A 144,179-nucleotide genomic window follows, 5' to 3' on the forward strand; every position below is an offset into this window, starting at 1 on the left:
AGCTATAGAGCAAAGTGAACAATTATGTAAGTAGACAGCCTGGTGGAAAGACCAGCCAATCAGCAGATGTTTGGAATCTATGCAAGATAGGAAGAGTTTGAAGGAAGAAATACTTAAACAAAAACAGGATTCAAATTATTAACATTTAAAAAACTTCAGAAGACATTCTTGCTTTAAAACGGCTGAATTAAAGATAAAAACCAATGTGAGCAAACAGGCTGTAGGAAGGGAACGAATACCAGGTTAAGAGGAAAGTATACTTAGAAAATAAAAGTCCATAATTATAGCCCGTGTCACTTGGATCTATTATCTATTGAAACTGTCTCATGTTGAATTTAAAAATCAAGATTCTACTTGGACATTCTATTAGATGTGCCTGAAAGAGATGCTGTGTAAGAAGTAGGGACAGGAAAACTATACCCAGCAAATAGCATTAAAAATAAATAAAATAACATAGTACAAATAATATTTTACAAGAGATAATCTAAGCAAATTTGTTTTATAATGAAAGTTGCTGAATTACAATGGAAGCATAGGCCGCCCCAACAAAACCACATTTTTGGTCAGTAACAGAAATTAAACTTTGACCTTAATAAGATTCTAAGTGTTAAGATACAAAGAGAGGTGCTTCAGGGCCATTGGAAGGGTCTTAGGATGAATTTAGGATGCCCATAAAGATGCAGTGTGTGGGGGTTGGCTTGATAAAACATTCACCAACTTCAGAGAGCACATGTTCTTCTTCACTTCCCAGCTTCCTTGTGGAGGTTGGTTTGCTACCTATAAACCATTTAAACAATGACTCCCAACGGCCGTCTGTTCCACTAGTCTTATGTGTAATGGCTGTTATTGGCACTGCTATTTGACTGATATCCTCAAAATGTCTATAAGAATATTGTTAGCACAATATAATAGCACAATAATGTCTATAAGAAAATTGTTCTAGTTCCCATGTCTACCTTATTGTACTGTACTGTACTTTTGGATTTTTAAAATACATTAGTGAGGTTATTTTAATTAGGCATTTCCATATGTTCTAAAATTTGATGAGCCAAGAATAACAGTCCAAGAATGGAATCATGCAAGAGGAATTCTGAGTGCTCATGAGGAAACCAAGATGGTCTCGTGACCTCAGTTTCTTTGAACACATGGAACTGTTCTTGGAGTGGGCTTTCGTGCCCCTACCAAGGTGTAGTGGATGGGAGCGAGTTTACTTCAGGTCCTTCATCACAACTGGCTAGTGTTAGTTGTTTATGTGCCTCTATGGAAAAGCATGCTTTTGCCAGGTGTGGCTTGTTCTTGTCATTGTATACAGCTTGAATTCACAAGACCTTTACTTGTGTGATTTTTGCTAACTCTCGGAGTATACATTGATTCTCTGAATAAAGCTGGCTATGGCGTAAAACTTCAGTCCTCCCCATATTTAGGCTCCATTCTCCCAGGCTCCACCACCAATGAGAGTGGCGAACAAATGGCACCCGAACAGGGACCCAAAGTCAGCTATGGGATACGAGGGTAGGGACTCTCACAGAAAGACGTGAGTAGAATAATATGGGGCAGAAACGAAGGAAGGCTTTGCCTTACATTAACCGTGTGCATCATTTAATTTTTTTGCAATAACAAAAACACTTTATTAATTCCCACACTGGGGTGGCCCTTGGTGACCCCAAATAACGTCACAAGCTCCTTTTAAGCGGAGTTAGGGAAATTCCAGAGAGGAAGGATTAATCTGGGGCTGATTGGTGGAGGAAAGATTAGTCTGGGAGGTCCTAGTGGTTAGGAACCTTCCAGCAGCAGGTAGGGAGAGCTGTCTTCAGTTATCAGGAGACGGGATGGTGTCTGCTGAGCCAGCAGAAGGGGCCGTGGGGGGGCCTGCTGAGCTAGAAGAAGGCTGTGGTTTTTCTGAGAACTGTTTAGCCCTGTCCCATTTTAGTGAACCGAAACTAAGGCTTAGGTTTCTGCCAGGCTACTAGGAGAGCCTGGTCTTGCCCCACCCCGTCTCCCAGCTACTTCACTTTCCCCCTTGAGTAGTGGGTCATCTCACATTCTTAGTCTTTCTGCTTTATTAGTAAATGAGAAGAAGACCTGATGTGAACAATAACATGGATTTGATTCTTGTGTTATATTACCCTTAACTAACACTCAGTTTAAGAGTGTTACAGAACTCTACAGAGTTTCAAATTTCATTTGCAGATAACTACGGAAGCTATGGGATTTTTCTCATAAAAATTGAATTTGCGGTTACAAAAATTGTCCAACTTTCTCCCGCTCCACAGAGCAGATACCTACTTTATTGATGGCCATCGAATGGTGTAGAAAGATTCATGGCCCAAATAGTCATCATTCCATTGATACTTATTTCTCTTCAGCCCAACAGGTGGGAATAGCTGCTTTGATTCATTTGTTAAGCTAATTCCTAAACTCTGAAATATCACTTCAGATTCTGCTTATATTGTAGAATTATTTCCAGCGACAGACTCCTATTTGTGTACACTCTAACCTCCCCGACTTTACTGCAGAAGGAAAGAAGCCAACTGATGCACGAACCTACCTTATTTTTACTTCTCCAGACAAGAATCGGGAAGAGGTATGCATCTGTTATTACAGATGGATCCGCTGAAACCTTATGGATTCCTCTTCAGACCCTCTAGTCCCAGGCCATCCAGGACAATGGTAGAGGGCGAGGAGGTAGTGGAAATCACCAGAGAGATAACAAACCTCCAGCTGAAAGGAACAATGAGAAATTGACCATAAGATATTGACAATCAAGAGTCAAGTCTGCCCACTTGAGGGCAATTAAGGAATTAGGCACCAAGTGAGAAGATAGTTTACAAAGCACACAGAGTCCTATGTTACCTGGGAATCTTTTTCTGGCAGTGCTAGCTGTGCATCTACAGTGAGTGTCTGTGAATACATATTATGTTCCTCCTCCTCCTTTGCTTGAATTTATAGATTGGATGGGTCCAGCTCCTGCTATCTTTACTCAAGACTGTGTGTTTATACCTGGACCTTGGGACTGTATCAGATGTATTTATTCATCTGAAGAATGGAAAGCATTGAGTTTTTCTCCGGGATTTAAATCACTTCCAGTTTATATCACTTATTTATGCCCCGGCAATGCTCAAGTATGCACGAATATCCTATTTATGGCGGTTCTTCAGTTGTTCCTATCCTGGATGCTCGTGTTTTTGTCATTTCCAAGGTTCCACAGTCTTCCTTTATGCTGTCTAGCTAGTGGTTTTCGGGCCTTTCTCTTTGCCTTATCCCATGCATTCCTCCAAGCAGTGCTATCTTTAAGTATCTGCCATCATTCATTCCCATAACATGATCGAAGTATCTCAAGTGCCGTTGCCGAATCCTGTAGTTTACTTCCTTCTGCAGATGGAGATGTTTCTTAATGCCATTGTTACACAGTCTATCTCTTTGTATGATGCCTAGAATGCTCCTGAGACATGCCATCTCAAACAATTTACACAGAACATCATAGTATCTATACTCCTGTCGAAGGCAAATGTGTGCTTATGTTTCACCTGATACCAGAATGACTACTCATATGGGTTTTTTTTAAAGCAATTCTTTGTATTTTTCTGATCCATACAATAATGCAACCAGTAGCGATAGACATAGTTTGGATACCCGTGCAGAGTGTTATACACAATGCTTTCACTCTTGTAATATTATTCATTATGTTTATAATTTGTTTGTTTATAAGATACTCACGCATCAAATGGCAATTAGATTTATCTACAATGTCTCAAATTAAAACCAGTCCAGATAGCCTGCTATAAAAAATGAAAAGGGGGCAATGTCAGATCATGGTCCAAGAATAGAATTCTGCGAGGGGATTTCTGAGTGCTTGTGAGGAAACTTCAAAGATGTTCTCTGACTCTTGGAGGGAGTATTATCAGCCCAGACGAGAGAATTTCACTTAAATTATCTGTGTTTATTTACACACAGACTTGGGTTTTACAGTTTTTTTAGATAGTTAGCATTATTCCTTATGACTTTTCAAGATATCCCTGGTACTGTTTTCATCTCCTCTCCCCTTTCTCTATATTTATATCCTTCCCCTTTCTTAATTAGGGTCTCCCTCCCATCTTTCCCATTTCCTCAATCAGATCACCTGTATCCTGCTAGCCTTCCCTGATGGAGGAAGGTCATTGGTTAAATTAAAAGGAACTGCTTTGGCCCATTCCTATCTAGCCTCTTCTAGGCTATCTCTCGCACCTGGACTAGCTCATTTCTTCATAGCTTCATAGCATGCGTCTTCCCTGGAGCAGGTAGCATGGCGTCTCTCTCTGAGGTGTCTGCTCCGGGAGAGGAGAGCTGTGGAGCTCCGACCCAGGATGGACTTAGGCTAGAATCTTCCCGGTAAGACCGGTGCTACACAGATGATAAGAAATGAGCTAGTCCAGGTGCGAGAGATAGCCTAGAAGAGGCTAGATAGGAATGGGCCAAAGCAGTTCCTTTTAATTTAACCAATGACCTTCCTCCATCATTTCCCCATTTCTAACATCCCAGCAATGATCCCTTTTTATCTTCCTGTAGTTACTTGAGGATAAGTACTCACTCACATCTGAAGATTTGGAGCTTGGAGCATTAGGCGAGGAAGAACACGGCATTTGTCTTTCTGGGTGTGTGCCACCTAACTCAACATGATGTTTTCTAATTCTAGGATGGATAATATTCTAAAAAGATGCTTGTTTTGGCTAAAAGTTTGAATCAAAGGGCAAGTAGCCAAATTTGTTAACCTCTTTCTTGCCACCAGAGTCTGCAGGCAGCTCATGGTCTTATCACATGGCAAGAAATAGGAAATAGATATGAATGTCCCCTCTGACCACTCCCTCTGGGTCTCAAGAAAAAGATCAGATGACTCAGTAGGTAAAGCACTGGCCCCAATCCTGAGATTGAGTTTCATCCCCAGAAGCCACACAGTGGAAGAAGAGACCTGACTTTCTCATGTTGCCCTCTGAGTTCCACAGTCACACTGTGGTGTGTGAAGATGCACATTGTCTTAGTAGGGCTTCTATGGCTGTGGCGAAACACCATGACGAAAATGCAGGTTGGGGATGAAGGGTTTATTTGGCTTACACTTCAGCATTGCTGTTCATCACTGAGGGAAGTTAGGACAGGAACTCAGACAGGACAGGAACCCAGAAGCAGGAGCTGATGCAAAGACCATGGAGGGAGAGCTGCTTGCAGGCTTGTTTATTATGGTTTGCTCAGACTGCTTTCTTATAGAACCCATGACCACCAGCTCAGGGATGGCCCCACCATGGGCTGGGTCCTCCCCCACTGATGGTTAAATGAGAAAATGCCTTACAGCTGGATCTCATGGAGATGTTTCCTTAGCTGAGGTTACTTCCTCTGACAACTCTAGCTTGGGTCAAGTTGACACACAAAACCACCCAGCACACACATGCACACAAAATGAATGAAGATGGACAGTATAAAGTAATCCCACACTATCTTAGAATTGAGCATAATAAAAAAGTGTTTTATTTAGGAGTAGACTCACAGATCACAGTCCTACAGGGAACAGGGCAACATTATAACAATCATTAATTCAATTGAGAAGGAGCAAACTTGCTAAAACAAGTCTGTGAAGCATTGATGCGGAATTGACAATGCATATGTGTTCCCAAGTATCTTCCCCTTGAAATAGTTCTAGATCACACAGAGAGAATAAAGAGAAGGTCTGGCAAACCTTTGTGCTAGGAGATGCTTAGCATCTCAAACCCAAATGTTGAAAGCCTATCCCCCAATGTGATGGTGGAGAAAGTAGGCTTCCAAGAGGCTCTCCTGTCATGAGGATACAGTGTTTGGGACATAGCTGACCCCTTTAGAAGAAGCCAGAGTCCTGGCATCACTGCTCTCCCCGTTGTGAAGTCACAACCAGAAGAAGGTCACATGCAAACTAGGAACTGTATCCTTGCCAGATGCTAATCTGCCAGCAATTTTGTCTTGGACTTCCCAGCCTCCAGAAGTAAAAGGAAATAAGATGTAAATGCAACATTTTCAGTTGTGTTCACCAGCTCACTCTGAAATAGTTGAATTTTGGTTATCCAGGAAATTTTTTTTTAGTAGGAATCGGTTGCCATATATTCTCTTATATTTTTGGTTGTGAGCCTAGCCTTTAACGGCTGAGCCATCTCTCCAGCCCTACCATACATTCTCAATGAGAGTCAATCTTGTTGGCAACCTACAAATAGGCAGAAAAAGAGGGTTGGCTTTAATTCTACTCCTTTTCTGTAAGTTTGAAATTGGTCTTTCAAATAAGCAGATAATATAAATTCAGAATTCTTGTAAGTCAAATGGAAATCTTGAAAATATATTTCAAATATATATTGCTGAGTTGTCAAAATATCACACAAGAAATTTATTCCTAGTGACACAGCATTTTGCTATTAAGAGGATTAGGGGCTTATGTTAGGTGCTACTGTGCTCGGAGCTAATCTCTAGCAGCAGTGGGATAGTAGGGGAGGTTGTGGTGGGAGAAGGTGGAGATTGGCTCTATTCAGTACACTCACTATACAAATCTTAAGAACATTTTTCACAGAAGGAAAAATTAGATGAAATTCATGTGGAATTACAAGGTGCCTCAAACAGACAAAACATTCTGGGAAAAATAAAGTCAGAGGTATCATAGCCCTCTGCTTCATTGCTTAAAAGAAAGCATTGTTCATTCTGGTAAGTGTTATCATTTTCTTCCTATGGATATGGCAAACACCATTACCAAAAAGCAATTAACAGGAGCAAAGGATTTATTTGGCTCAGACTTCCAGGTGACAGCTGATCACCAAGGGCAGCAATGGCAGGTACTTTCACATGGGGGCAGAGACTACTTGCTGGCAGGATTGCGCTCAGCTAGCTCTCTTATATAGCCTTATAACCACCTGCCCTGGGAAGGCGGTATTTACAGTGGGCTAGCACGACAACCCCCACGGACATGCCTGCGGGCCAATCCTATCTACACAGCTTCTAAATCAGAGGTTTTCCTCTCAGGTGACTTTAAGTTGTGTCCTGTTAACAATGGAGTAAGTTGACAGCTATGCTGTAAGGATAAACATGTATAGAAATAACACAGAGAGCCCAGTAATAAACGCCGTCCTTCCTACTCACACATGCACACACAGACACACACACACGTGCGCGCACACACACATACACACATGCACACACACGTGCACACACATGATCAAATGCACACATGCTCACACACAACACACACAACACACACATACACACATGCACACACACAACACACATGCACACACATACACGCACACACACACGCACATGCATGTACACACACACGTGCACATTCCCCATGTGCTGTTCCGTCATACCCCGAGACACCTTAGGATTCTGCCTGCAGGACGTCATGCCCACGAGCCCTTTAGAGCATGTTGTGAGCTAAAACAAGCTTACTTTAGTTTGGAAGTTGTAAACAATGATGATAATAATCAAAGGGGGTTACCCATCACTTCTGAAAGAGCCCACACAGGGTGGTGAGAACAGCCCCATCTGTTTTAATACAAAAGTTGAAAGGCTTTTTATGCAATCAATGTGGTAAAGAGATAACCTCCAATAACCACGGCAAGGAATTCTCACACACGTGCTAAATACATTACTCTGTAATAAACTATTTAAAATTTCATCCCTAAGGAGAAATCTAACTATTATGAAGGCCGTGAGGTATTCTCAGGAAGAATGTGAAATCTGTTGTGTAGTTAAGGCAGATTGAAAAAAATAATTAATTGTGCTAATGATTTTTTTCTCTTCATCATCTCCCCTGAATACTTACTTTCTGATAAGAAAGTTCAAATATATACCGTGCATGAGTGTGTGTGTGTGTACGAAAATTACAGTAACTATTTGGAGTCATTAGCATGAGAATTTCTCCATATCTAAAATACATAAAAACGCGGTTTAGAGAAAGATACCCCACTGTTGGAAAGCTGAAATAATGGAGTGTTCTTTCCTTTGGCATCCCAAGGAGCAGAGTGTCCTTTACACTTCTCCAAGAATGAGGTTTCTATGATCATTGTTCAAGGTCTGAGAGACAGTAATACATAAATTTTCTCCCTGCTTCTCTACAGCGGTACTCAGCAGCCAGGACCAATAGCCAGAAAGTCACCGGCTTTATTCACAAAGTTTCCTAACAGAAATGTGCTTTGTCTGGCCCTAAACAACAGTTATAACTCCCAGTCAGAAACTCCCAGCACTTGGAAATGAAGATTGTTTCCAGGAAGCCACGATGAAGCTGGATTTGTAATGGTGCTACAAAGCAATAAAACATTAACAGGGGTTGGTCAGCCACGTTTTGATGCAGCTGTGGGAACACAGGAAATGAGGCTGGGTAGGTATATCCTGATGCATAATTAAGGAGGAAAAGCTCTGAGCACTCCATTCAAAAGGGCAGACAGACGGGGTGGTGCTTTAGAGATAGGCGGGGCTCTGGAAACTTGGGGTGGCGCTGTGCTTATGGAATAGTGGTGGTGGTCACAGAGCAATGACAGAGAAAGGCAAGGCGGAGAGGCAGCAGCAGTCCAACCAAGCTGTTCCTTTGCTTCGGTTTGCCTAGAAGCAATCCTGTACAACGTGAGGATCTCCAAAGTCCACTTCCGTCATGAGAGGAGAGATGTCCTATCCAAACTGTCCACACCTAGGAGGGATTTCCTCTGTGGGTTCCATGAAGCTCTCTATGTCAAGGCCAGGAAATTAGAAGAATAAAACTTGGAACAAGAACAGATAAACCCCAGAGAGCTTATTTGTCGTGAGAAACACTCACTGTGAACATATTGAAATAAAAAGTTGGTGTAGCATATTTTGTACTGAGCTGTAATTAGATACTATGAACGAGGAAGCATACAGCCCCTGCCGTGCAGACTTCACTGCTCTGGCTATCTTCTGAATACTGCATGGCCTGGATGTAAAGCATCCCTTGTGTCGAACACGTGATCTCTGTTGCTGTGACAACAAGTAAACACTGCGCTCTTGGTCTCTCAGTGGGGGGGAACAAGACCCCTACTGGAACTGAACTGGAGGCCATGAGTGCTGTATGCCGCTAAAGAGCCCATCTTTGAGCAAACAACCTGCGATCCTCCTGCACTTGGAAGCTCAGAAAGTCAGAGCCAGGTTAGTAATGGGATGGGAGATGGCTTCAGAGTTTGGCTGCAGTGTTAGTTAGGTAATGTTTGTCCCTGCCCTGGGGCTGTAATAAAATCAGACAAGTATCCTTGTGAGAAGAACTAGCAAGTGTCCCAGTTACTCTTCCACTTGCTGTGTTAAAATGGGCTGACAAGGGCAGAAGGGGAAAGTACCGGATCCGCTCACAGTTTGACACAGGCGAAAGTAATTTGTAGAAAAGGGAACCACAATTAAGAAAATTCCTCCTTAAGAGCGGACTGTAGGCAAACCTGCAGGGCATTTTCTTGAAAGTGATTGACAGGGGAGGGCCCAGACCATTGTGGGTGGTGACCTCCCTGGGTTGGTGGACCTGGGTTCTATAAGAAAGCTGGGTAAGCAAGCCATAAAGTACAAACCTGTAAGCCGCACTCTTCTGTGACCTCTGCGTCCGTTCCTGCCTCCAGGTTCCTGCCCTGTTTGGGTTCTGGTTCTGACTTCCTCCATTGATGAACCGTGCTGGGAAAGTGTAAGAAGAATACATTCTTTCCTCCCCAAGCTGCTTTGGTCACGGTGTTTCTTCACGGCAACAGTGACATTAACGAGGACAAGGGAAAAGGTCTATTGTGGCTTATGGTTTTAGGGAGATGCAGTTTATCATGGCAGGAAGGTACGATGGAGGGACAAAAACCGGATGGTCATATGGTTCTTTACTCAAGCATAGAATTAATAGGAACCCAGGTCAGGCTATAAATCCTCAGGGCCCAACCCCCGTGAACCATTTTCTCCTGCGAGGCTCCACCTAATAAAGATTCCACAATGTTCCCAAACAGTGCTGCCAGCAAGAGGCCAAGAGTTCAAGAGAATTCACCTATGATGGACATTCATATTCAAAACGCAGCACCAAGTATACTGCTGATATATGTGCAAGGAGAAAAGGCCATGTAAGGACATGGAAGATACAAACAACTGTAAGCCAGCAGGATAGGTCTCAGAGGAAAACAAGCCACGACTCTCACAACCAATAAGTTTGAAAAATGCAAAGCAACTTGGATGTTTGAAGATACAGAGAAATGATGTTACACTTCTTAAACATCTGGAAGTGGAAATTTTTTTCTGTGAAGGACCTCAGTGGGTTTTCGCACTGATGTCCTGTTAACTGCTAGGATGAGGGGGGCGACCTAGGTTATAGAAGACTCTGTGCTATCCTCAAAATCTTCACTGAATACGAAGGAACACAGAACAGAAATAGAAAAACTTTAGAGAACAGAGTGTTCAAGCACTCTGACAATATCAAATGAAAAAACATGTAGCACCCCAGGAAGAAAAAATACAAAACAGAACAAAACTTTGAAAATGCAGTGGCTGAAGATATCCCCAAATTAGTGGAAAACAATATATCACAGATCAGAGAGATACACAATTTCAATCAAAAGCTTGATAGGTTTGAAAAGATTTCAATAGCATAAAAACTAGAAATAAAATATCAAATTACAATCCAAGCAAGTTGAGGAGGTAAAATTGTTAAACATGAGAGTTGTGAGAGAAAGACCTGTTCCACAGTTTTTGAATCAAATTGGAATTAAAACATAAGTGTCATGTGGTGACTGCTTCCGTGTTGGGAGCGAAGCATCGTGCATAAGTACGAATGAGAAGCATCTCGCCGAGATTTCTATGCTCAGCATATCATCGGAAATAACTCTCTTTCAAGATGGGATACTTAACAGAAGGAAAGAAATACCCTAGCTCAGGAACAGAAAGTACAAAAATGCCGTAAGGAGATGAAAACACGGGGAGTTCTAGAAACGGAGGGACAAGAGCATACAGGAAGCTTAGGAGAAAGAGGGGCACAGCGCAGGATGACGGACCTGGGATGCAGCAAGATGTAGCCTTAACGTAAGAGAAAAGTTATCATGAGACAAACGACAGTGGTTCCATCACCATGACCAGAAATGATACATTTTTACAACGGCTGGATGCCTCTGCAGGTGAGCCAGGGTCAGGAAGGAGTGCAGAGAGAAGAACCCAGGATTCTGTCAAAATGGGCCAGGTAGCGTATTACTTTCCAGGATAAAGAAGATAAATTACAATTAAACCACATGCCTTCGGAATGTTAGGCCTTCTAACAAACACACGCAGCATCTATTGATATAAAAACTGTGTTTTTCCATCTCTGCCGGTCCCCACTGCCTTCTCATGAGTGCGACGGTAGCGTTCACCTCCCACTTTCTGCTCTGGTGGGGACTGGGGCTGAAAGGATGTGTCTCCTGGGTTTCTTCATTACTACTAGGGATTGGCCTCTAGCATCATGCTCAGCACCGGGAATACAACGCTGTCAAACGAAGTGAGTAGAAACTATTGAAATGATATCAATAAGGCACATATTAAATGCTTTGCATAAAATTTTATAATTTACTACTTCATTCGAGTTTTAAAAAATACCAATCCAAGTTCCCACTGCCTCTCCTCTTCCCATTCTCTCCACACATCCTCCGACCGCACACCCATCCAGTCCTCAGAGAGGGTAAGGCATATTGCTTTAGGAAAGGGCCAAGGCCCTCCCTTCTATATCTAGGCTGAGCAAGGTATCCATCCAAAGAGAATAGAATTTCAAAAAGCCAGTACATGCAGTAGAGATAAACCCTGCCTAAGTGTATATTTCAACTGTCAGTCACATTCAGAGGGACTAATTTGGTCCTATGTATATTCCTTCCCAGTCCGGCTGGAGTTGGTGAGCTATTAGCTCAGGTAGATTGTTTCAGTGGGTGAACCCATCATGGTCTTGACTTCTTTGCTCATAATCTCATTCCTTCCACTCTTCAACTGGACTTTTGGAGCTCAGTCCAGTGCTCTGATGTGGGTCTCTGCCTCTGCCTCCATCAGTTGCTAGATGAAGGTTCTATGGTAATATTTAAGATATTCATCAGTCTGACTACAGGGTAAGTGAAGATCGGGCCCCCTCTCCTCTATTGCTTAGGGTCTTACCTGGGGTCATCCTTGTGGATTCCTGGACCAGTAGTTAAGAGCACGAGATATTCGAGAACAGCAACACCTGAATGGAGGCTCATACTGCTCATAACCCCAGTTCCAAGGGATCTGAATCCCTCTCCTGACCTCTGAAGGCACCAGGCACACATGTGGTGCACAGATATACATGCAGGCAAAACACACATACATTGAAAAAAACAAAGTAAAATTAAAAGACAATAAACTCAATCCATAAAGACTGTGTATAATTTGATTGTTTCATTCAGTGACTTGTCCTTCCCCTGTCTCTTTCCTTCTTCTTGGGTCTTCCTACACAAAACATATTTAAATTGTGACATTTAATAACACAGTAGTCACCTGTTAGTGTTCTATTGAAAGGGAAAATAGCATCTCTCAAATAAAAAACAAAGTACAAATTATTAAACACAGTATGTGTGGTGTGTCAGAAGTCAAGGTAGGCTGAAAACTAATCTGATTGCACCAAAGACTCAGTCAAGTTGAGAATTCAACCAAAGCTTCCTGGAAGAAATTAAGTCTTTCTTGAAAGTACATGAATGATCATTCCAGTTAGAAAATCCTATCAACTATGACATTCTCTTATGCCAAGTGTGGCCCTGAGCAAGACCCTGTTCTTAATGAGTTCTGTGAATGTTGAGAGAATGGAAGAGGCTGCAGATAAAACTTCTGAAGCCAGCCCAGCTCAGCTGATGAGGTTAAGGCAAGAAACTGCTCCACAGTGTAAAGCTCTGCAGAAGTCGCACCACGTCACCCGGGAGACCTCATCCAAATCACTGAGAACGTGGCTTACAAAAAGACAGGTTTGAAGACGCATAAACTCTTGTCTGAATACAAATCCTGAGGTTTTGGTAGCTACAGTTTAATGTCTGGTTCCAAAGCCTCTAAGAATGGACTTTCTGTCTTAGTGTCTATTGTAGTTTGTGACTTTAAATTGAAGCCAATATTCACCTAGCATTCTGAATATGTAAGATTCCATAAAAATAATGCTAAATATACTTTGCCTGCTTTTTGAAATTCGAACAACAAAGTCTAGATGACAACACATCTATTGATTGTAGTCCACTAAATATTTGTAGATTATTGTTAAAACCTACCAGGGTTACTTTTAAAACACTACTGCTGCTCACTGATACTTCCCATCATTTACAAATTCTCATGGAGATACAGAACGAGATTAATGTTATTTTTATTGTGTTAACACAATATCAATTCTATAGCCCAAGGGTTAACTTCAACTTTTAAGATGTATTACTTAGTTTTATTCTCAATGTGTCCAAATATCATACAGAAAAATTTAAGGAAGGAAAAATTAGTTTGGCAGACAGTTTCAGAGGGTTTGTTCTGTTCTTGATTGGTCTCATATATTTGAGCAGAATGTCATGGTAGCAAGAGCCTGTGACAGAGGGCAGCCACTTACCTTACTGTACATGAGAAGCAGAAAGCACGGTGAGAAGCCTTGGGCTGATATTTTCCAAGGACCTGTTCTACTGAACCTCTTTCTCCAGCTCGATCCTGCATCCCACTGTCTTTAGAACCTCTCAAAATGGCACAACCAACTTTTTTTCTGTGACAGTGAACATACTTTGAATCCAAACCTAAGACAAGACTCATTATTTAGTAAATATACTTTATAAGGCGGAGACTTTTACAGATAGTGATTACTCTCGAGGATCCAGATAAAATGTTTGAAGGTATTCTGGAAAGGAACCACCATTCTCAAGGTCATCAGCACAGCGGTGGCCCAAGAGACAGGAGGTGGATTAAATGTGACTCTTGAAACATCAACAGTTAGCAGGAGTGGGGAAGAAACAATGCCATCCCTCATAGTGACTTTGATGGGTTCAACACTCCAGTGCCAGATACATCTAAAGATAAGGCAGGAACAAGAGAACTATAAGAAATGTCTAAAGATCTGGCTGAATTTCTTCAATCTTGTGATAAAACTAAAGGTGGTGAGCTACTTCTCATGGATGGGCAAAGTGAATTGGAGATAGAACCTAATGTCCAAGCACAAATTTCATATATTTATATACGGTAGCATAAGGGATAGAGATGATTGATTCCAGTTTCAAAAAGAGCAAAACCAAACATAAAAAGGACAGCCTTTTTTCATGCTACTCTGAAAGATGTGGCAGAAGGATATTACAATGTGGGAATTGCATTTTGGTTTTATCTGCTTCTTTTCTGTTTTTTGTTTGTTTGCTATTTAGACAGCGTCCCAGGTAATCCAGTCTGTCCTTGAATATACTATTCAACCAAAGGTGACCTTCAACTCCTAACTTCTTTCCCCTTTCACCTCTCAAATGCTTTGACTATAGTGTGCTAGACACACAGCCTCAGTATTTTTAAAGAACTGGTACAATCGCTTCAACCTTCAGTCCTAACACCTGCCAACATTTTTGGCATGTTTGAATGACTGCAGCATTTTTGTAGTGTTAAAAAGAGAAATTGCTCACTTAAGAATTTTTTTTTTAGTGCACAAAGTCAAAACTGACAGCATGTATAAGTACTTATTCTGTGGTCATATGATATAATAATATTCTATGGGTATATGATTTACCAGCGAGTCATGGTTGCTTATAGTCCCTCATTTATAACACAAGGTCTAGGGCTTTCACTTTAGCATCTGTGATTTTTTTTTTCTGACTGACAATAAAAATTATTATGTGATTAGAACAACTGCATTACATTTTACATTTTCCAAGAATGTCTTCACATATATTCAGAAATTACTAATGGGAGAGTATCTAAAATTCCAAGAAAACCCAAGTAGTTCCAAAAAGTTGGGAAACAACATGGCAAACATTTCTTTAGTCATGTTTCATCATAATATGTGAACATGAATCATACTGGAAGACATTATGAGATTTTATACATCAGAGGCTAAATCATTTTGAATGTGATCCAATACAGATTTGTTTTATGCCAAGTTCTTTCTAGAGAACAGCATGTTGTAGAAGGATCACATATAAACAATTCTAAGAATAAAGTTGTTGGCCCCATTTTAAGCTTGCCATTTATTTGTGTAAGTGGAACTGTCTAGAAAGACTTTTGGTGGGTGTATTTTTAGTTATGAGACATCTATAAAGTCTAAATAATGCACATTTTGTAACTTAAAACTGTTTCAAAAGCTATAGGTCCATTCAGAACTTTACAATAGCTCTACACGGGTGCCCGTCACTGCAGGCCTTTAGGATGTCCTGTCTGCGGCTCCAAATCTGGGAAGTCTTAGACAATATAGAGATCAGTAGAGTGTTGCCGCAGAGCACAACCATCAAATTAACTAAAAATTTAATCTCCGAATGTTTTAGAAACACCACGATCCCTGAAACCATTCTGTACACTCAAGTAAAATTCTTAATTGTTATTTAATACTTCAATCTCATTTACAAGATGACTTTGAAATTCAATGGGGCTATACGTGAAAACAAACAAGAAGCCTTGTTAACTGGCAAATATTTCTGCTATTTACACCATCCTACAGTAACACTGTTCAATGAGGACCTCAAGGCACATGTTGCCAGGTGAATACTAGGCATAGACACCAGCTATGCAGGATCTGAGTGACAACGTTTGTTCTACATCCACCCGCTGATTACAAAGCTATTATCACAGGAATGTCTTTAAAGTAGAGATGATAGACACAGTCATCACATTTTCTCAGAACCCTACTTACACATCATCTAAGCATGTATATGTGGATAACAAGACAATAGCTCCCCCCTCAATGTAGGTGCTTGCACCATTGAATCTCATTTTATCTTCTCAGTATTATTTGTTTTAATTAGGAGTGGTTGAGAGACCACCCCTGCCTGATCTGGGTCTTCTGTGAAGCTGCTGTCTGCAATGTCTTGAGATTCATTATGACATAGCATCTTCTCATCCTCGCTGTCCTTCTGCCTAAACCTCCACACACAGTTCAAGCGACAGAATCCTACTTATTGCTATATTTCCCTTATTTTTCATTTTGATTTTCTATCTAATTTTGTCTATTCTTGTGATTTTTAAAAAATCTTTTGTTGACTGGGTAGTGGTGGAGTATGCCTTTAATCCCAGTGCTCAGGGAAGCAGAGGCAGGCAGATCTCTGTGAGTTTGAGGCCAGAAATATATATATATATATATATATATATATATATATATATATATATATATATATATATATATATAGGTTATGCTAAAATAAACAATATATGTTAGCATAACCCTTATTAAATAATATTATTTATTTCCTTATTTTTTTCTGAATCATTACAATTCTTTCTCCAATCATATAAATTCTAACATTTTAAAAATTAGATAACCTGTTCTTTTATAACTTTATTTATATGTAGTCTTTAAATTCTTTTAAAGCATAAGATCAAATTTTCAGATCTATATTGTGGTTATTTTTCTACTATGCTCATGGTTTATGGAGACCTGATTATGATAAATATTTTTCCTTTTAGAATGTGCATGAGTATTGTGTGCAGACACCATGGAAACAGAAAGGGACCAAGACCATCAGCTTGTCAGGAGAAGAGACTTCAAAGTGCAAGGGATGGAGGACCCTTATGAAAGGAACAGAATCCTCATGATAGGAAAGCAGAAAAATCTGAAAATCTCATCATCAGAAAAAGGGTGAGGGATGGGGACATGAAAGAATAAGTAATAAATAAGAAATAAGTACAATGATATAAAGTATGAAATGCCACAAAATCCATTACTTTGAATGAATTAAAAAAATCTTAAAATATTTTAAGTGGCAAGGTTTAATAATACCACTTATGTATAAAATTTTCTTTCTAGATGATTTGATTTTGCTGATTAAACCCATTTTATTGAAGAACAGAGCATCTACCTTGGTATGGCATGAAAGATGAAATCACATTGTAGTCTTCTGCCTGGAACTGTGGCGAAATTTGGATTTTTGCTTAATCTTGCATTTGGAGTTCGAAAATGGCCATGTAAAGTTGAATACAAGACCTAAATGGATGAAATTCAGACATACTGTAAACATGCCATGTACTTGAGATTTTAATGAAGAACAAAGTCAAACTGAGTCTAAATTATTCAAGAAACACCTCTGTCTGAAGAGAGGACTCCATTTTTTCTGACCATCTCTTTCCATGCTTGACTATAGCCATTGCTTCAACCTCATTGGTACCCACTTAGCAACTTCTAAGCATCCATGAGATGCTAAGAATTTCAAAAATAAAGTAAACGTCTTTGGAGCATCTGGATTTTTTTTTTTTATACAACCAAACATTATTGGATTTTTCTGCTGGTTAAAAAAAAGTGTTAAGAAGCATCAAAATTAGGGCTGGAGATATGGTTTAGTGGATAATAATACTGGCTGCTCTTATAAATGACCTGCATTCAATTCCTAGCACACACACTGGGTAGGTCGCGACTACCTACAGCTACAGGGCATTCAACACTCTCCTCCTCTTTTGCTGTCCACAGACAACTCACACACATGTGACACACATACACATAGACACACACATACATAGATATAATAATAGCACATTTTAAAGAGGAGAAATATTAAATCTATGCTAGGTTCTGTGCTGAAATCTATGTCCTCTGCTTTAACCCTTACCACAGCCTTACAAAGCATAACAGCCCCCTTGAGAGATGAGGACAAACTGCTTCTCAGACACTTGGCTGGAAGCACCAGAGTTGTGGAATTTGTCTCCAAAGGCTGGCACCTTCACACATGAATTTCAGATGGACTTTATAAGTGGGGAGACTGCAAAACCATTAGTCATACTTGTATCAAGGGTATTTACGGTCAGTTCCAAGTGTGGACAATAGTTTTAAGCACTGTGTCTAGAAATCCCTAGAGATATAGTATTAAAATGGGATTTTATCCTTTGCCTTTGTAGTAAAAAATAAGTATTTTTTTAAAGTTTCAAAAATGACCAAATCATAGTGATGTCACTCCACATGGCTTATTCTGAAGAAAGTACTGTCTCTAAATGATACCATAGAGTACTAAATTGGATAGGTTCTATGAGCCTATTCTGAAAAGTACTGTCAATAAACAATACCTTAGAGTATTAAGTTGGATAGGTTCTATGAGCTGGGCCTACTATAGGCAGTATATTATACCTATACTATGTCTTAAAGATTATACATTTTTAAGGGATTAAGAGAATTATCAAAAATTCAAATACCATTTTCTCTAAGAAGAAAAGGAATTCATAATCGATGGTACATATATATATATATATATGTATCCTCACCCTGTTCTTTAGATCATTACGTTTCTGAGAATCTATGAGTCAAATGGTCTTCACCTTGAATATTGGTCATTAAATATCAGTCATCCTGAGTCCACCGAATAAATAAAAGTTTATTCTGAGAGTGCTCATTCTTTAGGAACAGAGCGCGCTGTTCTTAAGAGACTGCCATGGAAGCTGAAGCAGACTAACTAGTTCTGCTCAAGTTCTGCCTGGGTGACAGAGTGAGATCGAATCATAGGACCTGAATTTGGATCCCCAGAACCACGGGAATGGTCAGATCTGGAGGCACACACCTATACTCCAGGCCCTGGAGGGGCAGGCTGGAGCTCTCTGGTCAGCCATCGAGGCCCGATAGGTGAAGTCCAGATGATGAGAGTCTCTGCATCAAAACACAGGATGGAGAGCAAGTGAAGATGCACGACATTGACGCCTGACCGCCATACGTTTGCATACATGTGTACACATCTGCTTGCACATGTGCACACGTATGAGCACACTCATACCACACACACTCACGACAAACACTTGTACATGTGCACACGTATGAGCACACACATACCACACACACTCGCGACAGACACTTGCACATGTGCACACGTATGAGCACACTCATACCACACACACTCATGACAGCCACTTGCACATGTGCACACGTATGAGCACACTCATACCACACACACTCACGACAGACACTTGCACATGTGCACACGTATGAGCACACTCATACCACACACACTCATGACAGACACTTGCACATGTGCACACGTATGAGCACACTCATACCACACACACTCACGACAGACACTTGTACATGTGCACACGTATGAGCACACTCATACCACACACACTCGCGACAGACACTTGCACATGTGCACACGTATGAGCACACTCATACCACACACACTCGCGACAGATACCTGAAAACCTCTGACTTCTCTCTCTGTGACACCTGTGAACCTACCGTAACTATCATGATGACAATCTTACTGCTTCAAGCATTTCCATCCACACTTGAATTTTGTCTTCATTTACTTGACCCCTCACGCTGTTCCGAATAACAGCCACCCAGGAACATCAGGCCCTAATCCTAGATGCCCACAAATGGTACTTTTGGAAAAGAGGGCTGTGAACATGATTAAATTATGATCTTAAAATTGGACAAGGACAGTGTAGCCTTTAATCTCAGCACTTGGGACACAGAGGCAGGTGGATGTCTGTGAGTTTGTGGCCAGCCTGGTCTGTAGAGAGAGTTCCAGGACAGCCAGAGCTATGCATAGAAACCCTGTCTTGAAAAACAAAAAAGGAAAAAAATTAAAATCTTGAGATAGGAAGTTATATTGGTAATCCAGGTAGGTCCTAAATGTAGTCACATAAGTGGACACTAGCCAAGGGATGCTGGCCACCACCCAGAGCTGGAAGACACAAGAGGTGGATTTTCCTAACGGAAAATCCTCCTGAGAGGGTATGGCCTACCGTAACCCCGATCCCAGACTTCTGGCCTCCAAAGCTGTGAGAAAATTAATCTGTCATTTGTAAGCCACCCAGTTTGTAGTAATTTGTTACGCTGGTCATAAGAAACAAACGTGGTCCCCTAAGAGAAAGAGAGAGAAAAACAAAGGCTGTGTTTTTCATCTTGTAAGCTCGCTGTCTAGAATAACGGTGTTAAATATTGAATGCAATTAAAAATAATCCCCAGAACTTGTTTGTAAAAATTAGTGTCCAGGAGAAATTTCCCCCGTATAGACACTGAGTCAACAGTGATGGGTTTAACACTTTGGTAATGCTTATGCCTCCAGATGACACACGTGAGGTGTGACGGAGGTTAAGATGTCCACACCAGGAGTGTCTAATGACCGGAGAGTGGACAGTGGAAGGGGTGATAACGGCCACCAGCCCTGGACCAAAAGGTAGTTCTGTAAGGTTCAGGAGCCTAACCTTCAATTCTTGCACTTTTTAGATGTAATGATGAAATTACCTTCTACACATGATTATATATTTTGAGGCTTAAAGTAGATAATGCTATTTTTTTAAAATTGTGCCAAGGACAAGTTCATTACAAGTTCTCAAAAGGATTATATCACAATTTTGGAAAGTAATTAATTTCAGAATTTGGTGATAACTTATTTTAAATTAATTAAGAAGACTAAAGATTTTAGTTAAAATCACATACCCAATATTTATAGAAAACAAATTTTACCCTTTTTATCCATTCAAATTTACTGAGCTTCTGAGGTTCAAAGGCACAAACCCATACCCAGATATGCAGAGATCTGCCAAGCAGTTCCTCTGATTCATTCAGTTGGGCCCCTCTGTGGATTCAACAAACGGCTCGGCTTTCACTGTCGTCTCATTAAAGTGGCCTTACGTTGTAGTTCTTTGCTCTGGCAGAGGATGAGCTACGCTTTGTATACAGTAGAATCATGCTAATCTTTCCAAAGTAGTTTTTCCCCCTTTCAAAATTCCATCTGTTTTGCTGATGTGCCAATATCTGGGGTCTGTTTCTCATAATGTCATTTTGTTTGTGAGGATGTCTGTTCCTGAGGGTTCATGATTTGGCTGACAACGAAAAGCTGATCACAGGGCAGCCAGGAAATATTCTGAAAAATGAAGCACAAGCCGGGAAAGACACTGCACCCTGCTGGCCAGTGGCACTGAATTCCAGGGAAGTGAAAGGACAGCAGATTAGGACATCACTCTGCAAAATGAAGAGACTTCCAGAAAGGGACCACAGAGGCCCCAAGTGCAGTGCAGCTGCCGGTGCCTCCCCTCCCTTCAGAATGGCCCCAGGAAAGGAGCTCCGAGGGAAAGTGTTTTATTCACAAAGAAAGAAAAGGAACAAATGAAATGGCCTGTGACATCTACTTTCATCTCACTCTCTTCAGAAAAACCCCAAAGGGGAAAGTTCTTAAAAGTCAAAAGTGTAAATACTTTTACAAAGTGTTAAGTTTTGTTTTGACATTTGACTAAGAAATGACAGCTTGTATATCTGATATGCAAGTTATAGCTGATATTTTTGCACTACTGAACACTTTACCAGTTTATCCAGCATTGTGCAGGTGACTACACCAAGAAGGAGAATTCCCCTTGATTCTTCAAAGGAGTCAAAAAGACTTGAAAATTCATGAAATAACATGTTAATATTTTGGCTCTAAGTTTCAGTGTTACCTATTGGAGAAGAGTTGAAAATGCGCCGATAGCTAAACTTTTGCAAGCATGTGGATATTTTTCATGAAAACTTTTTAAAGGGTTTATCCGACATCATGGTCAATGAAAAATGTCTTACATCGTGTTCAGATTTGGAGCTGAAGAAAGCATAGACGTTATTTGTTACCTTGGCATCGGGTCCAGAAATTCTCGACTTGGAGAGATTTTAGCCCAAGGGAGACAAGGATCTTTTTATCTTGGGCAACATGGTAGTTTCCTCAAAGACAATGGTATGCAGGTGCCACAACACTGCCTACACTGCAGACTGATTGAAAGAATTTGTAAACTATGATAGTTTACAAGCAGAAGAAGCTCCATCTTATCACAAACACCGGAGAAGGACCAGGGAGTCCGGAGACTACTGGCAAATCTGTTCTGCACACTGCAGCCCTGATCTGGGTGGCTGTCTAGCTAGACTCTCATTTGGCAATGAGACCCCCAAAAGAATGAAGAACGAGAGCCCTCTGGGTCTCTTTAATTATTTTAATAAAGTAACCTAACCATAATGAATAAGAAAAGTGTTGTGGAGATAATAAATTTATTTTGAGAAGAACACTAAGTTCAGCATTTAGAAAGACCATTTTCTTTTTTTATACATTTTTGTTGATATTTATTGCGCTTTACATTTTTCTCTGCTCCCTTCCCTGCCTCTCCCTTCTCCCTTTTAACCCTCCCCCAAAGTCCCCATGCTCCCAATTTACTCAGGAGGTCTTGTCTTTTTCTACTTTCTACTTCCCATGTAGATTAGATCTATGTAAATCTCTCTTAGTGTCCGCATTGTTGTTTTAAGTTTTCTGGGATTGTGGTTTGTAGGCTGGCTTTCTTTGCTTTATGTTTAAAAGACCATTTTCTAGTCAGTTTCTTTTCTGGGCGATCGAAAGCCTTCCCTCAGGAATTACCTGGAAGCTTCTAAAACTTTTTGTAAAATTCCATTTTTCAGTGGCGATGTCGTGGGGCGCAGTATCCCGTTCCCCTCCCTCTGGCTTTCATTCAGTGGATAGACAGGAAAAAAAAAAGAGTTCCCAACGCCTGCCTTTTCCCAGCCAGGCACAGCTTTTTCAGCTTGAGGTATAACAATTGCAGGAAGCGGTGAATGATCGAGGCCTTTTCCTAGAAGAGGAGGTTGAACCCTAGGAGAACCGCTCCTCTTTGAGCTGTAACTACTTACATAGTATGAATCGGAGGAAGCTTGCCACACTGAGAAGGCCAGAGCCGACCAACGTGACTGTGGACTAGACCGTCCCTTCCTGAATGGGATGGACCAGCACACTCCCGGGATGCAGCTTCCCTTGACATTTCCTGAGCCTTTCCTCATGACCCATCCCCTCCCAGGAGCCAGTGGAAGGGATTACGACTGTATTTTAAAACAGTCTGTCCGGAGAGCAGCTGAGGCAGCTACAGTTCTGAAACCATGTGTGCTTATGCCGCGCTGTGCTTGCATTTCTTACAAGAGGCTGTTGCAAAGGAAGCAACTTGAAGGTGGCCTTGCATTGGAAGGGCTGGAAGGAAATTCAGCTGCAGAGATGCTAGAAGAAACCTACGTTTTCCTGAATGTGAAAACAAGTCATCCCCACGCTCCATACATAACAGTTTCAGTGGCCAGATAAGAGCAAACCACTCAGTAGTTGTCAGGGGTTTTTATTTTCCAAAAATATGAGTTCCCCTGGTTGCCTTTCGTTAGCTCTGTCTCCCAGTTACAGGAAAAGATCCTGTATGAGAAGCAGCCTCAGGACAGAGTGACGATGACAGCCAGAGAGAGGCAAAATTGAAAGTCTTATTTTAAATAACCTAACATACTGACATATTCTACAATTAAGGAATAAGTCAATACACTTATTTTTCAAAGTGATTTGGGATCATTCCCTCTTCCCCATGGATGTGCTGTTTGGGATAGGCAAAGCACACGATCACAGACAGTAGAACTATGCCACTATCTACTGAAGCCACAGATTAATCATTAATGAAAGCTTGAGGAGGCAGTAGATTCAAATAAGGAACTTTCATTAAATGATGAGAACACAAGGCATTTCCTGGGGATTTGTCTTTGATTAGAAGAAGCAGTTCAAAGCTCTGGCCTTTAATTTTAGCCAGTCCCTAATCCTCAGGAAGTCCCTGGTGCTTTTTCTTTATTGCTATTTTAAGACAGACTGCTGGAAGCCCTAGGAGAAAAGGGTTTGTCTTTCAGAACCCTGAGTCTCACAGACACCCGGGACTCCTCAACCACCTCGGAGCATTCACGCCGTTCTCTGTAGCTTGCCGGTAGTACTGCTGCTTACAGTCCAGGTCCAGCATGCGGTGGACAAGAATAATCCTTACAAAACACTGCTAAATCAGGGTTCCAAGAACATCACGTGATTGAACCAGTTGACTTCCCCAGTAACCATGTCTAAACCGCTGCAGGAAGATAATCACTTCCTAATTAATGGTAACTGAATCAAATAGCAAAAATAATATATCTGAAGGGTTTGGTTCCTACCCTGATACAGCCCACAGGCATTGCTAAGAGTCCAGGATAGTTTAAGCTCTATAAAGCAGATTAATGTCCTTATTATTTGTAATTGCTTTCTTCCATGTTTTTTCTTTTACTGCTTTGTGAAATGATGACCTATTTAAGCTACTTTTATTATTAAGAACTTGCAGAAAATCTAATGCAACTAAATATAAATAATCACAGAACATGCATAAAAACAATATATTGCTGTTGGTAAACGTTGCTGTTTTCATCTCCCAATATAAATGTTATTTATTTCGGGTCTGCAACTACACAATCCACAAGCTCGTAAAACCCCAGTCTGCTGATTTTGGCACAGATATCAAGCGGGTGGTATGCAGTTTTCCCGAGCAACATGAAAAGCCCATCGGTATGCTTTCTCCCTTTTCTACACACTTACTCCTGGAACTGGGGAGATGGTTCAGGGGTTAAGAGTTTGTCACACAGTATGAGAACAGGAGTTGGGAACCACGAGCACCCATGTAGAGAATGACCCCATGAAGGGCTGGGAGTCAGATACATGGGGTCCCTAGAGCAAGCCGCTTAGCCAAACTGAGCTAGCTCTGGGTCCAAGGGAAGGACCGTACCTCAATATGTAACGTGCAAAGTAAACACTTGATATCAACCTCTGGTCTCCGTGTGCAAATACACACACACACACACACACACACACACACACACACACACACACACAGAGAGAGAGAGAGAGAGAGAGAGAGAGAGAGAGAGAGAGAGAGAGAGAGAGAGAAGAGAAAGAGAAATACCTTGCTATTTTTAGAAAACTGCCAATTATAAACAATGAGGTAATGAATACTGAGAAACTAAATTATAGCCATTTCTAATTTTTGTGATATGCAGACATTGTGGTGTTAACTTTACTCTATGTTTTTGTTTGTTTGCTTCGTTTGGAGACAGGGTCTCTGTAAGTATTCCTGGCTGTCCTGGAACTCTCTATGACCAGGCTGGCTTCCAACTGAGAGAGATCCACCTGCCTCTGCCCCTCAAGTGTTGGATTAAAGGCATGTGCCACCATGAATGAAACTCATAAACATATTCTATGTTTACTGACAAAGAGGACATTCCTTGCAAAGAAGATAGAAGGCAAAACAAAGAAGCAGAATCCACTATTTAAAAAATATTATAAAGGGAGATAGGATGGATGTGGGTGCCTCCACAGAACAGGAAAACACCATCTTCAGAAAGTCTACCCAGAGGGGTTATTTCTTATTTACATCTAGACAAATGATTGAGTATACTCTGAAAGGCAGAGAGATTGTAAAGAGCCTCCAGAAAGAGGCAAAATATCCATTTTATACACAAATAAGTGAAAAGCATAGTATATAAAGAAAATTGTAGGAAACTCAAAAGAAATGGAATGAAGTTTTTTTTAAGGCTGAGTTTTAGGTAGGGGCCAAAAGATGATGCTGACGCCTGCAGCAAAGTCCATAATTATGCGTCCTGCCAAGAAGACTAGATGTTCTGTGCCTAATGAAACACTACTAGAAAGTGTTAAACAGAGACAGGCTTGTCTGGCTCAAGAACAGAGAGTCAGACTAATTAGGAAATAACTGCTTTTTCCAGAAAGACCTATCTCTAACATTTGTGAGCCAGAGAAAGTATAAATGCTGGCCTGGGGACTTGGCCTTCCCTTTCCTCTTCGAGCTCTTAACCTCTCAGTAAAGGACTTCCTACAGAATGTTGTGCGTTACCACTTCCCATCCCCATAACATCTATAAAACAAAGAACATTTGGTCATAACAGTACTTAAATTTCCACTCCACATCTGTGAGATTTCTGGGTACTTGGAGACTGTCCCGAAGGATGGAGACCCAGGGTTAGATGAACACATTTCTCTTGAGTCCTAGATTTCTCATCCATGTGGATTTGGGACAGAGAGAGCCAGGGTAATTCATGTCTAAAGAGTAAAGCTTAAGGCAGGGATCCTCTTGTATTTGTACTGAATCCGTGTACAAATACCTAGACTCGTACAAAGGGAAGGTTTAGGGTGAGAGAATTCAGTCACGTAAGCCCCATGACCCAATCTTGAGCCCTGAAACCGTGTAAGATATAAGGAGAGCACCCCCAAAATTGTCATCTTGCCTCCATACGTGAACTATGGAAAACGTGCCCCCTGTCACACGCACTGCATACACATACACTAATAACCAATAAATTGACTCCACAAAGGAAAAGATTAGAAATAAGTATAAAGCTAACACTAACGGTGGAATAGTAAAGAAAGAGACCCATCCACAGTGGCATGGCAGCAGATGCTATCTAGCAGGAGCATGGATGTGAAACATACTAAGTCACAATGGAGGCAAAGTGAGCCCAGAATGTCTCTGTTGGGAATATGGGAAGTAGGAATCATAAGAACTGGCACCATGCTGACTGCATGCACACTATTACTATGACTGCGGCTACTGTTACGACCGCAGCCACCTTTCTAGGCACCAGCACCTAACTAGAGTGTCACTAATCCGAGACATAGATAGAAAGAGTGGAACAGAATGCGAGGGAATGAGAAATATCAGAAAGGAAGGTTTCAGGCACAGCTGATACCCTTCGATTCCGGTTGATTTAGTTCTACTCAGCAGACTCAACAAACGATGAGTAAAATAAATGCTTGTGAGTAAGTACTTACAAAAATAATTTCATTTAAACAATGTAACTAAGAATAACTTAAAATGTACTTACTTACTCATAATTGCTTTGTTCTCAAATAAATGACCAGACTTAGGAATATTCCTAAATCAAAGCATGCATAAATTATTCGGGTATATTATGAAATTATCTCACTTGGCCATAACATTTGCCAGCTATGTTTCATAAGTCTTTACTTCTGAGCAGAAAATTTTCATAAAGGCAACTAAGTTCCGTTTTATAAATTTTGCTGTAAAATTACTCGCATCTTAGGATTTTGGACTTAGATCCCTTCATTTAAAAACTTGAATCTCAAGGTCATTTCTTATATTTTCCAAGTTAGTCACCACTGCTGATCAACTTATAACCTGTAGACCATTGATGGCTGCATCAATCGTCACAGATATCACAAATTCAAGAACTTCCACAAACATTGGAGCTCACCGACAGAATGAAATCAGAGCTCATAGCTTCTGCCAGACTTAAACACCTTATAAATTCATTTTCTGTCCAAGATTTTTTCTGTTCAACATATAGTTTCTACATATGTTCTTCATATGTCCTACATATGTAGAAAATAGGAATTTAAAGGAAGAGATGAATCTTGAGTCAGCCAATAAAGATGCACCCTCAGGTCCTCCAGGGTCTCTCCAGCCCCGGCAGCATTGTTCACATGTGATTGCCATGGGGTCTTGTAATTTGGTGGCCATTGAATGATTACTAGTCCCAAACATTACAATCCCCCAAAGGATACCTTATCCTCATACCTCTGGATGGAAAACTTTGACGGTATGAAGGGGTATCATTGGGAGGTGTGGTATGTTCTGTGTCTGGTTATTAGCCTTCCTTGATTTCACTGTTAGAGAATTTGGAAACATTATTCTCAGTCTTCACCCTGCAAAGCTATTGCCTTGTATTAAATAATTTCTGGAACATTTACCTGAGAAAAAATAGCTAGCCTCTCAGTAGTTTATAGCATTAAGCTATTCCCCACTTATAATATAGAGACAACAAAGGTATCTGCCCTATGATGTCATTGTGAGAGCTAACTGTGAGCAGATGGGTATAGCTCTTTCCCCTTTGTTCACCCACATCCAGTGAATGAGGATGTGAGGCCATATATGCACATCTAGATAAGAATTAAATTAAGACTTCTATAAAAAGTTCTCACTACTTGAATAATATGTCAAAATATACCTGTATAGCAAAGACATCCAATGAAAATTTAGCTGCTAGGTATGTGGCAAGATGGGGTAAGATAATAACTGAGAACTGGAGTTTGGAACTCATTACACTAGAGAATCAAGACCAGAAAATAAGAAGCCAATCACCTCCTAAACATTTCATCTCCCCAAATTCCTATGACGTCAATCAAATTTCAGTGTGATTTATACTGGGACAGACAGCAGCATCCGAAATCCAGCATATCATCTATATAATAAAATCCAAACTCATGAATAATTTGATCTGAAGACTTCTGTTGACACACTTTGTTGATCATGTTCCAGAATAAAAACTGAACTTCTTAGTTCCTTGACCACAAGTTCACGAGCCTGTGTTGTGATACTTTTTTGTCCCTTTGCTGGGAAAGTTCCTCCCTAGGGCTCTATAAGACAGGATTATTTCCGTCTGGATCTTATAAAATGCCAGTCATGGAGCACACAGCTCTAGTCCTTGCTTGCTGATAACTGGATGCTACTGATATCCAATCATATTCTTATTTGCTTATTAGTTTCTGGATTATTCACTTTCCAGAATGTAAACACCCTCCCTGGGAGAACTTAGTCTTCATTACCAGTCACCATGGGTGGTAAACTGATTGCCTCATACATATAGAAATCAGGGACAGAGTAAGCAGCCTGTAAACTGTTAGTTGAAACCTGTTCAACAAACAAACCTCTGAAATTAAAAGGAGTTACCTCTTTTATCATTCAGTTGTTGAAGCTGAGATAGAAAGAGATTAAATTTTATTCCTGAAGATTCAATGTGTGTACTTGTGTGTGTAAGGCTCCGGTGTTCATGCATGTGTTCTAGTGTTACAGCATGTTTCTCCTCAGGGTATATCTTAGATATAAGTGATGCAGATAATTATCATGTTTTCCATTTTAAAATTCAGATATAAAATGAACGAATGTTTGTGTATTCTATCCTGAGTTTTAAATGTTCAAAATCTTATAATCAACTTTTTTGCAAGCAGAATGAACAAGTGCCATACTTAAACATACCTACAGGCAACAACTCATCACACTCAGGGTAAAATGAGATGCCGTGTTTCTAGGTAACATATTCCTCTTTCTAAATACATTTTAAACACTGAGTTTCACTGTGAGAATTTTCCGTAAGAAGAGACATAGTGCTTCTCCACGCTCTGGACTATTTTAAGAATATAAAACTTAAACTAGCACATCTGTTAGATGCTAAAATAGCCCAAAGGAATCCCTAAAGACCCCGTTTGCTTTTTCAGGCAGCAACTTTTCCTATTTGCCAGAAGTTTCTAATCAGAGGAGGGTTACCCTGTCCAGGTGTGGCCTTGAATACCGAAACAGCTGCACGGAGTCTACTCTGCTTTCCCACCCTTTCCTCTCCCTCCCCAAGCAGCGCCTTTTCCTCTCTTGAGGGGAATTCATGGACATACATTTGGAAAGGTTTTCCTTTTCTGTTGCTTAGCAATCATGCTATTGTGGCCAGGTGAAAAAAATATATGCAAAGGGAAGCTAAGACAACTGAAAACATTTGATGTGTTTATTATGTGACAAAGCTTAAAAAAATGTGTAGAATAAAAATTTATTACTATCATTCTGCCATGCATTTTGCAGAGACCACTGCTGTTTAGAGTTATGAATTGTGCATGAGAAAGAGATGCTTAGCATATTTAAAGCATGCTTAAACAAAATGGATTGAAAAAAACATGGATTTCACTGTTCCTAAGCTAAGGCTACTCAGAATTACCAAAATCAAGGTGCCAGCAAACTTGGTTCTGGATCATAGGCAATCTTGTGATGCCCAGAATTATTGGGAAAGGGAAGGATATTTCTAAAATTTCTGTTCTAACAATATTAATCCCAACCTCCTTGCCACCTTCTATGGTCCCCCAGTTCCTGGTACTAACACCCCAACTTTTTCTTCACCATCTTAAGTGAACTCAGCCCAGTATGGGAAACTCCTTTGAGAACAGCCAGGGGTAACTAGGTAAAGGGGTGTTTGTGGCGTGTCTCTACTCAAATGGCATCTTTTAAAAAAATCGCAACCCTGACAGCATCACAAACCAACCGTTCATCCAGTCACTGTAGACAAATGCTGTGGTTTTCTGTCTTTTTAATTTGCCTTATTCCTTAAAAAAACTTTTTATTGATCTTTTTACGAATTTTACATCATGCATACCGATCTCACTCATCTCCCACCCTGCCTGTTTGTGTCCACCTTTTGCCCTTGAAACCTCCACTCAAAATAAAATAAAACCTAAAAGAAAAACCAAAAACCAAACCAAAACAAAGAGAAGCAACACCAAAGCAAAACAAAACAAAATCCCTAAGCGTGAAAGCTGTAGTGTGGACAGCAAGTCACACAGTTTGCCTTTAGTCCAGGCTTCTCTACATGTAAGAGTTCATTGCAATGGGCCATTGGTCAGGTTCAAGGCCTCTGGCTTCAGCTACACCTTCAACACTGCGCCCTCCCTGACACTATTATACTGTTGCTGCCGTGTTTCAAGGAGACCCTGCAGCTCGGATATGTAGGCTCATCCCCTTCCCATACTCTCAGTTCATAGATGAGTGTTGTAGGATATGTTGTTGTTCTAAGAGGTCGCTTGATTTTTCCCCAGCCTCCCAGACTCCTGAAATAATCACAAAGAAACTGTATTAATAGCAACACCATTTGCCCAATAGCATAAGTGTATTGCTACCTAGCTCTTCTATCTAGAATCAACCCATTTCTATTATTTTATATTTTACCACAAGGGGCGTGGCCTATCAGCAAGGTTCCAACTAACAGCTCATGTCTTTCCCCTCTGGTAGCTGCATGGTGCCTACTGACTCCGCCTAGTCTCTCTCTCTCTATATTTCTTCCAGCCTGGCTACACTCTGTTAAGCTGAGAACAGCTTCTTTATTTATTAATCTGCTGTGGGACAATAGTCTGTACCCTGTCACTTGTATTTTAAATGCTGATTGGACAGTAGCCAGGCAGGAAGATTAGGTGGGGCAAGGAGAACAGGAGAATCCTCGGAACAGGAAAGATGCAGTCTGCAGTTGTGAGAGGTTGCTGTGGGAACCAGGCAGAACAGAAACCTCAGTCAACACTAACCAATAAAGCAACACATATACAGAAGGACTTCCCACATCAGATGAGGTTGGGGTGGGCTAACTCATAGCCCTGGTTCTGGACCTGGGTGGTAGCTGGGTTGGTCAGCCAGCCAGCCTTCCCTCATTTTCATCACCTGGGTGAGCTCATCAGCAAAACCCAGCTAGCTCACCCAATGCAGCAGGCAGCAAGGAGCTGGGTCAGTTCTCCTGCCCTTGGGCTATTAGGTCTAGCTCACTTACACCCACATCACCAGGGCCAGCTCTATTGTGCTGCTCAGGTGAGGTGTAGGGGCCTGCTCCCCTGAATACTGCAGCCAGTGAGGGGGAGTGCCAGTTCTCCCTGGTGCTGCAGCCAGTGAGTGGCATGCCCAACTCTGCATAACCCGAGCCTCACTGTTTGGTTCGTAACAAGAGCCACAGACATCAACACAGACGACAGACCCAAACACGGCCCTTGGCAGCAGTCCAGGCCTAGATGACACCACAGCTCTGAGTGGCAGCACAGGCCACTCAGATCTGTATGGTCCTAGTAGTGGACATAACATGGTCCTAGTTGGTGGCTCAGACCCCTGACGTCAGCATGGCCCTTGGTAGCAACATGAGCCACGATTATCAACACAAGCACTGGCTGCAGTTGGGTCATGGACCCAGATAGGATCCTTAGCAGCAGCCTGGGTCTGGGTGTGCCCATGGTCCCAGTTAGTGGTGCTAATTTGCTTTATTCTTCATCATAATGTTTATCAACACTACCACGATAGCACTTAGCACCTTTATTTTTTAGTTTTTGTTCTTGTTGTTGCCTTTCTCCCTAAGACAAAAGCTTCATAAAAGCAGACAATTCAAGTCTATATTCTTATAATATAGGACACAGAGAATAATACTTGGTACATAATCATTGAAAACTATATAAAAATATTTGAATGAATAGATATCAGGAATCTATTTAAAAATCCTATTTTTGTGTCTATGCAAAAAAAGTAACATATTAAATAAATACACCCCTTCCTCTGAAGTTTCAAAGTTTCCATTGTTTGCAATATTTCTTTGGATGTTCACTGGTAAAATTTAATATTACAGTGACTCCAACATCTACAGTTGATTGGACCTCTGAATGTCTGATTAACAAACTGGAATAGGGTTGTGACATGTGCTATGCTATACAAGGAGCGGGAGCAATCAGATTCTGTTTGGAAACTTAAAATGTAAAACCTGAAGGAAGCACGCTAGTTGTCAATGGAGCTAAAACCAGGGAAATGTTAAAGAGACAGCAAGGCCGTAAAAACTGATATGAGTTAGCCACCTTGAAGAAGCCCTTGTTTGATCAGAAATGAGTGAGTGGAGGGGTAGCCAGTGAGACAGCCCAGAGGAGAGGAGGGAAAGGAACGGGTTCCCACAGCTGTCTCCTGGCCTCCACACAGGCACTGTGGCACCATTTGTCCACATGTGCACACAAATAAATAAATAAATATAATTTTAAGAAGCAACAGGAGCCATGGTTACCTTGAGGGAAGAAGATAAAAAATTAAAGATAGAGGCAAACAATTAGGTTCAATCTTTTAGTAATAATGAGAGAATGAAGCACATCCATAGCAAGAATGCTAGAAAGACACAAAAGAGATGACTGTTGCCCATGAGGCAGAGACAGAGTTGCAGGCTCTAGATTGAGCACAGTTTCTGATTACTGTGAGACTCAAACTCTGTATCTCTTAGATTCCCAATACTCTAAAAATGTATTAAAAGACAAGCATGCAGATGTCAATATTCATGTATCTTATGAAGTTCCATAAAAATTTTAATGTTCTAAAAAATAAATAAATAACTCATGCATCTCTATTATGAATTCTCCCTACGCTAGAATAAAGAGAAGAAAGAGCAGCTCAGAAGGTGTCCTGTCCGGGTGTTTTTCTGCTATTAGTTCTTTCTTTCAGCCTTTAGCATGAGTTCTTTTTCTCTCCTTTTGCTTTAACACCGCCTCCCCAATAAATACTGAGGAAAATGGATTTTTGTTATTGTGTAAGCATAATTCAAGAGAGAAATTAGGGTAGAAACTTAGTAAACTAAAACTTGGTTTCTTTGTATTTCGGGGTTGTGGAGGTTTGAATAAAAATGCCCCCATAGGTCCATAGGAAGAGGCACTATTAGGAGGCATGGCCTCATGAGAGGAGGTGTGGCCTTGTTGGAGGAGGCGTGGCCTTGTTGGAAGAGGTGTCTCACTGGGGCAGGCTTTGGGGTTTCAAAGCTCAAGCCAGGTCTCCTGGTTCACAGTCTCCTCCTGCTCCTTGCAGTTCCAGATATAGAACTCTTGGCTCCCTCTGTAGCACCATGTCTGCCTGTGGGCCGCCATGCTTCCTACCCTGATGGACTAAGCTTCTGAACTGTACGCCCGCCCCAACGAAATGTTTTGGTTATAAGAATCGCCATGGTCATGGTGTCTCTTTACAGTGGTAGAACCTCTAAGAGGTTTTTGTGAGAATGCCTCTCCTGAGAAGTGTGCGGTAAGATGCAGATGTCCGAGTGCTCTTTCAGAGGACCCAGGTTTGGATCCAGTGTCCACATGATGGCTAAAGCATTTTGTGACTCTAGTTCAGGGGATCTGATGCCCTCTCTGGCATCTATGAACACTGCAGCCATGTGATACACTCAATCTAGGCACACATAAAATAAAAATAAGTTAATTTTTAAAAAAGATTCTACAGACTTACAAACTCAAAGACTGTTCTAAAATGTGCTCATTTCTGGCTTTCATTAACTATGGAATCTGATGTTCAAGTATAGTATTACCTTAATCTAATTATTAGGAAAAATAGATTTTTTTCCCTAAGATTCTCTATAAAATGATAAATTGCTTCATAGTTGAATCTTTGAATTGCTTCTCTCCCATCTAAGAAATATAATCTTGTCTGATAAATTGTATAGTGACTTGTTCATAGAAACGTCAGACTAAAACCTTTGGCATATATAAGATGATGTTAGGGAGTTAGTTAGTGGATGACTCAGTGGGTAAAGGTCTTTGTGCCAAGCCTGAGGACCTAAGTGATTCCCAGAACCTACGAGGGGGAGAGAGAACTGACTCATGCCAATTGTTCTCTGACCTCCAACATATTCGGTGGCATGCAATCACACACACACACACACACATACAATTTATTAATGTAAGTTTTAAAAAATTATAGAATGACCTTCTATCAAGTGAAGTGATTGTGGACTTGGTCTTCAAATCTATGGAGTCAAGACAAAAAGAAAAAGTGAAAAACATGCCAACCATTGAGAGATTGGGCAAAAGTAGACGTATTTTGAGGTTCTCACTTTTGTGAGGTTGTAATGTCCTGGCTCCTGATGTTGCCTTGTGTGCACGTCCTCATCCTTCCCTACATTTTTGGTCACTGATCCCTGACAACTCCATAGGGAGATGCTTCCCATTCTAAACAGACCTCAGCTTCTAGTTTGTCTATATATGTAGTTGTTTGGGTGTAAGTATGGGTACAGCTAAGGAGACTAGACAGATACCCAAGAGAGGGGAACAGGCTTTAAGCAAGCAGGGGAGGGCAATGAAGCTCCTGTCATGTGAAGTTAGAAAGGGAAATTGTGACAGCAGAATCAGACAAGTGGGAAGGAGCTTTTGGAATTGACAAACCTAGTATGAAAATGCTATATGGGAAGCTGGAGTTCTGTGTTGATTTTAAGGAATTTACCTGGAAAATCTTGCGGTCCCCTGGTGGGGAGCAAGGGAAACTGGAAGGAAGATGAAACAGACAAGACGCACAAGCTAAAATTGCTCACATATGGGTTTTTTTAAACCAAAAAAGTTCTTGTATTCAAATATTAAACTTCACAGATTAAGTATTTCATTCTTGAAAAAGAAGATTCTTCCAATAAAAGTAGAGCTTTTATTGTTTTTCAACTAAAACCGGATATTCTAAATTTAATGCTGGCTTGTGTTTTGAGTAGAATAGTTAGAAGGAAAACCTATGGAATCTTATTAAAGCACTGCTTTAATTAGAACTGCAAATTAAAGTCCAATTGCTCGATAAATAACAGTGAAGACTTCACCACAGAAAACTGTGTCTTTCAGGGTTTAATTAAAGGAAACCTCAACTTTACTGAGGCTAGTCTTAATTCAAGGGCTGGGATACAGACTATGCTAACCAGTCTGAACCCTCGGTCTTGTGTATCTGCTCTGACCCAAAATGCCTACACTAATTTCAGTTCTTTTTTCTTATGGGCTGACCCAGGCATGTCGACATGAACTTGAGTAAACTCACTGATGTCAGACGTGAGCCTGGCTGATATCACTGGGTGTAACGAAAGACTTCTCAATGTGTAAAGCTTTAAATGTCATTCTCTTATGAAAAATGTGTGGACACCAAAAACATTTTCACAGTCCTGTTTTATATTCTAGGAGAAATGTTTGAGAAAAAAAGGTCAAAGATATGCTAATAGAAGTCTGGCAAGGTCAGGAGAGCCGGAGAAGGGAAATGACTGGAGTGAATGAACTTTGGGTTCATTTGATTTTCCCAATAACAACATAACTCATCTGCAGAGAAACATTCTGTGAAAAGTAATTGTGCATTATATGCATGATAGATAAAGGAGCAGAAGGAAAGAGAGCACGAGCAAGGAACTCAGGACCGCGAGGGGTGCACCCACACACTGAGACAATGGGGATGTTCTACTGGGAACTCACCAAGACCAGATGGCCTGGGTCTGGAAAAGCCTGGGATAAAACCGGACTCTCTGAACATAGCGGACAATGAGGACTACTGAGAACTTAAGAACAATGGCAATGGGTTTCTGATCCTACTGCACGCACTGGCTTTGTGGGAGCCTAGGCAGTTTGGATGCTCAACTTACTAGACCTGGATGGAAGTGGGGGTTCCTTGGACTTCCCACAGGACAGGGAACCCTGATTGCTTTTCGGGCTGGGGGGGGACTTAATTGGGGGAGGGGGAGGGAAATGGGAGGCGGTGGCGGGGAAGAGACAGAAATCTTTAATAAATAAATAAATTTAAAAAAAAAGAAGGATAGGCCTATCAAAGTACAAGAAGCACAGAGAACACCAGATAGGTTGAACTAAAAAAGGAATTCCCATCAGCACATTAAAACCAAAACACTAAACATACAGAACAAAGAAAGTGTGTTAAAAACTACAAGAGAAAAAGACCAAGGGACATATAAAAACAGACCTATTAGAATTATGCCTGACTTCTTCATGGAGACTCTAAAAGCCAGAAGAGCTTGGTCAGAAGTGCTGCAGACTCTGAGACAACAGATGCCAGCCCTGACTACTATATCCAGAAAAACTTTTAATTACCACAGATGGGGAATATAAGATATTCAATAATAAAACAAAATTTAAAGAATATGTCTACAAATCCAGCCCTACAGAAAGGCTAGAAGGAAATCTCCAACCTACACCCCTAAAAACACAGAAAATGAGTAATCTCACATCAGCAAAATCAAAAGAAGAGAAACACATACACACATATACACACCACCGCCACCACCAAAATAACAGGAATTAGCAATTGTTGTTCAGTGGGATCTTTCAGTATCAATGGATTCAATTCCCCAATTCAAAGACACAGACTAATTGAACTAATTGATGCTAAAATGGGATCCCTCCTTCTGCTGCATACAAGAAATACACCTCAAAATCATAGGTAGACATCACCTCTAGTTACGGTTTGGAAAAAGATTTCCCAGGAAATTGGGCCTAAGAAACAAGCTAGTGTAGCCATTCTGTCTCTATCAGAATGCACTTCAAACCAAAATCAAGCAAAAGAGACAGGGAAGAACACTTTGTACTCACCAAAGGAGAAATCTACCAAGATGATCTTTGGATTCTTAACATCTATGCCCTAAGTACAACGGCACCCCAGTCTGTAAAAGAAACACAACAGCCTGAATCACTTACTGATCCTCACACACTGATAGTGAAAGACTTCAGTGCCCCACTCCCACTAATGGACAGATCACTTAGACAGAAACTAGGCAGAGAAATGCTGGCACTAACAGACATTATAAGTCAAAAGGATCTAACGGACATCTATAGAACAGTTCACCCAAATGCAAGAGAATATACCTTCTTCTTTACATCTCATGGAACAGTCTCAAAATTTACCTCATACTTGGTGACAAAACAAGTCTCCACAGATACTAGAAAAGTGAAATAACTCCCTGCATCCTGTTAGACCAGCATGGATTAAAGCTGGACATCAACAAAGGAAGCAACAGAAAGTCTACAAATTCATGGAAAGTTAACAACTTTCTACTGAATAAAAACAGGTCAAGACAGAAATAAAAATTGAAGACCTTCTAGAATTCAATGAAAATGAATACACAACATGCCCAAATTTATGGGACACAGTGAAAGCAGTGCTAAGAGGAAAGTGCATAGCGCTAAGTGCCTACATAAAGAAGGAGCCACCGTTGGGAGCCCATGCCTGACACTGCCTGCATGGCCAGGAATGAAGGCTGGATGGCTTAGAACCAAACAAGACTGACCAAAATAAAAAATAAAATAAAATGATTCTTAACAATACATTTTTTGTCTATACTCGTAGATTGGTGTCTATCCCAATAGTAGTTATCAGTGAGGAGCAGATGCAGAGACCCACATCCACAATAGGCAGAGCTCAGGGAATCTTATGGAAGAGGGGGAGGGCGAATAGTAAATGCCAGAGGGGTTGAAGGAGCATTAGCAGGAGCAAGAGGGAACCTGGCATTGGAAACCTAGCCAACGACTCAGGTCTTGTGAAGTCATGGGTCTTAGAGGAGACCTACAACTGTCACTTTACACAGCCAGCATAGTCCCAGACTCTATCCTAAACCTTTGTCCTCAGACCCACAGAAAAAGCAGTCCTTACTCCCATCTAGGAAAATCCTCCTTGCAACAGATAAACAGAGACCATTCCAGAAGACCACAGCCAATCAAAATGCAGAGCTGTGGAGCCCAGTCCCAATGGATGCATCTACAACACACCTCCTGCAGTCAACGAGGAGGCAGACTGCATGAGCGAAAGGATCAGGAAATTTGCTGTGAGGTTGGGTTTCTTAGTAATGTCAGTATCCATAAAATCTCATCAGCGTGACTTTCTAAACATGAGCTGAACAAGAAAAACAGTAGATATGCCAAAGTGGAGGAGGGAAAACCCATGAGGTCTCAACCCTACTCCAAGAAGTCTATAGAAAACCAAGGAAAGCTGGAATCAGAAGTAATCTTACCCAGGAGAGAACATACCACCGATTTGTTGTCAAGTCCCAAACTTTCAGTTCTGGAAAAACATATATACAAGCAACATTATATGGACTGAACAGGTTATATTACACACACACGCGCGCACACACACACACACACACACACACACACACACACACGTAAGACAATCAATGAAAAAAGAGGCCATGAATTTGAAAGACAGCAGTAAGGGGTATATGGGAGGGTTTGAAAGGAAGGGAGAAATGAGTTAATTATAGTATAATTTGAAAAATAAAAGAAATCATTTAAAAAAGACCAATCTGAGCATGGTCTCCAGTTCCTGTTGTTTTTGCCTGTGCTGCCCATGATTGACAAGAGGGGAACTGAAAGGTCTTTGCCTCCATAACGACATTGTGAAAACGTGTTGACCATTAGTTCAGACACAGTTCAGAGATTAGGCAGGAAGTGTTAGGCGCCTAAGGAAACCTGGGTGATTTCCCCTACCACATGTAGAGCGTTTCTTAAGGAAATTCTGAGAAACTTGGAGCTCTCAAACACTTTATGTAATGACAGAGAGCAGCCAATGAATGAACAGCATACTTGTGACAAGGGGGAAAGAGCAGCATGGCAATGCATGTAATTTTTAGAAATTTAGATCAACAATATCCACGAAAGTCAAAAGAAAAGGTAGCCTGAGGTTTTCTGCAGTATTCAGGGCATATCATTTCGGTGATATTTTATTATCAAAACAAGTAATATTTATGTTTTTCTTTACAAAATTTACTTTTACAAATAACATTATGTGAATACATTATATTGCGCACTATGAGATAATTTTCTCTTATAATCCTATTCAAGCATGATGGGATTTACGTTTTGGCTTTGGTTGTTATGAGGTAGCTCAGGATGGTCTCAACCCTTTTCTGTAGTCCAGCATGGCCCATGAGCTCTTACGCTAGACTCATGGTGCTAGGGCAATAGATGTAAACCACCAAGCTGGACTTTAAAGCATTGTTTTAAATTGTATGACCTTTTTTCTTAGTTTTAGAAAAATATAATGTATTATGTACACTTAGTGTTACCTTCTCCATCTAGCATGATGCTATATTCTAGTTCTGCTCCTTAGATTGTGTGCTCCTGACATATTAGAATTAAGTCTCCAAACTGCTTGATAAAAAAATAAACATCTAGCCAAATATTGGCAGTTCTTTTGACCCCAGTGACGCATATGAAGAATCATGCATGTGACTCCAGCACTTGGAATGAACTCTGCAGTTACAAGAGAATTTGAATTTTTTCTCTTTTAGGTACATTATAGTCTACAATATATTGTGTACCCTTATTTTTTTTTAAATACTATATATACTGCTATATGTGGATCTGGTTGATCCAGAAGTAGAAATCAGTGGCGTGTCCTAAAATGCATTCTTTTTTCCCCATCTCAACATCTTGTTCTTTCAGAAGCCTCAGATTAAACAAACATGACCCATAGTTCTTCCCCACAGTGATAATGTGTAATCTCATTCTAACAATTACAAAATAATGGTTTTGAATTTGAAAATATGAGCCAAACATGGGGAAAACATCTGTTTTGGGTATAGTGTGAATACTAATGGTTTTTTTCCCCCTTGGGATTTGAGTTTTAGAATGCCCTACTTTAGAACTATTAGTATATTCTTTGTATAATTAGCAGAGGCCATCTTAAACAGAGGTAAAAAGAAGTCAATAAAGGCCAGGAGCCCTTGAGGAAAGCCACTAAGGCCTTGGTGTACCAGTGAGCAAGAGAACGTGTATAACAAAACTAGGGCAGCCACAGTGATGGTACAAACTCTCTCTACATCCATGGGTCAGAGTCCTAAACTGACTTCTGCCCCTTTCAAGAAAGAAAGCTAAAAATTAACATCAGGATCTGAAAGACTTAAGAATTTACAGATATTTAGGTACCTACAATGGGAACATATGTAATTAAAGATTGATTTGTGAATATATTTTCTTATTGATTTTTCCCTAGAATCCACTCAGTCACTGAATATTACAGTGACCAGGTTTTGTGAAAACTTCCCTTTAGTGCTACATCTCCTCCAAGGTTTACACCAGATATCTTTGGTATTTCTCCAGATTGGAAATTAAATTTCTAGTCTCTGCCATGCTCTTAAATTCTGAAGATCAATTACTATACTGAATCTGGCTTGATAAAGCACAGGAAAATAAGTGGCATAAGGTATGTTCTGTTCAACATTGCCCCTTTGCGGTTTCATGATCTTTTTCTGTATAAGTGAGGAAATACACATAAACACCTACCCCATCTAGAAACTGTAAGCCATCTTTTGTTATTATCTACTGTGTTCCTCGAAAAGAGGAAGGAAGGAAGGAAGGAAGGAGTTTTATATTTAAAAGATCCAGTGGTATAGATGCCAGGTGTTTATGAACAGGGAATAAAGGCAATAGAGAAAGGGGAGTGGTTTTGACCACTGGGTTGAAGAAATGGATGAACTCAAATAGTACTAATGGTAATATTCGGTGAGGAATGAGAAAACAGATGTTGGGAGGCACTTAGCTCCATCTATGGTGTACAGGGATTGTTATAGTTGAGAAAATCAGAGGGATACTTGTAAAGCGTGCTTTAAATGTTCCATAAAACAAACAGTAAAATTGTTAACACATTCAGGAAATAATATCATGATTTATCTTCCTTATTTCCCCCTTTCTTTTCTGTGCCAGAGAACAAGAACATAGAGAGGTACAGAGAGTGGCTTGGTGTGAGGCTCTTCATCCTTTGTTCTTTGCTTTAAAAGTCACAGCACATACTGGAAAGCAGCCCCAGACTTCTATTTTCCCAGCCCTGAGCGAAGACAGTAACTTCGTCTCTCTCTGTCTGAGTGGTCAATAATCTCAAATGGAGTGGGAGCAGAACATAGCGCACAGTGGTTTGTTTCCAACCAACCGAGTTTGCTTTCTTAGGTCTTGGTTTCATGCTTAGAGAGCAGAATTTAATTATGTTTTCACTGCTGGAGACGGCTATTGCTACTACATTTTATGGAACTTAAAGTCTAAATAATTCCAAATGAATGACTGTAACAAACGGGCGATTTTGTATTGTGACAGCTTTGAAAGAAAGATTTTAAATAGAGTGCTGTCCACCCAATAAAGTCAACGCCAACAATATAAACAAGCAGAAATTGATGCGTAAAAAAATGTGTATAAGAATTAAGAAAAATTCGTGATCTAATTGTGAGAGCTTTGAAATAAAACTTTTACTTTGCCTATTATAAAATCTTTTGTATTTTAAATAAAAACAAGTGAGCGTTAAATTTTCTGGTAGCTGTAGGTCTGATCCACTCCCACTCCCCGATTATCAGCAATAGGGGAGAAACCCCCAAGGCTGCAACCTGATGCTAAGTTACTGTAGATAACTGAGGGCAGCTGCGAGGGGAGAGATGGATCTGCCAGGGATGAGCAAACCAATTGGCTGTCTAGTGCCGAGAGGTCGGCACTGAAAACATACCTACAAGTAACAGTATACTAGCTGAAAGGGATATAGTGACGGAAGGGGAGGGGGGAGGGAGACTGACAGGTGATGGAGGAAGGAGAGGGGAGGGAGATGTGTTGTAATGAAATCATCAACTCAGAAATAAAATGAAAACTATTTTGAAAAATATGACTCAAATAATAAAATAATGAGCACCATGTTTCCTTTCTAAAATTTCGTTTCATGACCTTCCTCGTCAACTTTCGCTACAAATGTAAAACCCGTTCATCATATTCCTCAGAATTTCATTGCTGACCCCTAGTGGACTTTCAAGTTAAGGAATTTTGGAAGTTGTTCTGAATAGTATTCAATAATCCAACTCTAAGTGTGCTAGTAAATTCTGGCGTCATTTCAAAGGGATTACTGAGAGATTTTATTCTATTTCCTGGTAGAGTCTACATCTGAAAGTGAACAAAGAGAAAATACTAATTGTTTTGGAAGCAAAGTCAGATGATTTATCATTGATCAGTAAAAATACATTTCTTGGATTATAATGGACAATGAATACACATTATTTATTGAAATTCAGAAACAAACTAAATATATAAAGATTAAAAGAATATACACCTACAATATTTAAGGTCAAAATACATTCTCGTGTATTTATAGTTTAGATGAATCATTTTATATTCTTGAAACATATTTGACCTTTATTTTTTTTTTTAGAATTTAAGTATTAGTCAGGTCAAATCCTGTTTAACATCACAGATGGACCATTTTCTTTCTAATGCAGTGCTTAATTCTTAACATAAGTAGCTTATTTGGAAGCATTGAAGACAGTAGCGCACAGAAGAAAACTTGAACCCGAAATAAAACAAAAGTAATATGAATTGTTTTTCATTTCATTTTTACCTGATTTTGTCTTACTCTCTCCAATAAAAAGTGTGCTGACAGCTTCAATATGTCTTCACACAATAGCTGTATCATGTACAGGTGTTTCTGCTTGCTTTTCATGTGTGTGCTGTCTGAGCACTGAGAGGACTAAAGCCATCACAGAAAATATACATGACCTAAGAAAGCAAAGAAATACAAAATAAGGACACCTATCAAAGTCACGATATTATCCTCAGAAATTTCTATCTTGCTTGGATATATTTCAGATGTAAGGTGCCAGAAAGGTGTATTCACAGTATGTAACAGATCCTAGCTTCTGATGGCATTGGTTGATATTTTAGTTTAAGTGAAAGGTTTAGAAGATTTCTAGAAAAAGCTCCTTGCGTGTCTATTTCAGTACTCGTTTGAAAAAGATATTAGGTGAGAAAGAACCTCCCCCGTCCCCGCCAACAAAGAGCAATCTGTGTACAAGGAACAAAACCACAATGAAATCAACGAGTGTGCTGCCAGCGCTGTCAAATCAAACTCTGTCCACCTACACTCACACTAAGGCTCTTTCTCCTGCTGGAGGAATTTATACACACAGAATTTTGCAGCAGGCTTGTTTCTAATGAGATAGCTAAAGGAACAAAAGGTAAGTTACTTTCAAGAGTACAACTTCTAACTTCTGAGTATGTACTCTTTGCTAATCCTCTTGCTCTCAGGCTCTGTGGTGAGAGATTCGCTGATATAACAAGAGCTTGAGATGTGCGGCAAATTCAGAGTAGGGAGGCTCAGACCTCCTAGCCCGTGTTTATTTTGCTTTTTGTTTCCCCCCCATACACTGTCCAAAGCACTCTTCCAACAGTAATAAGGTTACTGTGTTTTACACATCATGGGTTTATTATTAGGACCATCTAGTGCTGTCCTCAGAATGTTCATAAACCACAACTGTTGCTCAGAGTCAAGAGATCAAATTACATATCTATTGAAGTGAATAAAAAGTAATGCTTTAAGTTCTTCGAAGGTGTGTTCTTAATGAGACTAGAGAATAAATAGAAACGGTCTAAATTTGATTATGAGCAATAGAAAATAGCTGCTTTATCTATGTTACTCAAAGTCTAGATATAAACCAAAATAGAGTTATTAAAATGAGTGGGTTATTTCTCAGGATGCAAAAGAAACTTGAACTGATCCCTAGGAATAGCTGAAAACATTCATGGAAGAATGAGTTTTGGAAGTTCTAGCATGCTCTGAAGTGTCTAATGGAAGGGGCTCAGGCATGATCCTGGAAATGACGTGACAGATCCCAAAGTTCTTTAGTACTCCTTGTTCAGCAACTGTCTTCCTAGAATACCAGCGGGCTTTCTCAAGACAAGGCTCCTTTTAGAGTCACATCATAAAATGGGCACATTAAAATTATTATTAAAAGACAAGGAATGTCAGAAGCAAATGCAAAGAACAATCCCAGCACTGACAGCTGATTGGCTAAACTACATGAGTAGCAGCTTCGTGTAGTTGGGTACCTATCTTATCCAAGCGCCTAAGGATAGGATCTGTTGAGCCTATCTAAGAGGGCATAACCATTGCTTCTTCAGAATCCTTGGAATTAACCAATTTTAAGATCTCCTTCCCAGGAAATGACATGAGATTTTAGTTTAGAAGACCCAGTATGTCCTAGAGTTCAACTTAATGATTTTAAAAGAAATCATGTTCAGGATGGTTGATAAAGAATTCTCCACTGATTGTTCTTTTTTCTTTTTATTATTTATTCTTCTTTCATACAATATATTCTGACCACAGCCTTCACTCCCTCCTCTCCTCCCAGTTCCACACTCAACTTCCCCTCTTCTCCAAATCCACTGGTCCTCCATTTCCTTTCAGATAAGAGTAGGCCTTCCAGTGACATCAGCCAAACATGATATAACAAGATACAGGAAGACTAGGCACAAACATTCCTATCAAGGCTGGACAAGGCAATGCGGTAGGAGAAAAGGACGCCAAGAGCAGGCAGAAGAGTCAAAGACACCCTTAGTTCCACTTGCAAGAACCCCAAGTTAAACAACCTCAGCTTGTATGCAGAGGACTTAGTGCAGACCCTTGTAGACTCCGTGATTGCTGTTTCAGTCTCTGAGCCCTTATGAGCTGTTGGTTACAACCAATGTATCCATGCCATTATTACACCCTTAAAGATATTGTGCCATGCTGGTCATTTTTGTGGTTTATAGACATTTTAGCTTATTAGGACTGTCATTTGTTTTCTTCTTTTGAAAGCTTAAGTGCCACTACCTGCTCCTTAGGGCAAGAGGCATCCCTGTCAGATCCAGTTCAGAGTCCTCTGGGTCCTGTGTCTGAAGTACACGATGACTTCAATAATATGTGCTTACTTTCCACAACCAAGAGCAATACCAAGAGCCGGTAATGTTTTGGGAGTCTCTTGGACATAACTGTCTGAGAGTTCAAAGAGAGCTTCTCATGACAACACTGTCCTTTATGCAAACATTCTGATAGGTTCTGCATTTCAGTATTTCAGCTTTCTTTCCTGTGGGTTCTTTTGGGTACCTTTGATTCTTACCTCATGGGGAGATTTTCCAAGTGAAAATTGCACTCCACAATAGACAAAGAATAATTTCTAACCTGATAATAGAGATAATTTCTCACCTTTTCATCTTCCACCATTTCTTGATGGTCATTAAAAGTCACAGCTAGGAGACAGCAATAAGGGCAGTTTGACTCTTCAGAGAAAGGCTGGCATTGCTGACCACTGAGAAAGAGAATGAGTTTTCCATGAGGGCACAAAATGATTTATGTTGAGAATTTATCAGTATTTCAAATGTCAAGGAGAAAATATGTTTTAAACAGACATTCAAAAACAAGTAGGAGTTTAGTTCTTGATTGATAGCTTGCTTATTTTTGAGATAGTGTCTTAGATGTGCAGCCAAGGATGACATCAAACTCACAATCTGAGTACTAGGATTATAGGCAACCTCCAACAAATAAGAATTTAAGTCCTAAATAATGAGAAAACTTAAGCCTAAGAAGAGTATATTTAAAATTAAAATTACCTGAAGAATTAGTTGTCCAGGGGCAGATTTAGTCAAACTTATTTTCTCTTGGGACATTCACAGAAAAAAATTACATAAAATAGTAAAAGAATGCTTTGGTAAGTAGGATGGTAGTTTGTGATGATCAACTGGAAATGGAAATAATTAGTTGTAAAGAATCAGTTAATTCAGAATTGCTCTGTGCTTGACTTTTGGAGTACATTGTTTCTGAGATTTAACCATGCCACTTCAGAGCCCCAGAACTCAAACTGTGCCAAGCTATCACTTACTGTATCTACATGCCCCAACAACATTGTCCTGTCTTTAAGATCTGATGTTGATCACTCTTACTTCCTATCTTAGCTACAGTTTCTATTATTGTGATGAAACACTATGACCAAAGAAACTCGGGAAGGGAAGGGCTTTATTTCACTTTAAAGCTCTAGTCCATCATCCAGGGAAGTCAGGACAGGAACTCAAGATGAGAACCTGGAGGCAGAAACTGAATCAGAAGCCACGGAGGAATGCTGCTTACTGGCTTGTTCCTCCTTACTTGCTCAGCCTGCTTTCTTATAGCACCCAAGGCCATCAGTTCAGGAATGACACGTCCCATAATGAGCTGGGATTTCCTGCCCCAACACACATACTAATCATCACTGGTTGTATGAGTAGGATCATTTTCTCAGTTGGGGGTCCCTCTTTCTATGTGACTCTAGCTTGTGTTGAGTTGACATAAAACTAGCTAGCACACTTACCCTATAGCTTCTAAGATTGGTAACAGGCCCATGAACCTTTTGGTATCCATTGAAAATATTTGAATTCAATATGGATCATAATTTCCAGAATGATCAATACTACAATATTCAACAGAACATAGGGGTATCTCTTCTGTTGACCCCTTCCCTCCCACTTATCAAGTGCTAGCTACATTATGATTGTCCTATGTTCAGAGTTATCTGTGCTCTCAGGTGACATCAGTAAATTTTATCTGAGCTTATACTTAAATACTCTACTATTTGTCTTAGAACCAATGGAAAAAGTCATAATGTATTTCATCCAGAGACCGAGAATGGGTGAGAGCAGGAGTCTATTACACTTAACTGCAAGAGAATGGCACACAGTTAAATGCGTTCTTATTTCTCTTTCTTAAACAATAAACATACTGTCTGGGCATTTTTATGCTTTCCTGTGTCAATACTTTCTGGAAAAATTCTCTTGTGCATACAAATTTTATCCACCAACCAATATCAGATTTCACTCTCTCCAGTGCTGATTAAATCAAATCCAAATGCTGGTATGTGATTCCAGGATCTCTTCCAACTGACAAGACATGTCTCACAATTTTATGCTCTGTCAGAATTGAGCTTCATGTTCTTTGCCTCCAAAAGTCAGATGATAGTCAGTGAGAAATAACGTTTTTATTAAGTATACACTAGAAGTTTATGTGGTATTATGTCAACTGGCTCGATTTGACTACTTCACAAAATATATATTTCAAACCGTATTGCACATTATATATATATATGTATATATATATTAGTTAAAATAACTTAACTGAAAGAAAATAATTTAACTAGAGAAAGCCAAACCCAAGACCAAGAGAGCAGACTAAAGAGCCAAGGAATAACAGGTGCTACAATGGTTATAAAACTAGGCACTGAAGTGAAAAAAAAAAACTATCCAGAAAAGATACGTAGTATTTATGTTTAATGACTTTATTTTACACATTGGTATCAATTGCGTCTTCAATGGCATATACTTATCTAGATGTTTTAAATAAGTAGATGACAATTAATACAGAGACTTGTAACAATGGGTCAGTGTGTAAAAAAGAAAAGATTAAGTGCTTAGCCTAACATGGGCATCTATATCACGTCCCTTTACCCCCAGGTTCAGGGATCGTCATGGGAGAGAAAGGAAAAAGATGTCTGTGAGTCAGAGGGACCTCAAAGATCTATTACCATGTGAGGGAGCCTCACATCTCTGGAAATTGATGTCCCAAACACAGTTTGAGGTGAGTTACTAATTTCCATTACCTGGCTGAAATAAAATGAAAATAAAACACCTCAAACATTTCCCTTAAATTTTTTAATGTGCAATATATGCTTTCATATATTTTATAAGCTGAATTAATTTTAAAGTCTACATACCTCGTAAGGACCTGAAACAATCAGTCAGCACACCAGAACATGCTCTGGCTGCATCTTGACTATTCACTAGGCTACTGAACTAGCCATAGCAAAACAATCTTTAAAATCTCTACATTATCATGTTCTCATACAAAATCATAAGAATTTTTTTCCCTGACAAGTCATGTCTATGTTTCATAATCAAACATCTTAAAACTTGGGTAAATATTGCAGCTTAAAACATATCAAACCTCATGCCTGACTGAATCCAGCTCATAAGTGTCAAAATACATATTGTTGAAACTCATAAATGTCCAAATTTGGAGGAAATAAGGGTAGAATTAATAGCAAAAAATTCTGGTAGCTGCGAATCAGGTCAAAAAGTGAATATTTTCCAATCACTAATCAAGCAAGTCAGCAGAGCCAAAGAATCTGTTTCCAACCAGACAGTGAGGAGAATCAAGATCAGATCCACACACACAGAGGAGACCCAAGTTTCAAAGTCTTGTAGTTGAAGGTAAGGACTAGTGGGGAAATTATTAGGATTTTCAAGTCAATTTCCAAAGCAATAGAAAACATTTTTTATGTACATGTGTGATTGTCTATGTATGCCACTTTTTGGCATGCACCTGAAGAGGACACAAGACAGCATAAAACTCCATGGACCTGGCCTTGCAGAGGTCGTGAATCAACTCAGTACGGTTGCTAAAGTCTCAACTCTGATGCTCAGAAAGAAGGCAAGTGACGCCAAGCACAGAGCCATCATCTTTCCCCCACCCCCAAATGAATTTGTTCAGCCTAAAGCGATTATCAGCTGCACAGCTCCTCACATATCCTTCCAACAGTGAGAAACGAGAAGGATAGGTAATCCCTAAAAACCATAGCATAACTAACTGGCCCAAAGCAGCAAGTATTGAAGTTAGCACAAAGACTTAAAGAAGCATGCCCCAAATCATCTTGAGTGCTAACTCATGCTCCTCTCTGGTCTCTATAAGGAGTGAGGTCATTTGTGAAAAGCTTGCATGGGGGACTGGAAAATTTACAAATGGTCTCAGGTTGATTCCAATCCTGGCCAAAAAAACCATCCATGCTAAGTGTGAAATATTGGAACGGTATTATTTGATGTGCAAGCATTAATTAGCAAACTGGCTTGGGGACACATGTGGTTTGAACTTGCAGTTGTGAAAGACAGTTTCTAGGAAAGAAAACTACAAAAAAGGAAAGAGATCAGCATATTTGGCAAATACGGGGGGGGGACATTTAAATAAAATTCAGGGATCTGCATAATTAGAAGAAAAAAGGAACAAGAATGCACGCGGAGCTGAAGGGAACTGTGCTCAGCACCAAACGACCGAAGTTGAAGAAACTTGAATTTGCTCCCATGAGAGAAAAGGACATTCATTTCATAGGAATATTATGAAGCCAGCTCAGCCACAACTAGAATCAGACGTAGATGCCTGCTGATTAAAACCTCACCCCAGCTGACTTTGATGAGAACTTAACAACATTCAAATGAAGAAAAAAAAATACAAAGAAGCATGTCTTGGGAAAAAAATTAAACAGAATCTCAATAATTAACACCAAAATGAACAGTTTAGAGGACTAGGCTCAAGAAGAATAGTGATGGAATTCAGAAAGAAACTAAGAGGAGAAAATGCTTCTAGAAATCTAGGCCAAATTACAAAATTCCCGTGGGAAAGGAGGAAGCATTTTAAGCAGGTGGAAGGAAAGCCAGAGTAGTGAAAGCCCAACAAATGGTTCTTCCCAAACTGCTAGAAATAGCAGACAAAAAAGGAACGAAAATCCTGAAAGAAAATACATTCAGTGTTTAAAATAGTAACATTAAAATACATTCAGTGTCAAAATAATAACATTTAAGATGTCCAGAAACTAAGGAAACTTGTAACATTGCCTAAAAAAACTATTTCCCTTAAAGGTTAAAAGCAAATCTCCCTTACCTTCTCAAGACCAAATAAGTTACCAATTTAAAATTAGTTGTAATGTAAAATAAATTTCAAAGGGGCAAAATAACTAGACCAAAGTAAAACTTCAGCTTTCTTGTCAAAATCATGACCCATTTTGCTCTCCTCCTCTGTGAGCTTCCTAACTCTGGGCCAACCCCATGTTTCTTGGTGATATCCTCTGTCCAGCAGTATTATTTTCTTAATGTTTGTTGGATTCTACTTCCTAATGTTTATTTAATCTTCTTGAGTGACATTTGTCTGTAGTTTTCTTCTTGTACTGTTTCTTGGATTTGCATAACAGCAAAATTAATACACACTAAAAATGAAATATCAACACTGGAGAAACAATCGAGGAGCTTACCCTCGTTTGTGGAGCAACTGTCTAGCATTTTTGAACATAGACAAAAAAAGTGGAAACTTCATGTGTTTGAAAGAAATTAACATTTGTCTGTTTTGGTTTGTGTGACTGAAAGTTTAGAAAAATTCCCCAACTATAGTTTCAAATCCTTTGGACAAAATTTCTTGCACTTCAATTGCATTGTGTGAACATTCTAGTTCTGATGTAGTCTTTCTGCTATTTTGTATTTCCTTGAAGGTTTAGTTATTTCATGTAGGCCTCCAGGGATACCTGGAAATGTGACTCAAATTAAAAATACTTCTCTTACAATTTTAGATTTATTCTGTAATTTTATAATTTACATATTTATATCTTCTACTTTTTTTGAGAAAATTAGTGATTAGCTTTTTTTATTTTCGCAACAGAGTTTGGGTTAACTAAGTCTATTATTTTTCTATTCTTTGTCTTATTAATTTCTGTGTGTGATTTATTTCTTTGTTTCCTACAGAATTGTTTAGCAAGTGTCTCTCTCTGTAGCTCAGGATAGCCTTGATCTTTCTGTCCTTGGCCATGTTGTTAGAGTCACAGGCGTGTGCCTTATTGTTTATTTTAGGTTTAGTTTGTTTTGCCTTTAGTCTTTGATATGGAAACTTAATAACCTGTTTAAATTTGCTTACCTTGCTGAAACTATGTATTTAGTACATATTTTGACTACTACATAAATATTCCTTCATGTAGGTGGTGTTTTGTTATTTTCTGATTGTTTAATTTTAGTTTGTATTAAAAGGATTAAAAGGTTTTGAAATTGTGAAAAACAGCTAGAGAAAGTTGTTTAGATGGTCAATATCCTTACCAATGTTTGAGGTAGCTGTTTATTGGTTTGTTTTTATTATAGATAAATGCAATTAATATTTTTGGTTGGGGGTTGTTTTGTTTTTTAATTTTTATAAAATATATTTTTATCATATTTTCCTCCTTCAACTCCTCACAGATCCTGCGGTCCCTATCAACCAAACATCACATTTGTGTTCTTGTTTTGAGAAATTCAGACTAATACTGTTCTTATGGGATGCCTGGGTGTACGAATGAGCAAGTCTCTGTTTTTTTGTGCCTTCTCTTGGGTTCTTTTTCTTCTATTTATTTGTTTTTGTCCAGTTCTAATATATTGGATTTTTTATATTTAATTTTGCTTTATTAATATTCCTTGGAAGTATATTTATTTGTTTTCTAATGAGGGGCAGAAAAGGGGTGGATCTAGATTAGAGGTTAAGGTGGGTAAGAACTGGGAAGAGTAGAAGGAGGGGAAACTTAATCAGGATGAGTTATATGAGAAAAGAATCTATTTCCAACAAAAGGGGGGAAAGAATTTGCTTTTGTACTGCTTCTAAAAACTAAAACAAAAACCAAAACATGACTAGAAAGGGAGCTTAAAAACAAACAACAGCTTTATGTTGAAGTCTTGGATCCATTTGGACTTGAGTTTTGTGCATGGTGATAGATATGGATATATCTTCATTTTTCTACATGTTGATATCCAGTTATGCCAGCACCATTTGTTAAATATGCTTTCTTTTATCCATTTGATATTTTTGCTTCTTTGCTAAAAATCAGGTGTTCGTAGATGTATGGATTAATATCTGGGTATTTGATTCAGTTCTATTGGTCCTCCTGTCTGTTCTTATGCCAATACCAGACTGCTTTCAGTACCATAGCTCTGTAGTAGAGTTTGAAGTCAGGGATGGTGATGCCTCCAGAAGTGCCTTTATTGTACAGGATTGTTTAGGCTATCCATTGTTTTTGCTTTTCCATATGAAGTTGAGTATTGTTTTTTCAAGGTCTGTGAAGAATTGTGCTGGGATTTTGATGGGCATTGCGTTGAATCTGTAGGTTGCTTTTGGTAAGATTGCCATTTTTACTATATTCATTCTACCTACCCAAGAGCGTGGGAGACCTTTTCACTTTCTAATGTCTTCTTCAATTTCTTTCTTCAAAGATTTTCATCTGTATTTTGTTGTTCGATTCTTGTTGTTGTAGGGTCACTACTATCATGTTGCTCTTTGTGGTGTTGCACATGTTCTTACCTTGTCTACCCATCTTTTCCTTTAGTTGGTGTAGTTGGGGCTGTCTGTGACTCTGGTGATTAATCTTCCAGGCTCCAGTGGATCCAAGGCTCAGATGGTTGTTCCTCATGGTGCAGTCAGTGCCACGCTCAAGTTACCCCATTTGTCACTCCGTGTTCCTGGAGGTCTCTCCGTGCTCCGAGGGTTTGCTCGGCTCCCATGAAGTTTGCTGTGCAGGCCTGCTCTGTCCGAAGTGGCCAGCTCAGACCTGTTTCTATAAATGTCCCAGTGATACTTCCTTCTTTATCCACCCCTCCCATCTTCCTACCCATGTATGGCTCCTAACCAAACTTCCCCTTTATCTCTTTATATAACACTATTCTATGTCTCCCTTCCTTGGAATATTTCCCTTTTACCCCCACCCTATTTCCTTACTGGTTCCCTAGCCACTTTGAGTATTCTAAAAGAAGCAGAAAAATGTAAGGCATGAAGGCAGGAAACATGCAATGTTTGTCTTTCTGGGTTACTTCACTCGGGAGAATTGTTCCTATATCCATCCAGTTATTAGCAAACATCATGATTTAATTTTTAAGAGCTGAATAATATTTTTTAATTTATTTATTTATTAAGGATTTCTGCCTCCTCCCCGCAACCGCTTCCCATTTCCCTCCCCCTCCCTCATCTGCTCAAAGAGCAATCAGGGTTCCCTGACCTGTGGGAAGCCCAAGGACCGCCCACCTCTATCCAGGTCTCATAAGGTGAGCATCCAAACTGCCTAGGTTCCCACAAAGCCAGTACGTGCAGTAGGATCAAAAAACCCACTGCGATTGTTCTTGAGATCTCAGTATTCCTCATTGTCCGCTATGTTCAGCTAGTCCGGGTTTATCCCATGTTTTTTCAGACCTAGGCCAGCTGGCCTTGGTGAGTTCCCGATAGAACATCCCCATTGTCTCAGTGTGTGGGTGCACCCCTCGTGGTCCTGAGTTCCTTGCTCGTGCTCCGTCTCCTTCTGCTCCTAATTTGGACCTTGAGATTTCAGTCCGGTGTTCCCATGTGGGTCTCTGTCTCTGTCTCCTTTCATCGCCTGATGAAGGTTAATAGTCATGAGGATGCCTATGTGTTTGTCTTTGGATTCACCTTCTTATTTAGCTTCTCTAGGAACATGAATTATAAGCTCAATGTCCTTTATTTATGGCTAGAAACCAAATATGAGTGAGTACATCCCATGTTCCTCTTTTTGGGTCTGGCTTACCTCACTCAGGATAGTGTTTTCTATTTTCATCCATTTGTATGCAAAATTCAGGAAGTCCTTGTTTTTTACTGCTGAGTAATACTCTAATATGTATATATTCCATACTTTCTTCATCCATTCTTCCGTTGAAGGGCATCTAGGTTGTTACCAGGTTCTGGCTATTACAAACAATGCTGCCATGAACATAGTTGAGCATATATACTTTTGTTGTATGATAGGGCCTCTCTTGGGTATATTCCCAAGAGTGGTATTGCTGGATCCAGGGGTAGGTTGATCCCGAATTTCCTGAGAAACCGAAACACTGCTTTCCAGAGTGGTTGCACAAGTTTGCATTCCCACCAGCAATAATATTATGTTGTATAAATGTCCCACACTTTCTTTACCATCCATCAATTGATAGACATATGCTGTCTCCAATTTCTGACTTTTAGGAATAGAGCAGCAATGGACATGGATGAGCAAGATGAAGCTGAGCAAGAAGGTTATGATGAAGGGTCTTTGGGTATGCACCCACAATTTGTATAGTTGGCTCTTCCAGTAGGTTTTCAGCTTTTTGAGGCTCTTGCACAGTGGTTTCCAAAGTAGCTATGTTAGTTAGCACTCCCACCAGCAATGAATCAGTGATCCCCTTTCCTGACAGACTTGACAGAATCTACTGTTATTTGCTTTATTAGTACTGACTCTTCTGAATAGAGTAAGATGAAATCTCAAAGTAGTTTTTATTTTCATTTCCCTGATAGCTAAAGATGTTGAACAGTTCTTTTTAAATGTTTCTTCTGAGAAGTCTATTTCTAGTGCTATACCCCATTTTTAGTTGGCTTGTTTGTTTGGTTGACATTTTAACTGCTTGATTTCTGATCTGTTTTGTCCTGACCATGTATGTCTCCTCAGAGGAGCACATAACTACTCATGTGTCCTTGTCATACCTCAGTTTTGTTTGGTTTGGTTTGTCTTAAGAAAGGGGCTGAGCCTACATTTGTGATACAATGCTCAATTTCTTTAAATGGATAAGTTAAGCCTATTTGCTTAAATAAAACAGACTAGTGTTGTGATTCTATTTTATAATTACATACTTCCCTTTTGTTCTCTTATTATAAGGTACACTATAATACTTCTATTATACTTTGTTCTTTGGGGTTTTTGAAGTTTTTTTTAATTTCTTGAGAATTTCATACATGTGTATAATGTGTTTTCATCAAATCCATCACCACTTCTTTATTCACGGCTCTTGCCACATCTTCGCAGATCTCCATCTCAACATCATGCATTCTCCTTTAAACCCACTAAGTCCATTTAGCCCTGCCTGGACACAATAGTTTCAGGTAGCTCTACTGCAGCATTGGCAAACTACCAGAAGCTACATCTCTTAAGAAAACAAATTCTCATTTCCCAAGTAGCCAATACTAACTGCCAATAGCTCCTCAGTTATGTTTACTTTTAATTAGCATTCTACTCTTATGCTAATTAAACATACTAGCTACTCTCCATGAGAGGAATGTACTATAAGGGATGAAACAGTCAGTGCCAAGAAGAGAGCCCCCAAATACAGCCGTGTGTGTGTTTTCATTAGCATACAATGATTGTACCAACTACTAGATTTCATTAAGACATATGACATGTATTTATAATAAACCTTGATCACTGAGACATCTCTCTACTGGTCTTTTATATTTTGACATGTTTATGTCAGCTTCAGCTTTAAACAATCTCTTTAAACAATGTTTACTTAACTGTGGAAGACAGTGATGGTATCTTCATCCAAACAGAGCGCAGATTTGTTCCCTTATCAGTATAATAAACACAATGTTCTACAGATTAATAGGTGCATTTAACTACGTTGACTAAAACTTTCACTTCTGGCAAGGTTTCTGTGTAAATTAGGAGAACATATTTCACAAAAACAATGAGCTGTATAATATAGGAAATATTTCATATCTAGTACATCTTGAATATTTATATAGACGATGATTTAAACAAAGGAGTCCATTGTTTAAAGAATGTTGTTTTGATAAAGTTGATTTGAAGCAAGAGCAGTTTGCCTCTGAGGAAGCTAGTGTGGGATCATAAGTACACAAGGAAGAGGATCTTCTGTCAGATTCCTATGTTGGTCTCAGGGATGCACTCTCTGCTGGGACAAAATGATCTTGAAGACCAAGCCTGCAGTCTCAGATGGTCCTAGCATTCCATAGTGGCAGAGAATTTAAGATTTTTTTTCAGTCTCTTTCTCTTATTGTCAACAAGCACTGCAGAAATTTTAATGGCTCCATTTCCACACATAACTAGTAATGGCACAAGTTACTAGAGCTGCTGCAAATATTTCTTACAGTGGACATTAAGAGCTTGAAGTGCTTGATTTATTTTATGATTTATACATTTGTAAAGAAATGATGAGGTCTTCTTAGAAAGAAACGCCTGACTATTGATGTACTCTTGGCAAACCAATGGTCGGGAAATAGTCTCAAGATAACATAATAAGGAAAAACCTCATTTAATTATGAATCTCCTAATGAAATTCTATGGAAATCCCTAACATACAATTTAAAAATGAAAAGTTACGTGGGATATACTTGTGATATATTATTATAGAGATATTGATTACAGCATTTTTTTTTTTTTACCTGGAGTCATGATTTATACACTGTACCTGAAAAACAGCCCCTCTTTCCGAGTAACACCTTTGCAGTGTGGTTTCTCCCTCATTGCGAAAGAAAATATGCTATATGCATATCATAATCATTGAGAGCCCATTGTATAAATAAATTTGTTTCTGCCCATTACATTGCTTAGAACAATCTCTTTAAAGTCAACAATGTTGTTCTGCACACCTAAGACATTTCCTGATTGGTGTGACCCATGCATAGGGTGACGATCTGTCAGATTGCTCTTGGCAGTATTGATGTACACGCCTACTGGTGTCCTAATTTGGATGACAAACTTCTCTAACCTGTACGTGCACTGACACTAGTTACTCTCGAAATCTCAGCTACCACTGCTGTCAATGAGGAGTGATCACTGAGCACAGACCAATGATGGAATCTCTATTTTCACTAACAGTAAAAGTCCTAACCTTTGCCAGAGAGAATTTCAGTCTTCACAACAGTAGACCCTTAGAGTCACTTACATGAAGGGACAGGTACTCTCCTAGAAAGCCTTGGGATTCTGAATGTGAGTAAGGATGTCTTTAAAACCCTCGGTTTGGAAGTAAAAGCATGAAGCAACAGCATCGGTCTGATGGAGACTGAAGAAAGACACCGATCACTCATAAGCCTTTCAATAAGGAGAAACTTAACGTGACTTTTGGAGAACTTCCTATTGAGTGGTGAAGCCTCTCTGTTAGCGCAACAGATTGTGGGATCCATAAGCTGAGCCCTCAGGATAGCTAGAAGTGATGCAGGGTCCAGAAAAGGCATCACAAGGAAGGCGAGTTCCAAGTACGAACAGGGTACACAGAAATCACAGGAAACTTCACCAGAAGAAAGGCTGGCCGCTTCCCAGGGGGCTCACAAAGTAGTATTCTTTACCGCTATGGGTTTACCACAGCCCACAAATTGGCGAGCAGTTTTACATGCTTAATGCCCAATTTTGTCAACATGCCAGTAATAAATCCACTTCATAAGAACAAGTTTACATTACACAAACTCCTGGCGGAGATAAATAAACAAGCCAGAATCTGACTTGAATTAGCATTGGAAATAGTGACTGCAGAGATGAACATACATGCAGCCCATGTGAGCGACATTGTTTTCTTGTAGGCACACACTGAAAGAAATAATAAGCAGAATGTTGTTTAACAAACATGGAACCAAAACAAGTTAGATGACCCTGATGCTTCGTGGCACCGGGCTCAGCCAGCTGATGGATTAAAGTGGTATGGCTTGCCAACAGCCAGTCTACTTAACCCGTTGGCTGCAGGCCTGTTTCTGTGGAGCAGAGCTCAGATGCCAACTGCCAAATTCCCGTAAGACTTCTTTTTAAGAGCTAAACAGGTTGCAGAAACTGAGACATTTTCTTTTCTTTCAACATCCTCATGTTTTATAGCAAATAACTCTCCAGTTACACAGTCAGTGAAGTCTTGCTTCCTGTCTATTTTCTAAATAGAAACGCTATCTTCTTATAGTGAAAAAAAATCTCTTTCAGTTCTTTCAAAAGTCCAATCCCTCTCAGAAATCTACACACTCATAACTGCGGTTGTACACATGGAAACATAGTGGAAATGCCCTCTGTTTTTTTTTTATTTTACTTGAAATTAAATTAAATCTTGCCTGCAGTTATCTGACTTTTTTATTGAAGGATACTGTTCATACAATATGTCTTGTTAATGCTTTCCCTCCCCTGGTTCCTCTTGGGTCCTTCCCACCTCCAGATGCACCAAAGTTTATGAGCTTTTTCTCTTTCCTTATAAAAGAAAAAAGAAAAAACAAGAAACAAAAATTAATGCACAAAAATGAAAATCAAAATAAGCAAACTAAAGACCAATAAGAAAACCTCTAAAGCAACATGAAACAAAAAAGTCCCAAAATACCACGAAGATAATTTTATGTTGGCCAACCACTCCTGGGAATGGAGCCTGCCCTGAAGGGAAGGACCTACACAGTGAGACTCCACTGAAGAAAACTGATTTGCTCTTGGTCAACGAGGATCAGTTGCAGATAGTTTCTTGTTTATGGCTCTGAGTCCATGTCTACTTCTCCTTCTCCTCTCAGAGACCCCTTCTGGCTTGAACCTATGCAGGTAGCAAGAATTCTGACACAGTCTTTGTGAGTTTAAATGTGCATCAGTCATGATGTGTCTAAAAGACATCCTATCCTCAGAGTTATTCGTCACCTCTGGCTCTCAGCATCTTTCCATCTCCTGTTCCATACACTCCCCTGAGCCTTGAGGGAGGGTTTTAATAAATGCACCCTATTTAGAACTGAATGCTTCGAAGTCTTTTGCTCTCTGGACACTGTCTAGTTGTGGGTCTCTGTGTTAATTAGCAGCTACGGCAAGAAGCTTCCCTGATGTGAGGGAGGGAGGCCCTAGCCTATGGGCAGAGCAGTTTGCTATAAGGAGTCCTTTTGTTGCTATGTTGATTTGGCAGAATAATAGTGTAGGGTTCCTCTTAAGCCCATGATCTCTCAAGTCTCAGTTTCTTGGTCATGTTAGAAGTGTCAGGTTCCCTTACATAGGGTGGGCCTTCAATTGTCCTCTTGTCACAATTGTGGCATGATTAAGCCAGAAGACCTTGCAGACATATCACGGTAGTAGGTCACAGGGTTTGTGGCTGGGTGCTAGTGATGGTTGTCCTTCCCCTTCAAGAGCACGCAGAGGACCTTCCAGTACTGTGAATACAATTTAGTAGGGATAGAACTTCAAGTTAGGCCCAAGCTCAACTTCTTGATGAAATACACAGTGTTGTCCTCGGAAATAAGACCTTCCATCAGGTGTACAGAGCCTTGGCAATACCTGTGAGGTCTGGAGGTTTCCATGCGGCCCCTTTGGCTAACGACTCAACGGGAACTTGCCCATTCTTGGCACTAGAGGTCTATACTTGGTGACACAAGATAGACTAGCTGGGGCATTGTCTACCCTGTGATTTGGTGGCTCCACTTGAGTCTTTGATGTATGTGCATATTGTAGGAACTTTCTTCAGCAGTCAGTTACACATGGTTTTCAAATGGCCTTTAGTCTTAGGGCTCCTACCCATATCCCCTCCATTACCCTTCCTTCCCCTTCTGTCATTATTTAGTCCCCCTACCCTAGAATCACCTTTGTCTCCATAGTACTATGTCTGTCTTTGTCTATCCATAATACTATATTCTATTTCCCACTCCTTGGAAGATCCTCTCCTCCCACCTAATCCCGCCCTAGGTAGTTAATTTTGTGGTTATTCAGATAATAGCACACATACCAAGAGAAAACATCTAACACTTGTCTTCTGTAATCTTGGTTTGCTTACTCAGGATGGTTGTTCCCAGTTCCATTCCTTCACTAGCAAATTTTATGATTACTCTTCTCTTAATAGCTGACAAGGGTAAGATGAAATCCCAAGCTAGTTTTTCTGTTCTTTTCACTGGTGGCTAAGGATGTTAAACATGTCTTTAAGTGCTTATTGCCCCTCAGGTTTCATCTTTCGAGAACTCTCTGCTTAGTTCTGTATCCCATTTTTAAGTTGTGTTATTTGTTTTCTTATTTTCAGTATTTTAAGTTCTTTATATATTCTAGATATTAGCACTTTTTATCAGATGCATAACTAGTAAAGATCTTTTACCATTCTGCAGACCACCACCTTCCCCAAGTAATGGTGTCCATTGCCTTGCAGGGGTTCTTCTGCTTCATGTGGGCTCATTGCTAGTCTCAGGGCCTACACCATCAGCATCCTGTGCAGAAAGTCCTCTCCTGTGTCAGTGAATTCAAGTATATTTTCTCTTTCTCTTCTGTCAGGTTCAGGCTCTCTCATCTTATGTTGCAGCCTTTGATCCATTTGATGTTGAGTTTTCTGCAGGGCAACAGGTTTACTGTGTTTGTGTTCCACACACAGCTGTCCAGTCTGATTAGCACCATTTGCTGAAGATGGGGTCTTTCCCATGATGAGTAGTATTTGCTTCTTTGTCAAAAATGAGGTGTCATTAGGTTTGTGGACTCATGTCTGGATCTTCAGTGTGATTCCATTAATCACCATGTCTGCTTTAATGCCATAAAATATTTTTATTATAGCTCTGTGATAAAACTTGAAATCTGGGATGAAAAAACGTCCAGCAATTCTTGTATTGTACAGGATTGTTTTAGCTGTATTTTTTTTTTTTAGTTTTTCTGTTCTGCTTCCATATGAAGTTGAAGCTTTTTTTTCTTTATTCCTGTGAAGAGCAGTATTAAAATTTTGATGGGGATTGCATTGAATCTGTGATCTAACTTTGGGTAAGGTGACCATTTTCACGATATTAATCCTACTGATCCATGAGCATGGGAGATCTTTTCATCTTCTGATTTCTTTTGTCCGTGTCATAAAGTTTTTATATACAAGTCTTTCACCTTCTTGGTTAGAGTTATCCTAAGATATTTTTTGAGGCTACTGTGTAAGATATTATTTTCCTGATTTCTCAGGCTGTCATTTGTATATAAGAAGGCTACCAATTTCTGTGTGCTAATTTTGTAACCTGATACTTTGATGAAAGTGTTTGTCAGTTCCAAAAGTTGCCAGATGGAGTTTTTAGGGTCTTTCTCTATAAAGTCATATAAACTGCAAATAAGGATGATCTGTTTCTTTTCTTATTTGTATTTCCTTGATATCCTTCAGTTGTCTTATTGCTCTAGCTAACACTTCAAGTACTATATTGAATAAGTATGGAGAGAGTGGACATTCTTGTCTTGTTCCTGATTTTAGTGGAATTGCTTTCAGTTTCTCTCCATTTAGGTTGATGCTGACTGTGTACTTGCTGGAAATCACCTTTATGTTGAGGCATGTCCCTTGTGTCTTTAGACTTTGCATGAATTTTATCATTAAAAAATGTTAAATTTTGTCAAGGAGCTTTTCTGCATTTAATGATTTATTGATTTATGTGTGTTAAAAGATTACTGGTCCTTGGGGATTAATTAAATTAATCAAGGTGTATAATTCTTTAATGTATTCTTGGGTTCTTTTTGCAAGCATTTTATTCAGAAGTTTTGTGCCTATGTTCATAAAAGATACGAATATGTAATATTCTTCTATCATTGGGTCTTTTATGATGTGGTATTAGGGTATTTTGGAATTTGGAAATGTTTCTTCAGCTTCTATTTTATGGCATAATTTGAAGAATATTGGCATTAATTCTTCTTTGAGGATCTGGAAGAATCTGCATTAAATCCCTCTTGTTCTGGGATTTTACAGGTGGTGTGACTGACTTTTAATTAATTCTTCTCTTTCATGGGTTACAGGTTATTTAAATTGCTCATTTGATCTTGATTTAATTCTTGTAGGTTATATACATCGTGGAGTCCATCCATGTCTTTCATTTTTCAGTGTGATGGAGCACTGGATTTTAAAGAATATCCCGTGACTCTCTTCACTTTCTTGTTATGTACAGTAACGTCCCCTTTTCATTTCTGATTTTATTAGTTCAAATTTTCTCTCAGTGCCTTTTGGTTAATTTGGCTAAGGGTTTTTTAATCTTTTTGATTTTTCTCAAAGAACCAAGTCTTCATCTCACTGTTCCTTTTTTTTTGTTTCTATTTCACTGATTCCAGCCCTGAGTTTGGTTCTTTTTTACTGTCTACTATATTGGGGTACTGGTTCTTCTTGATGTTCTAGAGCTTTTACCCATGTCAGTAAGTTATTAATATGATATCTCTCCAGTTGTTTCTTCAAGTATTTAGTGCTATGAACTTTCACCTATGAGTTTAAGTATGTTGCACTTATATTTTCATTCTACTCTAGACAGTTTTTAACTTTAGATTTATGTTTTGACCCATTTTTCTTCAGTATTGAGTGAATTTTCTGCTTTCTGTTGCTTCTATTGCTGTTGACCTCCAGCTTTAGTCCACAGTAGCCACACAGGATGCAAAGCGTTATTTCACTTTTCTCACATCTGTTGAGGCTTCTTTCTGTCTCAGTATGTGGTTAATCATGGAGAAAGTTCCATGAGTTACTGAGAAGAAATCATTTTTTTTTTTTTTTAGTGATTAAGTGGAATGTTCTGTTGATGTCTTTTCAATCCGTTTGACTTACGATGTTACTTAATTGCGGCATTTTTCTGGTTTTTGTCTAGTTTATTGGTGAGAGTGGGGTGTTGAAATCTGTGTGGGGATCAGTACATCATTTTATTTATGGTAGTGCTTCTTTTATGAACTCGGGTGTCTTGGTGAACAAATGTTTAGAATTATAACATCTTCTTAGTGGACGTTTCCTTTGATGAGTATAAAATGTGTGATTTTTTTTTCAACTACTATGGCCCATCTTCATTCTGTCCCACCTAAAAAACAAAACAAAACTGTAGTAGTAGGAGCGGCGGGCTGAGTCCCCGCACCCAGCCGCCTGAACGGCTAGCTTTACCCGAAATAATTACACGGAAACTGTATTCTTTTAAACACTGCCTGACCCATTAGTTTCAGTTTCTTATTGGCTAGCTTTTACATATTGATCTAACCCATTTCTATTAATCTGTGTAGCCCACAAGCTGGCTTACCAGGAATGATCTTAACCTGCGTCTGTCTGGAGTGGGAGAACCATGGCGACTCCTTGACTCAGCTTCTTTCTCCCAGCATTCTGTTCTGTTTACTCCGCCTACCTAAGGGTTGGCCTATCAAATGGGTCTAGGCAGTTTCTTTATTAATAAGAAATCACTCCCACATCACAAAACAAACAAGCAAACAAAGACACGAGAAGCTGCCCACTCCACCCTTACATCGTGAAGCTGTGTGACACTGGAGATGCACACAGAAAGCTGGAGTGGCGCAGCCTCCATGTGGACTTTCACCGTTGACCATGGCTGCCCTGAGAAGGCGCTCAGACCGCAGTAACAGATGGCAAAAGCCCGCGTGGAAGGAGAGATCCGTTGAGAACTGAACTGAGCCAGTCAGCAGTCCTACAGCATGTGTCCTACGCCATGTCAGACACGCCGGGGCCATCAGAACTGTGCTGCTCTGTGTAGCTACATGCAGCACCTTCAGATTCCTCCAAATCACACTTAAACAAATAGTCACTACCCACAAGTAACTAAAATAACTCAAAGAGGCTTTGATGGGAAGATTGAAGATTTTTATTCAGTGAGTCTGATAGACATAGAACATGAGTGACAAGAAACCCTTATTCCAGCTGAAATAGCACAAAGGAGTCAACATTGTCGATCTTTTCCACATCTTAGCATTAGGCAGATAAAGAGATTATTTTTAACTGAAAGAAGTCAGCATTCAAAATACAGTGGTGGTAGACCAAATACAAGTGAGAAGACTATATGTCATAGATTTTAAGCTATTTCTTATTGTCTTGAATTGGTTTAAATTTTTCAGTACAACCTTCACAAATAATATACTTTAAAATATCAAAGCCTGTGTGTTCTCAACATTGTGAAAGTGTCAGATTTTGTAATTTTCTTGTCAGAGATAAAGCTAGTGATAACCAATTACTGTCAGTTCTGGACTGAAACTTCACTGTTGCTGATACTTTAACTTAAAAACATCTGAAAATTAGTCCAATAGTCTACTTATTTATCCCATGAAGTCTCTCTTGACTACTTTAGAAGTATAATTACATGATAACATAATAATTTTATAAATACTTCCATTTACAAACATATTCATAAGCTATTTTATGATGAAAACATTGCCTTGAACTTTTTATAAATCATTGTATTTAAGATGGACTTCATCATACCTATTTTTAATAGATTTTTGCTACATGTTGAGCTGTCAGAGTTGTTTTCCTTAGAAACATACTATGTGATGAATTAAGCATAAAATGTTTAAGTCTTACTCTATTTTTTGCTACTATACCAGAAAACCTTAGAGTACGTAATTCATAAAGAAAATTGCATATAGCTCATCAATCTAGAGTCTGAACATCCTGAATAAAGTATGAACAAGAGTTGAGGCTTTTGTGACACATCAAAATATAGAGAATACAAGAAGGGAAGAACATGCATGTGGAAAAGAAGCAGACTTACTTTATAGCAACCATATCATACAAGAGTGAACTCACTTTCTTTTTAATTCATTTTACATTCCAACCACAGTTCTCTCTCCCATTGTTTGCAATTGTGTTGTAGTATACTGCTTTTGTTGTTCTGAAAACCCCTATGCAAAAATTAATCAATAAAGAAAAAAATTCAGATATCAAAAAAATAGTCGAAGAGCAAGGAGATCATTTCTCAAGAAAAAGGAATCACAAGGCAGAGTTTACGGAGGGGGGAGGACCTAGGACTTACCACAGGGCAGGGAACCCTGACTGCTCTTTGGACTGGAGAGGGAGGGGGAAAGGAGTGGGGGTAGGGGGAGAAGGGTGGGAGGAGGGGGAGAAGGGTGGGAGGAGGGTGAGGGAAATGGGAGGCTGGGAGGAGGTGGAAACTTGTTTTTTCTTTCTCATTTTCTCAATAAAAAAAAGATTTTAAAAAAAATTAGAAAAGTATTTTAGAAAGTTGATTTACTCTGGAATTAAGAAAGTACAACACAAGATCTCCCCCATAGGAGTAGCACAAAGCACAGCGGACTGAATCCTCCCACATCAATAATTATTCGAAAAAATGACTCTATTGTCATACCCACAGACTAACTGAATGGATATAGTCCACTATGTTGGGTGCCAATTTGTTGTAAGAGCTTGCTTGTTTGTTTCCAGCTGCTCATCCCTGAAATAATCACACAGAAACCATATTCTTTGCAATATTGTTTGGCCAATTGCTTAAGCATATTTCTAGTTATCTCTTACATCTAAAATAAACCCCTATACACTACTCCAAATTTCACCATGAGGCTTGTGGCCTACTGGCAAGGTTCTGCCTGGTGGCTCATGTCTTCCTCCTCTGGCGGCTTCATGGTGTCTCCTTGACTCAGCCTTCTTTCTCCCAGCACTTAGTATAGTTTTCCCCACCTACCTCTACTCTATCCTATCACAGGCCAAGGCAGATTCTTTATTCATTAACTAATAAAAGCAACACATATACAGAAGGATTTCCCACAGCAGATGGAGGCAATACATCAGATGTTTTCCTCCTCCAGGGTGACTCTGGTTTGTGTTGAGTTGACAAAAGTCAGCACCTTGAACATGGTGTTTCATTTCATCATGATTCTATCAGCAAACTCTTTTGCCACACAGCTGAAGTTTTCTCTTTTTACTTTAACCAATTCATGACTACTTATTCCTTTAAATATCTACCTCATCACCAACTTAACCTTTCCTTATTCCCTCAAACTGTACCTCATTATTAAGTTCTAGCTCCATGTCTGAGTCCTCCCCTAAGGCAAAAGAAGTTGCTTCTTCATCTACATGTCTCATGTTATGTTGACTATGTCTAAAAAGTAATTAAACACTGTTGTATTGCAACTGTTAGGTTTGAATAATTTTCTTTAATTGAATGGGCTGTCATGTGACTAAGAAGTGCATTTAACAGTTGATTTGAGTTTTCATTTCATCATTAAGAATTATAGAATGAATATATTAATCAAGTTCATTTTAGTCAGTTTGTTCCACTAATACATACAGAACCCTAGCTTAATGTGAAGAGAATTAAATGCATATTGCACCATAGTCAACCCAATGCCTACTTTACATTGTAAATTCCAAATTTTATTTGAGCAGAATTTGTATATAAGCAAGAAAGCTGAAAACTCCCTATGGTTCTTTGTAAGCTAAGTATATTCCCTAATAGTAAAGCTAGTGTTTGCTCATGTAACCAGTCCATTATTAAAAATTTCAAGGACAAAAAATTATTATGGCAACTGATTCAAGTAATGATTCTATAATTTAAAGACAATGTCCTGTTAAGAAATATAGGCTGCGAATTTGAAAGAGAGCAAGGGTGTGTGTGTGGGAGGGTTTGGAGGAAGGAAATGGAAGGGGAAATGATGTGATTCGATTATAATCTCAAAAAATGAAGAACTTATTTTTAAAAAAGAAAAATACGTCAGCATATCTTCTACTGTGCTGATGATTAAACATACCATGAAGAGTACATATGACCTTGAAAATATAGAACGTTCCAAAAAACATTATCTAAAGCAAAGACTGCTTCAGTTCATTGTCAAAAATACACACTTGTGTTCGTTTCTTTGTGTAAGAGAGAGAGGTTATAAATATTCCAATGCACTGTTTATTTTGGATAATACATTCATTCTTAGGAACAGACAGTGCCTAAAAAAAACCTCTATGTCAGTATGCTTGCACTATCTGTCACCGAAATGAAAGGGTAACACGGGTGATTATCATCACATGGCTTTTGCAGTAGGAGAGACAGGTGCAACTCTTAAAATTGTGAATAACAAAAAGATTTAAAAAAAATAGAGAAAGAAATGAAAAAAAAAAAGAAAAAAAAGTAACCACCCTGCCACATTCTCATCTAACATCTGAAGCTCTTCTGCTTCAACACACTGGAGGTGGTAATCTGAATAAAATCAAAAGGATGATTGTCATTGTGATCAAAAAAAAATAACACATGGTGACTTCCTGCTTCCTACTTTGGGGTAGAGCTACTTACTCTCTGCTTAGAGAAAGAACCAGAACAGAACCAAACACGGAAAGCGTACTGTGAAAGCTTAGTTCCTTCTCGCCAAGAAACCTGAACTGTCCACAGGTTCTAGATATTAGGACAATGACCTCGGTGTTGTGGTTGTTATACCCATCACATCCACACATATCCATTATATTACTTTATTCCTTTCTTTGAGTGGTATAGCATAGCCAGGTCACCCTCTAGGCTGTTAGAAATGTACCCTGTGACTTCCATTAATCAATATGAGTTCCTGCTGTCTATGTAAACGCTCTGAGTCTTTCTTGTTTTCCTTTTAATACTGCATTAGAACATGTTTCATTTACTCATAACCACTGGATAAAGCATGAGCAACCTTTATTTAGTCTCACACTAATCCCTTCAAACGAAATCAATGCTTCAACTGAGAGATGGAGCTTGTTCTCCAGGTCTCACAGGAACTATTTTTGACAGCAGGATTATGTTCAGTGTGTCCTAAACAAGCAGCTACATATATACCTATTGAGTTTTCAGTGAAAAATGAAAATGCTGTTACAAAGAGACTAATTTCTCAAGTAAATGAAAAGTAGAAAGGCAAAGGCAAGTGGCGTGCTTTGCCTGGGTTATTAAAGCTTTTAAAGCATGGTGTGACTTGATCTGCTTCCTTGTTCTATCTTTTCCTCCATTGCTCTAAGTAGCGTTCTCTAGAAGAAGGAACTACAGCAGAGGGTCAGGCATGGCACATTCAGTTTGTTATGGGAGTTCTGCAGCAGAGATTAACGTGAGAGCAGCTGAGTGTCAGGCAATCTAGTCTGTAGTGACGTCACACCACAGTTCAGCTGGAAATGGAGCAGCTGTTCTCAGCCTTCTGAACACTGCAATCCTTTAATACAGTTCATGTTGGGTGACCCCCAACCATAAAATTGTTTCATTGGAACTGCATAACTGTAATTTTGCTAGTTGTGAATTATAAGGTAAATATCTAATATGCAGGATATCTGGTATGTGACCCCCAAAGGGGTCTCGATCCACTGGCTGAGAACGACTGAATTGGTGGATTGTGTCCTGATTTTGTATTCTTCATCACTGACTGCTCTACAATGGCTTAAGTCATCTGGGAGCAGGAGGTCAGTCAAGCACAGAACAGAATGGGCACAGCACACAGACAGCTGGGGCAATGCTTCCTGATCAAGGAAAGAGATAGTGCAGGAATGCCAAAAATGTCTAAATCCCTCCTTCCCTTCCTCACTTACTCCTTTCCCCCTCCCTTCCTTCTCATACTATTTAGCTCTTATTTTTGTTACATTGCTAAATTTCCATTATTTGGTCTTATTGGAAATAATCAACCATAATCTTTATGCAATGGAAAACAGTGTCTTTCTGTTTATGCTGGCTGATAGTATTCCTGACACCTGAAAGAGATCTGTGGTTAATAACCCACTGTTTTTGGTTGTAGATACAAATTATTAAAATGTTAGAATCAAGCTTTGGTTGCTTCAAGCACCTAATATCCTAAAATACAGTCTTTTAAACTGTGACTTGTACTAATCAATTTTATTGATGTGAGCTATAGTGGTATTTCATTTGCATTTTAATAAATAAAGCTTGCCTGAAGATCAAAGAGTAAAACTGTTCTACTGATCAGCCTTACAGACCAGACACACATCTTTAGCCAGTAGCCACACTAGTTTGCCATAGAAACTGGGTGGTAGTGGTGTACACCTTTAAACCCAGCCCTAGAGAGGATTACGAAACAGGAGGAAACAGCTTTTAGACAATCTCATTTTGAGATTCCTGGAGGCAGGACCGCCATTTCAGGCAGAGATAGAGATAAGAGTCAATGGCCTGCTGTTTTGCTTTTCTGACTTTCAGACTGAGCCCCAATATCTGTCTCTGGGTTTTAATTAATCATGCTACAGTGTGCTGTGCTGTTCACGCAATGCTGCAGTGTTCAATACTTTTCATTTGAATTGTGGCACCAGCCTGAATTGAGCTGAAAGTATTCCTGTTCAGTGACACATGTATTCAAGGTGATGCCCTAATGTCACCAATTTCTGGGCATTCTCTTACTCAGAACTTCAGCTAAAAGACTCTTAAGTCTTGGTAGACAACGAATTCAGAATATGGATTGCTTACATTTCATAATTAAAAAAACAAAAACAAATGCAAAAACAACAACAAAACAAAAACCAAAAAAAACCTCAAATGAAAAATCAAGAGTGCTCTAGGGACAAACAAGTCAAGAAGCTTTACTTCATTTGGTTTCCTCATTTCAAAATGTTTTAACAAGACTGTGGAGGGAATTCCTTCCAGAGTAGATCCCACAACCAGACGGCAATTTCTGAGTGGGAAAAGGGCAGAGTGGCTCTCAGGGCCGGCATCACGCTTTGTCTGACTGGGAAAAGGGCAGTGCGGCACAGGGTCGGCATAGCGCTTTGGCTGTTTGACACGTCAGCTGTTTACACTGTGAAGTAAATGAGAATGGAAAATGAATGGGCCGCATCCCCTTTCACTGGGTGCCAGAGAAGTCTAGGAAAAGCAATCCCGATCTTATAATCACTATGCCAAGCTGCAGTGATACATAAGCTACAGGGTCTCTCAACTCTGCACTCAGCTTCTAAATCACTTAAATCTCCTGACTTATGTTGTCCACTAATCCTACCAAACTCTAGAAAAGAAGTAGCATTAATGCAATGGTTTTTTTTATCTTCTGCTGCAGTTTTAGTGTTCTGTTTTCAAAAGCTGTACCTGTAATTATGTCTGCTATGTGCCTTGACCCTTCTTGGTTGTCCTTACTGGTTATACCCTTTCTTACTGTGATATAGTTATTTCTATTTGCTTTAATTTGTGGGTGCCAATCATCTTTTGTCTGTCCCCATCCTTTTAATTAATTTGAGTCCTTATCATTACTTAATTTGTTTTTTTAAAGAGCAGACGAGACAGTTTTGTTTCTTGAGTTACATATTTTTATTGTTGCATTGTTTGAGCCAGGATGTCACTGTGCAGCCCAGACTGTCTTGAACTCAGTATCCTCCTGTCTGTGCTTCCTGTATACCCACCATACCCAGCATGTGCAGGTCACACGGCAATGATGCTGTTTTTTTCCATCAGGCTATATTTTCGGTTTTTCTTCATTGTGTTATTTTTCCTTAATTCTACAAATCTACGTGATTGTTAATTGTCTTGTCTTTTTCCTTCTGTCCTATGAAAAGCTATTTAATTTAGTTTGAAATGTTTATGTGTGCTTCTTTTTATAGAGCTCTACATTTTTCTCTGCTCCTGTCCCTTCCTCTCCTCTCCCCTTCAACCCTCTCCAATGATCCCCATGCTCCCAATTTACTCAGGAGATCTTGTCTTTTTCTACTTCTCATGTAGATTAGATCGATGTATGTCTCTCTTAGGGTCCTCATGGTTGTCTAAGTTCTCCAGGATTGTGATTTGTAGTCTGGTTTTCTTTGCCTTATGTTTAAAAACCAATTATGAGTGAGTACATGTGATAATTGTTGTTTTAGGTCTGGGTTACCTCATTCAAAATGATATTTTCTAGCTCCATCTATTTGCCTTCAAATTTCAAGATGTTATTATTTTTTCTGTTGTGTAGTACTCCATTGTATAAATGTACCACATTTTCCTTATCCATTCTTTGGTCGAGGGACATTTAGGTTGTAGACAGGTTCTGGCTGTGACAAACAATGCTACTACGGACATAGTTGAGCACATATCCTTGTGACATGATTGCGCATCCTTTGGATATATACCCAAAAGTGGTATTACTGGGTCTTGAAGAAGGTTGTTTCCTAATTTTCTGAGAAATCGCCACACTGACATCTAAAAGGGACTGTACCAGTTTGTACTCCCACCAGCAATGCAGAAGTGTTCCTTTTACCCCACAACCTCTCCAGCATAAGTCGTCATTAGTGTTTTTGATCTTGGCCATTCTTACAGGTGTAAGATGGAATCTCAGAATTGTTTTGATTTGCATTTCCCTGATGACTAAGGATGTTCAGCATTTCTTTAAGTGTCTTTCAGCCATTTTAGATTCCTCTGTTGAGAGTTCTCTGTTTAGGTCTGTACTTCATTTTTTATTGGATTATTTGTTCTTTTGATGACCAATTTCTTGAGTTCTTTGTATATTTTGGAGAACAGCCTTCTGCCTGATGTGGGGTTAGTGAAGATTTTTTCCCATTCTGTAGGCTGTTGTTTTGTCTTGTTGACTGTGTCCTTTGCTTTTCAAAAGATTTTCAGTTTCAGGAGGTCCTGTTTATTGTTTCTCTCAGTGTATATGCTGCTGGGGTTATATTTAGGAAGTGGTCTTCTGTGCAAATGCATTCAAGTGTATTTCCCACTTTCTTTTCTATGAGGTTTAGTGTGTCTGGCTTTATGTTGAGGTCTTTGATCCATTTGGGCTTGAGTTTTGTACATGGTGATAGATATGGATCTATTTTCATTCTTCTACATCTTGATATCCAGTTATGCCAGCACCATTTGTTGAAGATGCTTTCTTTTTTCTATTTGATTTTTTTTCTTCTTTGTCAAAATCAGGTGTTTGAAGGTGTGTGGATTAATATCCAGGTCTTCTGTTTGGTTCCACTGGACCTCCTGTCTGCTTTTATGCCAATACCAGGCTGTTTTCAGTACTGTAGCTCTGTAGTAAAGTTTGAAGTCAGGGATTGTGATGCCTCCAGAAGTTCTCTTATTGTACAGGATTTTTTAGGCTATCCTTGGGTTTTTTGCTTTTCCATATGAAGTTGAGTACTGTTCTTTCAAGGTCTGTAAAGAATTTTGCTGGGATTTTGATGGGCATTGCATTGAATTTATAGATTGCTTTTGGTAAGATTGCCATTTTTACTACATTCATTCTACCTACCCAAGAGCATGGAAGACCTTTCCATGTTCTGATGTCTTCTTCAATTTCTTTCTTCAAAGATTTAAAGTTCTTCTTATACAAGTCTTCCACTTGTTTGGTTAGAGTTACTCCGAGATATTTTATGCTAGTTGTGGCTATTGTGAAGGGTGTTGTTTCTCTGATTTCTTTCCCAGCCCTTGTATCATCTGATTTTTTTTTTAGTTAATCTTGTATCCTGATACATTACTGAAAGTGTTTATGAGTCATAGAAGTTCCTTGGTAAAATTTTTGGGATCGCTTATGTAAACTATCATATATATATATATATATATATATATATATATATATATATATATATATATATATGTGTATGTATATATATATATATATATCAGCAAACACTGAGTGTTTGTCTTGTTTTCCAATTTGTATCTCCTTGATCTCCTTTTGGTGTCTTATTGCTCTGGCTAGGACCTCAAGAACTGTATTGAATAGATATGCAGAGAGTGAACAACCTTGTCTTGTTCCTGATTTCAGTGGGATCACCGGGAGTGTCTCTCCATTTAGTTTAATGTTGGCTGTTGGCTTGCTGTATATTGCTTTTATTATGTTTAGGTATGTTCCTTGTATCCCTGCTCTCTCCAAGATTTTTATCATGAAGGGATGTTGTATTTTATGTGGTCATTTTCATTGAATTTTAGAAAGTCTTTAATTTATCCCTTTATTTCTTCCTTGACCCATTGATGATTCAGGTGAGCATCATTTAATTTCAATGTGTTTGTATGCTTTCTGAAATTAGTGTTACTTTTGAATTCTAATTTTAAACCATGATGATCCAATAAAATTCATGGGGTTATTCCAATTTTTTGGTATCTGTTGAGGTTTGTTTTGTTACTGAGTATGTGGTCAGTCTTTGAGAAGGTTCCATGAGGTGCTGAGAAGAAGGTATATTCTTTTATGTTTGGATAGAATGTTCTATAGATGTCTGTTAAGTTCATTTCAGTCATAACATCTGTTAGTTCCCTTATTTCTCTGTTAATTTTTTGTCTGACTGACCTGTCCAGTGGTGAGAGGGGAGGGCTGAAGTCTTCCACTATTAGTGTGTGGGGTTTAATGTATGATTTAAGCTTTAGAAGTGTTTCTTTCACATATTAGGGTGCACTTATATTCAGGGCATAGATGTTTGTTATTGAGATTTTCTTTGAGATTTTTCCTATGACTAACATGAACCCTAAGATGTCATTCGCCTCTTTGACATCAAGGAGTGGAACAGTGGAGTGAACATCTACATTTATGATTAAAGAGTCATTCAGACAAGCAGAGCTGCTGGAAGTGGCAAAGAATGACAAAACAGAAGCTTAGCTAGCATTCAAGTACAGAGGAAGAAAGGCTCCCTGGTTAACACTTTTTTAAAAAGTAGATTATTCAAGGGGTACAGTGAAGAAAAGGATGATTTGTTAGAATCAAGAGCAGAGCCAGGCAATACTAAGCTACTAATAATTAACAAAACAAGGAATGATCATTAAATAGTATTAATATATATACATACATATATATTAAAATAGAAATGATCAGATTCCATAAATAGAAAGGACAAGTATTTGTATTTTTCCATGGTGAATGTATTCATTTATTATTTTCTAGTGTTTCAAATATTATTAGTAAAGAAGGAAAAAATAACTCAGAATGGCTACTCATCTGGAACTCCAGCTGTTGGAATGCATCCTGAAATTGGAGACTGGAGTAAAGAAATCATCCAAGCTTACATTCATCTGCCAGGACAGAGAAAAGCTGTTTAAAGGTGTAAGAGTACTCAGAGAACTGTCCATATTGTCCTTGTGAATCAAACTGCTAAGAAGACAACTAATAACAAATCAAAATATTTTTTCTAGATATGAGTGAAGGAGATGATGAGTAGAGAAGACGATTTTTAGTGATGGATTTTCAAATGTAGTTACGAATATAATTACATCTGCAAGTTCTATATTGGGAACTTAGGATGAAGATAAACAATGACCATGAAATGGGAAGGGCACAGTGGAGGAAACTAATGCCCTGTTCCAATGAAAAGACGATCACAGGTGATAAGAGGCACCATCTGAGGAACTGGCATGTTGAAAGCAGGAAGCAATGAAAATAGTACTTAGCTCTACAGTCTGTTAGCATGGCTGGTTCTTCCCCAACTCCAAGGCAACCCAATTATTAACTATCTGGGGTGGCTTCACATTCTGAGGACTGTCTCTTGAGATGTTTGGAAGTGACAGAAACACCCATAGTTCTAAGACCTGCATGGTCAGTCCTGCCTCCATAGTTTCAAAACCCTTAAGCATTAATTTAATGACCATGCAGTGGGGGATGGGCTAAGGGTATCAAGTGTTCTGCCGGAGTGTCAGAATTCTTGATTTCTACAGTTGTGAGTCCACGGCAGATACCTGACTCCAGAGTTTATCAGACTACAGTTATGTGTGGCCAGCACCTTCACAGCTTGTACCAAGCCCCTGCTTTCCTAGACTTTGGAACTTATCAGTGTCCCTACCTTCCATTCTCCATGACAGCCTCCCAGGGCTCCCTGTCAGCCTGCAGCTATAGCTGGTTATGTTCAGGCTTCTTGAATTATAATTGGTTCCTATTCTCAGGCCCCCACCTTAACAAGGTTTGTGTTTGTTTGCTTGTTTAAACTTTTATTCTTTTCTCATGTTTTACATCCCAACCACAATTTCCCTTCCCTCCACTCCTCCCAGTCCCTCCCCCCATTTCCCCTCTCCCCCAGATCAACTCTTCCTTTGTTCCTCTTCAGAGAGAGAGGGGGGGACAGGGAAGGAAGAGAAGAGAGAGAGAGAGAGAGAGAGAGAGAGAGAGAGAGAGAGAGAGAGAGAGACTGCAGGCCTCCCCGGAATATTCACTGAACATGGTCTAATAAGACTGGGTACAAACCCACACATCAGCTCTGGATGTGGCAAGTCAGGAGGAGGAAAGGCTCCCAATGACGTGTACTCACTTGGCATGGGTATCAGCTGTTAAGTAAGGGTCCATCATGCTACAATCCACAGACCCAGAGAAGCTAAGCAACAAATTTTAAGCAATGATTTCTCTCTCTTATTTTTCCTTTGTAGACATGGTCTCATGCCCCAGTCTTACTCCAAAGTGCTAGATAAAGATGAGGTGGAACTTAACATCCTCCTTTCACCAACTCTTAAGTGTTGTATCTTGGGTGATACAGCAAGTCCCGTTTATGCTGTTCAGGGGATCAAACCCAAGGCCTCATATATGTTTTCTGTATAGATTTCCCCCTAGGTTAAAACCTTCTATCTTTGAAGACGTAAGATGCAGGTAAAAAGGGAAGCACACAGTAGGGTGCTTTTTTTCCTTTTAGACAGAGGTAAACACCAAGATGTTCTTAGGGGAAGTGAAACTCTCTAATCTTCCAGGATGCTCTTTAAAACAGGAAGTAAACAAACCAAAGGTTTTAGGAAATACCTGAAACTGACCATATTCACTAGGCTCCTCCTTCCTTGAAAGTAAGCAATAAATACTGCTAAGATTGACTACAGGACAAGCCGAGCTGCAAAGACAACTCTCAACAAGCCCAGGGGCCTGGAAGCAGTGACATGGCCAGCAGGTGAGAGGAAGCAAACCTCCCAGAAGAAACAGACTCACTAACCTACCTGCAAAAGGCTCAGACCAGCTGAGCCCCCTGGAAAGGACACCTTTCAACCTGTTGAGCTGCCTGCAGACTGTGCAGTCTGCTCCTTCCAGCTTTTGTGAGCTGCCACGCAGGCTAAAGAGGGGTTGGTGATAAAGCTGTTTTGAATCTTTTCTGCTCTTCTAAATAACCCGTCATCCATTTTCCTGTAAGTAAACCCCCGAAACTCATGGGTTCATCCCATTAGACTTTGGTGGTATCATGACTATAGTTTGTCATCAGTGTCCTGACTGGGGTGAGTAGATACCTGTTGATGTCTCCCCAGGAATAGTGTCACACAGCAATGCTAGGCAAGTCCTATACCAGCTGAACTGTTCCTGAGCCTAGCCACTTTCCTCTTACCGTGACACCTGGCCACAACTTCACATGTAAGGACAGGGACCACATGGGAGCTCTATGAATTGCTGACTCACCCTGACAAAGGAGTCAGGGTTTCCACAAGACTCCTAGTTGGATTTGAGGCTTTCAAAAGCTGCAGGTTTCTCCTGTGTGTAGGATCCGCAGCCGCTTTTCATCATGGTCTCCTGAGTTGCCTTTGGAGGAGACCACTATTCCCTACGTGGGTAGCTGATGGCTAGAGCCATGCTTGGCTTGGATCACTTCTTTTTACTACATCTTTCTCTTCATCACTTTTCAGTTCTTCTGTCATCCCTTTTGTGAAGACTCAAAGCTCTTCCTCTTTCTCTCTTTTGAATAGTCTGTTTATTTTTGTACTGAGTCCTCTCTTTAATTATGTCATACAGAAGCAGTTTCTAAATTGTTGTCTTACCCAGAAGTTACGTTTTCTTAAAAAAAATTAAATACTATGGCCTCCAAAAACTTAAATTATATCAGTTGTTTTTATCAAGAGAAATTGTGGTAGAGTATAATATTCAAAATGATACAGCCTATGACATTAGGCAGACAGATAAAGACACATCTATGAAATTAAATCACAATAGATATTTAGAGCAATGGTTGAGCTAAAAATATGACTTACGGAACTTTAACAACTGCTCTGACAAAACTAATAGAACTTGAACATCAAAATAACATACAGCATTTGATGCCTAATAAAATTTTAAGTAATAAGTTAAAAAGTCTTCTATCATGCTAACTTGAAATTGTAATTCACGGATCATCTTGTTTATGGTAGAAAGGGCTAGAGTATAAATCATTTTGCTCCAGTGAGCCATATGGCTTCTGTTGTGTACAAAATAGGCCTTCTGTAACTATGGGTTCTGCATCCATAGAACCAAAATACAATGGATGTCCATTAGCAACTCGCATCTATAATTTTTCTAGTCATAATTCAGTATACAATTATATACAAAATAGTATTTGTATTGTGTTGTCTGTTATGAGTGTCTTGAGAAGGTAGAAAACACAGAGAAGAACATTTGGAGGTTAAAAGTAAATGTGACTATTATAATAGGTTTGACCAATCACAGATTTTGGCATCCAAGGAAAAGGTCCTAGATCTCATTCCTTGCTGATGTCAAGGGATTATTGAAAACAAATCTGTCACGGAGCCACAAAAGCATCTATTCTTATGTTTAATATGGTCGTGGCTATATTCCAGTCAACCGTTACTCACAAAAATGAACAATAGAGTAGATTTTGTTTACAGGCTCTGGTTAGCTGGTCCCCGTCAAGTGAATAGAAGAACGGAAATTGCTTTACTGAACTTTCCACAACACTATAATGATAAAGCCCTTCACCACTGACTTACTGCCAGTGTACTTACACGCCAGGCACTGCTAATTGGGAAAAAATACTATTGTAATGGCAAAAATGAAGGGGGCATGCTACCTTATATATGAGCTGTTTAAAATATAGCATACAAAATAATAATGCATAAATTGTCAATTGTATCTCCACAGAGCTTAAGGAGAGAAATAGATATTTAATTCCATGCACTTACTAGTGACATATGGGATAAATTAACTCAGAGGTCTAACATCAAATTGTTTACAATATTATAATTATAAAATTAATTTTGAGAAGTATAGCAAATCTCCCTCACTCTCTCTAGCTCCTTGAATGTAGAGATATTTATATTAATAATTACTTATAGATAGATGAGAATTTTTAAAGATCCCTTTTAATTAATAGTATTAATAAACAATCCAAATATTTCTATATATATAAATAGCTCTGAATTAACTTATTAATTTGATTATTGCTGAGGCTTATATATGAAAATAAAACAATTCCTCCTTTTAGTACAAATTCCGAAAAAGCATTTTTCTGCTAACGGGAACCTCAAACAATCAAAGTGAGAAGAAAGGCAAATGAATCAATTTTTCATCCTACAACTATTAAAACAATCAATATTTTTGAAATCCATTGAGTGCTTTGCAGAAAGGCTCATGATAGAAAAACACACAAAATATTACTGTAGCTATAAAAATGTTAAAAAGATTTTTATCCGTGTAACCATAACCAGGAAACTAAGGGAAAGTGATTTGTCGGCTTTCATGCCAAGTAAACCCTGAGAACAGAGATGAGCGGAACTAGGCCCCCAAAGGAGTTGTCTGTGTGTGCCAGGCTGTGTGCAACCCACTACCTGTCAGTCCATCACCCTCACCTACAGAGGTGGGTAGCACAGAGACACACCCTGAGTCACCAATGTATAGAGAAACAGCTCAAGGAGATAGACTTTGAACACCCAAAGCAAGAGCCAGAATGAAAGGTTTCTGTTCTCCTAAGAAAAGACGGATTGTTCTTTGGCCTCAGAAACAAGTAACCATTGATCTAAATGATCAATGACAGTCTCACCCTAGTACACACTTCTCTGTGCCTTGTTCAGTGACGCTCAGCCTTCCTGCAGTTGGCAAACAGGAAAATCAGCTTTCTGTTTAAGATGCTGAATGGCGCCCTCGTTTCTAAACAGGTGGCGTGTGTTAAGTTAAAGGGAAGAAGAGTCTATTGTGTCTTTCAAGCATAAGAAACCTTAAGAAACTTGCCTTATAGAATGAAGGGCATTCTAGAACCAAAATCATGCTTCTGCTTTTAATTCTGAGTCAGCATAGTGAGCAGAAAAGAGAATGATTGCATGTAAAACTGAATATAATTTAAGTAAATGAAACACAAAAACAAATTATAAAACCAAAGAATAATACAATAGGCTGAATTAAAGTCCAGGAAGCCAAAACTTCTGAATATTATATAGTTAATCTTTATTGAAAATAGATTCTTTTTCTCAACAACATGTCTGGATTATAGTTTCCTCTCCCTCTACTCTTCCCACTTACTCCTCACCTCCCTTTCCCACCTGTATCAACCTCCTCTCTAGCTCTCATTAGAAAATAAAGAGGCTTCTAAGGCATTGTAGAGGGCCGGTTTTGAACTGCATAGAAACCCTGTGCAAGGGAGACTTGAGGTATCATTTTTGCTTATAGACTTGGTAAAACAAGTTGGGAGGAGGCAAACCTCTCCCATCAGTAGAGTGCCTTGCCAATGGTCAATCCTTGAGAACACAGATGTGCACTGTAGTTCAAAGGCTCTGACTAGGTTGTGGTTTGTCTTCTGATGAGGTGTTTTTACATATTATATTACAACAAGAGTTTTTCCAATAACACCAAGCTTTTTGTTTAGATTAGCTAGGGCACGAAGCTCTTGAAATTAGTTGCAACCAAGTGACTAGTCTATGAAACTATTTTCATGTATTATGGGAACCTAGTTTGAATCATGATTTGAGTATTATAAAAGAGCACTGGCTTTGCCATAAAGTATGCAGTTGTATCTCCTACTCTGTATCCCCTGTGTCCTGATTTCTGCGGCACTACCCAGAGTCATCCATAACCGAGGAGGTTGGGGAAGGGTCCACAACAGGCGTAATAATAAAATAAAATATAATAAGATAGAACAAAAACTAACACATCAGAATATGATAAAACAAATAGACGAAAAGGAGCCTGAGAAATGGCATAAAAACCAGATATAGATGCAGAGGCCTCCTTGTTCACACACTCAGGAATCCCATCAAAACATTAAACTGGAAGACATAAGATGTATGCAAAGGACATGTAGATTAAAAACTCTCTCTCTCTCTGAGTGTGTGTGTGTGTGTGTGTGTGTAATTTCAAGGCATTGACATGACATTATGAGACAAAGAATCTCCAAAGATGTCATTGAGCCCCTTTTCTGAAGGTCGTCTACTGTTGGGCATGCTGTCTACCCTCAATAATAGTCTGTTTCCCCAGTGATACTGCCTTGGTTATTAACTGGGGACAGCTTCTGGATCAGTGAGGGGTCATGTGTTCACATTTCCTCTTAGCACTAGGACCCCATCTGCTGCAGACCCGAGCAGGTCCTATGCATGCCGCCTCAGTCTCTGTGAGTTCATGCGTGCAAACACACACACACACACACACACACACACACACACACACGTACAAAATTAATGGACATAAACTCCAAAGAAAATATCCAAATATCCATCTACCTAGAATCAATAATTATAGAAAAGCAATCCTCAGTGATGTGTCACCTCACTCCAGTGAGGATGGCTGTTGTGAGAAGTAGAGCCAACAGGTGTTAGCAAGACTACATGGAAAAGGGAATCTTTAGTCCCTTAACACAGGAATGGAAATTAGTGCTGCCATTGTGGAAAAGAAGACAAAGGTTCCTCAAAGAGTTAAAGGTAAAATCACTATCTAAAAATCTCACTGCTGGATATATACAAAGGAAATGAAGCAATAATTTTAAAACACTGTGTCTATCTTCAATGTTTATTTTATCATTATTCATCATAGCTAAAATATTGAAACAATATTAGTGTCTATTATGGATGAATAAAGATAGTGTGGTATATTGGGAAGACAAGAAAAGGGAAAAGGGGATGAGGAAGAGAAGACCCTACCATTTTCTACAACAACAATAAGTCTGGAAGGCATTATACTAAATAAAGTAAATGCAGAATGATCTATACTGTAAGATCAATTTTTATATGAATCTGATAACCAAAACAATCAGAAGTCAAGCACAGCATGCATTTTCAGGAGCTAGAGTATGTCAAAATGTGAAGGTGTTTATCTATTTGAGTATCAACTGGAGTTTATCAGAATTTGAGTTTGAGATGATGCAAAATTCTTCCAATGGAAAGTTGTGATGGTTTTCTATGCCAATATATTTAAAACCACTGGTTATACACTTAAAATAGTCATTTTATGTAAATTTTACCATGACAGAAATAAATTATATTTTTACAAGTTCTGCTAGTATGTATTAAGAAATGAGCAAGACTCATTTCACAACTAGCTGGCTCATAACTAACAGCAGGTTCAGAGTTTCTCACTAGGACAATTAGAGTGAACAAAGAAATCCAGGAGGAGATCATCCTAGGTCATTGGCAATGGCCACTAATTCCACAATAATTTGATTAGTTGCTGCTTGATTGGTTTCCCTGAACATTTGAATCATTTGCGGCATCTTTCTTCTTTAAGAAGACATACTTCTGGTTAGTGTATTTCTTCAGATCTTCAAGGACACTTTAGTGTTTCAGACCATGAGTTCCCACAAGTAAATAATAAGAGGAAGGCAAGGATGGAAAGAGCGACTAAGGAATGAGGAGACTGACCTGAAACTAGACCACAGTTTGTATGATCCAAGGCATGTGTTACCCAGTGATAAAAATCAGAAACAGAAGACAGAGGTTTTTGGTCTTATTAGTAAAGAGCTGACAGGATACACACTAGATAGAATACAGACATTCATTAATTCTCAGCTCATTAATAACAAAAAGAAAAAATTCATGAATATCACCATGATATGAACCAGAACACTGTCTCCAACTTTAACCTGCTTTCTAAAGTTCTTCTCTTTTCCCGATGTGTTTCTTTTCCTAGGGAGACGTGAACAAACATCTATTCACCCCAGATAAGGAACCAACGGCAGATGAGAAGGAGGACTTCTTAAGTTCAGCTGGGTGAAGCAATGAGTCTCGAGCGTACTCATAGGAAATGGGTGAGGAATTCTTTCCAGGAGAATAGGTGAGCAATAGCATTTACATTACTGAAGTCCTGCTCATCGTGGAAGACCACGTCCCAGAAGCTGCACTGAGGGAAGCATTCTATGTACTCTCGTACCGTCCTCCAAGGGTGTGTGGCATGGGGGCATGTGGGAACAAATAGAGGCGAAGATCACAAGTAAAGGTCTGGGACTCTTCTCCTTCTTCCTACTAGTAGTTTAATGGTCCCATTATCTACAATATACCTGCTGTGTTGTTTTACTAATTTTTTTGCCATGACTTCAAGACCAAGATATTCTGTAGGTCACTACAGAATTCTCTGCTCCCAGATGACAAAGGTGATATTGTGTCCAAAGAAAACAGTTCTTCTCCAACACATGTCTGTGTTCTCAATGAGTTGATTGTCAAGATGACACTCAATGAGAATATTCACTGATAGTCACGAAATCTCTATGTACTTACCTGGCCCATCGCCTTTGCTCGAGTTGGGTATTTTATTAATGTACTCCAAATTGTCATAGTGCTTTACTATTTTCTTCTATAATACTTCGGGAATTTTTTGTCTAATTGAAAATTTTGCCTATATCATTGAAATACAGGTAAGCTACTGTTTTTTATTTACATTTCTAAGAAAGATACAAAGCTAGAACTTTAGAAAGTGAGATGTCTGCAGACATTTATTAGGTGAAAAAGCATATATATTAAAGACCCAGCATTATGACTAACATGGGAATGTTATTTTTTACTGATAGGCATTCCTTATCTCCTGCATTTTCTCAAATTTTTTTAAAAAATTCAAGCCCAGTTTTATCTACAAAATGGAAGTGTTACATCAACCTCATTGGTTATTGGAAGGATTAAATGGAGATCAAACATTGAATGATGTGACATGTGTATTATTAGCTCCCATAAATTGAAGTTCCCAGAGGTGGGGGTTGAAAACTCACCATTACGTTGGAGATTCTACAAGTTTGATTGATTTATTAGAAAGTAGTGATGTGGGATTACCCTCTGTATTTATTGGTTAATAAAGGATTGCTTTGGGCCTATAGCAGAGCTATAGGGGACCAGAGCTAGGTGGGGAAAACTAAACTGAATGTTGGGAGAAAGGAGGTGGAGTCAGAGAGAAGCCATGTAGCCCTGCTGGAGCCAGATAGAACTTTAGCTGGTAAGCCACAGCCACATGGTGATATACAGATTAATAGAAATGGGTTAAATTAATATGTAAAAGTCAGCCAATAAGAACCTAGAGCTAATGGGTGAAGCAGTAATTTAATTAATATGGTTTCTGTGTGATTATTTCAGTTCTGGGTGGCCGGGACAAACAAGTAGCTTCTTTACTACAAAGTGGAGATTTGGGGAGTTGGAATGTTGTCTGTCTGTAGTTAAAATTATCTTAGGCTATCTTTACTCTCTAACATTCACTCTCTTTTACCCCCACGTCTGACTGATAGAGAATTCCTGCAGTGACTCATCTACATGGTTCTCCCAAAGTATTGATAAATGTCTTAATTTGTAAGTTTCCTTTTTATGTGACTGTAAAAATAAAATATATAGCCACTTCCACGGTGGAACACATCCTTCAGGGAACCCTGGATCCAGCTCCCAGGCCATGTTTATTTCTACTTGGCTCAGAATCAACTGTCAAATGTTCCCTTTGAGCTGAGAGCTGTGCTTTGTGTCAGCAGTGATAATTTTTAGTATTGATTATCTAGTTTCCTTTACCCTCAATGCACCTGAACTGATTCGCTCAGTCACCGAGTCACACTGTCATGAGATTGTAGTCAGAATCAAGAGCTACAAATGAGCAAAGAAGTCACCCAAGCAAAAACTAACACTAATACAGCAAAGACCCCATCCTCAGGTTCCTAACACTTCAGCTGAGAAACACCCCTGTTGTCAGCATGTCCCGACACATTTCTTCTGAACAAAGCAGCCAACTATTTATATTTCTTCAGAGAAACTGGTGTTAAAAAATAAGGTATGAATATTGGGTAAAATCCCAAACTTCTCATAACTGTGGATACTGTGCACTGCATCAGTAATATCCATGGGCCGTTTTAGGAAAGTAATGTAACTTTACTGAAGAACTAGAACAGTATCTATAGCTATGACTGGGAAGTAATAATTACACTAAACAGAAAATGAGTTTTCACCTTATGTATAAATTTAGAGAAATTTAAAATTGTGTTCTGAGCACAGGCCTTAATCAAAACTTTGACTTACCTATCCCAATTGAACAACCTATCAAGCATTTATCTAAACTTTTAGAATTTTTGTTATAAGAAAATCCAAAATTAGCAACCTACAAATCAACCATGTAATCATTATTAGAGACAAACAAGTAGCGCTGGTTTATTATAATTCCTGAATGATAGTTATAGGCATTCAGATGTCAGACATTTATAATTTTAAATAGTATCCTAAAACATCCCATATTTTATCAGACCTCATGCCCTCCCTTCCTCTCTTCCTTTTTCCATCTTCCTTCTCTCCCCTCCTCCCCCCCCCCATTCCTTGAAAGTCAGTTGCTGGAGAGGTCAAGTGGCTTTGCTGTGAAGTGCTACCACTGGAGTGGACATGTCGCTTACCGCCAGGTTATTTCTACAGAAGACATTAGGAGGTATCGTCACCACCCTCTCCCCCAAAGCCACCATTCAATGAAGAAGCGATTCTATTTCATTCAAGCCTGTGGCTGCGAATTTACATTTTATGCTTTTCTTAATGGATATGTACACCAGATCCTGAGGTTTGCTGGCCAGAGAATTTATAAGAATAGCATATTCTGCTACTACTCCAACTGTAGTACTGTGGGTTGCCCATAATCCAAATGCAAGAATCTGTTCATCTTGTGATGCCTACCAGATGTTTCCAAGAGTCATGAAATCCTTTCCCCTTGCATAAAGAGTGGAGTCACTCGGGCTCATTGGTTCCAGATTTTTCTTAAGACATGACTAGAGCCATTGTCCTGTGTTTACAGCAGCTGTGCATCCTGGCCTCCCTCAGGATGCTGCCGTTCGCACTGTAGTGTGTTCTCCAAATGTTTGCAAGGGTTGTGCGCTAGGGAGGAGGGAATCGTCTCTGCTGCTCCGCCTCCCAGCATGCAATGCCAGCTTAGAGACTGAGAAGCAGCTTCAATAATATTTCATGGAACACTTTACTATAAAAGAAGCCAGAATAATACAAAAAGCAAATAAATAAACAAATAAATAAATTACTGCCACAGCTTCTTATAGCTGATGGGTGGAGTGTTATCTTTAGGTTCCTTGGAAAGTATTCCTTCTTTGTCTCTGTCTCCTACCTCACACCAGACAGAGAAGTTAAGTTCATATAAGTTACACAGAGAACCTTGAAGTTAAAACCATGATGATCACTCAGGAATTTAACAATGACCTCTGTAAATATGGGGTAGACAGACTTCTCAAAGAAGAATGTTAGTAAACAATCTTCTGAATAGAAAGATAAATAAGATTTTATCAAAATAAAACCTTCGTACTCAATAGAAAAACACTATTTAAAATATCAAAAGAGAGAATGGGGGAAGAGAATGCCCAGGACACAGAGTAGACACACATGATATTGTGAAAGAACCAGTTTTGCTAATTAAGAAAATGTTGATTTACTACTAGTTACCTAATAGAAGAATGTTTTTATAAAATTAAACATTCATTATGATTGAAAGCTAGCTGTAATTTTTATCAACAAAATAGAGTTTAATTTGTTACCGATAGAGTACAGTTATCTGGAAGGATTGAATTGTGTAATTGTGTAAACTTGCACTTAGATTGAATGCTTAAAGGAAATTTGCTTCACCTCCCCAAATGATGGAATCAGCTTGCACATTTGTTATTAGGACTCCAATACCAAACAATAACAAATTAAAATAGAAATCCTTTTTTCACCTTTGGGGAGAAAAAGAAAAGGAAAGAAAAATACCTGTCTTGTACAGAGAATATAAACAATATAGGAATGTGGCAAATGATTTTTTATAAAATATATGAATAGCTTCTATAACTTGATGATACAACACATTTGAAAATGAGAAAGCCCAGTGAAGTTTTGGGGCAGGAAGGGGCATGGATGACTAACATGTGTGTGAGAAGCTGCTCAAGACCTTTACTCGTTAGCTTACGATTAATTAAAATCACAACTAAATAGCTCTCAACTTTCAGAATGCCTGAAATTTGGTCGCAGGTAAAGCTGTCACCCTACCAGCATAAGGTCCAGTACCCACATAAAAGCCAGGTGAATGTGGCAGCCCCTTTGTTAGCCCAGCACCTGGGAGTCAGATACAGGAGGTGCAGGGAAAGCTGGCTAGCTACACCAATCAAAAGGGCAACTTCTGCAGTCAACAAGAGACTTCACCTCGGTAAATAAGTTAGAGAGTGATGAAGGAACACACCCAACATCAACCCACATGAACATGTGCACAATCACCTGCATACACACAAGCCTACCGCGTGTAAACGTGTATGCACACATGTGTACATATCACACACACACACGTGAAGGTACAAAACTGTCGATAGTTTTGACACTGTATCTAGAAGGTTTTTTTATATAGTTAAATCTATATTTACCCAAATTATCTAGCAATTTCGCTCCTATATAGTTACCGACAGAAATGAAACATTTTCCAGCAGCAAACGAAAATTTACAGCATCTTTATTCATTACAGACTTCCATGGTATTATAGCCATATCTTAAAGGGTCATCCAGAGGTTAAATGGATCATGCCTTGCAGTACTACTCAAGAAAAAAAGGAACACAATGATGGAATCACACCAAGGAAGATGATTCTTAAAAGGCATCTGAGCCTTAAAAGACAATCAGTATGCACTATATTGTCACTGCAGGCAACGCTATCCCATGGTAAAAGAAGTCAGGAGAATGGTTACTGGGGGGCGGGAACACAATGGCTAGAAAACACACTTTCTATATAGGAAAACGTTCTCCTTAAAGTCTACATCTATTGTTATGTAAATTATAATGAAAGGGTGGCTTAAGGAAAGAGCTTACTATGTGCAGACAATACGGAGGTCAACATAATGGACAGGCAAATCAAACAGACGTGGTCCCCGTTCACATACCGAGCTTGAGCTCAGACTTAGGAGATTAAAGAACAGAAAGATGATCTTAGTAAAATTCCTTGTCCCAGCAGCATAGAGAGAATTAGGTAACCATGAAATCTGTGTTCCCTCCTCATTCTCTAGTTTCCTGATCAGTGGCAGCCACCTTGCACGATGCTTCCCAATGGCCTGTTCTACCTTCCTACCAATGGCATACTCTGCCTCTTCAAAGCACCCAGAGGTCTGTGTCTGTCTGTCCTGTGGGAAATAGAGGTATGGACAGGATAGCCATCCACGAAGATATGACCATTTAGTTTCAATATCGCTACAAGTTGGGTCTTTAGTGGTGTTATATGTGGTGAAAATACCACACATGATCCAAATCTACTTTCAGGCTCTTAAAGTGGGGTGTGAGGCCTGCCTGGCCTTCCCAGAAATTTCACTCAGCTCCTATTCTCTTGGGAGCTTCATATTGCTGGTCAGGAGGATATTTCAAGTGTCAGAATTGCGCTTGACTCTGGCAGATTGAAGAATGCAGTGTCTTGTTAAAGGACGTAAAGGCAGCTGCACAGCTGTGAAGTTCCAGCATAAGCAATGATCCCTGACCCAAGCCCATCCTCCTACCCCTAGACAGTAAGACTTGGGAGCTCCTGACTACCCACCTAGACTGGGAAAACTGCCTGGAAATTTGTGACGTTAAACGTCCCCTACATGTAGAGGAACAGCTTTCCCTTAGCTGTTTGGAGAAATTTTGCAATCCTAAGTCTTTTGTAGTTGATTTTATAATGTATTTCTCTGTTCTGTCTCAGTGTGATGGACTAAATAGTTTCTAGAAACAGGTAAATTGGACATTAAACTGTTTTCCTCTTATGAAATTCTGTGGAGGACCTCAGCTGTTTTTACCTACTCCTTAAACTGAGCAAAAGTAACAGTCCATCTATATAAATAGACACAAACAAAACCACGCAAAGAAAATGATTTTCCCAAAGATGCAAGTCATATGACATTGACCAAGACAGTCATTCACCTTTGCAGTATGGTCAGAGCACTTGGATTCTAAGGCTCGGGTGTGTGTGCTTCCAAATGGCTGCAAGTTTTTCTCACGAGTGATGTTCTATTCTTTCTGAGTGTTTGTAGGCTCAGAATAGCCATCCAGGAACCACCTAAAACCTAACTTTGGGTTTTCGTCTCTTCCATGGTTCTCAGCTTCGAGAGAAATAAAACAGTTGTTTGGAGTTTGGGGTTTTTCGTATGTTTAGTTTGTTTTTTATTATTTCTTGTATTACTTGGTTTGTTTTGGTCTTTTAGCTTCACCTCATCAATGTTTGGCAGGGAAAAAAAGGAAACAATGAATACCACATTTTTAGCTGGCGGACCCACTTACAGGGAAAAGTAGATTCTCTTGAAGACCGTGGGAGTTCTGCTGGCTAACAGGAAACTCAACTTCGGTTTTAAAAGCAAAAGTTGACATCAGCTGACAAAACACAGAGACAGAAGGCCATCTCTTGCGCTTGTTTGGCTTTTTACTCCTTTTAAACAAATGCCACCTTTCAGTATATGACAGAGTGAGGAAGTGTTGGGTCATCTTAAATACTGCCAATGGGAGGCAGAGTGGTACCTCGGAGAGAAGTGGTCATGAGATGGGAGCTGAATTCAAGCTAAATATCCCTCCACCCCCACAGCCATATACTACTGCTGGGTTACATCTCTTTTGTTGACTGCTGGTCTGCTTTTTGTTAAACTGAGAGAATTGTTAGACCGGAGTAAGCTGCTCCATTAAGAAGACCAAGAGGGGAGAAGAAAAGACCAGGCAAATAGCAATTCTGCTTCAGATAGTAGCTAACTTTCTAGTGATAGAATTGTTATTAATGGTCCCTCCTATGATTTAGTTTTTAACATTTTGTAATTTTTAGTTTCACCTCTAACATTGCAAACTGTCATGAAATTAATCAACTGGTGTCTCTATCACCCTGCTTAGGATTCTATTTGGGTAAATGTCAAGCAAAATCTGGAATCAATCATATTTACCAAGAAAGAAAACCACTTTTATTTAAAATGTCCCATTCATGCATGGTAGCTTACAACTACAATCCCAGCACTAAATTAAGGAAAGAGAATCTCTGTTAGTTTAAAATCAGGCTGGACTTCAGAGTGAGTTCTGGGCTAGTCTGAGCTATGGAGTGAGACTCTATCTAAAAATTTATTTATTGCTATGTATTTATTTAATAAACAAAAGTTCTAGACCTTGAAATGGAAACTAGGATACAAAATATAATAAATAAGAGCCCTAATACCAAAAAATTAAAAAGTAAACTCTTCTTGCTTGATAGTCAAGATTAGGATTGTTGTAGGAGTCTGCTTGTTTATCCTGGCCACCCAGAACCAAAATAATCACCCCAAAACTATATAATTTACATCATTGTATGGCCAAACTCTTACATATAGAATTAGCGCATCTCCATTATTTTATACTCTACCATGAGGCTCATGGCCTTTGGAAGGTTCCGGCTGGCGGTTTGCTTCTGTCTCCAGAGGCAGCTCCATGGTTTCTCTCTGACTCTACCTTTCTTCCTCACAGCATTCAGTTTAGTTTTCCCCAAGCCAGGTTCTTTATTCATTAACCAATAACAGCAACACATAGACACAAGGACATCCACACCACAGGATGATACAGAAAGATAAAAGTTTAAATCTTGAAATGATTTTTTGTTGTTGTTTCATTTTGCTTCACTTTTTGTTTTGCTTTCTGTATTTTCTGCTGTGCAATAAAGAATGACTTAAAACAGGATTTGGGGACTGTGGAAAGTGCTGTACTTTCTGGGGTGAGTGCTGCAGGCTAGACTGAATGGACATGGCTTGCTGAGAACACAGCGAAGCATTTCCTAGACATTTTATGCTACAAATATCTCTAAATAAAACATAAATAGATTAGAAGGCAAGGAAACATGCTTTAAAAGCAAGGAAGCAAATCTTACAAAATCTGAAATTAAGAAAAAGAAAACCCTCCCACAGAGGTTCTGTATGTTTTTATGTAGCCTTGATTATTGTGTGCCTGTCTAAACAACTATTTAAGTGACATGCATCTAATCCAGAGCCCCTCTGCCCTGGATTCTGAGCTTTGGGCACACACAGCTCACTAGACCACATCTCTTAGACATTTCTCCATTTCTGAAACTACTATAATATAAATTCTGACTTATGGAAACATATAGTCCTCCATATCAACAAGTCAAACTGGTATATATTACCCCCAAGCCCTATCTGTTATTTTTTTCCCCCAAATAACACAAAGAGGCCTCTTCCCATTCTGGTCACTCTGAAGTAAACTTTTAAAAAATAAAAATGGGCCTCTACTGCTACTGCAATCTAGTCAACCATGTTAACCAAACCCAATGACGTCAGCCTGGAGGGCAGGTAGGGAGACGGCTTGAAAGGCTGCGCTGTTATCGCATGTGTACAGAGGCACCAAGGAGAATGAAATCAGATGTAGAAGACGATGCTACATAGCAAAGTTTTAGAGTCTATCAATATTAAATTTGAAGATGTTCAATGGGTATACTTAAGGCTAAATTTCTTATATTAAATGATAGCGTTTAGTTTTTATTTGCTATTATAAAAAATTAAAGAAAAAGAGGCTTGGTGTGTGCTCTTATTAAGGTGAGAATTTTGTACTGAGGGATAAATTCATTCATATTTTAAAATAAATACTTCAAATGGAAATAAATGAAGAGATTAGGAACAAAGTTATACCACTCCTGACATATTACAAAAACAACCACAAATGCCTTGTCTCTGTAATGGTCCTAATAGTATTCAAAGTACTAACAACATAAATCTAGGCATATTGTTTCAGTAAAATCAGTTTGTTCTCTTCGGACATCTATTTACAGGAGTATTGTATACCATGCATGTGTTACTAAAGAAGAAATTTGGTGACAATTTAAGGTAGTTTTCTAACATGATAATAAGGCAGGAGTCTATGCCCAGACTCCACTGTGACAACAAGCTGCTTCAAACTAGTTTAATTCACCCTGTATGCTGTAATAATATGCCTGGAAAAAGCACCTTAAAAGAAAAATGGCCTCGCTGGGTGGTGGTGGTACACAGAAGAAAGAGAAGTGAAAGACCCAAGGCAAAAGGTAGATAAAGGGGAACGGGTTAATTTAAGCTAAAAGAGCTATTGAGAAATAAGCCTAAGCTAGTCTGAGCAGTCAAAACTAGTAACAAATCTCTGTGATTTGGGAGTTGGTTAGCCGCCACAAAAACAAACAAACAAACAAACAAAAAAAAAAAACCTTGTTACACAGAAGTTCAAGATCAAGGTACAAACGGATTCAGTGTCTGGTGAAGACATGGTCTCTATTTCCAAGATGAACCTTCTAAAGTCATGTCTTTACAAAGAAAAGAGACTGGAAGGAAGGGAATAAAACTTATCCAGTTTGCTATTTTTTTGAAAATAATAACACATATATAAGTACAGACAGCTCACGTCTTGACACCTCTGAAAGACCACACTTTGTAGTACAGTTATATTGGAATTTTGCTTCAACATGAATTTCAGAAGGGGCATAAATATTCTAATGACAGTGAGGAGCATATTTTTAACTTCAAACATTTTTTTAAATGCATAATAGTTTAAATTGAAGAGACTGGAGATCACATAACCTTAACCCTGAGTTAAAAGTAGTTTACTTCTCTGAGTTGTGGACCCTTATTATTTCCTTAGCTACTGTCCCATTATAACTGTACTGAAATTGATGACTTGACCTGGTAACTGATTTGCAAGATTCAGCTTGTTGGATGGGTTTTAGTAGGCACCCAAGAAAACATCCTAATGGTATCTTCCTTAATTATGCCCAGATTCTAAACCTTGGGCAAGCCAGATCCAGTTCAGGGATGAGGAAAAGTCACAAGCATTATAAAAACTCAACCTCTCCCCTTCCAAGATTCTTATCATAATCAGATGAAGCTTGTTTTCAACTCCCGGGCTATGGAGAGGACGCAGGGTGGGTTTGAGAAGAGTCTGGGGATGCGTGTGTAGCAGTGTATCTGACATGTTCCCAGTGTGTCTTACGGTGATTATGCCCTGACGAGTCACCAGAGAAAAAGCATTGGTCTGCAGGATTAATCTGTCAAATGCACTTTTGAGAAATATTTCAAGTTGGCAGCTTGGAATTTGGAGAAGGTTGATCTCAGGGAAACTGAAATGGCAGGGATCCAGAGACCCCGAGGCCAGTGTGAGGAGTTTTAGGGCCACTGTGAAGGTGGTGGCACAGAATGGAAAGGCTATCTATCTTCTTTAAAGATACAACTGATAAGCTGGAGAACCAGGACACAAAGGAGACATGGTGTATATTCTGGAATGCTGAGCTTAGTTTCGTCTGTAGCTTGTGTGAGAAACACATTTAGAATCAGGACAGTCCACTACTTCTCTGCCTCCTCTATACAGACTCCTTAATGAGCCCCAAATTTTAAAACACATTGGATGCCTACATTGTATGCAATGATCTTGTGAGGTTTGGGTATGAAATGTCACTCAGAAGTTCATGGATTAAAGCGCTGGTCTCCAGAAAACAGTGTCAAGAGATCAGGCACTGGGGACACGATTTGTTAGGGCTCCAATCTCATCAGTAGGTTGATTTATGATTTTATAGCTCACTGTCACAAGAGCCAGCATCTTCTCTCCCTCTCTCTAGCCACCCCGTGTGTGTGTGGGGGGGTCTGTCTGTCTGTCTATCACCCTCTACTTCCTGGCCACCATAAAGTGAGCTCCCCACCATGATGTCCTGGATTACCACAGCCCTAGGAGATGTGGCCCAGTGATCCTGGCCCAAAACTTCTGAAACTATTAATGAAAACATATCTTTCTTCCTTTGAAGATGATTTTATCAAATATCTTATCATGGCAATGGGAAAGATAACTAGCAGATGTCTAACTTAGTTCTATATTTAGTTATCTGTAATTTTAAATACTGGCTGCATAAATTGATTATATTTACTGGCAATTGGAAAATATTGACTTAAGGTAACTTCCAATTTTCTAGCTTTTCAGTAGAAAAACTTATGTTTCTAAGATGGGGTAGCAGGAAAATGAAGGAAAAGAACATTTGGGAGGGGAAAGACAAGCAATGCTTCATTCATTTCATCCTTATAATATTGAAATAGGAAGTTACTATTATAATTTTATGATGGAGAGATTAAGGCTAACAAACATTTGGTGCACTTTAAAATTTTTATACAGGCAGAAACTAGTGAAGGGTTTGAAACTGATTTTTCTAGCTTTTTTTTTTTTTTACAAGAATCCCTTTGAGGTTAACCCCTGCTGCCCACCGTGAACCTTACTTTACAGTATAAAAGCTAAGAATATACAAACAGTGCTATTGGACACCTGGCTGTGCTGCATGGCTATCGGACCAAAGCTCTGTTCATTTAATTTTATAAAGTAGGTTTTTCTGGTCTTTATTTGTGTAACAACTGTCCTTTGTATGAAAATAATAAACAAGAGTATAGTTCTGTTTGTTCTCTAGATGAGCCGAGAAAGAGGTTCCTGAGTGAAGCTTTCTCTGTGTTTCCCCTTCACACAGCTTCTTGAACTGCAAAGCTCAATGCACATCACCCAGTAAAGACATCCAACTCCATCACAGATCAGAGAACTGATCTCTGTGTCCTGGCAGAACTGGGTGTGTAGCAAATCCTAGTAAATCATGTGTTCTACCTATTAAAGTTTCCAGTTATTATTAAACTACCCTCGCAGTCCTCTCTGCAAACATTCCCATGGCCCTCTGCAGACATTAAAAAGGACATAAGTGTCTCCCAAGTGTCCCCATCACAAAGAAGAACACACACAAAAGAGATCCAAACACAGGAGGAGGAAAGGGTGGAGTGGATAACATCCTCCTTCCTCCTCCAGTGGGTTCAAAGCTGAGTGTTTCTGCCACTCCCACTTCAATACCCAGATGAGATTATCGGTGTGGGGAGACCACCCTGTGTTATCTCCACTTCCTGCAGAAGCTAGATTATCATCTCTTGTTTTATGTTTATGGTTAATAGGCAGCATCCCAAAGCATGGCTTTCTCCTTGACCCTTCGGTTGTTCCTTTCCCTTCCTACCTTATAAAACAGCTTTATAGACACTAGGGCAAGTCATATTTATTCTGGCTCTGTATCCTTCAGGATGGCACATCTTGACAGCCCTTCCTTGTGGGGGAGACAAGAGGGAAAAAAATGAAAAGAAAACTGTATTCTGTACTAGTCATCAGTTTAATTTAACATTTACTATTTGGAGTTCTTTAAATAAAGTTTGTATAAAGAAACCAAAAAATTTAATAACTTAAATCCAATAACAATACATTCCCTGGAATAGAAGCCTTACGTTATACACACCCAAACTAATTCCAGAAAGAGAAATTAAGACTATCCTATACCATATGATTTTCAAGGCAACAAAAAATGGCATTTTCACCGGGCTAAGCTTTCCAAAAACTCCCCTCTCCATTTCCTAAAGGAGAAAAGGAAATATACAAAATGATGGAAAAGGTCTTCGATTTCTATGACAGGCTCGTAATGACACAAGTTTGTGTGAGGAAGCCTATAACTGCTGTCCTTTCTCATGGCAGAGTTCACACTCTTTGGCCAGATCTCCCCTTCTGTGAGTCTCAGCCCAAGTTCAGCCAGCAGTCAGAAGCAGTGGGCAACTGCTGGTCTGTGTTTCAGCAGTCAGAGGTAGGCGGCACTCCGCACAAAATGCACAGTTTTGCTTGTCGTCCATCGATTTTTACCATTCACACCTCATTATTGTGGGATATTTTCAACAGTAGAAAGAGAGCCTCTTCAATGCCCCAAATTCCTAAGACTTCTCCTTTCAGGTTCCTCAGAGTTTTGTTTAAAGATGGCCCGAATCAGAGGAGTGATCTATATGCACAGACAGCAAACCCACTTTCAGAAAAAAATCTGTTTTCCAATCAGAGGATTTGAAGGACCTCTGTAAGCCGGAAAGTGGGGATGGGTGGGAAATCCCAGTATGTTTGGTCTTTGTGTTTGTTGATTATGCAATGGTGGTAGCAGGAGAGTTGTAAACTCCTCAAGTCCTGAGGTGGAGTGTGTACTACAAAGAAAAGAACATGGCCACTGTGTAACAGAAATCCTCACTTTTATGTTCTCTGTCTTCTTTCATCACTTCACCTCCACAGCTCCTCCACAAGGATGTCGGAGGTAATATCACAAAGAAGGCTTCGCTTTTGGCCTGATATATTGTCGGGTGGGGAGGGGAGCCAGAAAGTGAACGCTTAAAAATAAAACTCAAGAGAGGAGCAATAGGCATTTCCCCAGGCTCACCCCAAACTCTGCTTGGATACAGAAAAGTGTGGCAAAGACTTTTAGAATGATTCTGTGCACGAGCTCCAGGTCCCATGCTAATCCCAATTGCCCCGCCCTTGGTAGGACCACAGTCTACCAAAGGCAAAAGGGAATTCAACTTGTAATCCTTGTCTGGGTGGCTGAGTAATAAACAAAACCTTCAGCCTTCAGAGGATTTTCAGCAACATAAGGAATTATACAATGTGTTGCTTATAAAGAAATAATACTGGGAAAACTGGATCCACAATTCAAAGAAAGTAGAATCAATATATGTCAAATTGACGATGACCTGGATGTTCTGATAAAAATTGTAAGATTGTCATCAATAACCATTCTCCATGGAGCAAAGGAGAACACTACTGAAATTTACAGAAACAAAGTTCTTAACAGATGAATAGAGATTGTTATTTAAATGAGGAGAAGCAAAGGAAAATCTAATTGAAGAACATAGTGACGTTAACTTTCAAATTCTCCAGATGGGCTCAGTAAGATAACGGAAATGATAGCCCAAGTCACTGTGTTTCAAATGCCCGGTAAACAACAGAGAAGAAATGAGGGGGGGATGACTAGAACTAGCAGGGCCTTAGGGTGACATAAGAATATCCCACTTTGAGAGACCGGAGTCCCTGAACCAGAGCGAAAGGAAGACAGCGTGGAAGCCTCCTGGAAGGCACAGTGGGTGAGAACTAGCTTCCCGATCCTCTGAATAACACACTTTAATACTTAAAACACAAGAAACTGAGAAAACCACAGAAGTTTGTTTCCCAAACAAAGAATTTAAGGGAAATAATACCCGTGGAAAATTCGGAATCGAGGACTATGGGGAAAGCATGAAAATGGCAAATACCTGAATAAACAAGTGAGCTATTTCTCTCCTTAGTTCATTAAGATGCATATTTATAAGACTTTATGTGAGGATTTCTCTTTCTGTACTTGTAACTCACATAACAGACTAGGTAAAGGCACAAAGGATGCAGGCGACTTGAGCAACAGTTGCCACCTTAACTTGGCTGAGATTTCAAGAACATTTCATCCAATAATACCAGAGTATGCATTGCCTGCAAGAACACAGGGAACTCTCATCAAGACAGGCCACAAAACTAATTTCAGTAAAGCTGCAGTAATTTGGATCATGTAAATTATGCTCTCTAAACATTAGTGGCAGAAAAATGCCCATAAAGTATCTAAATATTAGATTAAACAATTCCAGGGTCAAACAAGAAGTTTCATGGGAGCCTGTAAAATACTTGAATTAAGTGGAAATGTGAGTTAGCGATAAAAGGGATGAAAAAAGGGGGCTGTTCCCAGGGACACCACAAGATGAGAACCAAGGAGTCCCCTAGCTCAACAGCTCAAAATACCACTCCCTTGACAGATGCAAAGGATCAGAGCTCAGTAGTTAGATTCTAGATTTTCATCGTCCAGAAAACTGTACTTGTAAAACTTCCATAAATGAAATCTCTAGTATAATTCACCCAGCAGCTGCTCCGTTTGTGAATTCTGTCAAATATTGAAGAAAAGGAAACAGTAGTATACATGTCATCTCTTGCAGAGACCCAAGCTAGGGGTATATCTCAACTCATGTTGTGATATCAAGGTGATATGGCAATAAAATCAACAAAACTAGACAATGAAAACTGTAGAGTATGATTCCTTATGATATAAATCAGAGGCTCACCAACAAGCCGAACCAAGTAGTATATCTTAAAAGATGTGAGAGATTGAAGTTATTAATTTCCATTGCACCTCTGCTATATTGTTTACAAAAAATTAACTCTTTTTTGGCTTAAAGCTTATTTTTTTCTTTATTGATATGATAAGAACAGGTTTGATCGAACTCCTCTTTGTGTGTGTCTTTCCATGTCAGGGTTTTCCACTTTGCTGTGTAATCTCGTTAAGGTGTATTTCTCATAAACAGTACATAACTGGATTTTTAAAATCCAATTTGAAGTGGCCTCCTGCCTTTTAAGAGGTAAATTTAAGTCATTAGCATTTATTGTTATCACTGTTCCCTTTAGATTTATTTTTAATATCTTATTCTATTTTATTTCTTCCACTTCAATTTCCTTATATTCTTCCTCTTCCTTTGATTAGAGCAGCAAAGTCGCCGGCTGCTTTGTGTTTGTTTTCCATTCTTTTGCTTCCCTTATAATGCTCATTTCTAGGTATTTGGCATGGGTTCTTGACCTCACAGAGTGAAAAGTCTATTTGGTGTCACTCCCTGTTTTCCTCCAGAAAGCAAAGATCTACAAAAGCTTGAATTTTGATTTAATTGTTGTTGTTGTTTGTTTTCATTAACTTATTCTTTGACAATTTCCTTTATCTCTACAGTACATTCTGGCCACTCTCTTCCCTCCACCCTCTTTATCCTCCTCTTCCCACCAATCTTCCCTCATTCGCCCATGAAACCCCCATCCTACATTTATGTCTTTTTGTTTTGTTTTTGCTTTATGCTCCGCTGGGTTTAGCAAAATACTCACACGGGCATAGATGTGAGGCTTTCCTCTAGACCATGAGTAACTCACAGGTGTCTACATCACAGAAGGTAATGACTTCTCCTCCAATACCCCTCCACTGATCCTCTGAATGAGGGGCCCTTGAACTCCTCGTCTACCGGCTCAGGCTTGTTCAGGCCCTATGCAGATAGCAACCATTAGCTCATGTCTAGGCCATGCCCATAAGACAGCATTTCGCCTTTCTCCCCATGATTTGACTCTTACTTTCTTTCCATCCTTTTCTGCAGTATTCCTGACCATTAGAGGAGGTGACGTGAGTGACATGCCCAGTGCATCCACTTACTATCTCCACTCTAATGTAGGTTTCTGTTTGCAAAGTAGGTTTATTTCTCTCTCTCTCCTCTCTCTCTCTCTCTCTCTCTCTCTCTCTCTCTCTCTCTCTCTCTCTCTCTCTCTCTCTGTGTGTGTGTGTGTGTGTGTGTGTGTTGCCTGTGTACATGTGTACCGTGTGTGCCTGGTACTTGAGGACGGTCAGAAGAAGATATCAGATGCCCTAGAACTGAAGTTACGGATGGCAGCGAGGAACTGGGTGGTGATAGGAACTAAACATTGGTCCCCTGCAAGCAACCCAAGTCCTCTCCCCAGCTGAGCCACTGCTCCATCCCCAGAGCCTTGCTGTGCAGGCTCTCAAAATTACTCATTGCTATTGTGATGTTTAGTATTACAATTTGAACCCATTGCTTAAATAAATTGATCTCCAGGTTAATCAATACTTTCAAAGCCAATTAATCTCCAATTTAACCAATTTCTTTCTTTCTTTTTTCTTTTTCTTTTTTTGTTTTTTCGAGACAGGGTTTCTCTGTGGTTTTGGAGCCTGTCCTGGAACTAGCTCTTGTAGACCAGTCTGGTCTTGAACCCACAGAGATCCGCCTGCCTCTGCCTCCCGAGTGCTGGGATTAAAGGCGTGCGCCACCACCGCCCGGCTTCCTTGCATCTTATTCTATGTTAAGCTATTCTTTCTTCTCTTTTAAGGTGTATCATCTCATGCTTCTCCTAGTAATGTTCTGAATAATAACCCTAATTACTGTTTTCCATCTTAAAGCTTCCTGAGTATATTTTCATTTTTCTTCTCTAACAGCATTTTCACTGGTCTTGAGTACGGCAAGTGGATTCTAAACCTCGTGGCTGAAATGAGAACATTGAGGCTCCTCAGCATAGCTGTTCTTTCTTTCCAGCTATTGTTACTAAAAAGATGACTAATGACCATTCCTGTGGAACCAGCACCACCACGTCCCTCTGAACCCAGTGAGTAAGGGGGGCTAGGAGAGGGGGAGGAAGGTTTCCGTGGGATGTGCAGTTCACGAGGAAAGAGTTGAGCTCTTCTCACACGGTCCTCCATGTATGAGACGTACAATATTCTTCCCCCCTGAAGACAGGAGAAAAGAAACAAAGAAAATCCCTCAAGTGAACAGGAGAAAATGGGAGCTAGTCAAACCATCACTTCTCTCCTAGTCAGCTATGCCTTTCTTTCGTTAAACTTAGCCAAGGCATTTATTTTTCTGGATGAACAATGACAGGAGAAATTACATTAAAAGAAGACAGATCAATGAAGCCATTAACACTTGCATGACTTGGTGTCTTTTTAAGTGTTATTTCAGGGAAATAAGGTAGACAAAGAAGACAAATATGAACGTTTTAAGTAGACTCCCTAAGTAACTAAAGATCATTATCTGTTTATAATGCAATTTAGATTTTAAAATAAAGTTTAATTTCCTAATTGTAAGTACATAGAATTCCTGATCAAACACAGCTAACTTCGCATTTTCCTAGACTTTGATATGCGTTCTAGGAAAAGGCAGGGCACTAATAAATTTACAATGGACATAGTTGCAAAAATGTCCATGGGCGTTGCTAACATATCCAAACAAGGCTGGTCCAGCATCACACAAAATACACAAACTAGTAAGAAGGAACATTTCCTATATATATTTATTTAGCCATAATCTCAGGGAGTCCTTGTTTGTACTGCATGAAGACTGAAACCATCCAGGGAACCCCAGAGCAACAATAGAAAGAATGGGCTCTTCCTTTAGAGATAATTTTCTCCCATCAGGAAATTAAATGTTTCTCCTGGCAGTGAGTAAAGTACACAAGGGAATGTAGACTCACACGTATACCCCCTCAAGGCCAATCACAAAGGAATGTAGACTCACACGTATACCCCCTCAAGGCTAATCACAAAGCGGGGTTACCCAAGGGTCAGACAAGAGGGTGGGGCTGCCTCAGTCTTCCCCGTTCTCTGAGCATATACATCAATAGACTCACACGTATACCCCCTCAAGGCTAATCACAAAGCGGGGTTACCCAAGGGTCAGACAAGAGGGTGGGGCTGCCTCAGTCTTCCCCATTCTCCGAGCATATACATCAATAGACTCGCACATATACCCCCTCAAAACTAATCACAACCCGGGGCTATCCAAGGTTCACACCAGGCTGGGGCAGCCTCAGCTTTACACACCATTTGAGTATACACACCAATGTAGAAGCATGAACTGAAAATGGATTTCTATTAGAAAGGTTTAGTCAGCATATTAAGCGTAGCAAATGAACACTAAAACTTCTACTACTTAAGGAAGGGAGAGAACGATGCCATTTTTAAGTTTCATTTTTAAGTCTGTGTCTATGCAGGGGACTGGAGTATAGGTACTGGAATACAGGCGCCCACAGAGGCCAGAAGAGGGTGTTGGGTTTTCTGGAGATGGAGTTTTAGTTCCCATGAGCTTGATGTGGGTGCTAGAAACCAAACTGGGGTCATCTGTAAAAAAACAATACATTTTTTAACTTCTGAGCCACTTCTTCAACTCCCACGGGGGAAAAAAAAACATGTCTTAAAGATGGGCCAGAATGGGACAATAAGTGAGCAACTTTATGTTTCTCCCCTAGTTATTATATCATTTTTTCAACTGATCTATAATATAGTTGGACCTCCGTTTCTCCAAATGTATCAATAAAGATAAAGATAGCACATGGTTTATAAGATTGCTGTGTGGGCCAAATGAAGTGATACATGTCATACGACTGTACACATTTTCTTCTGTTGTACAAATGTCTGTCTGTAGAAAATGGGCATAAGTGAAACCCAGCCCCACAAGCACATAGACACCGAGAAGGAACACGTGACAGGGCCCTGGCTGTCTTCTGACTGGGTAGGTGCAGGTCTCCTTGCTGAGGAACCCGCTTTTCCGAGCATCACTAGAGAGACATCTAGTGTTGAAAGCAAGAAGGAAATTGGGAGTGTTCTAACAGTATAAAACAGTCTGTGCTCAAAGAACGAAGAACAGAGCACAAAAAGGTAAACCAGCGTGTCATCCTCCTATCCCCTACAAAACCTAGCAATTGTAAGCCTTTTAAACTGAAGTTTGAAACCATGAGCAGATATTTCAAAGAAGAGAAAGATAAGAAAGTTTTGTTTTGTTTTTTAAAAAAAAAATCCCTGAAACCCCCTCTGTAAGGCAATTTATCATCCTTCAGGAAGAGTTTGCAAAGCTGAGAACAGAGGGGCTGGACAGAGAACCACAGAGTGACGCCTCTGTGGAGATGAGAAGACACTGGGGGAGACTGAACATGAGTGTCTGTTCTTTTCTGTAACACATCTGCCATAAATCAATCCATTGAGTGTTATTCAAGTATCCTCATAAAAGGTGGTAAAATGACAAAAGTAATTCAGCTTATAGATTTTAAAAACTAAACATCAGCAAAGGATTATTTTAGCTCCAGTAGCTCACAGGTACATTTAAGTTCTTAGGGTGAAATGGCAACCATCACAATATTCGGGACAGATCAGTTAATAAAACAAAGGCCCCCTGCCTTAAAACTTAACTCTGAATAAGACAAAGGCAATTAAAAAGGAAAGGGTATTATTATGGTTTCGACGTGAACTGTCTCCCACAGGCTCGTGTTGTTTCAGCACTGTGGTCCTCAGCTGGTGGTGATGTTTCTGAAGGAAGTGGAGCACCCGGCAGAACTGAGAGGAGTTTAGGAATCCAGCCTTCTCTGCCATCTCGGAGTTTCCTGCTACCGTGTCTTCCCTGCCGTGTGAACTGTATCTCCTTCAACCATAAGCTCAATACACACTTCCACCTTTATGTCCCTTCTCTTCTGGCATTTGCTCATGGCGACAACAAATAATGAATACACATGGAATATGTTTAAAAAAAAATCCAGATGGGATGAAATAAAATGCAGGGGAGTCAGAAGGAAGGGAGAAAGCCATTCTGATAAGGTAATTCCACATGCACTCTCCCTAACTAGGAAATGGAAAATGAGGTCATCACTTAGAGTTATCTTTCCACAGATGCTGATTCTTTCTCCTCCCACTGCCAAAAGAATCAGTACATATCTTTCTGCATTTGGCACTCAAGTTTTTATTTGGAATAAATTAAGTAGTTGAAGTAGCTATATTTATGTATAAATATAGGAAGTGTCCAAATCTCCAAATCCTTGCTTGACATTTTCAATCAGTTTTGCTTGAATTCATACTTTTTATCTGAATTCTCTATGTCCACAAAAAAACCCATGTTTTTTTTTCTTTTTCCCAGTAATAAAGTAATCACTAACCTAGAGCTACTTTGTATTAGTCAAGAGGTGAGTGGCCTCAGGAAACAAACTAAAAAAAAAAAAAGAAAGAAAGAAAAGAAAAGAAACTTTGTAATGTTCAGAATTTTGTGTAGAACCAGTCTTCCATTAACCAGAGAAAGCAACTTATTGGTTCAAAAGTTATATATGGTTATATATAAAAGGTATTACCTATATATAAAAGGTATGGTTACCTATATAGTGCTTACATTATTATATTGCGAATTCCCCACTGGCTTCTGATCATGTAATAATCACTGTCAGTATTCAATAGTCACATAATTGAAAATGCTTAATTATATGATAAAGGAAGAATTGTAGTTCTTCTTTACATTTCATTATACTGCTAAGACGATTATCAACTTCATGAAAACTTGATACATAATTTCTTCTCAAATAATTAATTTTACTTTAATAGACAAACTCTGGACTGCTACTTTTGAAAGTGACAGTGAGTGTGAAACTCCGATGTAGCAATGCCTGCTTCCACAGCCTGTGTAGGTGTAGGTATGGATAGACTGACACTCTTCTCAGATGCAAGCTTCCATGTCTCTAAGAGACGTGTTGGGGACTTCCCATGCATAGTTTCTGTTATCGTTCTGTCTTAACAGCAATCACGTAGGAGTTTCCTGTGCAGGGAAACCTTAACCCCATTTCTTCAATTCTGTTTTTCAAAACTCTTTAGTGAGAGTAAGAAGGGAATATGAGCCCTCGGTGGACAGAGTGATGCCCGAAGTCACACATGTTAAAATCATATCAAAGACGCAGCTAATAGGATTTGTGCGAGATGCATGTGAAGGAAGACATGTTGCAATTATACTACAATCTACAAAAATAAAAAGTAAGAAAATAAATAAATGAATACCATTGGGATCGCCACATTAGAGCCAGCATAGTTAGTACTAGCAAGTTCACACAGGTAGGAGGAAGGCAAACATGGAAAGGAAGAGAAGGACAAGGGATGAAACAGAAATCCCCATTTTCTTCTGACCTTACCACCATACCCAAAGCTCAGCCTCTCATCCCACTTGTGAGCCCAGCCCTGCATTCAGAAATAACTCATGAAACTAAGGTGAATATTTAGTCCGTCCACTGAAAAGATTGTGTTAAAATTTCTATTCTGAAGCTAAAAATAAATGCTCTTAGACTGAATCCCCAGCAAACCCTGTGACTCATTAGATGGGTAGCTTCTGCTCCTTGTGACTGTAGCAGATCAAAGACCGCATTTTGTCGTGTTTTTTAAAGTCACCTTTCACTTACTGGGAACTGTTCAGTTCTGCTTTCTTCTTAGTTTCTTATTATGCCTTCTTTTAACAATTCATACAGAATCCCAAGAGCGAAGAGGTTCGCAATCATCGATGTGTTTCTGATTTACAGATCTGTTTATCTCAATGGATTTAGCCATCAAAATATCTTCCATTGACATATGTTTTCCTGTTATCATAGTCCGGACTGCCTTGTACCTAAAACATGTGTATACTGCCTGCCTGACTTCTCTTATGTCTTCTATTAATTGTCAGCGTTGAATAACTATTGTCTCTATCAAGCAGAAAAAAATGCTATCATGTCTTATCTCCTGTGGGTTCACACAACACAAACATACAGAACTCTTTCTTCATGCAGCTGCCGGGGTACGATTGAAGATATTCAGCTGAAACTCGGGTTTCTGGTTATTTTATAACTTCAGATGCAGCTGCCAGGGTATGATTGAAGATATTCAGCTGAAACTCGTGTTTCTGGTTATTTTATAACTTCAGAGAGCATTTCACTTCATACTCAGAGAACATAACATTGAACACATAGCGTGAAATAGAAGGTAAATAATATTGCAGACATTAGTGTTTGTGTTAAGGTCAGGATCAAATTAGGAAATAAATAATAATGATACATGAAAAAGAGGAAGACTATATTTAGACCATGAAAATTGTACCTCAGGAGGTAATTGAGTTAGTGGGTGTGTGGTTATCTTTCAGATATAGTCAGAGTCCCCAGAACAGGACTTAGTAAATTACGTATACTCAGGGAATATTTGTCAATGAACAAAAGAGCCAAATGTTGTTACATGTTAATCACCACTCCATAATGTTTTGTTTTGGTTACTTTAAGCTTTGCTTCCCAGTTCCACTGAACTCCCTTAGTATCACTTCAAAACATCATTGGAAAATATAGTCTCTGAGAAACAACTTTTCTAACGATAAAAATATTTTTGTCTAATATTTCCAGAACTTAGATTTGCCTTAAGGATTTACGACATTAACAATTTTCTGTTCTGAAGAACTGTTATTAATTGTGACTAACACTGACCTTTTAACTTGTAACTGTGTAAACAGTGTGATTTCAGTAGCCTAGCTTTTAGCAGATGGGGGTACTCTTCATGTATTTTTAACTAGACCAGAATAATAAATATGAACATTAATAATCTCTCAGGCTGTTTAGTTTTTGCATGTGAAAGTTTTAAAACTGCTTTTAGCGTTACAAACCACAGAAATAAACACTGCCTAGCCACAGTTTAATTCACACACTCAGCCTTAGAAAGAGAATTTAAACTCTGAAACAAGGGGCCAGATGACAGGTGAGTTACCTGAACAACCACAGCTACAAATTCACTGGCAGCTGTTACTCGTTGAGACGCAGATATCATGTTTTCCCCATGCAATCTGTTTTCGTAACCTGCCTAACCTTCATCCAACTTGACCATCATTGCTGCCGTCCACTCTTTCCTCCTTAGCATGAAACTTGGTCTTCTATGTTGTCAGAATCCAAAAGGACGACTAAGCATAGAGGTTGAGGTGAAGCCCTCCAGATAACGTGTATTCTCCTAAGTGTCTCATTCTGTTAAAGTATGCTTAACATTTCCATGGTCTTTAAATGCAGAAATAAACTAGACATTTTCCAGTTAGTAAATAATAATAATAATAATAATGCTTTTTCATACAAGTGGTTACCAGTCTGTGGAACAGTTGATTAGCGGGCATGGAGTTCCAGTCAGAGCGGAGTTCTGTATGCTGTAGGATGACTAAAGCCTTTGACAATGTCTTGTATACAAAAACTAGAAGAAAAAACGTATTTTAAACACTTTCATTATAAAGAAAGGATAAATATGTAAAAGGCAGATATGTTTAAGTTAATAAACAAGCAGCCTGTACATTAAAACACCCCATAAACATATACAATTTTGACTTTTATGTATTAGTTTAAAATAACTTTAACTAAACCAAATACAGAGGAGCCTGAGGCCCGAGGCTATAACGCAGTGGAAAAATAGTGTCAGCATGCCCGAGGTTCTGGGCCACATCTCCTGCACTAGGTAACTCAAGGAAGCACCTAAAATAATTTTCTTCATACAAAAAGAACAGAAAAAAATAGATTTAAACAAGATAAGGTTTTCCTAAGCAAGACACCAAGATAGAAAAGGAACAAATGAGATCCCAAACATTCAAAACTTCATGGAAGAAAAATTAATTAGGACGGAGGGGAGTTTCTGTGATTTTGTCATACAATACTTATGGGTGTAAACAATTTCTCCAGAGTACTTTTTGGTCATATTTATATAGTTATGAATCCACTTATATAATCAGATAACTATTAATACTTCTAGACTGACATAAATAACACAGGTTCATAGAAAAGATTTTATATCTAGAAATATTTTAATTAACCCAAACAAACATCCAAGGAAGGCGATTTAAGCAAGCATGAAACATGTCTACCTATCTTGAGTAACAATGCAGCTGTTAAAGATGTTACTGTCATTCTGTGTTTTTTATAAAACTGTATCAAACTTTTGAATGTTCTAAACCAATATATTTAAGTTGCATCATTTCATTTGCTAAAAGATTATGTATTTGTAAGTGTAAACACGTGTAATACTTAAATTACTTTAATTTAGAACGTAGAATAAAGAATGCCGACTACTATAATGTGATCATCATCATCATTATTATCACTGTAAGTGACTGTTCTAGTTCTTATTTGTGCTTTCTGTGAAAATCAGATTTCCTCACAGAAAAATCACAACTTTACCTGGGGAGAAAAGTATATAAGCTCCAATCTAAAAAAAATATTTTCTAAATTACACATATATTGTTTATATGTATGCGTACGTGTATATATATATATATGTACACATTATACATGTATATACACATACATATAAACAATATATGTGTATATACACGCACCCAAACATATAGACAATATCTACATATATACATAAATATACATACAAAATGACAGTAACATTTTTCATAGTTTCATTGTTACTCTAAAAGGTATAATGTTCAATGCTTACTAAATTGCCTTCCTCTGATGTTTGTTAGGTGAATTAAAATATTTCTTGATACAAAAATTTCATAAATATATATATATACTATAATCCTTTTGAACATGTTATCATTCTACAATATTTAAAATATTTTACCATTACTTTACAAAGTATTAATTACAACATATCTTCATTTCAGTATTATAGTACCTAAAATTCATAAAGAATAAATTATAACTTTAAAAGCTTAAAGATAAACAGTTATTTTAAAATTCTTTTGATATTTGAATTTGATAATAATGCAGTATGTTCTTCAAATAATGTCTCATAAAACATACCTAATTTTTCATCCTTTATGTCTATGTTTTTATTTTGAGTACCCTATTGCTGTTTATCCTATAAGTAATTATTTCATTAACTTCTTTTTAAATAAGGGGTTTTCTTTTTGAGAATTTCCTGTGTGAATACTGTATTTACACGTCTACCTCTCTACCCTATTTCGGCTCCTTCTGTGCTCTCAACTCCCCCTCAAACTCATGACTTCTTTTTAAATTATTGTTTTCATAACATGCAATATGTATATATAAATACAACTCTGTGTCATTTGATGTCGCTTATATGTTTCTGTATTAACACTGACAATTTGGATCTGTTAACCTACCAGAGATATTGTACCCAGAGAAGACTAAATCACCAGCAGCCATTGGTTGCTTCTACTTCCTCATCTAGGGATAGGACTTCGTGAGATTCTTTCCTTCCACACTGGTATAATTTCCCGTGTGGTTATCATGCTGGTCTTGTGTGGTAGATGGTGTTGAGATTTCACTGATGCAGCTTCTCTATCGTTTCTACAAGTAGTCCTCAGCAGATATTTTGATTTTCTTCTGAAGCGTGAATCTAATTAGTATTAACTATAAAAACCCGGAGTCGGATTTTAGGGTGAGGCCTGAAAGATCAGAAAAGCAGAGCAGTCAGTCACCAGAGACTTCTGGAATTGAAGGCATGAGCCTCCCAAGTGCTGCGATCAAAGGCGTGCACCACCACCACCTGGCTCTGTTTCTCTTTTAGACTGGCTCAGCACAACTCAGACTGGCCTTGAACTCCTGATCTTCCCACTTCCTCCCAAGTGCTGAGATTAAAGGTCTGCAGCACCACTACCTGGCCTCTGTGGTTAACTCGTGGCTAGCTCTGCACTCCAATCTCCAGGCAAGTTTTATTTGTCAGAACACAAACAAAATGTCATGCAACACTTTTTTTTTTTTGAGACAGGGTTTCTCTGCAGCTTTGGAGCCTGTCCTAGAACTAGCTCTGTAGACCAGGCTGGTCTCGAACTCACAGAGATCCGCCTGCCTCTGCCTCCCGAGTGCTGGGATTAAAGGCGTGTGCCACCATCGCCCAGCTACAACACTTTTCTTATAATCTTTCTGCCTCTACTGCTGAGCTGTTCCCCGAAGCCATTGGTTTAGGGATTCTGTTGTAGATGTACCAATTGGAGCTGGGCACTCCATAGTCAGCTGTTCTCTGCATTTTGATCACTTGTGGATTTCTGTAACCATTTCAGTCTGCTGCCAAGAGAAGTTTCTTTGATGAGGGTGTGGTGGTTTGAATGAAGATGGCCCTCTTCAGGTGGTCAGGGCAGAGGAGCAACTGAGCTTCAGGAGACCAGCCCACAGGGAATCAAGGCACTGCTGGTGCTTCTTGGCTAGACAAGGCCCGAGGACTTAGCAAGAACGTCTCCTGCTATTGCTGTGCCTTTACATGTTTGCTGATGCGGTTTTTCTCTGGTATCTGGCGTGGTGGGAATGGGTGTGGGGGTGGGAATCCCCGCTGACTTTAATAAAGTGTAATTATTTCGTGCAAATATCCCCTTCTACTTGACATTTTTACCTGCGGATTATTATGAAGATGGTTTCCTCTTTATCTGTGCTGTTTAAAATGTCGCGCCCGCCACGGGTAAAGCAGGGGCTACAGAGGGTAAGAAACAGGAATGAGGAAGTGTGATTCAGCTAGGGTTTATGATTCTCTCTTGAGGAGCCGTACAGACTATGGTTTAGGTTAATGTTTAAGGAAAACAATCGAGTCCCTGAAATTAACTCAAGTTCTCTTTGATATCAGGAAATAGGCTGTGTGCATCAAAGCTAAAACCAAGCTTTAAACAATTGCCTTCATGTAACTAGAAAACAAAGACTTGGATGGTTAGTTAAGATAGTTGGACAGGACTCTAAAACACAAAAAGTGAGCTAGTAACCTGTTTTCTGGTGATTATAAAAAACTACTGCCTACGTAAGCAGTTATGGCTGAAAGGCACCCGATCTGTGAGAAGTCTGCCACAAAGTTTTAACTGTATGTGGTCTTTTGGGGATAATTTTTCACCTGCAGCATGTTTAATCATGGAAGGGAAATGGCAAACAAGCCGTCTTTCACCTGTATTCATTGTGATCATTCACTTAAAAAGCAGATGGTAACCACCTTGTAATTTTTACACTACTTGAGAGATTTTGCTGGGGTGTATAAGCTGTAAGGGGAAAAGCAAAGCAGGAAAAAGGAAAGACATCAGGATGGAGTGGAGGAGGAAGCCATCAGGACACGGCAGGGAAACACCATGGTGGAAGAACAGAACAAAAAAAGAATACAGTAAAGCAAGCACCAGAAAGATAACAAAATGAAGAACTAAGCTATTTCACAGCCCTGATGACAAGCGGCCTTCCTTACTGCTTCTCCGCTGTCCTTGCATGATCTTCTGACATAGCTGAAATTGGAGGACACATGTCGTTCCTCATTAACAGCACGGTATGTGGCTTTCCTTTAGCTATTGAGGCAGATTTTTCTGTTTCCTGGACTTGCCTGAAATCGCCAGCGCAGCTTCTGGAGTAGCTGGGTTTGCAGGTGCTCACCTTCAAGGCTGAATGGGACTTCACGTGTTTTTCCATCTGAGTATTCTCAGGAAGCCTGACAAGTATTTCTGTTTGTGTGGCACAATGCCCATGTATGTCACAGGTAGACTTTCACAGAGTCATTGTAGCAGCTCAATGGTAGAAGCAGGGATGGAGTTTTATATCCTGGTGGCTGAGAAATAGGTTAGAAGAACTCTAGCGCCTCTACACTGTGCAAGATGGGATGAACACGGGCCAGATCAGAGGCGCATCCCAATACAATGCATTGCCTCTTCTGAGATCTAGTAGACATGTTTGTACTAATTCAAACTTTAAAATCAACAGTAGCTCAGAAAACAAAAAGACGGGAAATTAGAAGGAGAACCAACTATGGAATTGTCAAGGAAATTCTAAGGAAAAATCAGCTTCTCTCTCTCTCTCTCTCTCTCTCTCTCTCTCTCTCTCTCTCTCTCTCTCTCTCTCTCTCTCTCTCCCCCCCCCCCTTCCCCTCTCTCTTTCCTGAATCAGCTTATAAGATTAAATTACTCAGGTAGGTAAACTGGTTTAAAACTTGCAAGGTGTTGCTCAAAACTGAGCACTCTTGGGTTTCCGTTTGTTTGTTTTGTCGCGGTTGTTGTTTTTATAGAGCATAGAGTGCTTTGGCTCAAACAAGTTGTTTCTTACCCTTAATTCAGTAACAGGCCAAAGGATACAAGTCGAACCACAAAAGGACTTTCTGAATCCACAAAGTGTTTTCACAAATCCCTCCACCCCACCGGCGCAGAGGCGGCCTCCAGACATAAGCGCCACTTTTATCGGAAAGGTCCGGGACTTGTGAGCCGCAGCGGAGGTCTGCCCAACGCTTCTCTCAGTCAGAAGCTGCGAAATTCCACAGGCACACTGTACAATGGAGCTCTTATTTAGAAAAGGAAGACCACGCGAAGGCATGAGACAATACGCTATTTGCTTTTAGTGTTTCTTACACTTAAGTTATTTGACTCAGGCTGCAAGAAGCCAAGACAGATAACCCCACATGAAGCTCCTCCTAAACTTCAAAACCCTGTCAAGGGTTTGAAGAAAGATGGAGGATGCCTGCTGGCTTCGATAAGAAAGTGTCAAAGACAGGACAGGGTCTTAGGAAGTGGAAAGATACACAGAAGAATATTCATTCCTGAACCTCGCAAAATTATGATAAAGAACCGTTGACTCATTTGTGTGAGCATGAAGTAAAACTCTTAATTATGGAATATATGTGCTGCTCATAGCAGCAGTCTAGATTTTAATAATAGAAAAAATGTTTGGTTTTACAATTTTTATTTAATTTGAGGTTATGTGCTTCACTTCCACTAAGTTTACTACCTATCTCTGCAGTAATGTGTGATAAAAGTTATTTAAGATTCATTAGAGGCTTTCATTAATTAAGAGGAAATATTTGAAAATGTTTTAAACTATGACTCTAGGGATCATGATGGAGCGTGCTCCAAAGTCTGCTTCTCCTTGACGGGAGTAGGAGGCAAGTCAAGATCCAATCATCATGCTCCCGGAATCCATTCCAAATTTTGTTAATAACTCACTAAAAATATTCAATGACCATTATATTGTTGTTGTGTCAGACTGATGAAAATGTGTAGCCCTCTCGTGGCTTTGTGCTTGAGTCAGTCAGCCTCCCTAAACACTGGATGTAGGTCTGGAAGTGTCTGCCACCCTTCACTTTTTTAAAGGCACTTTGAATTATTTATTTATTATTTATTTAACTACGTTTTTTTTTTAAAAAAAATCTTTTCTCATTTTACATATCAATTCCAGTTTGCACTCCCTTCCCTCCTCCTGCTCCCTCTACCTTCCGCCCATCTCTGCCCCTCCATCCACTCCCCAGAGAGGGTAAGGCTTACCATGGGGTGTCAACAAACTCCAGCACATTGTTTGAGCCAGGACCAAGGCCCTCCCCACTATATCTAGGCTGAGCAAGGTATCCCTCCAAAGAGAATAGGCTCCAAAAAGTCAGTTCAAGTAGTTGACATAAATCCTGTTCCGACTGCCATTGGCCCCATAGACTGCTCCAGCCATACGAATGTCACCCACATTCAGAGGGCCTAGTCTGGTCCTATGCTGGTTCCTCTGCGGTCAGTCTGGAGTCAGTGAGCTTCCTTTAGCCCAAGTAAGCTGTTTCAGTGGGTTTCCCCATCATGGTCTTGATCCCTTTTCTTATATCATCGCTCCTCCCTCTCTTCAACTGAACTTCGTGAGCTCAGTCCAGTGCTCCACTGTGGCTCTCAGTGTCTGCTTCCACCAGTTGCTGGATGAAGTTTCTATGATGACAATTAAGGTAGCCATCAATCTGATGACAGGACAAGGCCAGTTCAGGTACCCTCTATACTATTGCTTAGGGTCTTACTTGGGGTCATCCTTACGGATTCCTGGGAATTTCCCTAGTGCCAGGTTTCTTGCTAGCCCTAACTGGCTCCCTCAATCAAGAGATCTCTTTCCTTGCTCTCCCTTTCTGTCTGTCCCCCATCTCAACCATCCCTTTCCCTCACATTTCCTGTCCCTGCTCCCCTTCTCTCCCCACCTCCATGCTTCCAATTTTCTCTGAAAATCTTGTCTATCCCCTTCCCAGGGGGAATCCATCTATGTTTCTCTTAGGATTCTCCTTGTTATCTAGCTTCTCTGGGATCATGGATTATATAGCCTGGTTATCCTTTGCATTTCGACTAATATCCACTTATGAGTGAGTACATGCTATGTTTGTCTTTCTCTGTTTAGGTTTCATCACTCAAGATGACTTTTTCTAGTTCTATCCATTTCATTTTTGAGAAAGAAGCTAAAATTATACAATTGGGGGGAAAACATTTTCAACAAATGGTGCTGGCATAACTGGATGCCAACATGTAGAAAAATGCAAATACAACTATATGTATCCCAATGCATAAAACTCAAGTCTAAATGGATCAAAGACCTCAGTATAAATCTAGCCACACTGAACCTCATAGAAGAGAAAGTGGGAAGTAGCCTTGAATACATGGGCACAGGAGATCACTCCCTAAATATATACCAGTAGTACAGATACTGGGAGCAACAGTAAATAAATGGGACTTTCTGATATTGAGACACTTCTGTAAGGCAAAGCACACAAAACGGCAGCCTACTAAATCGGTAAAGTTCTTCACCAACACAACATCAGACAGAGAACTGATCTCCAAAATATATAAAGAACTCAAGAAACTAGACATCAAAATACCAAATAATACAATTAATAAATGGGGTAAGATCTAAACAGAGAATTCTCAACAGAAGAATCTCAAATGCCAATGTGATCTTTTATTCTGAAAGCTTCCAGTATAAACATCTGGACTCTGAATAAATTACTATAGACGGTTTTAAGTCTCTTACCATATCTTTTTATGCTTGGCTTTTTTGTTTTTTATGTTTCTAATTTTTTTTTTAAAATTTCAGTCCCGTCAACCATTTCAAATATGAGACACCAATAATAAAGTGATGGCATATCTGACTGAATATTCTGAAGAATACACCGAAGTCTGGTCAGACAAACCGATCTTAAGCCATCAGGCAGATAAACTGGCTAGTTTCATGTCAACTTGACACAAGCTAGAGTCGTCAGAGAAGGGAGATACGCAATTGAGAAAATTCCTCTGTAGGATGAGGCTGCGGGCAAGCCCGTAGAGAATTTTCTTAATTAGTGATTGATGGGGGAGGACCCAGTCTATTATGGGTGGGGCCACCCTGGGCTGATGATTGCAAGTTCTGTAAGAAAGCAGGCTGAGCAAGCCAGGGGAAGCAAGCCAGTAAGCAGCACTTCTCCGTCATCTCTACAAAAGCTCCTGCCTCCAGGTTCCTGTCCTGTTGGACTTCTTGTCCTGACTTCTTTTGATGAATTATGATATGGAAGCATCAGACAAATAAATCCTTTCCTTCCAGATTTGACTTTTAAAATAGCAATAGTATTGGATTAAACTTGATGCCTATCGACTAGACATCAAAGGGAAAATCCAGGAAAATTAGAAGAGTTTATCACTCTGCTAATCCATTGTAGTAATATATCTGATCTTTAAACTACGCAGATTTTGTTTTTTCAAGACAGGGTTTCTCTGTGTATCTTTGACTGTCCTGGAGCTCACGCTGTAGACCAGGCTGGCCTTGAACTCACAGAGAACTACCTTCCTCTGCCTCCTGAGTGCTGGGATTAAAGGCATGCACCATCACCAACTGGCTAGAAAATTTCTGGATGACCACAAAAAAAAAAAAATCTCATGTGAAAGACCAAGTAAAATAGGCTTCACAAACCAAGTGTGGGAAGAAATATTGTTTTACTTCATACCTACCTTCATTTTAGACGTAAGAAATAGTAGCCCTGTCCTAAAGCAGCTTTTCCTCTATCATCAGTCATGCTCCCTAGGATCCTATACAAAGGTTTATCCTAGTCGTTGGTAAGTTGTTATCTAATGACTGTTGAGCGTTACACAAAAATGTACTCAATTCTCAGTATTCTCCAACGTGGTGGATTTGATTTAACCAGAACCCAGAGTCTTAAGCAGTGTTGAAAACAATGCTATCCCAGATTCTGATCTTGGTTACAGACATGGGAGAGCAAGAGAGTGGAAGGCACTGTGTGTGTTGTGGTGTGTTGAGCATTATCTTTCGAGAAGGGATTCAGCACTCAACACCGCCTCTCAGTTCACCTCTGCTCAAGCCTGGCCCTGCCTTGTTCTCAAGCTCAGTGCCCTATTTGAAAACTATCCTGTGTGTGTCGCGGAGACAGAGGGACAATATGTCTACTAGAACTTAAAGCTGAAGTGTATTTATGTTTTATCGGTGCAATGCAGACCGTTTTCATCCGCTTTTATCATTTCCTCCTTCCTAGGCAATGAGTAACATTAAGAAGCAATCTGTTGAGACTTTCGTTGTCAAAACCAAACTGATAAGAACATAAACATGGAACATGAAGTCTACTTCAATTTTGCTCTTTGAATGACTCTCTAAAGTAATCTCAAAATAAGATTACTCAATGGAGGAGAAATTCCAGAAATTGGAGCAATCTCAAACAAGAAGTCCCCCAAACCACAAATTGAGATGTTTGAAGTGGTGTGTGTGTGTGTGTGTGTGTGTGTGTGCACGTGTGTGTGTGTGATTTGTGAAGAGTCTTAATTGGATTTAAATGATTCTTAGGAGCACCACAGAAGTGGCCTTTTCCACCACCGCATCCACAGGAGTTAGCGCAACAGACTTCCAAGGGATTTTTATTACATTCTTAATGGAATCATAACTCGAACTTCATAACTTTCAACATCTCAAATCATCTTGACCTTTTCAGTAGAATCTAATCTCAGATGATTCACTTTATGGAAGTCGTGCCAAGACAAAAACACTCCCAGATAAAAAGGTTTTGAAAAAGGAGTAAGCCTTCAAAGGTGACAAAGCAACAGAATCATTTCTATAAACATACTTTTCAGATGTTGAATTTAAAGAGCAGCTTTAATTACCCCTGAGTTACACCGAAGATACACCAATGGTGGAAGCTTTTATGGACAAAAAATAAATTGCTCAGAACATTTATAGGTCAAAATTAAAATTAGTTGGCATCCTGAAAACACATTCATCTTCACTATGAAGTGTTAATTAAAGACTATAACTGCCCACCACTTAAATATGATCGTATCCCCTGCCATAAAGGAGAGGATGTCAGTGCATTCCTCTGCTGCCTAGACAGATAGCAAACTTTCTACAAATGGATGCCATGCTTATTAACGTGTTAAAAAGTCTGCTTTGTTTCTTAGTTCTACAAGTACCTGTTAATAATGCTACACCTTATTAATTTGGAATTGCTTACAATAACTTGACCCTAATGAATGCATTCCCAACATTAGAATTATATCCAACTCTCTGATTAACTCTTAAGCTTCACAAAGGAGCTTCCTTTTCTCCCCCCACCAACGGGACAAGCAATTGAGTTTTTAGCTTTAAAAGCATTGAAGCTGGCCACACTGAAAGCCTAACTTCCTCCCTAAATTATTATTATAAAGTGTTTCCCAAGTTCATTTCAGCAACAGGTCAGAATTAGAAGGTTCATGTGACGTGAGGTTAAAGGTGAGATAATCACAATAGATGGGCATGTTGGGAAATAAGTGTGGCTGAAAGGGCAACGGGAGGCAGAGCTGGTGAACTCTGTGACCACAGCTCCCTGGAGAAATCAAGCAACCCCGTAGCCTCATCTAGGATAATTGCAGCACCGACTGCTTTGCCCAGAAGAGTTGGTTCCCACACTCCAAGGGTGTGCCCTCTTGGAACAAACACATGTAATGTAAGCAAGGGCAGAAATAGCGGGCAGGAATCCCTTATACAAAACTTTCTATGGTAGGAAGGAAGACAAGAAAAGATGGAAGTGTTCCTCTAGGCTCAAATTTAAGATTACACACACAGAGAGTAGAGACAACCAGATTATCAGTACTGTTCCAGACAGAGAGAGTTAAACATCTGGAGGCATTATTTGTAGTAGACGGTACCTAGAACAATCATTTCCCGTGTGAGCCATGTATATACCAATTCTTATACGAGGACAAGTCAACCATAGCTTTCAGAAATAACAGAGATAGAAAACTGCTGGAAAGCTGTGGAAGGCTTTGAGTTGTTTTGGATGAAAGCCATTAAAAATAAAACTCAATTTCAAAACCAATTCATGATATTGACCAAAATATAAAGACTGCAGTGCTTGGCTAGTGATATCACTTAACCCAAAAGTACAACACAGAGAGCAGCCGAGATAAGATGGTGATAGAGCAAGAAAGCCAGTTTCGACTGGAAAGGACGGGGAGCAGATGTCAAGCCACTTGGATTCTGATCTCGTCCGTCACCTAAAAGTCTGTTCCCATGCCATAAAACACATGTTTTTTCTCTCTTCACTTTTTGTCGCTTAAAACAAACAGTATATTATACTAAAGTTTTAGAACAAACTTCATACTCAAGAAACAAAATTATACTGCTTTAACAAAAGCTTCTTTTGAAGCCCTGGTTTAAAACGGTTGAAGTAAATGGATTTGATGAGCAGCGAAAACGGACTATTGATGCTCTCAGGACACCGCTTCCTCTGGTTTCTGCGTCATCTTCTCAATTCCACCCCGCATGGCAGAAGGTGGAACAGAAACGCAAAAGCCTCGAAGACTCTCGGTGGACCAAAAGGTCATAAAATGATACAGGTTCAGAACAAACTTCCAGTTTTCAGAGGCTTAGCTTTAGGGGGGAAAGCTTTCTCGCTGCGTCTTTTCTCTTGCGCTCATCCTGCCTTTCCCTGGATACTGTTATCAACCTACTTAGTCAAATAAGCGAGAAACACAAAGAAGCGAACCCAGAGGCTTTCTCCTCTCCACCATCGCTCACACATGTGCAGTATGAGATCCCAGTTCTCACGCAGGTTGCTCTCATTCACGTTCCGCTCTCCTTGCCAGTGTCTTTCCCGTATCCCGGCAGGATGGCAACAGGAGTGAGCCCACCCGCTCTCTTGCTCTGCTCGCTCCACGCTCCACCTTAAGCAGCGGCCACAGCCATTCACCTACAACCCAAATCTGACCCACAGATTGTCTGATGAAACTAACAGCCTTACCCATGCTGACAGGTTAAATCACACCCTCCTTAATTTAGTGTTATCACAGGATTATGTGGTCTAATCCCAGACTGACTCTCCGTGACACATAGCGGTTTTGTGGTATTCACAGGACCCAGCAAAGTCTCCAGAATTAGTGACTGTTCCTCAGCATTAAACAAATCAGATAATAGTTACCACGGGAAAGTTCACATCGCTGACTCAGCACATACATAGGTGAAAAGGTCGACCTCATTTCTGCCGCTCTCTCCTTATCTCTCAATTTGTTCTCAGTAAACAGCCACGTAACCCTGCAGCGCTTTCCCCTGCTTCTCTGGGTGATGACAGGCTACAACTCCTTTTAATACACACTTGGTACACAGGCTGGAAGCGTGCTCCTTAACCTTCGTCATTGCCCTGGGCTCCCAAAATATTCTGTTAAAAACTTTTAGAACTGAACTGAAGAAAACAGGAAGTTATTTCATTTTTTTATTTTTAAATTATATATCAATGCAAGCACACAATATCTACATAAAATCATAAAAAGCTTTACATATTAGTGGAATCCTATTTGATGTAGATATTCCAATCCCATTCTCATTGACTATCATGTCTCATGCCTAGAATAAGAAGGCAATCAAGGATAATAACTATTATTAATAAAAAGTCTAATCCTTCCAATATTATGCAACATTAGATAGTAGGTAAAATTTCATACAGAACTTAATCGGTTACTAAATTTCCACTCACCATCATCAGAAACATTTTGACAATCCTTGTTTCTCCTTATTCAAATTGTAATCAAAGGCTTATCATTTCTGTGTTAGCCAACACTCTCTAAACACATAATCATATAGTTTTAAAATTTTATAGTGTTATGAAATATTGCAATTCCTTTTATCAATTCTTAACAAATAAAACTTGGGGATAAATATTAGGGAATAAACCCGAGAAAGCCACAAAATGACTGAAACATGATCTTGCCCCTTTCTGCCTCTCAGATTGAGAGGCCCACACAGCTACTCAGCTTCTTCTCTTCCTACACCATATGTTTTTCTGTATCCCTCTGAGTCAGTCAGGAAACTCTTCAGTTCATCATGGCCTCTGAATTGAGGGAGGACTCCATCAGAGCAATCAAAACAAACAGACTTCCCCCCAAAATAAAATGACAATAGATTACATTACTATGAGTATTAGATATCCAGCATACTTTCATGGGTTATGTATGTGGATATCATCTTAATTTGGCCATTCTTCTAAGACGATTCAGTTCCTTACCCTCCGTTTTCCTAGACACAAGCAGAAACATACACAGAATACCTCCACAGTGACTGGATCTTGGAATCGTTATAAATTCTCTTAATTTTAAAGCAGGATTAATATGTTTGAAGTTCTGATACATGCACAAACAATGTGCACACAAATATATATTTGCATATATACATATTGCTACTATAGAAAGGCAAGCTGTATATGATGATCACACGCTGGGTTGGTGCCACGCAGCAGCTTTGAATGCTTGGGAAAGAGCTGGAGAAGTAGGAAAGAAAATTGAGTCATTCACTAAAGTTATACAGGGCCCAAAGAAAGCCCTTGCAGATTTCTTACAAAGACTGACTTCAGTAAATAAAATGGTACCAAATTCAGAAGCTAGATAAATAATAATTGAATCTCTGGCTTTTGAGACTGCCAGTTCTCTATGCAAAAGGATAATTAGGCTGTTAAAGCCAAGGTCAGCACCTTTGAGGAGTGGATCCCAGATACAATTAATCTTGAATCTCATTAGCGTAATGAAGCATGGACAGGAGAATTGATTTCCAGGGGTTTGAAGAAAAAAGAAAAGAAAGGTTAGCCAGGTGGTGCTAGAGCCCTATGTGTAGCTCTAACATGAGACACACGTGCAGCTCCGGCCTGTACCAGTGGCTCTTTTGTGATTTGGTACCCCAAACATTAGGTACCAATTGTAGCATGAATAATAAAAATTTAGAGACAGATATTGGGGTTGAAGTTGAAGATCAGAAAAGCACAATAGGCAAGTCACTAGAAAAATATTACCTCCTCCAAGGCTGGGCGACTGCAGACTGAGCCCTGACCTCTGTCTCCTCCTGTCTTATGTTCCCCTTTAGTGCTGGGATTCAAGGCTTGTGACTCTCTAGTACTCGGATTAAAAGTGTGAGCCACCAGCATCTCCATCTGTTTCTGCCTTGATCTCAAGTAGCCCAGAGTGACCTTGAACTCACAGAGCTCCACCTGCCTCTGTCTCCAAAATCCTGGGATTAAAGGTGTGTGGATACCACTGCCTGGCCTCTAGTGGTTTAGTTCTGCTCTCTGATCTTCAGGCAAGCTTTATTTATTAAAACATAAATAAAATATCACTATAACTTATAAACATTCTATTGATTGAAATGAGACCTCAAAAAGTACTTTTGTGTATATATAAAAGAAAACATGATCTTTCTAGTAAACTCAAATATAAATTTCTTTTATAAGTAATCACCAGATATATAAAATTATATTAGTAAGAGAATTTGAACGTGTGCTTAACAGATACACTAAAAGTTACAAATGCATTTGACATTTTCTCTAAATACATATCCACAGGGAGGCTAAAGGAATATTGCTCTATTGAACCAGCTGAATTTCTTGGTCCAATGTCTTCAAACTATATATATATAGTTCAAGAGACAGAAGGGATTTGCAGACAACGTTCTCAGAAATTTTATAACTTAGAAAGATATTGTTTATGGTTTGAACATACACAAAATGTGATAGAGGAGAAGCAGCTTGAAAATAGTTTTTAAAACAGCAGCTTGACTGATGCGTGGTTTATGAGCTGCCATCATTGACCATTAGAAAGAATATAGACGACGGTTTCCAGCTAGAAGACAATACACCAATTCAAGAGTAGAGTAAAGTGAGTCTGTGGTGTGGTGCAAGCATAAAGGATGGTAGGATTATCTCCTACAGGAACTTTTTGTTGAATAGGAAAATCTTTAATTTTCACTAGAGACATTTCTCCCATAGGATTCTTAAACCCATATTTTTGTTTCTTCTATATCACTTAACTTACTACATTATAGTTTAATAAGTATTTTTGTTTCTATTGCCCAAAATCATTGAAACCTTGTACTTGGTTGATACCATCTTTGAATTCCCAGAATTTGATTTCAACATTAAAATAAGCATACACACACACGTTTGTCTGTAAAACGTTTTGGTCTTACACGACACGGATTTCTTTGATTTTCTAGCACTGCACAAGCTCTACAGTAGAAACTACAATTCTAAAGGCAGGGGCAAGCCCTGCTGCACGTGGGTGCTGTGCTTCATGCTTGCACAGGGTACTCGCAAAGAAGGGCAGCTCTGCTATCTCTGCAGATTTTACAGTCGCCCTGTCTGAAAGCCCTCACGTTCTGCTGTGTGAAACCACACTATGTGAAGGGCTCTGAGACAAAGCAAAGTCAGGTCTTCTGAATGCTTATGACAACCCAAAGTGTTCAAACTCTAATAAATGTAAACAGTGCGAAGGGGGGAAAAAAGAACTGTGGGAAACTGTAAGAGCCGTGGGTGGGGTGGGGAAGTACTGGTATTCGGGGTTCCCAGAAGTTTGCATGGAGAAAACTGACGTGTGTCATAGCTGAGGCATGACAAACAATAACAAGTCAGTTCAGAGTTCCTACTGCAGAGCCAAATTTGAAGAAAAAAAAACACAGGCAGCAAAATCTTCAGATGAATTAAACTAGAAATGACCTGTAGCCAGGCCTACACCATCCTGTATACTTTCTGTAATATTCCAAAGAAAAGCTTTTGAATGTCATTTGGTAGCTGTATATTAGCCCATAATTAGAGAGAATACATTAAGCTACATCAGGTTGGTAGCTACCTTGTTCTGCACAATTAATTTTTGTGAAAATTTCTGACCAAGAAAAAAAATGTCATAGTTTATGTTAAGCCTTAGAAAACTATGTTGTATGAATTGGGAAAATGGCACAGCGGGTAAAGGCGCTTGCTCCACAACCCTGAGAGCATACACCCACTTCCCAGAACCCACTGAAAGGTGAAAGGCTTGCTCCACAACCCTGAGAGCGTGCACCCACTTCCCAGAACCCACTGAAAGGTGGAAGGCTTGCTCCACAACCCTGAGAGCGTGCACCCACTTCCCAGAATGCACTGGAAGGTGGAAGGAGAGCATTAACTCTAGAACAATGCCCTGTGACCTACACACGCGCGCGCGCGCACACACACACACATACAGTGCACACGCATGCACACCTGTATGCACTCAAATGCAAGTGCACACAGACACACCGTTATATTTTTAAAACTGTGTTGTATTAGAGAGATCAAGGGGGAAGAGAAGGAGCAAATAATCTAAGTATAACTTAAAAAAATTATTATTATAATTTTAAAAATGTTTTAATGTATTGCAATGCCACTTTCTCATTATGTCTGTCTTCATGAGTAAAGCAAAATATATACATGGCTCATTTGATTCTAAATTTGGGTGTTTCTTTCATTAAATAGCTATAGAATTCTATTCTCGAAGTCTAGCTTTGACTCTTTAAGATGAAAGAAATAATCTTGGGGAAAAATTACACTCAATCCTATCAAAGAATACAAAACGAACATTTAGATACTGTCTCATGGAGGCCTACCCTCGGTAGAGGGTACGTTTGTTCTTCTCCTAAGAAACTTCACAATGGGCTGGGCAGTGGTGGCACACGCCTTTAATCCCAGTACTCGGGAGGTAGAGGCAGATGGGTCTCTGTGAGTTTCCAGGACAGGCTCCAAAGCTACAGAGAAACCCTGTCTCAAAAAAAAAAACAACCAAACAAAGAAAGTTCACAATAGTCAACAGTGCTGTACTTTACACAGGAGATATCTTAAATGTTGCTCCCAATCTACCTAGTGGCCTACGGAGCATCACAGGGCACAGAATTGCTGACTGCAATCCGGTATCTGCTCATTAACGGAACAGGTATCAGGAGGAGACACCTTCAAAGAGGAACTGGAGACTTCTCTCTCTAACTGTAGGTTGTCTTTTCGTGCATCTCCGCATTCTGTGTGTGACTGCCACACTCAGCTGCAACAACTGAGCTGCTGAGAGCGGGATCACTGACAAAGGCAGATCAGTCCCGCAGCGTTAGAAAAAAGAAACCAGAAATCCTCAGGCATTTTACAGACTGAAATAAATATAAAGAGTCTTATGTTTGCATGCACTTTTATTATGAAAGTATATGGTAATGTCAGCTCAAAATCGGTGGCAGGTAGAAGGCTCTACAAGGATGGGGAGGAGTCACCAGCTGGCTTTTAGAGCTCCCGGCGCTCGTGCACAACTTGGGAAAAGTTGGAAAGAGTGTAATCTTTAGCAGAGCTCTTACTCCCTCTGGTGATCATGAAATGAAACGTAAATACTGCCCACCAGGTTCGACAGGGCTTCTGAGCCCCCACACCTAGACTATAAACCCGGAATAGAATGCCGCAGATACAAAAATTACGCTTTTCAAAGAGTTTGCTGAAAGAGAGATTCACCATGATTTGGTGCTACATTAAATTTCAATTTTTGTTCAATATGCAAATATTTAAACATCTGCATTTTGCTTTATGCATAGGACTAAATTATCCAATAAAAACCGTGAAGGGGCTGGAGAGATGGCTCAGAGGTTAAGAGTACTGGCTGCTCTTCCAGAGGTCCTGAGTTCAATTCCCAGCAACCACATGGTGGCTCACAACCATCTGTACTGAGATCTGGTGCCCTGCTCTGGCGTGCGGGCATACATCGAGGCAGAATGTTGTATACATAATAAATAAATAAATATTTTTTAAAAAAAGCGTGAAAAGTCTTCACACGGATGTTACTGGAGTCTTACAACTCATGCTTCTACTGAATACAGTGGTCCCTGGTAGTCCCTTAGCAACGGAGTCTGTTATCAGTCAATTGTCATCTTGTCCCGGAGCTTGGGTTCAAATATCTCATCTAACCTAGTAACCCTAAACCCAGGAGATACAATGATGGTAATCCACACACAGCAAGAGAAGTTGTCAAGTGTTTCATTTAAGTGAAAAGGTGGAAGCACAGTTAAGACTTCTCAGGTGATATTGAGGACGTTCACATTCTCAGAGACTTTATTATGATACATTTTTACAATTGTTTTGTTGCTGGCTATTATTGTCAATCTCTTACAATGTCTTAATAAATTAAAAGTTATCATAGGTAAATATGCATAAGAAAACTTTTTATGTATATATAGAGTTTGGTACTACCTGTGAGCCCAGACAACCAATGAGATATATTAAAATATATCCATTATAGAAACAGAAGAACAGTTGTTGCTTCCACAGACATTTGTACTTTGATATAACCGAGAAATGAAACAAAGTGGAGTGTGTGGTACTCACCTATAATCCCAGCCTTTGGGGGACAGAAGCAGGAAGACCACAAGTTCAAGGCTAACTTGGTTACAAATGAGTTCTAGGCCAGCCAGATAATTTGATCCACAAGCCAAAAGTTAAGAGTCTCACAATAGACGTTCCCTTTTGGGTTCTCAAAGTCAATCCAGTTGAAGCCACCTTATTTTAAAATTTTGTTAAAATTTAATTTAGATATACTCTTCTCTACTCCCAACCATTTCACAGAGCCTTGATCTGCCTTTCCAAGAATTTCAGTGTTCTCTACAGAAGCCCAGGACAGGGGGCTGGAGAGATGGCTCAGAGGTTAAGAGCATTGCCTGCTCTTCCAAAGGTCTTGAGTTCAATTCCCAGCAACCACATGGTGGCTCACAGTCATCTATAAAGAGACCTGCGGTCATACACACAGACAGAATATTGTATACATAATAAATAAATAAAAAAAAGAAGCCCAGGACTAACATACATACTTAGCCCCCCCCCTTAGATGTCATATATTCCATGGCTGTCAAATCACACAATTCTATAATGTGTCCTGTTCATTTTTATGATAGTTTCCAGTATACAACCATTGAGAAGATGAATATACATACACATATACGTACATACATACACATACACACCCATGCATACAAACAACAGAGGTAGCCACAAGGTAAATGTTCACCTCTCATATGTGGTAGTTGCCTTCATAGGGACATTTCTAGGCATAAGAATTTAATCTACAATAGTAACCACATCACACAACAAAAGAAGCCTAAGTATTGAGCAACAGAGTCAGTATGTGCCTTATTTGGAACATGCCCTACACTGCCTCACTTGGCTGTCATGATACCCCGTATACATATTTAAATTACCCTTGGTTTATAGATGAAAACTTGAAGCCTGATCAGTGACTCACCCAGTGTTACATGTCTCTCTGAGTGGCTTCAGTTTTTACAAATAGGCTTGTTTAGTGCTCAAGGCCAATGCTGCTTACATTTACCAAATAAGGAGATGATTCTGGTCCATGGTTTTTGGATGACCTTTGGATCCCAGATAAAGATAGCTGTTCTCTCTGTCTATGCTTGACGACCTTCCTCGTGAGTTCTGAGTTGTTCTCAGTCCTCCAATATGGAAACGTTCTCAAAGTAAACACACAAATATGAGCTCACTGGACCAATTTCCATTTCAGTCCCAGAATTATCACTATTATTATTTATAGCTCTTTATTGGGTGTTTTATTGCATGATGAAATTCCATCGAGTTCTAACTGGACCCTATCATCTATCATTAGAAGCATCTGAATATTCATTTAATTATTCTCCAAGTATTTATTGAAAGCTACGAGCCAATTTTATGTTAGACATTGGAGCTATTGAGCAGTCTTCAGCATTCCCAACTGTGGAGTCCTAACAGCAGGGTGGGGATGATGGAATGGGCTAAGTACACATCGCATCATAAAACAAGGAAAAGGGAAGCAGAGCAGGGATCCCACTTGTCCCAGGCAGAGCTAAAGGCTTGTCCCAGGAAATGTGATTCCAATGAAAGAAGTTCCACGCAAAGAAAACAGTACGGGGAATTGGACAAACTCAAGATAAGTTAGCCACAGTACCTTGTAGGATAGTTGATACAAGAAATAGAAGGAAGGCGGGCAGGTTGGAAAAGGCCCTTAAGTTGAGGACCTGAAACTTGGTCATGAGGAAATATGGCACAGTGATTATAGAAAGATGGAACATCTTGTGAATGTCACCAATTGCTCCATAGAAATGCATGGAAAGATGTGACAGTGTAGGTAAGATACTTGCAGCAACTCTTCAGTATCCAGTGGAGAAGCAGTTAGCTGGCTACAGGACACAAACACAATGATACTCGAAAAACAGGAGAACTGTTAAAGCAGATAAGGATTTATAGTTACCATATGTGAATTCACATAGATGATATAAGGCTGAAGTGAAAGAGCAAGTCAAGGTCAAGTGGATAAAATGTCATCTGTATGATACAAAATAAAAAAGAAGAGGGTCTAAATAAATGAATGAAACCTAAGTACATTTGATATTTTTTGGAGAAATGGTGTTAGTCCTAAAAATCCATGTATTTTGTAGTGTGAATAAAGAGAAGGGTGTTTTCAACAGCCTTGTGGAGAATGGGGGACAGGAATGAGTATTGCAAAGCCAGTGTGGCGTTCCTGAGCATTGGGGTGCAATAGAGACAGAGACCCACACTGGAGCAATGGACTGAGCTCCCAAGGTCCCAATGAGGAGCAGAAGGAGGGAGAACATGAGCAAAGAAGTAGGGACCACGAGGGGTGCACCCACCCACTGAGACAGTGGAGCTGATCTACTGGGAGCTCACCAAGGCCAGCTGGACTGTTACCAAAAAAGCATGGGATAAAACTGGACTCTCTGAACATGGCGAACAATGAGGGCTGATGAGACGCCAAGGACAATGGCACGCGGTTTTGATCCTACTTAATGTGCTTGCTTGGTGGGAGCCTAGCCAGTTTGGATGTTCACCTTCCTAGATATGGACGGAGGGGGGAGGACCTAGGACTTACCACAGGGCAGGGAACCCTGACTGCTCTTTGGACTGGAGAGGGAGGGGGAGAGGAGTGGGGGGAAGGGGAGAGGGGTGGGAGGAGGGGGAGAAGAGTGGGAGGAGGGGAAGAAGAGTGCGAGGAGGGGGAGGGAAATGGGAGGCTGGGAGGAGGTGGAAATTTGTTTTTTTTCTTTATTCTCCTTTTATCAATAAAAAAAATAAAAAAAATAAAAAAAATAAAAAAAAGAAAAGAAAAAAAAAGAATGGAGAGAGGCCCTTTCCTGCTTGGAATTGGCAGAATGGCTCACTCAAATAAGGGTAGGGGAGAATAAGGAGGGCCTTTCTGCCATTTGGGAGGTGGTGACCCAAGAATAGACCATCACCACCCACAAATGCATCTACAGAGTGGGCTTCGAGAAGTGCACCCCTCGGCACTCAAAGGCATCCGGAAGTTTGCCATGGAGGAAACGGAACTCCAGATGCGCACATTGTCACCAGGTTTAATAAAGTCGTCTGGTCCAGAGGAACAAGGAATATTCCACATAGTATCCAGGTATCCAGAAAACATAATGAGAATGAGGATTCAAAACAAGCTCTTCACTTTGCTAAACCTGTGTCCCTCTCACCATATTTAAAAAAAAATCTACAGCCAGTGTGGGTAAGAACTAATTACTGAACATCAAATAAAGTTACAGAACCAACAACAGCAAAAAAGAATGATGAGTAGATAATGGATGAGTGCCTGGCAAACACTCTGGAAGAAGGGAAGGAAGGATGTAAGAGCCGGTGAACAGAAAGAATATATAAATGCTATCTTCTGGGCATGAAAAATGAGTACATAGTAACTACAGTGGTCTGGACCGGGCCTGCCAATAATTAATCATGGTTCATGGATCAAGGAGGTGTTCACAGGGCCCTACCACTTCCTACGGAATTATTGGCTACTGATGGATCTGGGGCTGGGAGTAGGGTGGTCATAACCTTCAGTTGTGTACCCACTGATGAGCCCACCAGGCCCAGATGGATAGTTCCAAACCTACTGTCACCAATGTCCCAGGTTAAAGTCATGTGACACAAACATGGAAAGAGACTTAGAGAGAGGAGGGAAGGTTGACAATGGTGGGAGGAAATAAGAGAATGGAGTAAAAATATCAGAGTGAATTTATAAAATTGTCAAAAAACCAAATTGGATAAAATTTATTTTTAAAATATGAGAATGGAGAAACAACCCCTGACCTTTCATGTAATTTCTGTCAACACTCAGTTGTCTACTTTCTAAGGCACAGAGAAGAATAATGACTTGACCTAGGAACAATAACTTGACCTAGCATTAAAGCTGTTGTGTTAGTTGGGGCTTCTATTGCTGTGATAAAACACCGTGACCCAAAGTGACTTGGTGAGGAAAGGGTTTATTTCTGTTTAGAGTTTCACATCAAAGTCAGTTGCTGAGAGAATTCAGGCAAGAATTCAAAATGGGCAGCATTCCGGAGGCCAAAACTGATACAAAAGCCCTGAATGGAGGCTGGCTATTGTCTTGTGACCTGAAGGAAGGCTGGCTATTGTCTTGTGAGTCAAGGCTTGCTTTGTCTGCTTTCTTCTCTCATCTATTGCACCCCTTCCTCCTCTCCCTCAAGCCATCCCCTTCCTCACTTATTCTCCAGAACCATTCTTTTTCCATTTTACTTCAAAAAAGAGCAGGCCTCCTAGGGATGTCAACCAAACATGGTATAGAGTTACAAGAAGACTAGGCACATACTCTTGTATCAAGGATGGATGAGGCCACCCAGTAAGAGGAAAAGGGCTCCAAGTCCTGGCAAAAGAGTCAGAGACAGTGCTCAACAAAAACATATATGCAGATGACCTAACTCAGACCCATACAGGCTTCCTGATTGTCACTTCGGTCTCTGTGAGCCCTTTTGAACCCTATCAACTTAAGGTGAATTTATCTCAGTCTGTGGTTCAGTGCTTACCTAGCAGGGAAAATGCCTCAGATTTGTTTCTTTATACATGGGGGGGGGGGGGGGAATACACCTGCCCAAAAAAAGAACATGATGTATCATTTACTCTGTAGAGTTGAGGAAATACAAGCGAATGCATTTAAAACACATTGGAATGAATGAGAGCTATTTGTGTTGTTAAGCCTGCATTTTTATTTGGAGTCTGTCACATATATGCTATTATTACCTGTTATTGGTAGCTGGCTCAGTTACTCCAAATCAAGGTCCTTGTGATTTTGCAGTCACTCAACAGGAAATCATGTGCTTAAAGAATTGTTCTCTTTGCCATTAATGTAGGGATGTGTCCTCTGGGAATAGCCCAGGAGTGTAACTGGCCCTACACAATTAGTGGGAAAAGATAAGACAAGAAATGTTTTTGTTAATAAAACATTTCTATACTAATAATTTAGATCAAAAATAACTCGAGTTATTTCTGCTTTATGCCAAAATCATTATAAAGAGATTGCAAGGGTTTTTTTTTATCCAAGAAGGGTCCATATTCAGCTATTACCCCAAAGTGAACTTTAATGCTGTCAGAAATGAATTATTGTTCTATAATTGAGATATTCGTGGTATTTTAAGAGTCACTGTTAACAGAGAAAATGTAGCCTGGGTTTGGAATTGAGTAACTACCTCCACATGCCTTTGTCAATATATTCAGTAAATATAAATAAGAAATAGTTTGTGTTGTTAGTCCTTCAAATAGCCCACAGGACAGTCACACGGTTCTTTCTAGTATTTATGAAAGGCCCATTCTTGAGAGTACTTAATCCAAATATCTGCTTCCTGAATGTGAATGGATATTACATCACTGTGATATGTGCTTAGATTGTCCAGCATGAGTGTTCAACCTGCTGCCGGATGACAGAAGCAGCCTCGTTGGATTGAAGATACCTAGCATGCACACAACACCAAATCCCAAACTTATTTAAAACGTGAACATTTGCATTCTTTTGGTAACACAGTTGCAGGTTCTTTAGTGTGAATTGTTTAGATGACAAAGTATTGCAATGTCAGAGATTGAACACACCTGAAGGACTTCTCCAGAACTTGAGCTGAATGAAAGAGGCCTTCTTAGTGGCATTTCATTTTTATTTTAATAAATAAAGCTTGCCTGAGGATCAGAAAAGTAAAACAGCCCCACTGGTCAGCCTTACAGACCATGCAGTAGTGACTCATACTTTTAATCCCAGTAGCCACACTAGCCTGCCATAGAAACCAGGTGGTGCTGGTGCATGCCCTTGATCCTAGAACTAGAGAAGATTATAAAATGGGAGGAGGCAACTATCAGGCACAGTCTCATTCTGAGGTTTGCTGGAGGCAGGATCACCATTTTTGAGGTTGAGGTAAGAGCCAGTGGCTGGCTGTTTTGCTTTTCTGACCTTAAGGTTGAATTCTAATATCTGTCTCTGAGTTTTTATTAATCATGTTTCAGCCTTCCAGATTCTATCAATCAGAAGCAAAGAGGCTGTTTTTGATTCACCTACTAATGTGTATACTTTTTTTTCTGAAGTTGGAAAAAAAGGAATTTGTAGATATTCTTTTGTCTATTGTTTTCTATAGTTCATGAGAAAATGTTTGCTGTATCTCTGGTATACATGTCTGATAGGTGAAGAAAGGATTTGATAAACACTGATTTACATAAAATTACATTACACATTTGAGAAACCAATGGCTAGAGAGAGGAAATCGCTCACCTAATGTAGAGTAGCTAGCTTCATTAATGCATAAGCAAAAATGGGCTGTCAAACAGAAATGAGTCATACTGTGTCCAGCCCTGTCTGTACTATCAAACTGTAGAGACATCAGCGGAAAAATGACAGTTACTGCATCTAGTAGCTGATCACAAATATGTAATGTATAGATTTAGAACTTCGTGTTTGTAAGGTCTAGTGTATGGAAGTGGTTCACACCCTACACCCATCAATCATCCTTGCTGATCACATTAGCCACTAAGGAGAGCTAATCCAGTGTCAGCTGTGTTATTGTGTTTTCAGGGTGCAGATAGAAGGAGTCACTCAAGGAGGAGGGCTGAGTGATCGTGATGGCAAAATACAGGATGGACGCACGTTCAGCTGGAGTCATGGGGAGCACACACAGAAGGAAGCAGAAGTGCTGACAGAGATGTCTGTCTTGTCTGGTCCCACAGCCGTTCAGTCCCAAAGGAACATGCAGAGGCCTACATGAATAATAAACTGGCTGGCCTATTAGCTCAGGCTTCTTTTTTTTTTTTTGACACATAACGTTGTTTCATTAGGTTGTCAGCAATTTAGAAAACCAGTTTGTGAGGATACATCCCGTTGGTCAGACAGAACTGAGAGCGCAGGTAGCCCTGCAGCTGAGGAACAGCTTTGATCTTTGGCAGAATCTGCGAGTCCACCGCTTTCTGATCAGCCTTGCGCTGCTCTGTAATCTCGTATTTCTCCTTCTGTGTCAAAGATCTCGCCCTCCTGATGCCTGGGCTTACGCAGCTGCTTTTTCTTGAAGTAAGCATCAGTCAGGTGTTTGGGGATTTTAACTGTGCTGATATCAACTTTCGTAGAGGTGGCGATGACAAACTTCTGATGTGTTCTTCTCAAAGGAACTCTGTTGAGGGCAAGAGGTCCTGTCACAAGCAGTAAACCACTGCCCAGTTGCTTCAGGAAAACCACTCTCTTGCCCCTGTGGCGCCCGGTAAGGATGATGAGGACAGTCCCAGGAGTGATGCTGGCACGCAGGCGTCTCACATGCTGACTGAAGGGCTTTTTGCCATGGCTCAGCAGCTTCCGAGGCACATCTTCAGTAGGATAATACCTGGGCATTTTTCGAAGCTTAACCACCCGGGTACCACCATTCTTGTCACCACCAACTGGTTTTGTGACAGTGGCAAGGACCTTTTCCTTTTTCTTCTTCTTTTCAACCTTGGTTTTTGCAGCTGTGTATTTCCTTTTGTACATGGCCTTTCTGGAATACATAGCAGATCGGGAGTACCTGCCAATTCCTCTAACAAGGACTGGATTTCGGCTGCAATGGGGCTTCCCCTTCTTGAGCTTTTTAGCCTTAGGGTCACCCTTTTTGGCTGCACCAGCGGCAGGGGCATCACCGCCAGCCTTCTTGGCTGCAGGTTTCTTCTCTTTTGTATCAGCTTTCTCACCTTTTTCACCCGCCATCTTGCAAGATGGGAAAGAGCTAGCTCAGGCTTCTTATTAACTCTTATATCCTGCATTAACCCATAATTCTTGTCTGTGTTAGACACGTGGTTTGATACTTTTTATTGGCGAGGCATTCTCATCTTGTCTCCTCTGTGTCTGGGTGATGACTGCAGACTGAGCCTTTCCTTTTCCCATAATTCTCCTATTCTGGTCACCCCATCTATACTTCTTGCCTGGCTACTGGCCAATCAGTGTTTTATTAAACCAATACAAGTGACAAATCTTTACAGGGTACAAGACCATTGTCCCATAGCACAGAAGCTATTCCAACAGCTTATATGTTTGAACACTTACTTCCAACAGGTGTCATTCTTTTTTTCCCACTTTTTCTTAATTTTATTTCTTTAAAAGAAAACAATCTTTTTTTTTTCATTTTACAGACCAATCCCAGTTCCCACTCCATTCCCTCCTCCCATTCTCTCCACCTTCTCCCCCATCCCACCCCTCCTATCCACTCCTCAGGGATGATAAAGCACATTGCTCTGAGGAAGGTCCAAGGCCCTCCCAACTATATCTAGGCTGAGCAAGGGATCATTTCAAAGAGAATGGGTTCCCCAAAAGCCACTGCCAGTGGCCCCACAGTCTGCTCCAGCCATACAACTGTCACCCAATTCAGAGAGTCTAGTTTGGTCCTATGCTGGTTCCTTCCCTGTCCAACAGGAGTTGGTGAGCTCCCATTAGCTCAGGAACGCTGTTTCAATAGGTGTGCCGATCATGAACTTGACTTCTCTGCTCATATTCTTACACCTCCCAATCTTCAACTGGACTTTGGGAGCTCAGTACACTGCTCCACTGTGGGTCTCTGCCTCTGTTTCCATCAGTTGTTGGATAAAGGTTCTATAGTAAGATATTCCACAGTCTGACTACAGGGCAAGGCCAGTTCAGGCACCCTCTCAACTATTGTTTAGGGTTTTATCTGGGGTCATCCTTGTGGATTCCTGGGAATTTCTCTACTGCCAGGTTTCTTACTAGCCCTATAATGGCTCCTTTAATCAAAATAATGCTTTCCTGGCTCTCCATTTCTGTCCTTTCCCCATCTTTACTATCCTATTCTCTCAAGTTCTACTGTCCTTCCCCTTCTCCCTTCCTTTTCCCTTCTGCTCTCCCTTCTTCCCCCACTCCCATGCTCCCAATTTTGTCAGATCTTATCTAATTTCCCATCCCATGGGCATCTATATATGTTTCTCTTAGCATTCTCCTTGTTACTTAGTTTCTCTAGGGTCGTGGACTATAGGTTCATTATCATTTGCTTTATGGCTAGTATCCACTTATGAGTGAGTACATACCATGTTTATCTTTCTGGGTCTGGGTTACCTCACTCACAATGTTTTCTAGTTTCATCCGTTTTTCATGAAAATTTCAAGATGTCATTTTTTTTTTTACCACTGCTTAGTACTCCATTGTGTGAATGTACCACATTTTCTTCATCCATTCTTCAGTTGAGGGGCATCTAGGTTGTTTCCAGGTTCTGGCTATTACAAATAATGCTACTATGAACATAGTTGAACAAATGTCCTTGTAGTATAATTGAGCATGTTTTGGATATACACCCAAGAGTGGTATTGCTGGGTCCTGAGGTAGATTGATTCCCAACTTTCTGATAAACTGCAATAGTAATTTCCAGACTTGTTGTGCAAGTTTGCTCTCCCACCAGCAACGGAATAGTGTTCCTTTTACTCCACATCCTCTCCAACATAAGCTATCATTGGTATTTTGTTTTGTCCCTGATTTCATTTCTGATTTTGCTAATTTGGATATTCTCTCTTTGCCTTTTGGTTAGTTTGAATATAGGTTTATCTATTTTGTTGATTTTCTCGAAGAACCAACTCTGTCTCATTGATTTTTGGTATTGTTTTATTTGTTGCTGTTTTGTTGATTTCAGCTCTCAGTTTGATTATTTCCTGCCATCTAGTCCTTCTGGGTGTGTTTGCTTCTTTTTGTTCTAGAGTTTTCAGGTGTTCTGTTAACTCATTATTGTGAGATTTTTTTCCAACTTCCTTATGTATGCATTTAATGCTTGACCTTTTCTCTTAACACTGCATTCATTGTATCCCATAAACTTGGGTATGTTGTGAGGTAATTTTCTTTTTTTTTATGTTTACTTAAAAATTTCCACCTCCTCCCATTTTCCCCCCTCCCCCTACTCTCCCCCTCCCTCCTCCCCCTCCCTCTCCAGTCTAAAGAGCAGTCAGGGTTCCCTGCCCTGTGGGAAGTCCAAGGTCCTTCCCCCTCCATCCACGTCTAAGAAGGTGAACATCCAAACTGGCTAGGCTCCCACAAAGCCAGTGCATGCAGTAGGATCAAAACCCAGTGCCATTGTCCTTGGTTCCTCAGTCAGCTGTGAGGTCATTTTCATTGAATTTTAGGAAGTCTTTAATTTCTTCCTTTATTTCTTCCTTGATCCATTGATGATTCAGGAGAGCATTGTTTAATTTTCATGTGTTTGTGGGCTTTCTGAAATTAGTGTTGCTGTTGAATTCTAACTTTAAGCCATGGTTATCCAATAAGATACATGGGGTTATTTCAACTTTTTTGTGTCTGTTGAGGTTTACTATGTTACCTACTATGTGGTCAGTTTTTGAGAATGTTCCATGAGGTGCTGAGAAGGTATATTCTTTTATGTTTGGATGGAATGTTCTTTTGATGTCTATTAAGTCCATTCGAGTCATAACATCTGTTAGTTCCCTTATTTCTTTGTTGATTTTCTGTCTACAAACCTGTCTAATGGTGAAAGTGGGGTGTTGAAGTCTCCCATTCTTAGTGTGTGGGGTTTAATGTGTGATTTAAGCTTTAAAGATGTTTCTTTTACATATGAGGGTTCCTTTGTATTTGGGGTCATAGATGTTCATTATTGAGATTTCCTCTTGATGGATTTTTCCTGAGACAAATATGAAATGTCCTTTGTCTCTTTTGACTGATTTTAGTTTGAAGTCTATTTTCTTAGATATTGGGATAGGTTTACCAGCTTGTTTCTAAGGTTCATTTGATTGGAAAAGTATTCCCAACCCTTTACTCTGAGGCAGTGTCTGTCTTGGAGGTTGAGGTGTGTTTCTAATATGCAACAGAAGGATGGATTCCTTTTTTGTATCCAATCTTCTAGCCTCTATCTTTTTATAGATGAGTTGGGTCTATTTATATTAAGGGATATTAATGACTAGTGATTGCTAGTTCTTGTTATTTTAGTTTCATTGTTGGTGATATTGTTGTCTGTGTGTTTTCCTTCTTTGGGATTTGCTGCTGTGCATCTATTGTCTGTCTTTTTGTGGATGTAGCTAACTTCCTTGGGTTGAAAATTTCCTTCTAGTACTTTGTGCAGGACTGGGTTTGTGGCTAGGTATTGGTTAAATCTGGTTTTGTCATGGAATATCTTGTTTTGTCCATCTATGGTGATTGAAAGTATTAGTGGGCATAGTAGTCTGGGCTGGTGTCCATGGTCTCTTAATGTTTGTATAATGTTTGACCATGACCTTCCTTCTTTCCATCAAGAAGTCAGGTGCAATTCTGATGGATCTGCCTTTATATGTTATTTTGCCTTTCCTTTGCAGCTCTTAATAATCTTTCTTTATTATTTATTGAGATTATCCCTTTCATCTCTTGTATTCTGCTGTTTATGTTTGCATTTGTGGTTCCTGGATGTTTTCCAGTATTTTCCATTTCTAGAATTCCCTTGTTTGTGTTGTCTTTATTGTCTCTATTTTGGTTTTCAAATCTTGAATTATTTCTTTCATCTGTTTGATTGCTTATTCTTGGTTTTCTTTAAGGGATTTGTTGATTTCTTCCAATTTTTTGTTTGTCCTTTCCTTCAGATCTTTGAGGGAATTTTCCATTTCCTCTTTAAAGGCCTCAAACATTCTCATAAAGTTATTTTTAGGTTTTTTTTTTTTTTGCTTCACCTATATTGTGGTGTTCAAGTCTTGCTGTTGTAAAGCCACTAGTTTTTGTTGGTGTTGTGTTTCTCTTTATGGCATTGAATGTGTTCTTACCTTGCCTACCCATCTTTTTCTCTGTTTCATGTAGTTGGGGTTGTGTCTTTGTTGACTTTGTTGATCAGTCTTCCAGGCTCCAAGGCTTAGATAGTTGCTCCTTGTGGTACAATTGTGGCCATGGTTATAGTCACCCCAGTGGTCACTATTTGGTGCTCCCCAGACTTGCTCTGTAATCCCAGATGTTTTCAGGCCCGCTCCCACAGTAGAGGTCGCTGGTTTGTCCATGCTCCCACTGAGGTCGCTGGCTTGTGCATGCTCCCACTGAGGTCGCTGGCTTGTGCATGTTGCTGTGTCAGGCTTGCTCCAGTGGAGGTTGCTGTCTCCATTTACATGAGGTTCTCAGAGAAGTGAAATCCATCAATGTGGGAGGCGTGCTGGCCTTTGTAAGGACAGGAGACCAGCAGTAAATGGAGTCATGCAGTGTGGGTCCTGAGATAAATATATTTTATTTGGCACAATCTCCCTAAGATTTGTCTGTGAGATTGCATATAGCAGATTTCCCTTCTTTGTAGAACTGAATATACTATTCTTTTATGCTGGCCCCACAGCGTGAGTCAGGGAGACTTCCTTCTTTTCAGAACTGCTTAGTGTTTTAGGTGTTTGCATATAGTCAGTTCTGAAGTCATCAGACTTTGAGCTTTTCTTTGACAAGTTTTTAAAAATTATTTTAAAGATGTTGTGATGAAAATCCTAAATAGATAATTAGAGCTTTTTCTAGCACTACTATTCTTTCTTTTTCCCTTTTATTAAACACAAATTATTTCTCGTACAACATAATCTACATACAGTCCCCCCCTTTTACTCCTACTTTCTCCCCATTTTCTCTCTCCTCTGGATCTACTCCCTTTCTCTCTCTCATTAGAAAAGAACAGGATTCTAGGAGATAATAATGAACCATAACAAAATAAAAATATAATAATATAAAATAAAACCATCATGTTGAAATTGGACAAGCCAAGTCAAAGAAAAGCAAAAGAGCCCCAAAAGAAGGCACAGGAATCAGAGATTCACTCTGCACATTCAGGGGTCTCATTAAAGTACTAAACTGAAAGCTTCATACAAATGCAGGGGACCTAGAGCAGACCATGGTAGGCCCTATGATTGCTGCTCTGGTCTTTGTGAATTTGTCCATGCCAAATGCTCAGTTGATTAAGAGAACTTTGATCTCCTGGTGTCCTCCATGTCCTTTGTCTCCCCTGCTCCTGGTGCCTCATCTTCCATGGGGTTCCCTGAACTCTAAGGAATAGGGCTTGATGGAGACATGTTGTTTAGAGCTGTGTGTTCCCAGGTCTTCTGTGTAATGTATGGATGTGGGTCTCTGTATTTGTTCCCATTCTGCTGCAGGAGGAAGTTTCTCTGATGCTGGTTGAATAAGGTACCCATAATCTATGAGAATAAAAGAATACCATTAGAAGTCTTCTTATTTTTACTTGTTTTTTAGATCAGTAGTATTTGACTTTATTCTATGTCTCTGGTTATTGGTCACCCAATCAGTATCAGACATGGGTTCAATCTCATGGAGTAGGCCTTATATCAAATCAGACATTGGTTGGTTGGTTATTCATACATGGTTTGTGCCACCATAGTCTTAGCATATTTTACAGGCAGGACAGATTGGAGATAAAAAGTTTGGTGGTTGGGTTGGTGTTCACCTTTAACTTTTGGTAGACTGCAGAGTCTGTTTCCATGTTGTAGACACTGGAACTTGAGGGTGAAAGTTCTGTGCAGGCACCAGCTCAACCTTTCCACGCTCCGTGCGTTGTGTGGGTGCTGTCCTCAGCATTGGGACCTTGCTGTCAGTTTGTGGAGAGCAACCCATTATCTTGGCAACAGCCTGGGTTTTGGAGATTCCATGGGTTCCTTTTTGGTTAACAACAGTTAGCCCAGTCCTGGTACTGGAAGATACCATTTGGTGATAAGAGATGGCCAGTTGTTTGAAGACTTCATTCAGTAAAATTGACTTTAAATATTACAGGAGGACAGGAGATGTTTTATAACAGATTCATTCTCTTTGTTGGTGATCTATCTTTAAGGATGCTTTGTCTAGAATGGAAGCATTTCTCTCAAGCTATTCAAAGTTTTAGCATGTTGTTCTTTACAGTAGTTCATTATGCCCTAGAAATGTTGGCGGTACCAGTTAGTCTGCTTTCCACATTTCTCATTATTTGACACATATCTTTTCTTCTAGTTGATCGAAAGATTTGTTGATTTAATTTTTTCAAAATGTCAATTTTTATTATTGTTTTTATTCTATTAATTCTACCTCTAATCTTATTATCTATCTATCTATCTATCTATCTATCTATCTATCTATCTACCTACCTACCTACCTATCACATTATTTCGTAGTTTGGAATCTAATTTGTTCATTTTATGATTTTTTTTTATTTTACGAACTCATCATTGAATGGGATTACATTGATAGTCTGCTCTCTTTTGATGTAGGCATGTATTGCTGTAGTACTGTTTCTTTTGTGTGTGTGTGTGTACTATAAATTTTCACAATCTCTATTTTTGTTTTCTTTTTAGAAGTATTTTCTAACTTTTGATGTCTTCTTTGAAGTACTCATTCTATCATATGTGTAATTTCATATATCTGTGAATTTTCTATTTTTCTTCTATTGATATCTAGTTTCATTCCAATGTGGCTGGAAGTGATTTTGGCATAATTTCAATATTTTTTTACTTTGTTTTGAAGTTGTCTTGGGTCCTCATGTGTGTTCTATCTTGGAGAATAGTCCAAGTTGCAAATATTGGACGTCCTAGTAGAATTGTGTAGCACATTCCTAGATATGGATGTACACACACACACACACACACACACACACACACACAGAGGCCGCATTGGTTTGTGATAGCTTTTGTTCTTCTCCTTATCTTTTTCTGCCAGTACTGAAGGAGAGGCATCAAGTCTTGCACGACTGTGCTGCTGTCTCTCCCGACAGTTCCATCAGTGTGGCTCATGTGCTCTTGATGCTGGCACACATTCTTGCAATGACTACATCTTCCTAAGGGGTTGACCGTGTTGTCATCGCAAATGCCCTTGTTTGTCTTTTTTGACAGTTTTTGACTTGTTTGTTTTGCCTGATATAAGTTTGGCTATTTTTATTCTCCTTTGGTTTCTGTATGCCTAGGATCATTTTTTCTGTTGTTGTTTTCAGCATGTGTTCTTAGCTCCAAAATGACGCTTTTGTAGACAGCTTGAAGTGGAATTTGTTTCACTTTTATAAACACTATTGAGCTTAGTTAATACACATTTTTTTTTATTTTTTATTTATTTTTATTTATTTATTTATTTATTTATTTATTTATTAAGGATTTCTGCCTCCTCCCCGCAACCGCCTCCCATTTCCCTCCCCCTCCCCCGATCAAGTCACCCTCCCTAATCTGCTCGAAGAGCAATCAGGGTTCCCTGACCTGTGGGAAGCCCAAGGACTGCCCACCTCTATCCAGGTCTCCTAAGGTGAGCATCCAAACTGCCTAGGCTCCCCCAAAGCCAGTACGTGCAGTAGGATCAAAAACCCTCTGCGATTGTTCTTGAGTTCTCAGTATTCCTCATTGTCCTCTATATTCAGCCAGTCCGGATTTATCCCATGCTTTTTCAGACCCAGGCCAGCTGGCCTTGGTGAGTTCCCGATAGAACATCCCCATTGTCTCAGTGTGTGGGTGCACCCCTCGCGGTCCTGAGTTCCTTGCTCGTGCTCCGTCTCCTTCTGCTCCTGATTTGGACCTTGAGATTTCTGTCCCGTGCTCCTCTGTCTCTGTCTCCTTTCATCGCCTGATGAAGGTTAATATTTATGAGGATGCCTATGTGTTTGTCTTTGGGTTCACCTTCTTATTTCGCTTCTCTAGGAACATGCATTATAAGCCCAATGTCCTTTAGTTATGGCTAGAAACCAAATATGAGTGAGTACATCCCATGTTCCTCTTTTTGGGTCTGGCTTACCTCACTCAGGATAGTGTTTTCTATTTCCATCCATTTGTATGCAAAATTCAAGAAGTCCTTGTTTTTTACTGCTGAGTAATACTCTAATATGTATATATTCCATACTTTCTTCATCCATTCTTCCGTTGAAGGGCATCTAGGTTGTTTCCAGGTTCTGGCTATTACAAACAATGCTGCCATGAACATAGTTGAGCATATACTTTTGTTGTATGATAGGGCCTCTCTTGGGTATATTCCCAAGAGTGGTATTGCTGGATCCAGGGGTAGGTTGATTCCGAATTTCCTGAGAAACCGAAACACTGCTTTCCAGAGTGGTTGCACTAGTTTGCATTCCCACCAGCAATGGGTGAGTGTCCCCCTTTCTCCACAACCTCTCCAGCAAAGGCTATCATTGGTGTTTTTTATTTTAGCCATTCTGACAGGTGTAAGATGGTATCTTAAAGTTGTCTTGATTTGCATTTCCCTGATCGCTAGGGAAGTTGAGCATGACCTTAAGTGTCTTTTGGCCATTTGAAGTTCTTCTGTTGAGAATTCTCTGTTCAACTCAGTACCCCATTTTATAATTGGATTGATTAGCCTTTTACGGTCTAGTTTCTTGATTTCTTTATATATTTTGGAGATCAGACCTTTGTCAGTTGCGGGGTTGGTGAAAATCTTCTCCCAGTAAGTGGGTTGCCTTTTTGTCTTAGTGACAGTGTCCTTTGCTTTACAGAAGCTTCTCAGCCTCAGGAGGTCCCATTTATTCAATGATGCCCTTAGTGTCTGTGCTGCTGGGGTTATACACAGGAAGTGGTCTCCTGTGCCCATGTGTTGTAGAGTACTTCCCACTTCCTCTTCTATCAGGTTCAGTGTGTTCGGACTGATATTGAGGTCTTTAATCCATTTGGACTTGAGTTTTGTGCATGGTGATAGATATGGATCTATTTTCATTCTTTTACAGATTGACATCCAGTTTTGCCAGCACAATTTGTTGAAAATGCTGTCTTTTTTCCATTGTATACTTTTAGCTCCTTTATCGAAAATCAGGTGCTCATAGGTTTGTGGGTTAAAGTCAGGGTCTTCTATTCGATTCCATTGGTCGACTTCTCTGTTTTTATGCCAATACCATGCTGTTTTCAATACTGTAGCTCTATAATAGAGTTTGAAGTCAGGGATGGTAATGCCTCCAGACAATCCTTTATTGTATAAGATTGTTCTGGCTATCCTGGGTTTTTTGTTCCTCCATATAAAGTTGATTATTGTCTTCTCCAGATCTGTGAAGAATTTTGATGGGATTTTGATGGGGATTGCATTGAATCTATAAATTGCCTTAGGTAGAATTGCCATTTTTACTATGTTGATCCTCCCAATCCAAGAGCAAGGGAGGTCCTTCCATTTTCTGGTGTCCTCTTCAATTTCTTTCTTCAAAGACTTATAGTTCTTGTCGAATAGGTCATTCACTTCCTTGGTCAGGGTTACCCCTAGATATTTTATGCTATTTGTGGCTATCGTGAAAGGTGATGCTTCTCTGATTTCCCTCTCTGTTTCCTTATCCTTAGTGTAAAGGAAGGCAACTGATTTTTTGGAGTTGATCTTGTATCCTGACACATTACTAAAGGTGTTTATCAGCTGTAGGAGTTCTTTGGTAGAATTTTTGGGGTCACTTATGTATACTATCATATCATCTGCAAATAATGAAAGCTTAACTTCTTCCTTTCCAATACAAATCCCCTTGATCTCCTTATGTTGTCTTATTGCTATTGCTAGAACTTCAAGCACTATATTGAAGAGGTATGGAGAGAGTGGACATCCTTGTCGTGTTCCTGATTTTAGTGGGATGGCTTTGAGTTTTTCTCCGTTCAATTTAATGTTAGCTGTTGGCTTGCTGTAAATAGCTTTTATTATATTTAGGTAGGATCCTTGTATCCCTATTCTCTCCAAGACCTTTATCATGAAGGGGTGTTGAACTTTGTCGAATGCTTTTTCAGCATCTAATGAAATGATCATATGATTTTTTTCTTTCAGTTTATTTATATGGTGGATTACATTGATAGATTTTCGTATGTTGAACCAGCCCTGCATCTCTGGGATGAAGCCTACTTGATCATAATGGATAATTTTTCTAATGTGTTCTTGGATTCGGTTTGCCAGTATTTTGTTGAGGATTTTTGCGTCGATGTTCATGAGTGAGATTGGCCTGTAATTCTCCTTCCTGGTTGAGTCTTTGTGTGGTTTTGGTATCAAAGTAACTGTAGCTTCATAGAAGGAGTTTGGTAATGACCCTTCTGTTTCTATATTGTGGAATACATTAAGGAGTATAGGTATTAACTCTTCTTGGAAGTTCTGGTAGAATTCCGCATTGAAACCATCTGGTCCTGGGCTTTTTTTGGTAGGGAGGTTTTTGATAACCTCTTCTAATTCTTCGCGACTAACAGGTCTGTTTAGATTGTTCACCTGGTCCTGGTTTAACTTTGGTATATGGTATTTATCTAAAAAAGTGTCCATTTCTTTTATATTTTCCAGTTTTGTGTTATACAGGCTTTTGTAGTAAGATCTAATGATTCTCTGAATTTCCTCTGTGTCTGTGGTTATGTCCCCCTTTTCATTTCTGATCTTATTTATTTGTGTGTTCTCTCTCTGTCGTTTAATTAGTTTGGATAGGGGTTTGTCGATCTTGTTGACTTTCTCCAAGAACCAGCTTTTTGTTTCATTGATTCTTTGGACTGTTTTCTGTGTTTCTATTTTGTTGATTTCGGCCCTCAGTTTTATTATTTCCAATCTTCTACTTCTCCTGGGCGCGTCTGCTTCTTTTTTTTCTAGAGCTTTCAGGTGTGTTGTTAAGTCCCCAATGTATGCATTTTCCGTTTTCTTTAAGTGGGCACTTAGTGCTATGAACTTTCCTCTTAGCACTGCTTTCATTGTGTCCCATAGGTTTGAGTATGTTGTCTCTTTATTTTCATTAAATTCAAGGAAGACTTTAATTTCTTTCTTAATTTCTTCCTTGACCCAGGTGTGGTTCAGTAGTTGACAGTTCAGTTTCCATGAGTTTGTCGGCTTTCTGTGAGTAGCATTGTTGTTGCCTTCTAACTTTAATCCATGGTGATCAGATAGGACACAGGTGGACACTGATATTTTTTTGTATCTGTGGAGGTTTCCTTTGTTTCCAAGTATGTGGTCAATTTTTGAGAAGGTTCCATGAGCTGCAGAGAAGAAGGTATATTCTTTCCTATTTGGGTGGAATGTTCTATAGATGTCTGTTAAGTCCATTTGCTTCATTACCTCCAATAATTCTCTTAATTCTCTATTAGGTTTCTGTCTGATTGACCTGTCCCTTGTAGAGAGAGGTGTGTTGAAGTCTCCTACTACTAGTGTGTGTGGTTTGATGTCTGCTTTGAGTTCTAGTAATATTTCTTTTACATAAGTGGGTGCTTTTATATTGGGGGCGTAGATATTCAGAATTGAGACTTCATCCTGACAAATTGTTCCTGTTATGAGTATAAAGTGACCATCTCGGTCTCTTCTGATTGATTTTAGTTTGAAGTCAGTTTTGTTAGAAATTAATATGGCCACACCTGCTTTTTTCTTAGGGCCATTTGCTTGAAACACCTTTTCCCAACCCTTTACTCTGAGTAGGTGCCTGTCTTTGTGGTTGAGATGTGTTTCTTGCAAACAGCAGAATGTTGGATCCTGTTTTCGTATCCAATCTTTTAGCCTGTGCCTTTTTATAGGTGAATTGAGCCCATTAATATTAAGTGATATTAATGACCAGTGGTTGTTTACTCCGGTTATTCTTATTGCTTTTGGTTGTAGAGATTGTGTGTCTCCCTTCTTTGAGATGTGCTAGTGAAGGGTCACTAGATGCCCGGGTTATTGTAGGCAGTGTTGGCAGTGTTGGATTCCTTGGGTTGTGATTTTCCTTCTATTACTTTCTGTAGGGCTGGATTTGTGGCTACGTATTGTTTAAATTTATTCTTATCCTGGAATGTCTTGATTTCTCCATTTATAGTGAACGAAAGCTTGGCTGGGTATAGTAGTCTGGGCTTGCATCCATGGTCTCTTAGCTTCTGCAGAACATCTATCCAGGACCTTCTGGCTTTCATAGTTTCCATAGAGAAGTCAGGTGTAAGTCTGATCGGTTTACCTTTATAAGTTACTTGCCCTTTTTCCTTTGCAGCTCTTAATATTCTTTCTTTAACCTGTATATTTTGTGTTTTGATTATTATATGGCGAGGAGATGTTTTTCTTTGATCCAGTCTGTTTGGTGTTCTGTATGCTTCTTGAATATTTAAGTGAATATCTTTCTTTAAGTTGGGAAAGTTTTCTTCCATAATTTTGTTGAATATATTTTCTGGGCCTTTGAGCTGTGACTCTTCTCCTTCATCTATACCTATTATTCTTAAGTTTGGTTTTTTTATTGTGTCCCATATTTCCTGAATGTTTTGTGTTGAGAATTTGTTGGTTTTGCTGTTTTCTTTGATCTGTTCGTTTATTTTCTCTATGGTGTCTTCAGCATCTGAGATTCTTTCTTCTATCTCTTGTATTCTATTGATTATGCTTGTTTCTGTAGACTCTGCTCGTTGACCTAGATTTTCCATATCCGGCTGGTCCTCAGTTTGTATTTTCTTCCTTGCCTTCATTTCAGTTTTCAATTCTTGAACTGTTTCCATTACCTGTTTGATCGTTTTATCTTGGTTTCCCAGGGTATCATGTACATATTTACTCATTTCTTCAAACTTTTTGTTATACTTCTCATCCATTTCTATAAGGGCATTTTTTACATGTTGTTTAAGGGACTCTATTGCGTTCATAAAGTCAATTTTTTCCACTTCTTCTGTGTTAGATTGTTCAAATACCTCTGTTGTAAGATCCTTGGGTTCTGGTGTTTTCATGTTGTTTTTCAGATTATTGGGTGAGTTCTTGCCTTGGCGTCTGCCCATCTCCTCCTATTAATCCTATCTAATAGGTCTTTTAAAAACCGGATCAGGTTTCCCTGCTGGCCCAGGGCTCCGCTTACAAAATGCCCTCGCTCTGTTTCCTGGTTTCTGCCGCAGGCCAAGAACCCTCTCACCCCTCCGAAGTGTCTTCCGGACAGGACCAGGCTCCCCGTTTGCCAGTGACCTGGCCAAACAAAGGCCTACCTCTTTGATTTGATTGTAGTAGGGCGATCTGCTCTCCTTATTGCCCGCCTGACTCTGCTGCTTGCGTCTGCTGCGTCTTAAAGCCTCGTCCTGAATGCAGTGTCGCTCCGCCGCGTCTGGCCGCCGGCGCTCCGCCGCCTAGTTAATACACATTTAAATATTTAGAGTGCTATGTTTAGATTGTAAAAATTTAATTTTTCCTTTATTTTTAATTTTTCTCTTGTATAACTACAATTGTTTTAGTTTCTTTGTAAAATTAGAATTGCTTTTTCAGAAGATTTATTCTGATCCCCTTTTCCCGTAGCTCTTTCCAGGTCCTCCATTACCTTTCTACCTACCCGATTCCATGCCCTTTCTTTCTTTTTATCAAACAAACAAACTAAATTTTTTAAAAAAAAAAAAGAAAAGAAAAAACACAAGAAACACACACACACCATAAAAACACTAAATCAGAAACTATAAAAACCATAGTGTACATGCAAAATACCAGTAAGACAAAAAAAATACCCAAAGAAAGAAATATGAGACAAAAATAAGTCCCCCAGACACCACAGAATTCTTTGTGTATGGACCATCTACTACCGAGCATGGCCTCCTAAGTGTTAGTAATATACCCATGAGACTCCAGGGAGAAAACTATTTCCTCTGCAAGTGGATGTCAATTGCAAATAGTGTCTTGGTTATGGGTGGAAGCTGTGTCTGATTCCTCTTTTTAGCTGGGACCTCGTTCATCTGTCTTGGATCTGTGCCGGTCCTGTGTGTACTGCAACAGTGTCTGTGAGCTCATATGTGCATCTGTTCTGCTATGTCTGGA

General features: G+C 39.6%; 1 pseudogene; it reads right to left on the reverse strand.

Annotated features, from left to right (window-relative positions):
* Positions 1-129,343: 129,343 nt before the first annotated feature.
* Positions 129,344-130,287, reverse strand: LOC142857092 (large ribosomal subunit protein eL6 pseudogene; annotated as a pseudogene).
* Between the last annotated feature and the right edge of the window lie 13,892 nt (positions 130,288-144,179).

This window comes from Microtus pennsylvanicus, chromosome 9 (genome assembly GCF_037038515.1).
Source record: "Microtus pennsylvanicus isolate mMicPen1 chromosome 9, mMicPen1.hap1, whole genome shotgun sequence".
NCBI classification, from domain to species: domain Eukaryota; kingdom Metazoa; phylum Chordata; class Mammalia; order Rodentia; family Cricetidae; genus Microtus; species Microtus pennsylvanicus.